The following is a 129,218-nucleotide window of genomic DNA, read 5'->3' as shown; positions in this document are numbered from 1 at the left end:
AAATGGAAAGAATGAGAGGATAAACTATTTCTCACAAATGTAAATTCTTGAATGTAACAAGTCATCTGCAGTGTCACAGCTAAGAGGTTGGAGGAGCCGGCATGACCTATTTTCCCTGCTGCCTTTATTTTCTGTAGCATAGTAGTTATCCTAGGCCAATCATACATAATTTCTGTCCAGCATTCAGTTATGGACCTTAAGACGTTGGCTGCCATCTGACATGCACATGCGTTATGTCATTCTGTTCTACATGCCATTGACGCACACGTGTGTGTCATTGAATATGATCTCGTTTTACTTGTCCTTAATTGTCGACACATCGATTAGCTTTGGTCTTCTGCGACAGCACTCAGACTGAGGTTTGAGCAGTGTTTTTTTCCCCCAAATTGACTTTAATTCACACAGACAGAGATAGGTCTTATGGCAATGATTGGATGGGAAGGGGCTGGGACTGGAAAGGAAGAATCCATAGCCTTAGTTAAGATACAGCCCCACCATTTATCTGGTGTGAAAACAGTAAGCCACCAAAAAAAATCTTCAGGACTAACAACAGAGGAACTCAAACGCACAATCTCCTAAGTTCAAGATGACAGCTACCAGCTGACATTTCTTTCACTTGTGGCATTGGAGGCTTTGTTTGACTATTGTATTTTGATAGATGTGCTGAATTAGGTGGTGGTGGTGATTATTGTTTTAAAGAGGAAGTACAATAATAATAATAATAATAACGTTACTTGCTTTCACGTCCCACTAACTATTTTTATGGTTTTCGGAGATGCCAAGGTGCTGGAATTTAGTCTCACAGGAGTTCTTTTACATGCCAGTAAATCTACTGACACGAGGCTGTCGTATTTGAGCACCTTCAAATACCACCAAACTGAGCCAGGATCAAACCTGCCAAGTTGGGTTCAGATGGCCAGCACCTAAACTGTCTGAACCACTCAGCCCAGCTAAACAGGAAGTACAGCTGGGCAACCATCCTCTACTAACACTACCATAGGCCTATTTCCTCGCATATAACTTGCCACTGTGTATATCTTGCACCCTATTTTTAGCATTTGAAATTGCAGGAAAAAATCGCCAATCATAACTTGCTTTATTTTCTGACGTCATAGACATACAGCACATGCACGAAATAAAGTTTGGGTATTCCGTGGCCGTACCTATATTAAATATCGGGATAGTACCAATTGCAGTTATGGTTCTTTGTAAGTGACAGTACAAGAAGAAACTGCATTTCTTTCTACCTGCAGAACGGTTGAAGCTAGCTGTTGTAACAAAAATATCTAACTCACAAACTCCCGCCCCAAGGCCACATTCCTGGCCAGTCAGTCACACTTAGCCATCTCTCTCACTCTTGTCTTCGTCAATATGCTTGTTGCTACCTGTCCGGCAGAGCTGATCACGTGAACTGGGATTGTTTCCCTGTCCAGGCAGTCAAGTGATCACAGTATTAGTTTTTGTCCATCTGTTGTATTGTCGACAAGTACCACTATTCTGTCTTCACATTTCATTGTTTCTCAGTTAAGTTTTCCTGTGTACGTCTATCTTTAAGTAATGGAGAAATGTAGGAATTAGGCCTATACAGCTGGGTTTAAACTCCAAGTGATAAAATATACTGAAGAAGATAGTAACATAGCTGCCGGTCGAGAACTCAGTGCGACTGAGTTTAATATTCGCTACTGGTGTAAACAGAAAGCTGCGCTAGAAACAAACAACCGAACACGTAAGGCATTCAGACGGTCAAAAACTAATAAGTTTTCTGAGCTGGAAAATGAGTTGCTTCATTAAGTTACAGAGTTGCAAAATGATGGCTTTAGTATCTCGCACGAGATGCTACATTTCAAAGCGCCCGAACTAGCGATTAAGGGAAGAATCAGCTGTTTGGATCTGAAAGTGGGCCAATGTTATATCTGTAGATTCATGACATGAAAGGGATTGAGTCTGCAAAGGCAAGCATATCTCTGCTAGAGAATGCCAAACAATTTCAACGACAGAATCATAGATTTTCATAGTCGTGATAGCAATTTAGAAGAAAAAATTACCTCTCATCTCAAATTGACAATGCAGATCAAACCCCGATAAATTTTGACATGCCATGCAACACCACCATCAACAAGAAGAGAGAATCTAGTGTGCTTGTACGTATAACTGGGTGTGATAAACAGCATTGCACTGTCATGCTAGCAATAGTCCCAGATGGATGAAAATTGCCAATGTATGTTATTTTCAAAAGAAAAACAGTGCCTAAAGCGAAGTTTCCCAAAGACATTCATGTACGGGTTCAAGGAAAATTATGGATGGATACAGGTCTTGTCCAGGACTGGGTCCGTATAGTGTGGGGAGCACGGCCATGGGCACTGCTTCAACGCCCAGCATGGAAAAGTTTCCGCGGACACTTGGTGGAAGACACGAAGAAACATCTTCATGAAATGAAAACTGATCTCGTAATTCCTGGTGGACTCACACATTGTCTACAGTCCTTAGATGTTTCCGTCAACAAGCCCTTCTAGGACAACATACATAAATTGTATGCTGAGTGGATGGCAGGAGGGGAGCATGAGCTGACGCCAGCAGGCAAAATAAAGAGGCAGTTAGTTGAACTTGTATGTGATTGGGCTATGCGGTCAAGGGTTATATTGTTGATAGACGTTATTTGAAGAGTTTCTTGAAGACAGGCATCACATGTGTTGGATGGATGTCAGGATGATGCAGAATGATGCATGCGAGAATAGCTCAGAGACTGAATGCAGTGACAATGAATAGGGTAAGTATGCCAGTTGTCTTGTTTCAACAGCCTAATGCAAATTTTATGTTTTTTTTTTTCAGGAATACAATCTTTTGCACACAAATCTCTGCATCTATCATGCACCGAAAATGTTCACACTTATTTTTTATCAAAAGGTGCAAGTTATATGCGAGAAAATATGGTAATCAGAAGGAAATTAGAGTATGTCTGACACTCCAAAGAATGAAGGTATCAGCAGAAGAAAGAGAAGGGCCACAAAAGGCGTGAAAATGAAAGGCTCCCTAGCACTTGCAAACCTAATACCATCAGGTCAGATAAAAACAAGAGTTGCCCAATGCAAGTTGGGTAAGAAAGTTGAAAGTGAAGAGTCTGACACAAGTAAGCGGAAGCTAGGTACAATGGATGTATTCTACAGTCCCACTCACCAGGGTATGCACTCTATTAGCCCGACCTTTATACATGTGTTTTCATAAGTAAGATAGTAGCTGCAAAGATCAATAAGGAAGCACAACTTTCATATGACACACATCCTACATGTTGACCATTCGCAGCTATTAATAGCAAGAAGATTTTCCACACTTCATTCTTTTGTAATCCATATTTCTTCCTCTTCAAGTTTTGCTTTCACCTTGTCTTTGGACTCCCGTTCCATTTTCACCGTGAATGCCATGGCGACTATTAATGTGCATCAGTAAGATTGAATGTGATGTGTTTCTTCAGACTGTCTAGCAACAAGTGGTCGGAAAGGTCACACTCACTAGCAGAGTAGGACTTATCTAAATGACTACCATCTCTCGACCGACCATTAGCCGGAAATGCAGACCTTTAGTGTAATAATGGATGAAAGTGGCAATGACAGTTCTACTGGTCCTTGATATTCAAAAAAAAATTTAAATGCAAAAGGCAAATCAATGAGAAAGCAATTTAAATTCTGCCCCAAAAGGGAGAAAAGAACCAATTCCATTTATTATTGTCCTCAGTTTGCTTAGAGCCTTGCCTTTGGTTTTACCACTAGTGGTATACATGATTCAAATGACTACAGTATAATTTACTAATGCTTCAAAAAACAGTTACTGAAGGATATTCTTGTAGACAGTTATTAGTAGGGCCTGGATGTTTATGACATGTCATATTTATTTCTTTGCATTATTTCCATGAAAAATAGTAGATAAGCATGATTTTATCTATGGTAATTAAAATTATGCAATTTAACAAGACATATTTTGTCTGTTTTAATGTGTTTTCTTGTCATTTTCCTGTAATTTTTCATATTATGGTCTTATTTCCCCATGTATTTTCATGTTTTTGTCTTATTCTTATTTTTTATTCCATATTTGCATACCTGGTTTCAGTCGTCTTGAGGACGGATTTTTCATATTCCTAATTGTTGTCTGTAATTTCTTACAATTATCTTTCTTAGAAATATGTATTTATGTTAATTAGGAGTGTAAGCCTTATAGAAGAAGACATGCATATAAAGCGACAGAGAGGTGATCCTCAATTGAACTCTAATGATTTGACGTATTTCAGTATGGCCCAATAACGTCCTGTGATTCTGAGCTGTGTTTCATCCATTACAAGTCAGTGTTGCATGAAAAATCGATCGTTCCTATTTGAAAACTTTAAAATATATGTAATTTGCTATTGTAATTATTTCTGATCGCCCATGAACATGTGACATTTATTTCTTGTGCAAAGTCAAGAGTTATATTTGGATTGAGTAATTAAATAAATTCAAAATATAATAAAATTAATATTATTACTTATTTATTATTATTGAGCCAGCCCCGTGGTGTAGGGGTAGCGTGCCTGCCTCTTACCTGGAGGCCCCGGTTTCAATTCCCAGCCAGGTCAGGGATTTTTACCTGGACCTGAGGGCTGGTTCGAGGTTCGCTCAGCCTATGTGATTAGAACTGAGGAGCTATCTGATGGTGAGATAGTGGCCCCAGTCTAGAAAGCCAAGAATAACGGCTAAGAGGAATCGTCATGCTGACCACACGATACCTTGTGATCTGCAGGCCTTCAGGCTGAGCCGCGGTCATTTGGTAGGCCAAGGCCCTTCAAGGGCTGTAGTGCCATGGAGTTTAGTTTGGTTTGTTTTATTATTATTCAACGTTCTAGATTTTAAAAGTATATTTTCAATATAACGTTAATTTAAACAGTGGCAAGATTTTGAAGATTTCAAAAATGTGACAAAAAACTTTTAAGTCATATTTATTGCCATATTTTAATACATTTTTAGGTCATAAATGCTTGCATATTTTCAACACTTTTAGGTCATAAACATCCGGGCCTTAGTTATTACTTGTGACATCATTTGTTATATAATATGAACATCGATGACACACGTCATCAATTATTTTTCATGTGTATGTGTAAAAACTTCACTTGTAATGTTAAAACCACCATCTAACTAACAAAAAGAAAATAAAAACATATTGGCTTCTGGGGTGATTTATAGGTTTAATTAAGTCAGCAGTGAATGTGTTAATCTGTTATTCCCTGTCAGTAACTTCAAAATTTGCCAATTCCCTTCATATTTCCATCTATTTCACCTGTGTTGGGTTACAATTTTCTCAAGTGAGAGGACAATATGATCTGGGAACTGTTATTTTCCTTTGGTGACTGGAAACATCATCAGTAGGCTCAGTATTCTCCCTAGAACATTTTAAATGGGTGCACCGCCCGGTTAACATAACCTAGATATGTGCAAGTTACATAATATATTTGACTCATTGGGTGCTCCAAATTAAAATGTAAATACTGTAAAACTGTTTATTTAAATTATTCTTCTTCATTATTGTCAGCATAATTACATCAATTATACTGGAGTTTAAAGGTTTAGCTTGACTATCACGTAGTGTCATGCACGAACGGTGTCTTGATTAGCATGGAATCGCTTCCGAACACTCGATTGCAAAAGTCTAGTTGACCTAAGTCTTTCCTCCATTGATTCATTTAGACTTAAGTTAGATCGATCGTCTTTTGGAGGGCACTTCTAAGAAATTTTATTTCACAGGCTGGAATCCTACTACAATCCTTTGATGTTAGTGTGCAGGTCTCCAGATAATATGTAAGGATGGGAATGAAATATGACTTGTACGGGATCATTTTTGTTCTTTGTGCTTCTCATCCCATAATAGGTGTCTAACGATAATGTAAAAGTTAGAGCCTTTGGTTACTCTGTTTGTTATTTCTACCTCAGCTCTATTATTACCAGCCATTACACTTCGTCCATTAGATTTTACAAAAGGAACTTCATCTTATACATTATTGGCATATACAAGTAACAATAATCTACTTTATCTTTTTATAGGTACAGTTATGTATTTAGTCTTTAGACATTAGGTAGGTACTGAAAATACTATACGTATCAGTTTTAATGCCATTAGAAATCACATTTGCTCTTTGTTAAAAAAGAGATCATAGCTTGCTTTCTTGATTTAATTCTCTCTCCCCAATGAGGTATGAATATATATGATTTAGTGACTGAAAAATAGAATCACTTACATTGTTCTGATTTTCAAAAAATAACCTGAGTTGAAGGACGTAATTGGATGCCTCAGCCGCACTCAGGATCAGTCGTTCCTGGTCCTCTAAAGAATCTACATCCTTGTCTCCAGCTTGGTGGGAATTGCTGATTACCTTGGTGATTATGTCCGCATCACTGAGCTCACCACACACAGCAAAATCTTCATCAACATTGATGAATTCTTCATAGGAGGTAGGAACAGACACAATTTCCACAGTCTCGTCAGCACTGTTGTTGTATTTTATCAAGAAACCAGCTTTCCTGAAACAGTTCGTGATTATTTTGGCTGTCATCTGAGCCCACGCTTGCTTACACATTCTTGAGGTTTGGACAATGTAAAATTTAATTTAAAAAGTGTTACAGTCCTCTGTTAGAACATTTTCAACCAACCTGCCTGTAGAAGTGTTTCAGAATTGTTATTATACCCTGGACCATGGACTGAACAACAGATGTTATATTAGGAGGGAAATAAATCACCTTCACATTTTCCAAAAATGGAATGCTGTTGTGAGCAGTGCAGTTGTCAACAAAGAGAGTAATCTTTTGTCTCTCTTTGTGACACTTTTCATCTAATTTTAACAGGCACTTCTCGAAAATGTTGCTTGTCATCCAAGCTCTTCCATTGGATTCATGCTCAACCGATTTTGTTTCTACATTTTTTAAAGATTAAGGGTTAGCGGATGTCCCAATCACCAAGAAAGATAGTTTTTCCGACCCATCCATGTTTGCTCCAAGCAACAGTGTAATTGTAACTTTATTAAGCTTTCGTCCATAGCATTTTTCTTCTTTAAATTCTAGGGTTTTGTCTGGCGTGCACTTAAAGAAAAGACCTGTCTCATCAATAACGAAAATGTTTTTACGCTCCATGTCCTCAATCACCTCTTGCAGGTTTTTCTTGCATCATTCAGCTTCACAGTGATAAACAGCCACGCTCTCACCACAAACAGATTTAAAAGAAATTTTTGTTCCGTTCCTTGAAACCATCCAGCCAACCTGTGCTGGCTTTGAATCATGTTTCCCCAATTCAAAGGCAAACTGTTCAGCCTTTCCTCGTAAAATAGTGCCACTGATCGGAAATTTGTCTTGCACTTGATTGAACTATTTCAAAACACAGTTGACTACATCTGGGTTGTCCAGTTCTCTTGTCCTTTTCTGGCCTTTCCCACTGACAGCCCCACTGCTCAAAATTTCGTCTGTATTTTTCAAATAAGTGGACAGTGTCTTAGGTGGGATTCTGAACTCCTTAGCAATTTCAGATTTCTTCTTTAGACCCTTTTTGACTTCCTTAACCACTGCTACTTTTTCAGCTAAAGTCAATGATTTGTACATCTTAGGTTTTGACAAGGACATTGTCACATGATCGATACTCTACAAAAGATCAAGCATAAATGCTCAAACAATGCAGTCCCTCATAACGGTGCTGTAATCACTAAGCATACTTGACCACTTGACTCTGTGATGCAACAGTCAGTTCAAAATAATGGTGAAGGAGTGTTTGGGAGGGGTGGAATAGGTAGGAAGAAAGGATACTGACCTCACAGACAGCCCAGAGGTGTAAGGAGACGGAACTTTCTCGCCTTCAGCCCATTCCAGCAAGTCTATCCTGTTGTTGAGAAAACACGAGTTGTAAAATACAATACTCCACGAATCTATTACGCCACGCTGGCATAGTAGGGGGAGAGGTAATACTCCCACGTGGTGTGTCCCAGGTCGCGGTTAGGGGGTTCCTAACCAGCTTGCTGGCGGACTTAAGCAAAATAAAATAGCTCTCGTGGACCAAACTTACATTCCCCTGTGGGTGTGGGATGCAGGCGAAGAATACACACACAGTATCCCCAGCTTGCCATAAGAGGTGACTAAAAGGGGCGACCAAGAGATGATCAAATTAGAACCACGAGATTACTTGTAATTAGTACCACCATACGGGAACACCATGGGTCATCTTTACTTGCGCATAGTACCACTATTTTAGGTACACAATAGGTTTGTGATTAGTAGCAACAGTGTGTGAATCAGGGTGGATTTTACTGTACCTGTGATTAGTAACACTATATGAGCGACACCATAATTGAGCGCCACCATGGGTCTGCCTTGCCTGTGATTAGTACCCACTATGTGAGGGACACCATGGGATAGTACGAGTCCCTGTGATTAGTACACCTATGTGAGGAACACAATAGGTCTGTGTTGCCTGTAAATGGCACTGCAATATGAGAAACATCATAGGTCTGCATTACATGTGCATATTACAAGACCTGTGAGTAGTACCATAATGTGTGGAATACCGCGAGTCTACGCTACTTTTGATTAGTACTGCAACATGACAAATACCATGGTTCTACTTTCCTAACGATAAGTACCATTATGAGGGGCCGATGATCTGGATTTTGGACCCCTTCGGACTACAAGCATCATCGATTCAGGATTGTACTTTAGAAGCAGTCCCTTGGTCAGTAATACTATTGTATAATGCTAGTTTCTGGGAATGTGGAGCATTGTGGATCGAACCCACTGATTGTTTTAAATTCATATCCATCCATTCATTCTTCATCATCCCATTTTTCAGTTCTGGTCAGTGGATGATTTAGGACTTTTAAATTGCCATTACAGTTTGTCTCATTTTGTACCATTAGGGACCGATGCCCTAGATGTTAGGCCCTTTTAAACAATCATCATCATCATCATCATCATCAAATACAGTACTGTGCTGTATCATTGAAGTAAATTTTTGAATTATTCGAAATAAAATTTGTATTACCCATGATTTTTAACATTGTTTACATTCAAAATGCTAGGGACCAATATTTAAATTAAAGGCGATTTCAAATTGTAGAAGTTTGAATTATCCTAATTCCACTGTATTGATCAATGCCTGTGGTTTTTCACCTATATGTTACTAGTGAGATTCCAAGCCCTACAGTAGATGTCATTCAACCAAGTAGGCAATAAATGGTAAAGGGCAAGTATCAGTCTCGTTCATTGTCAATACTGGCGGTTTTGATAGTGCAATGATCAGAACTGATCCTTTCACCCTCCTCCATGTTTGATGCTGAGGAGCAACTTGCCTGGCTCTGACTTAGGAACAGATTTCTTTTTTAATGTAAATATTTTTTTGGAAATAAATAACTTAATAGTTTTGCTATAAATACACTACTCTTATATTTTCCTTACTCTAATTTTTAAATTCAATCCAAAATTTTGTTTTGATTACTGAATATATTCATGAAAATACAATCTTAAATGTATTAAATAATTTGGGTAAGCATGGATGAATCACAAGATTCTAGTGATAGGAAAGTGGGAAATTTTGTGGTAAGTGTTAGAGAAAATAACAAAATAGTTTCCGAGTTATGTTTTCTATTAGCATGTAAACAAATTTTCAACATCAAAATTGTGTTATAATGGCTCTCTTCTTCAATGAATCTCTACAGTTGTTACGGCCAAATAAGGTAAAATTTGATAAGATTTTATTCTTACTTATGGAAGCAGCTCGGTATATGATTAAAGTGGTAAACTTCTCATATAGTACAAGGTTTACACAGAGTACGTTAGCAGGTACGTACCTCATATACTAAATTGGACAAATTTCAAATGGCAGAAAAATGTTCGTAAAAGCCCTAACAAGAATTGGTTGAAAAACATTTAAGATCTTTAGGCCTTTTCACTTGTGAAATTACCAGTGTTTTGTTCCTGTGTAGCATTGAGCTTATCAGTAGGATTGCTACACTTTTCCAAGAAGCTGATGGCTAGTGCACTGTTGAGACACCGCTATAAGTCTCCTATGTAGGACAGTGCAGTGACTGTGTACTAGGGAATGCAAGTGCCTCCACTTATATAAATGCTAATTTTGGCCTTTGTTTTGTTTATTCAACACCACATACACTTGTTGGGGGACAGGGTTAGAAGCAAGGTTGTGTATTATGCAGACAAATTTGAAAATTTTAAATCAGTGATCGATGAAGTAAATAACGATGATTTTTCATCTTACAGAACTTAAGGACATTCATTAAAAAATGTTTGACATATGTCCCAGTTCTTTGAAATCCTTTAAGAAAAGACTAGGTAAGCAATTGATACGGAATCTGCCACCTGGAACGAGAGCCCTAAATGCAGACCAATGATGACTGATTGAATGAAATGAATTCTCTCACATATATAAAAAGTTGCCTCTCACTATTAAGCAATTAGAAACATCCAAAACCCTAAAAGGGTGTTTCAAAATAATAAATATAATGCAGTGAAACCTCGTTAAGACGTTTCTGCAGGGGACAAGGAAAAGAGCGTGTTAAGCGAGAAAACGTACTACTGAATAAATGAATAAAAACTATCCAACAGGGATATGGAAATGCTAGATACCATTTTTTCTGACATAAGGGGATTTTACATCGTATATCCATGGGTACAGTGAAACACTATGAGAAGAGAATATTAAAAGAGGTGAAAAACACAAGAGAACAAATATGAAAACTTATTCCGCTGAGGCTTGTAACGTAACAATAGCGCACTGAAAAGTGTTAAAAAACATCAAACAACAAATAAGAAAACATTTGAACGGACCCCAAAAAAATATTGAAATAATATTGCAGATCACACTCTTTCTATAACAAATGTTAGAGAAAGCCTTTCATTTCAGATCAGTGGGTTATTAGGCCTACACATTATTTCTCTGGTCACACACTTAGACAATGAATTGGAGGTTATAAACGGCCATGTGCGACTGCAACAAAATGACTTTGGCCGCCATTTTGCATCGAACTAAACTTTGATCGTCCAAGATCGATTTGAGTGATCAAATCGAAACAGGAAGGTGCGAGTTTCAATATTCACTCCAACTCGGCGTGCTTAAAGATGTAGATGTCAGTCGACTTGCCAACAGACTTTTATTTTGTCTTCAATAGTAAGGAATTTCCCAACATTTTCCATGTGCATAATTAGGCTATCACAAGACAAATATGCACCATGCTGGTCAACTTCACACGATTATGTTCCAGATGTAGACTATCGCGCGACAAATATTTGCTAGCTGTCACTGTACACCTAAACATGAAATACATTTCTAGCTCCTGAATGGAATGTGAAATACAAGCACAATCATGCTCATTGTGTTATTCTGCAGTTTCACTGCTGACTGGCAGGCAGAACTGAGCATTTTACGTCGTACATCCACGGGTACAGTGAAACTCTATGAGAAGGGAGTATTAAAAGAGTGAAAGAGAAAGGTGCACTGCTACCCACAATTGGTCTTGTGTGGTTAGTGCGGGGTTCATGGACCGTTCAGCAGCATCGACAGCATCCCATAAAAGCTTGACGGGATAAAAGATCGGGGGATCTGGAGGGCCAATCCATGGTCGTAACTTCATTGGAGGTCCCCGAAGGTGCAGTTTATCCTGTGAAGTTCAAGAATTCGAGGCCTGTTCCAGTTATCACATAACTGCGGTGAGGGTTCTTACCCGAATTGGAATCACATTCCTTCCACAAGGGATGACAAATAACACTTTCAGGGCTAGGAAAAATATGATCATTCTAAGCGGTAACAGTGAAAATTCGTGATGTGATAAGTGAGGTATCTTAATATAGATTTAATACGATGCGAATAGGGACTTCGAATTTACGATGTGCTAATTGGGAAAACATGTTAACGAGGAATGCATTAACGAGATTTACTGTAAATATACACTGAGTGGACAAAAGTCATGAGAAGACATTGAATGTGATGTTAATAATGAGTTCCTCCTCTGTGAGCCCCCAAAACAGCAGCAATACAGCAAGGCATCGACTCTACAAGGTGTTGCAATCATTCTGGAGGGATCTAGACCCCACGCATCTTGCACTGGTACCCACAATTGGTCTTGTGTAGTTAGTGCAGGGTTCATGGACCGTACAGCAGCATCGACAGCATCCCATAAAAGCTTGATTGGATTGAGATCGGGGGATCTGGAGGGCCAATCTATGGTCGTAACTTCATTGAAATGCTCCTCCAACCACCTGCGTGCCACCACAGAGTCCTTTGTCCTTTTGAAACATGGCATCTACATCAGGGTACTCTAGGGCCAGAAAGAGATGCAGATGGTCTGAAGGAATGTCCACATAACACACACCTGTCAGTGCTCCCTGAAGCCAGACAATGGGGCCTAATTGTGACCATGAGAACGCCGCTCAGACCAGAACTGAGCCACCTCCCGCCTGGATACAACCTTGTTGACACACAGGATCCATAGTTTCATATGGCATAGACCATACTCTCGTGCACCTATCAGCTCGATACAACTGGAACCAGGATTCATCAGACCATACCACATGGCACCACTGTTCCATGGTCCATTGCCAATGTTCACAGGCCCATGCACATCATTGAGCTCTGTGTTGAGGTGTCAGCAAAGGGACACGAGTTGGTCGTTGGCTGGTGAAGCCTATGTGGTGCAGCTGCCTCTTTACAGCCCTGGTAGAAATGGGTTCCTCACTCCCAACATTCAACTGGGCAGTGATCTGACTCACAGTAGCCCATCGAGTGCCCAGTATGGTTCTGCAGAGGCAACATGATGTCTGTTCGTTAAACATCTGTGGTCGTCCCGTGTGCAGTTCATGCGGGTGGTAACATTCTCTTTGCGATATTGAATTTCCACCCTTGACACTGTTGACCTATGAAACCCAAATTTGCGTCTAATCTCCGCAATGCTATGACCCATACGCCATGCACCAACGATCATCCCACATTCAAAGGCGGTTAACACGTTCTGTGCGGTTCGGGTCACCATGTGCCCCGAAACATGTTACTCTTCTCTGTCGGTGCGAACTTCCCAGAATTGCGAAGTAAGTAACTACGTCCTAGTTATGAATTTCCGTTAACTAATGGCAACCTAGTGTTCCAATTGAAGTAAAGGATCGAGGCATACTGCTAGTTTTGATCGGCCCACCGGTGACCCGAAGGAAGTTTTTTTCATCTTCCATTCATATCGCTTCGGGTCACCCTGAGTCCCGATTGTTGTCTGACCTATATTTTTACGTGGGAATCGCTTAGCGCGGTTACGGTGAATGAAGCCTAGAGTGTTGCTTCCCGCAGATGGTAGATTGTTGTTTAAGGAGTAACCCTTCTGATATCTGCTTTCTACATTGCCTATAGAGGTTACTGGAGTAGTTATTGATATATTTATTATCTTCCGAATATAATATTTACAAGCAATTTCACGTCCTTTTTACGTATGGAGCTTTCATATTCTGACGCACCGGTGGCACGGAAAAGAAAGAGGGTTAGGACAGCACTGGGGTAGGCTTATATCACATTCCGTGCGGTTCGGGTCACCATGTGCCCCGAAATATGTTACTCTTATCCGTCGGTGCGAACTTCTCAGAATTGCGAAGTGAGTAACAATGTCCTAGTTACGAATTTCTGTTAACTAATCGACAACATATTGTTCCAATGGAAGTAAAGGATCGAGGCATACTGCTAGTTCTGATCGGCCCACCGGTGACCCAATTATTTCCGGGGTCATTTCTGTTTCACGCAATTGTTGAATCGGAACACTGTGGCACAGGTAAATACGCTGGAATGTCTCCTCAACAATAACGCACACAACAAGTGCACATGCATGGTTTAGGATGTCATACTAGGGAGTAAACAAAGTCAAATTCGTCAGGTCACCGGTGACCCGAACCGATAATATCTAAAGGCAGCATCGGGTCACCGGTGGGCCGATACGACGTAACATTAAGTCATCGAAATTCACTGCCGCAGGGAACGTGTTAAGTTGCAACGTGTTGCCATCTTCACGACACTGGTGTCTATGACAGCTATGCCTCAGCTAGCTGCAATGCTCAGGGGTCATTCAATGCACATTTTCTGATGGACCACCCCTTCCCGTGACTTTTGGCCAAATTTCATGCTAGATGCAAAGTTGTAACAGTTTTAGGAGAGCAAGAAGATGTTGGAAAAATTCATAATTTGTGTGTTTGATGAAATATGCAGAAGTATTTTCTTGTGATGTTGAACGGTCTTTTCCTGTTATTGAGCATTGTTGTGAGACAAACCAGCATTGGTTTACAGTGGATAACTTCAAGAATGTTTTCACTGAAAAAGCAAGCTAATTTTAAACCACGCACAATACGTATAATACAGGTACTTAAAATTCTGTGATACTGAGACAACATAATTTTATACATAGTTTTCAAATATTTACTACAAAAGAAAATAAATATTTTGATGTTCTTTAGCTCATAAAAATGAGTTCCCTAGTTACTACAATGTTTGGAAGATACGTCACAATCAGGATGTAATCTGATAAAAAATATTCTGGATATGAAGTTACATTTTTCCCCTACAGTATACAAAGGAATTATGCTTATGATTGAAATTGAAGCATGTAGACACCTAATGGGGTTAAGTTGCAAAAGTGATTGAAATCCAAAGGCTTAATGAATTTATCATTTGGCATACTGTGACTCCATTGTGTCCTGAAAATGAAAAATGAAAATCTACAATCTGTTTTCCAGTCATTGACCGGGTCAGGGATGGAATGAATGAAGCAGATATAGGCTGTTAGTACGATGGGGTCGCCACTCCCAAAGTGATTTATTAATGAATGATAGATGCTATGAAATGAGGATGGAGAGTGTTGCTGGAATGAAAGATGACAGGGAAAACCGGAGTACCCGGAGAAAAACCTGTCCCGCCTCTGCTTTGTCCAGCACAAATCTCACATGGAGTGACCGGGATTTGAACCACGGTATCCAGCGGTGAGAGGCCGATGCGCTGCCGTCTGAGCTGCGGAGGCTCCTCCATTGTGTCCTATACATTGTAAATAAGTTTTGTAAAAAAACACATGAACAGTATTTCCTCATACATATTGCTACTTCCTTTTCTTTGTACTAGCAGCTACCAGGTGATCAATTGTATTCAGCCATGAATGGCGTCATTACTGTGGAGTGAGTCCAGGTAAAGTCAGTAAATGTGCAGAAGGTAATGTTTGTCACTATATACTATAACATCATGGAACAGGTAACTTCGAGTTAGAGATATGAGGTGGTAGGTGTTCCATAGTAAGGATATACTGAACTGTGGGAACTGCCTCAACTTATCCTCATTTATATTTTCAAATTTTTCCATATGCTTCTGCTAAATTCACTTGGTTTAGGAAACCTCCACACAGCTTACCAGTATGTCAGCTATTGGCTTCATGGAAATGGATGTGTGCCATTTCTATGCCCACTAGTTATTGGCAAAAATACCATAGTAATGTTCTGTGACATTGAGTTTGAGAACAAGCAAATAGATATAACACAACATTAAGTCTTTTACAGAGATTTCCATTCATAGTCATATTTACTGTATGTATGACCTATTCTTAATGTGCATAGTGTTATCTGTAAAATACATGATTGAAATCGTGCACTGAATAACGATACCACAAAGTACAGGAATGTAATAACTTTTTCTAAGTTAACATGACTAGTTCAACTATCCGTTTGACTACATAACAATCTCCAAGAAGTTTGTTCTCTCCCAACTTTCTCCAATTTTATCTTCATATTAAGATCTTTCCAACTTTTAAAAGCACCACTCAAGCTTATTTTTCGTTTAATGTCATTCAAGCCTTCCAGCCCAAAGTTTGCAACAAGCTCTACAAAGTGAGGCTTATTAGCTAGCGATGATGTTCAAAGCTACAAATGATTGATCACTTGGTAGAACTTAATCATCATGATTATCATCTCCCTCACTAAAAAGGCATAATTTTTAATTTCACCTCTTCATTACAGATTGTTCCTCCTTTCAGCGCTCAGTGTATAAGATCTAAGAACAAACCGAGCATCTCTTTTACTTACCTCGAAATAATTAAAACTTTGACCACCCTCTGCTTCTCTTACCTTCTATGACCAAGTCCTTTGTTCTCCTACAGTCTGATATCCCTATCTTCAAAGTAGCACATGGCTAAAGTTGAGCCAACTGGCTACTACCCTTTCTCATTTTCATGAGCTGTATTACACAATTTAGTTCCTTATCTAGCTAGATATTTTGCTTCCATCACTGCAAATAATCAATTATATGTTCCTAGAGAGGGCATGTGCTAAATGGATAACATTTCAAAGCATTAAGCACACCATGTCTACAATGACATGCCATGCCTCCCGCCATCGCCATTTTTGGTGTAATGTGACACTACTTAAGAGAGTGGGATATGGTAACATTATTTTCAAACATAAAAAATGGAAACCATCAATGAGTAGTAAAAAGGCAATAATAATGAATGTGTTCAATAAATTTGCAGAAATGTATACAGTTGTAGCTGTAGCCAAAATCTTGTAGAATAAAACATCTGAATTTATCAGAGTATCTATAAGGGTGCTTCAAAAAAGTAAGGTAACAAGAGCTCTCATGGGTGACTATTCTGCCTCGCGTTCAAATTTTCCACCGGAGCTGAAGCTGGAGACCACAGCTTTATCATGCAACTGTTAGATGGTACATATGTTATGTTACACTATTACGGTATCATTTAAAGCACGGCTGTGTTCATGGAAACATTGTCAAACATGGAAGTGCATAATCTGATTTGTTTTTGCATCTGAAGGGCACCTCATCAGTGAAAATTCATCAGCAACTTATTGAGGTGGACGGTATCATTTTTCTGAATGGAAAATTCTAAATTCCCATGGAGGGAATTAGATATTTTTCACCAATAGAGCATGTCAAAAACATATCGGAGTCTAGGGTCTAGGGTCAGACCTAAGACAAAACGCTGGTTAATAGAGCAAACGCCTGAAAAGCCTTACAGCTGATATATCATTTTTCTGCGCGACAATGCCAGATAATTACATAAAATAAATTTCATTGTAAAGTCCGTATTGTCGTACGTATACTTGAAGGTTAAGTCAATATTCCACCTTTACAATACCAAAAGTTTATTGTCTAATTATTTAAACAACATTATTTAAAATATGATGGGACATGTTTCTTCTAACTTGTAGACATCATCAGCCGTAAAATACTCAAGAAAAAGCACAAAAAAAACAAGGACAAAATAACACATTGAAATAAATCGGGTTGCCAAATACGTCAATTAAAATAGTGAGGCTGTTCTAGATTGTTCCGAGCACAAACATTCAAAAGTTGTTGATGAACAAACTTAAAATTATACACATGAGATGATACAGTAATACTTGGTATTAAAATTCTTCTTGAGGGTGCTGTTGACATGCAGTATTCAGGTCCATTGGTAAAAGCTGATAATTAGGTGCACAATGTTATTTCTAGTAGAAAAAAGACGATCAACGAGCATGTGTAGGAAATCCAGAGAGATGATATAAAGATCGTCTAACTGGTGCAAAGTTGACATTTCTTATTAAAAATTAGGTGGAATATCTGATCGTATGACATATGTAGTAATACAGTGGATGGCCCTAGAATAAGAATAAATAATTAGACAATAAACTTTTGGTACTGTAAAGGTGGAATATTGACTTAACCTTAAAGTAAAATGCCAGATAATACGCAGCTAAAGGGACATGTGAATTGTTACGGTGCTTACTAGACCATCCTCCATACAGCCTCAACCTGCCACCAAGCGATTTCCATCTATTCAGACCATTGAAGAAACACCTGGGCAATAAGTGATTCAACAGTGATAAGGCTGATCAGCATGTTGCTTCAGGAACTGGACGTAGATTTCTTCCATGCTGGCATCCATCCTTGGTGTACAGTTCCAACTGTCGCCGGTGGTGAGACCTTAATAACCTGGATGTGATCATGTAATTCTTGTCTTGTCATTATGCTAAAATTTTGTTAAAATCACCATTGCAAAAACTAAGGAACATTCTAAGACATTTTTAAGGAAGTCAATGAAATATTTCTTTTGTAAAATTATGTAAAAATATTAACCCTCCATCTGTCGTGCTCTAATTTTGACACAGTAAGTCACGCGGCATCTAGGAGGCGCCATGGTTTATTACTGAAATGAAACGGACTCCTCTGGCTGTTTCCCTGGGTAAATTTCCAAATTATGTCAATAGAAAGGTTTTGCATCCACTAGGGCATATATTTTTATCCCGTATTTGGCTGGTTTTGATGCAATATACTGCTTAAACCGGCATCTTCCACGAAAGGCTTCAAGCTTTTCATCTATTGTTACGAACGCCCCAAGGGAATAGTTTTTACAGTTGTCAATATATACTTCCCGGATAGCTGCCAAGTTGTCCAAATTCTTACGCTTCTCCCTTGTAACCCTGTTGTCAAAACGAAATCAACGAAGCAAAAATGTAAAGCGCCTCAAATTCATAATTGCCGTCCGTGCCCCACATGTTTTCCAGCATTATTTTGTTGGCATTTAAAGTACAGGCAAATATAGAAGTCCTAAGAATGCCTTTATTTCAGTATCAGTCACTTTTGAATCTCTTTTCCTTTGAAAATGTCTTTTCATGTGTTCTATATATATTGATATGTATATCGAATGACATTATGTAACATTTCGTCAGTTATAAACAATTTCCACACTCACCATCTTTTACGCGACGTGCAGTTTAGTGAGCAAATTATGTGCGGGTGTTTTCTTCCTACGATTTGATTCAGGGTGCTTACCCCATTTTGTGTTTCCATCCTTCCCTGCATAAAACAGGATGTCCCCAAGAAGAGATTAATCTTCCACTCCACTTTCCTTAGTATCGGAGTTGTTTTCTCTGCGCTCAGCCGAAATATCTTCAACGTCAGTATCACTGTCCTCTTCAATCTGTTGCTCTTCATCAAGATTATCATCAGTAAGTAAATTGTGCATTAATTTCAAATCACTAGGATTGTTTACACTGAAGAACTGACGGTTACCGGCCATACTAAAAACACGGAAGGTTTAGGTCACGTGGCATCCGGTAGGTGCCAACATTCAGTTTCCCAATACTGATGTTATCAACAATAACAACTTCTCAGCTGTATTGTAAGACACTGGCAGCTATCAAGATACTGTGAGTGCAGATTCACCAGACGTATGCGCTGTGAAGTAGGGAGCAAAAAACTAGCGCTGGCGCCTTCTGGATACGGCGCGACCGACAGAGGGTTAATAAGATTTTCAGGACTCATTAGAAAGACGTTTCATTATATTTATTTACTCATTATGAGTGTTGGTAGAAAGAATTATTTTGGTATTGGAGATCTCCTGTAGTTGTGCTTGTTGTAACTTGCAATCTGTTAAACAATATTTTGTATCACCCTGTATTTGCAATGTGGAGGCTTCGATAACGAAATCGCGTTTTGCAATTGAAACCTCTAGAAGTTGTCTATATATGGTAATTTGTTTTAATTGGTCAGAATAACGACCTTTTTCATTGGCAAAAATTTTGGGTTGAATTGCAGTAAGCTTCACTGATTACCTGTTTGTGTGTTCCTCAAATTTCCAGCCTTTGGCTCCTCAATAGGAGAAGGGCTCTTGTCCGCATCTTTGGTTTTCATACGTCCTCATGGTTGGACACACACTGAATGTGGTCCTGTCAGTGGCACCAGCCACCTCAGGGTAAGCATGTTTCCTTTTCTCGAATTTTAAATTAACATGTAAATTTATTTGCTTCAGAGTTTACCTTAGACCCTGGTTTTGACCGTCTTGTTTTGTAACGTCTTAGCTCGTCAGCTTGGCGTATCCTTTTTTTTTTTTTTTTTTTTTTTTTGGAGGCAATTCCCTTTTATTAACCTTTTTAACTGTGTAATGTAAAATTTAATTTTCCATCCGGGGTTACCTCCCGTAGTCCTGCGTCGATTTAGTGTACACTGTTTGGCGCTATGTGTCCCTCACTGATGTGTATTCTGAAGGCAGCAACTCTAAAGGCCTCTGCATTAAATTTTAAATTCCTTTTTCAATTTTTCTTGTAAATTAAATGTAATAATTTGTAAATTCTATTATTCCTTGTAAGATTGTTGTAATTGATTTTATGTTCCCTGTTAAATTTTCCTTTGAATTTTAATTGCAGAAGTTGTTCTCATTTTCTTAAATGTAACCTTAATATTTTATTGTTTATTGCTGGACAGTTTCTTGTGGAGATGAACTTGGTAATATACAATTTTGGTTTTCTGAAGAACCATAGATAGAAACCTCATGGCTTGTTTCCCTTTTGTTTTACTTTATTGATCATGTTACTTTATTTTAAATTGCTGTTATTCAACTATGTTAAAATTTCTTATTTGTTAGTAAATTCAGACTGAAGGGTAACCGCTCGCACGTCTTTTTCCCCACAACGTCATGTAAGATCACATCCTCTTAGGGATCCCAGTCTGCTTCCCACATCCTTTCTCTAGTTGTCGTGTTGCTAATCCTGCTTATCTTTGCTTCTTGCCATTTTTTCTTTGCGAAACTCGTGATGTTATAATTGGTGTCTTATTGGTTGACATATGAACCTTCTAGCTTATTACCTTGATTTACATGTGCTTTAAATTAATGTGACCAGCTCCAAAGGGGGGGGGGGGGGGGGTGTTTATAGGAACAAGTGTTCGGACGAGAAGTGTAACTCTTTTGATTGGTAATGCATATCAGTGTCCCATTACTGTGTGTCCTTATATCTGTCTAAAATAAAGCTTCTACATGCGAGCTCTTGTTACATTATTAATTAAAGCTACCTTGTACATTGGCTGACTGCAGAACATGAAACGAACAGGCTACAACAAGGAAATTTACTACCCGAGAAAAGTAGAGAAAGTGTTGTGTCTAGCCTTTGGTTTACTGGACAAGAGCTCATCAGCACTAAGAGCAACTAGGCACGGAGGAAATCTGAACTCCTAACGCATAGATTTCAGCAAGGATAATAAGCAAAGGCTCGACTTATGAACTGAGAGGAATTTTGATCATAAATTGGAGAAGGAAGAGTAGTGCCATTAACAAGGAAGAATGTGAAGTTTATAGATAACTATTTACTGCCCTTCTGTTAATCATCTAAATCCTCAACATCTAATCGTCAACTGGGATAACATTTGAAACGATAACAGCATATAAATCACCAATTGTAGTTTGAGGTGTACACTGCAGTAGTATCCTTCAATATTCAACCAAATTTCTACCATTGAAAAAAGAAAGCAAGGATAATTAAAAAAATAAATTTATTCAGTTTTAATTGCACTTCTTTGAATTTTTTCAATAATGCCTACCAAGTTTCCGAGGACAGTCATCTGTCTTTCTTCATTAGCAGTTTGTTTTTCTAAAAGTTTTGAAATTTTGTCTATCATTTCAGTTTGTTTGCATGCATTTTCAGCATGAAGCATTGAAGTCTTGGCTTGAAGAGCAGCAGCCTCCGCTTGATGTCTTGAAGCTTCAGCAAGCATCTATAAAGAAGATATTCAGTTATATAGCAGTATACACTATTTTGATATTCTTCTAAATATTATTTAAACACTTAATTTCCAAAATCTCTACAGTTTTAATTCATTATTGATAATGTAGATAACTGGATATTTGATTTACTATTTTAATCTATAGACCTATTTTTAATAATAATGTTACTTGCTTTACATCCCACTAACTACTTTTACAGTTTTCAGAGATGCCAAGGTGCCATAATTTAGTCCCACAGGAGTTCTTTTACATGCCAGTAAATCTACCACCTAGCACCTTCAAATACCACCGGACTGAGCCAGGATTGAACCTGCCAAGTTGGGGTCAGAAAGCCAGCACCTCAACCATCTGAGCCACTCAGACCGGCAGGCCTATTTGTGAAGTCTACTTTCGTGGTTTATTGTGCCGTTTAAACAGCCTCAAATAACTTGTGCCTCTCATTTCAGATGGGATTAAATTTCAAGAATACAGGGTGGCAAGTATATACGAGTTCATTATGTGCTACTGTGATGAATGGGAAGGAACGGACAACAGGGATTGTGTTGATTACCTGAAGGCGAGACGTATTTGAAATCTATTCTGAGACATCCAGTTTGCTTGTTTGCAGAACCCTGAAGAAGGGAGAGAGTGTGGTATTTGACAGCCGGCAGAGAAAAGGGCTGATATGAAACTGGGCTAGGATATTATAAATGAAGCTAGCACAAACATCATATGCTCACTGTAATCGACCACTCAAGCGATTTTTTTAATATTATCATAAACTACATCACCATATGTTACCACTGATGCTTTCACAGCCCATAATTATAGACATGATACACGCTTTCTGGGCTTACACTGTGTAAAGAAAATAAGGTGAAATTGTTTACATTTTGCAGAGAACTTTGCTCCGCATCTTCAGAAGAAAATCTCGACTCACTAGGAAGACTTCAATAATGAAGGTTTGAATTTAGCCATTAGTAATAGGAAGTTATACGTTCATTCATCACCAGATGGCTCGCCGTACGCTGGCACAGTGCTAGCATTCCAAGTGGCAGATGATGGTACCATCAGAGTCGATTGGGGAATGGGGGAAGGCATAGCAGGTGTACATATAATGAAAGTACGACACTAACACAAGCCTGGAATGAAACATCTGGTGATGAGGAATGTATGAATTTGGAAAATAGCGAAACGAAATAACAATATAGAAAAGACAGGGAAGAGAACTACCCACGTAAATCCTTAACGGCTGGCAACTACATATTACTTAATTGATAGCCAGTGTCCCTGTTGAAATTGTTAGGATTTTTACGTATTTCCACAGCTTCACATATTCTAGATCTGTAGTGTTTAATGTGGGTATGAGTTCGAACATCTTGGAACACGATGTTATTTGTCTGGCTGCTTCAGATGAATATTTTGTTTGTGTTCCTTCATACAGGTACCTATGGACCGGCATGTTTGGCCAATGTATATCTTGCCACTAGTACAGAGAATTTTGTACACCCCAGGGTATAATAGCAGGGACAATTTGTCTTTTATTTTACCTAAACTCTGAGCAATTTCACTGATGGTGCCAGACATAGTTTTTATATTGTGCTTGCAGAGGACCTTGGCAATTCAATCTGTGGTAGTATGAATGTAAGGCAGGTAGGCAGTTCCCTTCACATCTTCTTTCTGTGAGCCTTGCTTAGTTGTCCCTCTGGGATGCAGGGCTCTGTGAATATGTACATCACTGTAACCATTACCCCTGAATGTGACTTTGAGTGTGTTCATCTACTTCTGGATATCTGATGGTCACAAATTTGTATTGCCCTCTTGATAGAAAATGTAAACTCGTGTCCTCATTCCGAGGTAGTGCAGCTCTTTTCAGCCACGCCCCCCAATGGAAGTGAGCTGCATGTACCATTTCAACCACATATCAGCCCTCCTGCCATTCTTAAATTTCTGGCAGTACCGGGAATCAAACCCGGGCCCTCGAGAAAGGCAGCTAATAACATTAACCATTACGCTATGGAGGCGAACGCCCTCTTGGTGAGTTTATAAAAGAGTTCACAAAAGTCCCACCTTACAATACAAATCTAAATTTGATTAAAATCAACTAGTACATGTTTTGTCTTTGTATTGAGGGCATCATCAGCTATAGCTTAAACACCATTTAAAACTAAAAGATAAAGGTATCACATAACAAGAAATGGGTAAAATTATATAAAGGCTAAAATATTAAGTCCTTGTTATTTAAAAGTCTTTTGGTGACTTTAAAATAAGGCACAAACTTGGGCTCTTCTTAAAACAGATCATGTTGATTTAGACTTTATAATATCATTTATTGAGTCTGGAGAAAATCTTGACTACTGCTATGTGGGACGTTGTTTTAAATCCTGCTCAAGCCAGGTTGTTAAAAGTTAAGGTATTGAAAGAAAAATCATCCTCGCTGGCTTAAGCTGGTTTACCCACATCTTGCTGTAGAGAGTCTGCTGTCTGAAATATTTTGACAATTTTGGGATATGCGGGATTGCAATTTACAGAACAATTATTTAAATAAACTAATGACAAGTGTGGATGTGGAAAGACAGGCCTTCTCGCAGATTGTGCAAGTAGTTTATAAAGTCATTCATTTAAATAAATTTTACAAATTTTTCACGCAGTAGCTTTTCGAAACAATCTTGCTTTGAGTGAAAAAAGACTGTGTACTGTGTGTGACAATGTTGTATATTAATTTACCTATTCATATTAATTTTATTAATTATTCATATTTGTTAATTTATTTATATAGTATGTATTTCCATTTTGCAAGAAAACAGTTTCATTCTTAACATGCATAAATGCATACCTTATATTATAAAATGGTCATGTATAAAATTATTGTTCAAGACCTTAGAATATCTGTAAAATAGTATGTTACAATTATAATATATAGTAGTAATGCCTGCTGGTTCATCTCTGAGCAGTGTAAAAATATTTTAATCAAATATTTAAATATGTTTGTAGATATTTCTCTGTGTTCTACTTAGCAAAACTTTAAACATGTTTTTCTTTAACCTAGCTTTTGACACATATGCCTCTGCTATTCTGATGGCCTCAATTATCTCTAATTGCGCACGTAAGATCACTCATATATATAGGTCATTTTCATTGTTACAGTTACATAAATGTGGAAAAAAATATCGGAATTAGCACCAATGATCCCACTACTCCCTGACCTGATGGCAAGTAATTCAAACTTTAAGTAACATAAAGCGCAACAAGCTGAAAACAAAACCAGTGTGTAAAAACGGATATCTCTGGGGCTGGTCTTCGATGTGTTAAACTCTCTTACATACCACATAACAGATGTTGTCATTCTATTTACACTGCTGGGATGAAAAAAGAGTATGTACTGTACATTTTTCTGATTCGATATTGCTTGTTTCTCTTATCCCCTCTTTTTTTTATTAGGTCCTTACACCCGTATACTAATTTTCATATTCAATTCTTTCTTTTAGACATTAATCAGGATGCCCACTCAATGACAGCCTGTAGGACAACAACATAGTGTTCTGCTTTGATGCATACCACAGCTGTAGCCTATTTAATGTAATATATTTTTTAAATTATTGGTGACTGACAATCTTTCTCTATGTCTGCATCAGAAGCATAGTCAAGTTATCATACCTTTCATCATCATAAAAGAAATACAATTTTTATGAGATTTTTAACAACATATAAATTTGTAACCTCAAATGATTTCAAGTTTTATCAAGATTGTTATTTCGATTAATTATGAGTTACCAGGCAAGTTGGCCATGTGGTTAGGGGCACGCATCTGGGAGATAGTGGGCCGATTGCAGAAACGATGACTAGTTTTAAGCCTTAGGCAACGTCTAACTAAACGACGTCTAAGTCATGTTCGATGTTGCGTTGCTTAAACGGTGTTCAGCCGGTGTTTAGCAAGACATTAGCAAGACATCGTTTATGTTTCCATATCAGCTCCTAAACGGAAATAGAAGTGTCTTCGAAGCTACTCTTTGCCAGCTGGGACCAATGAAAACTCATCAATGCAGGCGCCATCTTTAATCAGCTGTTGTGTGCTGTGAAAATGGCAAGACGTTCAGAAAACTTTTCAAGCGAAGAAAAAATAGTATTTTCTGAAATTGTTAAGTCGCATGATGTTGTAGAATGTAAGGCATACAACAGCGATACCATACTGAAAAAGAAGGTAGCCTGGCAGAAGATTACTGAGGCTTTCAACAACAGTTTTCCTCAGAACCCCCCACGTGACAGCAAGACTCTGTTGGGTAAGTTCCAAGATAATTTTGCGGGTTGTATTTATTTTAGTGGGAATTAAGCTGTTCTATATTGGAAAACTAATCATGTTGAATCAAAATAAAGGCAAAAGCTGACTCAATAGGCATGCACTAAAATGTATTGGGGTATTTTTACAGGACTGTGGCGGAGGCTGAAGCTCCAGGCTAAAAACAGCTTGGATTATAAAAGAAAAAAATCCAAAACAACAGGAGGTGGGCCGCCACCAAGCCCCTTAAGTCCTTTAGAGGAGAATGTGTTGGTGGTGTTAGGCGATTCAGGCGAACCTCTCGAAAACCCATATGACGATGAGGGGGAGCTTGCTTACGTACGTATAACAGATACTATTAAATAATCATTACTCTTGAGGTAGGAAATGCATTGTAAATAAATTGCTTGACGAAAGTTTTATTTGCTCCGTATGAAAACAGATTCCTGCGGAAGGTGTTACTGCTCAGCGAGCGTGAGGTGGAGAGAGGTTACCGTCCTGACGCCGAAGTTAAGGAGGTGGAAAAGGAGGACTTGATGGAATTCACAGGGGAGAGATCTTCACCTCAGACTCCAAGGTAAGTTGTGGTCAGAAATTTGAATTCATTTCTTTTCTCCACAGAATGTAACCTCAGTTTTTTAGAAAAAGGTACAGTATAACCTCTAAACATGGTCTATGTTTTCATGTACTTCCAGTGCCAAGTCCAGGAAAAGGCGACACGAGGAAGGTAAAGAGGATGATGCAAGAAATCCACAAGAAACAGTTGCATGTGTTAGATTTACAAGAAAGGAAGGCACTGTTAGACATTTATTTAATTGAACAGGAAATGAAAAAAAAAGGGTTATGACTTGCCGGAGTGGTATAATTCAATTAACTGATAATCATGTTAAATAATAATAATTAATGAATAAATGTATTTTCATTTCACTTGAGGTGATCTTAGCAAGATTTCTAGCGGGTGAAGTAGTTATCAATTATGAGCTCACGATATATGTTTCCTGTCACATCATCTCCTACTGGTTCAACAGGCACTTCATCATCTGGTAAGTCTGCCTCTAGGTCAAGTTCACCGCGCTGCACAGCGAGGTTATGTAGCACAGCAGTCGCCACGATAATTTTCAGTGTTTTCCGAACCTTCGTTCGCAGACCCTGTGCAAGACAGGGAAATCTTCTTTTCCACGAACCGAAAATTCTTTCCACTACATTTCTGGCCAGGACATGAGCTCGATTATAACGATTATCAGCTGCGTTCCTTGGGTTCAGAATCGGAGTGAGTAAGTATTTCTTGCAAGCGTAGCCAGAATCTCCGACAAGATGTCCCTTAACATCTCCTCTTTCCAGGCGGTCGTGGATAGTAGAATTTCGAAATATTCTGCTATCATGAGTTGAGCCAGGCCAACGAGCAACTATACTCCTTATTCTCATCTGACTGTCACATATCACCTGCAATGAAATAAAAACCACTGTATGTAAGTAGGATTCAAGTGTAGTAGTAGTAGTAGTAGTTGTTGTTGTTGTTGCTACGTATTGTAAGGGAGCGATAACATGAACCAGTTTGACCGTATTTATGTCCACTATTGTCCATGCCATATAATGAAGTGTAACATTAATAAGAGTATTGTCGTTAGGACGAGTACAAATAACAGCCGTTACAGAAAAATAAGTGCTGTTTTGCGTCAGTGTTATGTGGACTTACTTGGCAGTTGATAGAATGGAATCCTTTCTGGTTGATGTACGTGACAGCTCTCTGACGATCGGGACAAGTTATTCTGACATGAGTACAATCTATTGCACCTATTATTCCGGGAAAGTTGTCCCTAGAAATAATTATTTTCCACAATGTAAATGGATAACACGTTAATGAGTTCACACATTACAGAGAAGAAAATTACATTCAATCCGCAGAAAAAAGATTAGACCTATTTACCTGGAAAGGACAGCGAAATCATTCCTGATAGCACGTAGCTCATCGTTGTTAGGGAAGTTGATAAATCTTCTCCTCAAACTATTGATAGCAGTCACAACACGATCCACTGTCCGGCACACAGTCGCTGCGTTGACATTTACCGTATCACCGTTCATGGTATAAAATGCATTGGTTGCCAAGAAACGTAAAGTCAGAAGGAGCTGAAGGGTGACAGGTAATGAGCTACCTCTTGTGTCGTGCTTGATTAATTCTCCCACGTCGCGCAACAATTCCCTTACAGTTTCCTTTGAAAAGCGAAATCTTGTTTTAAATTGTGCCTCCCCGTACATTTCAAAAGGATTGCTCCGATCTCGTAGCAGGTGACGTACAGGAGGCCGTCTGACTAACATTTCTCTCCTGAACCGTCTCAACATACCAACATAATTTACATGCTCCATAGTGAACAACCAACGACTGCGATTCGCTTCTATTTTGAGGTTAAACAGTGCTCTCAGCAGTGTTTAAACATGGCGTCTTGAACATCGACTTTAGACAGTGTCTAAGTGATAAATAACGTCTCTGCAATGCGGCAGCCATACTCAGACACTGTTTAACCGTACACATTGTCTAAACACCGTTTCTGCAATCGGCCCAGTGGGTTTAAATCCCACTGTCGGCAGCTCTGAAGATGGTTTTCCATGGTTTCCCATTTTCACACCCGGAAAATTCTGGGAATGTACCTTAATTAAGTCCTTGGCCACTTCCTTCCAACTCCTAGGCCTTTCCTATCCCATCGTCACCATAAGACCTATCTGTGTTGGTGTGACGTTAAAGCCACTAGCAAAAAACATTATTATATATTTATGTCTGTATGTAATTCTTTTGCAATTGAAGATGACAAAGTTGAAACACGTATTGCTTTGCAATTTCTCAACTCTTGATGATGATGATGATGATGATAAAGAACCTTAATTTGTAAAGCTTGTGAAAGTGAAATATGCATGGTGTTTAAATAGGGAAGAAACACATGTTTTATGTTTAAGAATATGTTTGTTAACTCTGTTATTCAATATGGAACAATTATGAAATTTATTAGTTTACTTACAACCTCATGAATGTGTTTAACTAAATGAAGATCATTCCTTATGTTAACACCTGGGTACTTACAGTGATCCCTATGAGGTACTATCACCCAATTGATAGGATAATTAAAATTGACAGAACTTGGTGAACTTACAACCTCACTTTTCATCCATTTACCATCATAGCATTGTCTGCTGTCCATCTCGCAATGTTGTTGAGGTCTTTTTACAGTCTCACAATCTTGTAATTTACAGTGTTTACTACTCGATAGAGTATAACATCATTCAACACACCACACGAACAACCACCACGGAAATACATAATAGTGATTACATCCCTCAAAGTAGGGTTGGCATCAGGAAGGGCATCTAATCGTAAAACAGGACTAAATCCATATGTGTGACACAGTTCGCACCTGCAACCCCACAGGTATGCGAAAAGTGGTAGAAAAAGAAGACAGTATCACATCATCAGCAAACAGCTGTATCTGTGATTCTTGTTCTTATCCCTTTTTTCATTAGGTCTTTACACCTGTACACTAATTTTACTTTCATTTCTTTGTTCTAGACATTCATTTTTATGAGATTTTTAACTATGTAAAAATTCATAACCTCAAAAGATTTCAAGTTTTATCAAGGTTGTCTCTTTGATTAATTATGAATGTCTGTATATAAAATTTCTGCAGCTCTTAAACAGTGTGTTTTTTCACCTGTCCATGTATATTTCACTTTCTCAAGCTTTACAAATTAAGGTTCTTAATGGTCATCAAGAGTTAAGAAACTTCAAAGCAGAGAGCTTACTTCATCTCCAGCTTCAGAATTTTGAATACAGGATCAGATAATACTTCGCCTACTCTTATTCTCTGTATTCTATTTCCTAGAAATTTAGCCACCCATTCAAAAAATGATTTCTTTAGTCGAATAGCCCTCATTTTTGTAAGTAATCCCCTATAATCTACCTTACCAAAGCCTTGGATAAGTCAATAGTGATAAAGTTCATTTGACCTCCTGAATCTAAAATATCTGCTGTATCCTGCTGGAATCTTACAAATTGAGCCTTACTGGAAATACCTTTCCTAAGCCCAAACTGCCTTATGTCAAACCGATTAGTAATTTTGCAAACATGTACAACACTGATATGCAATCGTTCTGCTACCAAGAAATTGTATATTTTTTCAATTCCGCCCTGTGGGTGTACAAAGCCTGTATGTTGTTTCATTTCATCACGTCCAATTAAAAAAGAACTTTTTAAAAAAAATTCATTCATCATCATCATCATCTGCAGTTTCCAGCTGTTGGCCGGGACTGCTTGGAACATAAGCCTCTCCATCTCCTCTTGTCCTCCCACCACTTCTCCCTAGTCACTCTTGCCCAGTCCTCTCCTCTTCTCTGTACACACTCTTCCACTCGTTTTATCTACCTGTATCTTTGTCTTCCTCTTGGTTGTTTACCTGTTATCTCCATTTCATGCATCCTCCTCGGTATCCTTTACTCTGTCATTCTCTTCATGTATCCACACCATCTAAGTCTAGACACTTCTATCCTATTCTCATTTCTCATCTTACCCCATCTTGTCACTCCTATCCTGTTTCTCAGAAATTTTTATTTCACTTGCCCGTATGCTATTCACGGCTCTCTGCCTCATCACCCAAGTCTCAGCTGCATACGTCAGAATAGGTATATAGTACATCCGGTATGTCACCCTTTTGATTCTCTGAGGGACATCCTTGCTCCAAACCAGGCTTCTGACACTTTTGAGGAATGCTCCTGCCTGTCTTCTCTGCTCAATTATTTCCTTCTCATTTCTTCCACTTTCCTCTATACTTCCCAATTACTTGAAACTCTCTACCTTCCTAAGCTGTTCCCCTCCAAGCATTATCCCTCTCGAAGGTCTCTCCTTCTTTCCAGTTGTGATCACTATCTCGCTCTTTTGGGCATTAAATTTCATTCCATATTGTTCCACCTCCTCTACCCAAGCATCTTACTGTTCCTGGATATCCTCTTCCTTTTCTCCCCAGACTAACTGGTCATCTGCAAATATCATCACATTAATTTTTCCTTCTCCAATTTTCTTTATCACTTTTGTCATTATCTCATCCACTGTTACTACGAAGAGCAAAGGTGACCGAGCACTTCCTTGTTTTAATCCACCTTTTTGCTCAAACCAGCCTGTTCTCTCTCCTCCTATTTTCACACAACTGACACTCCCATTGTACATCTCTTTCACTCTTTCTACGGTCTGTTCCTCGACACCTTTTTTCTGTAAGGCTTCCCATACCTTGTTTCCACACACATGGTCATAAGCTTTCTCAAAGTCCATGAAGGCTATCACAAGATCCTTACCCCATTCATAATGACACTCTTGTAGCTGTCATACTGTGAATCTAAGGTCTACTATGGACCTTCCCGATCTGAAGCCATACTGCTCTTCTCTTAACTTTTCTTCCACCCTCTTTCTGATTCTGTTCTCCAGAATCTTCTCAAACACCTTTGCACAGTAGCATATCAATGTGACTCTTTTCTATTCCCTTCTTGAAAATCTTCAGGGTTCTTCCTTTCCTTCCATACTACTTTCAACACACGATAAAGCCACTGTTTCCATACCTCTCCTGCTGCCTTCACTATCTTAATACTCACTTCATCTATACCTGGGACTTTCCCTCCTTTCATCTTGTCCAGTGCTAGCTCCACTTCTGCCCATGTTCTCTTTTTTTTCCATATCTCTTACTTCCTCCCTGCTTCTACTGTACTTTCCTCCCCACTGCCTCCTTCTGGGTTTAGTAAATCTTCAAAATACTCCTTCCACATTTCTTTGAGTTTCTCCCTTTCCCGCACTTCATTTCCATTTTTATCTATCATTGTAACATCTTCCCACATGCCCTTCCTCGTACTCTTGACCATGCCATACAGTACTTTTTTATTTCCTTTGCTATCCTCTCCCATAATGCTTGTCCACTTTTCCATCCATTTTTTCTTCTCCTCTGTTACAACTTTTTTAGCTTCTTCCTTTTTGGTCTTATATTCTTGTCTTGTCTCCACTGTCATCTGTTGAAACCACACCCTGAAAGCTTGATTCTTCTCCCTAACTGCCGCTTTGAATCTGTCATTCCACCATGGGGTCTCCTTGCATCGTTTCCTGGCACTAGTTCTCCCACAAACTTTCTCTGCCATTTTTACTAGTGTCCCCTTGAACCTTTCCCATTCCTCCTCTCCTGTTTTTGTATAATCTGTTGGTAAGTTAAATCTTATTTTTTTCTGGTATTCTTCCTTGGTTTCCTTTTCCTTCAGTTTCCATATTTTGATATGTCTTTCTTGCTTCTCTGTTCTCTTTCACTTCCATTATCAGTAGTATGTGGTCACTATCTAGGGCCTCTGATGGTATTACCCTTACATCTGTAATATTCCTCTTCATTTCCCAGTCGTAGATTATGTAATCTACAATGGATTTACTAGACCAGTCACTGCTATACCACATTATCTTATGGCTTTCTCTCTTCTTGAACCATGAGTTCCCAACCATCATCCCATTTCTTTTGCACAAATCCAGTAGTCTTTCTCCTTCCTTATTCCTATTTCCCCATCTTTCTGCTCCAAACATGTTCTCATAACCCTTCCTTTCCATGCCTATATGGGCATTCAAGTCCCCCATTACCACGTTATTTTGTACATTCAATAGTCTCTCCAATTCCTCCTCAAAGTCATCTTTAGTCTGTTGTGTGCATCCTGCTTGTGGAGCATACACTTGTACAATTTCCCAAGTTTTTCCTTTGACTGTTATTTTGACTTTTATCAACCTGTCACTTATCCCTTTTACTTTCTCTTTCAATCCATTTCTTACTACCACTCCTACTCCATTTCATTTTCCTTCATCATTTCGTATCCAGTACAACCAAAAACCATTCCGCAGCTCTCTCTTACCCTCATCCCTCCACTTAGTCTCTGCCAGCCCTGGTACATCCAGTTTTCTTCTTTCCATCATGTCTACAACCTCTTCTACTTTTCCGGTCAATGTTTGTATATTCAGTGTGCCAATTTGTAATCCTGTTCCTCGTTCCTCGCCAGGGTCGTCATCTGTTACATCCGTCCAGCTTATCATTCCTTTTTTCCTTGAAAGCGAGTTAATATCCATCACCGGCTTGCTAGGCCTGTCGTAACTTCACCAGAGCCCCGTTAGCCGCCATCCTTTCAGGATTCCTGTAGGGCCTTCACAGCTACCGTAGCAGTCTTGGGGCACACACAGTCCCCACTGTACTTCACCCCCACCGGCTATTCCCTACTTGATGACGTTGCCCATCTCCCACGGCGTGGATGAGGGGTTGGACTTGTGGGTAAAATTCATTAAAATGTCTAAATACTGAAATTATATATATCTTTAGATCAATTATACTATTATTGTGTTAAAGCTATTAATTTAAACATAATTAAATCACTAAAATCTTATAAAACAATTGAAATTTAAAAATTATGAACAAAGTATCCTCTTATTATAATTATTTTTTTACTTAATATTGCAAGGACACTTGAAAAGCTCTATTCATTTCTCCATTTGTATGAATGCCATTCCTTGAAAGATTTCAATAAGATATTAAAATGATGGAGATACGATACCAGGGCAAGTGGAATGAACCAATGTTAGCAGATTAATGCTGGTGCTTAAAGTCAAAGTGGGGCATCAAAACGGTGCGATATTTTGACAAAATAACTGAACATCTAAATGGCTGTAAGTACTTTTTATGAACATAATTCAATGTTTTATAGTTAATGTTATACACTTGAATTTTATATTGCAGTGTTTTATAAATAATATACCTAATTTGACGTTATTGAAATTCTTGTTTAAAATTTGAAGCTTTTCATTCTTATTGCTAAAAGTTACATAAAATGGGGCACGATAGAGAAAATATGAACACAAACTTAGATTCTATATCCCTCAATACCTAAGCAGTCATTTCAGGTGTACTGTCTTATTAAATTATATGTAATATTTAAATGATGAATTTTGCCAATTTTGAAGTTTTTAAATTTTCTTTTTCAAAATTACAAAAGAACATGACGTGATACTGAAAATCTGAACACAGATATGGATTCAGGACATTTTAGTTAGCAACAGTCAGTAATATTTTCTCTTGTAGAAGAAAAAACTTTGAAATGCTTATCAGTGTAATATAATCAGAAAGTATTCTTTCCCAGAGCTTACAAGCAATACATGTCAATACCTACACCTCCAGAATTTTGATGCCAGCTCAAATGGTGTCAAAAGAAGATCTGTGTTGCAACTCTTAAAAAAAAATTATCAAGTGCATAAATTAAATGTTACCTGCTGTGTTTTAAGAAATCCTTCTTGCAGGTTAAGAAGAGACTTGCAACTTCCTCCACACTGTTCAGGACTTCTGTGAGGTGCTGAAACACATAACACAACTAAGCCTTCTGAGATGAAATATTTATATTCAGCATTCTGTAAGGAGAAGGACTTACTTGTATGGGTCTCATGGGCATTAGTTGACACCTCATCCATCACAACAATCTCCTCAGCTTCCTTCTCTAATTGTGGGAATCTACTTGACCCACTGTCATCACTAGGTGTGGTAGCATCCTCCATGAGAGCTTCTTTCTCTATTTCATATAAAACTGGTGTGAAATACACATCAAATCAAGTTTTAAAAAGCTCTAACTGAAATAAACTTACCACTTCCAACGTACACCACCTCAAATGGGGAGTCAGCCGACTGGTGGATCAAGTCCTGCATGTATGAGGCTTCGTCCTTTTTGGTTTGCTCTCCCTACAATAATATGTTATGAGTTGTATAAGCAGCTTGAGTGTGACACAGCTTAATTTATAATCCGTCCACTAACTTACCCCTGTTCCCTCCACGCAGTGCATTCTCATCACATCCAAAGTCCTCATCTCAATAGCAGTGAGAGAGCACATTTTACCTACACCTTCAGAATTTTGATGCTTGAAACCACCTCCTGCTTTTTTCGAGACATTGAATTTTATATCTCTCCAAACCTGAAAAAATAAAAAAATGAAAAAAAAGAAATGATATCTATCAATTACAAATCATTTTCTGGAGGAAACTTAAAACAGAAAACAATTAAACCTACTGTTTGCCACTGTTTAGAATCCTTGTATGCTCCCCGGGGTACACTATTCAGCATATTTGTCAGTCTCTGCCACTGACGACTCACTGCCTCTCTTCCCTCCTTGCCAACAAACCTAGCACAAGCAAATTGGGGATGTTGCTCCATGTACGTTAGCATTTCCTCAAGCTGCCTCTCTGTGGCCCTTCCAGCTCTTTGAGTTTTAAATCTGAAAACAAGAATAATCAATCATGAAAATATCAATATTCATGGCAGTTTATAATGACTACCTTGCAGAGAAAATTATTTTTCATACATTAACTTGACCTTTCTTAACACAAAGTTGTGATTACAAAGCAATTTCTGGATGTCAAGGAATATCCTATCTTTAGGATAGATGAGGTATTTCTTGTAATGGAAATATTAAAAATTGCTTGACTCTCTTTGATCCGTGTTGTTGTTGTTGTCCCTATAGCTTCTTTAAAACCAATCCATTTTGTTAGTGACATCTGCCTCTCATTAGAAAACAAAGCCATGACCACTGCAGCACATACGATGTTAAGCATCCACAGCTGAACCTGGAGTATGGAAAATAGTGCACTCTTCGGACTGATAGACTTTGGTACTGCAAGACACTCATGTCCAGTATGTAGCCTGAAAGACATCACAGCTTCCTTTCTTGGTCTCCTTGTTTCTTTTCCACAGTTCTTTAATACTTGCAAATTTGTTCTCCACTGCCTGTTTTATTCTATTGCTTTTTTTTTTTTGCAAGCTTCTTGGATTTGCTGAGGGGCTTTTCGCAGAGTACATAACCAGGTGACTTACACCCATGCCTTTCCTTATTAACATGTCTGTAGACTCCTTTTCCTCAACTCCTACATGGGCTGGGATCCACTGAAGTACTGGAGAGGTTTCAGGTACAGTTAAACCAGAGTGAAATTGCTATAACATTGAAGGATTTTTGATTGTTTAAAAAAAAAAGAGAAGAAGAAGAAGAAAAAGGGGGAGTTGATTATTTAGGAAAAACAAGTTGAGTGCTTTGTAGCAGAGCATTTCAGCTATGACTTTGGCTAAATATTACAGCATGCATGGCCTCTCCATCTGCCATTTTCAACCTCCAATGTTGGGTAGAGCCAGCGCATGTAAACCGTGTGACATCACCACACTGGAGCCTTGTTGGAGAGGGATGGCGTGTATTGGTCAGACACCACTGCAAGTGCCGTCACTAGCCACTGTGTTGTTGGCCTCAAGGGGTACAGAAACCACTAGGCCACGGGTCAATATCTTTCCTTATCTGAAGGTTTGTACGAGGTTTGAGTCGCCGACATATCTCAAAGGGCTGTCCAGGTGTACATAAGGCAGAAGTAACATGCAAAGTTCAGTTCAGTGTGCGGATTCAGTGGGAAGTGATGAGTTTGGTGTGAGCTCAGCCAGTGAGCAAAGGAGAGGAGAGGGAGCTATAGTCAAGGGAGTTCACTAAGTCTGAGATGTTGGAGTTGAGCTCAGTGTGTGCTCAGCGACTGAGAGCCATTGCGACAGTTGAGTGGCCAGTTAGTAGCAGAGTGTGAGTGACAGCCTGAGTTGAGTGGGGCAGTCTGTGGGACGTCTGTGTATCGAACCGAGGACTCGTCCTGTATACCTGTCGTCATGAGTTGTGTCTCTTAGGCCAGTTGTCAGAAGAGAACATCGCGTGATCTGATACAGCGTGGAAGAGTATATCGCATTTTGGCACGGGGATGTGAACGGAGTTCTGCCGAGGTGTAGACAGCGAGCATCATCCTGAACTGCAAGTAGGTTGTGCACAGCTACAAACTGTGAACTGGGACAGTGGCAACGAAGCAACTGGGTGACTGAATGTGACTGCAGTAAATTAGTGTGAATGAACAGCGAGAAATAAGAGAGAAAGCGCGAACTGTGTAATTGTGTGTCATGTACTATGAGCATAAGTTGTGATCTCAGTATGCCTTTGAGTGTTAATACATAGTTTTAGTAAATAGTTAATAAATTTTAGAAATAGAATGCTACCAGTTTCTGTATGCATTTATCTACCCCATCATCGCATTACAATATTGTATGTTCAATTCCCTTACCGTAAAAGTATGTTTTTAATTTCTTTGATGTCACAATTTTATACCAATGTGACAAGGCTGTTTAGCCATGGGAAACTGCACAAAACATGAACAAACACCCCGTACTTCTGTTGTGCATCTCTAAGTGACAATCTCTTACACTTCTTTTTATAACTGTGAGGTTCTTCGGTTAATCAAAAATAAATCAGTATAACATAAAGAAAAAATCTGTTATTTTTTTAGCTATGTTATGAACTGTTGAATATTATAAAGAAATATAAAGACAATTATGTGTAAATTATATTTATATCTTTCTAATACTTGAACGTTAGAACCTGCCATAATACAGTGCTCCAGCAGTGTTCTTCAATCAATCAATCAATCAATCAATCAATCAATCAATCAATCAATCAATCTCTCTTTACAAGTTGCTTTACATTGCACCAACACAGATAATACTAAGAGAAGCACTAAACAAAACCACCTAAAAGTAAAATACAGCATGCCATTGACCTAGACAGGGTGAAGGGCGTGACATGGCAGAAAGTCGACAGACTGGCAGCCGGTTGGACTCACGCCAATGACAGAGCAACTGTTTTCAGATACCTCGTATAATATTCTCATACCTGCCAACTTTTAGAAATCAAAAATAGGAAGATTTTTTAATTCTTGGATTTCATCACATATATTACGCCACGGTCTAGGTAAAAAAAAAAGCGCAAGATAGAAGGCATACATATCTACAGTTACAATGCGAACTGACCATTAAATGTAAAATCTTAAACTAAGAAAACGTAAAAATGGTTACAAGGAAATGTACCTAATCATTCTCATTTTCTTTTTACACATATACACGAATAATAATATTTAAATCACACCGACACATGCAACAAAATGCATAATAGTTCCCTTTATTATGGTAAAATGAACAGAAATTTAATGTTATAGGTATCTCTGAACACTTGGAGATAACGTTTGTTGGCCATAACGTGAAGAGAAAAGATCAGAAACTGTCACCGACACAACTCCCTGAAATACATGCAGCTCATTGAAATTATTGAGTAAGAAGGAACACAAATGCAAAGAAATATGCGAAACTACCACATTCAAAGCAGATCAATGTGTCTCATGCATTATTAACATACGACTTTGACGGGGGAGAAAAGCACAGAACCGCAAGAAAAAACACGCGGCCTACAACTCCAACGAAACTACGCGCAGAAACGATGTTAACAGTGCACGAAACACGCAAAAACAAACTCATTCTTTCGTCTCGATTAACTGAGTCGCTAGCGCGCGCTAGCCTCTCTTGCTTGTAGGACGATTTCCGTCCCGAATCCCCAACTGAAAAGCACACACGCTGCTGTGGTGAGCAGGAAACACGATACACGAAGGCGACGGACGATACATTCGCGAAATAAAGCATCAAATAAATACTACGCTTGAAAATGAGATTGCGTAAATTACACAAGCACATAAGAATTTATCCGTTTTCCTACGGGAAGATTATTGACCGCACTGGAGGTTATATTGGTCAAAAATAAGAAAAAGAAAGAATAAATCGGAAAATCGGAAGACAAATTAAAACGGAAAGTTTTCAGGTAAATCGGAAGGGTTGGCGGGTATGCAATATTCTCTCCCTTTATCAATAGTTTTCGCGTTCGTCGCCACAAGACATATCTGTGTCGGTGCGACGTAATGCAACTTGTAAAAATAAGTTTTCGCCGTGCTGCACACCGTTTCCACCCAAAACCCCACCTCCTTCAATAACGGCCTTAATGATGCCATCTTCCACTAAAAAGCACTTCGTTGTTCTAACACAGGAAGGAATTATTACACGTAGGCACTACCTTCGGATGCAAAATAATAAACGTTTTCAATTGCTTTCACCCTATGATCAAAGTAGGTAAGACAAGATACCTCCCTCGTTACTATTAAGTTAATTCCTTGTTCGCTCTGAAACATTACGGTACTTTGCAGCCCTACGTGTAGGGTTAGTTATAGGCACAGATATTTTATTCCGAGCTTCATCATCACATAACCTTATAATTCCAGCAATTAAGTTTCTAGCCTCACTGTGAATTGTTTTACCCCACGGTCTCTTTGCAACCACATTACTGGATTATTAGACCTTTAATAAGAACTAGAAAGTATAAACTATATAAAAAGCACCAACGAATGACCTGTTACTCCCTACAACGCACTGATCAATGCATCCATCCACATTTACACGTCAGCCTCTACCGCCTTACCAACTATCAGCAGCAGAAATTAAACATAGGCAAGAAAATTAAAGGCAACACCAAAAATAACACATTAATATCGAACAGTACCGTTACTTTAGTTAAGACCAACAGTTACCCAGAGACCATGAACCAAATAACCCCTTGTATGGCAATAAGTGTTTTAACCCTTCCAAAGAAAACAAGAGGTTCATTGAGAACAAGGTACATATTATATATTCAATAAATAAGAGTTAAAAGGGAGACATAATTAGCATAAAATTAAGGAAATGAACGCCCTCGAGATGAAACCATAACCTACTTAAAATCAAAATGGTGATGTATAAATTTAAAGTGTTCGGCCGAACGAAAAGGAAAAATAAAAGAAGTAATAGATTTTCTATATTTTTAAACACTTCCAAGAACTTGAGCACTTAGTAACCCGTTTTACAATCCACCAGAAACCACTTATTTGCTTAAGTTATTCTCTTCCATAGTCTCAAGAAATTTAATTTTCTTTCATTATTATTATTATTATTATTATTATTATTATTATTATACTTGAACAGCACCAACATCCATCACAGAGATTCCACCATAATTCAGTTCGTATCTTACTGCCAGCAAACGTAGTTAAACATACAACCCAACAGGAGGGCAGAAAAACAAACCCCAGCAAAATAATGAAGGGAAATTAAGAAGGAAAAGGCAAGGAAAACTAGTTAATACACCATCGAGATGTAGGGACCACCAAACCCATATGATTAAAATCAAACGCAAAGACCGTAAGCCATCCCAGCCGGTTGCTATTGTAACGGCAACACATCGAGCGTCCATAGCAACCACCAATATCAAAACAAGTACAACAATGGTACATACACAGGAGGAAAGAAACCCCAAAAACATAATGAAATGAACACAACAAGATAAAATAAATTAACCGGAATTATAATGTGGCAGAAAAACATTTCACTGAAATTCAGGCGAAACCTCTCGTGCTCTATAATTTATAAAACAGAGCAGTTACCTTTCAAATTACACACACCGAAAACCTTAGATAAGTATAAACTAATTTGCCTTTTCAAAACGAGAAGAAATGCGAAATTATAATACTTATTTGGAAGTAACCTTCTTAAAATTCACTACCCTCACTTTTCAGAAAGAGTTAGGCGATATTATTAAGATACAATAAAGGAACCCGATTTAATCAATACCCTAACTATAATTAAAAGAATGCGAAAATGGACGCTTTTAGAAGTTCACACACCCGAAATCTTGAGACACGGAAGTTTGTACACCATCTTCCATAGAATCCAGAATAGAATTGCGAAGAGACTTACATGTTGGTTCAAGCTGCAGAAACACGTTATTACCATAGTCTACTCACGTAGAGGCACTAGTACTTTACATATCCAGCAGTGGCGTATGCTGGTATCAAGACGTGGGCTACCACTAGACTTAGGCTACCCCTTTTCGATAGTTGGTTTAGGGAACATCAAGCCTTAAGCATTTTGAGCTGCAGCCAACAGCCAACGGAGTGTTGTCAAGGCTGCTTCACAAGCTACTGCCCTGGCCTCTGCCACCGTCAATACTCAACACCTGATTAATCGAGTTGGTAGCTCTGAGGCTAAATGGATAGAATGCTTGTCTTTGGTCCCACGGCCCCGGTTCAATTTTCAGAATCAACCCCCTCATAGTGTTAATTCCCCTGACTTGGGAACTGGGTGTTTATGACGTCTTCGCCATTCATTTTATCCTTATTAGGTCACCACCAAGCCTATGTAGATGCCATGCACCATTATTATTATTATTATTATTATTATTATTATTATTATTATTATTATCGTTAAATAACAATGTTGAATTTTACAGCGGTCGTACCCATCGTTCAATGGTTAATTATCTTCCTCGGTGGTGGTGTCCGACCCATGATCACGGGTTCGATTCCAACCAACAAAAGAGAACACTAAACCTGAAAGATTGCGTTTCATTTTAGCAGATCTACCAATAAAAAGAAAACTATATTAATCCTATAACAGCAGCCCTGCAGTGTCTTCCTACAAGGAAGTAAACGGGAGTGAAATGTCAGCACTCCGTTATCTATATATTTAAGGCAGAAGGATGAGGTGAGGAACTATATACGATGAGTAACGTATGGTGATAGTTAGCAGTGGCGATCTGACCAACCGAAGCCTAGCAAAGCTATCCTCCGCCGGTCCCCGCGCCTGTAGGCAGACAGCAACAAGCTGCGTGAGGCGAGTCGATGGGAAGGGACGCGAGTCTGGGCTGCAATATTAGTCTCCGAAGCCTTGTTCTCAGAAATACGTGCGACGTGTTTTCTCATTGCTTTCAAGTTTTGCAAATGTAACAATGTGTCAGATGCTTACAATATAATATGCTTTAGATTTCCATCGCTCGCATTTGAGGTTTGGACTTCACTGATAGCCTTGGTAGCCCTCAGTATACGCCACTGATATCCAGAAGAAAAGTAAATAAATAAGAGTACGTTCTGTTAAGAAGTTTTCCTAGGGCAAGCCCTCACACAAATAACAACTATCCAGGCTTCATACGGTAGATAGGAACCGTATGTCGGAGCGGAGCAAACACACGTCCTTCCTCCATCTTACACAAGGCACAACTCACGGGTGGCCCCGATTGGTTGCGCAGTAGATGTTAGTTTTCCCTCGTTCTGCTCGTGACGTCATCACAGAAGCACCGTGACTGTGTAGCATACAACCGCACGTGTATCTCATTTCGTAGTTTATATATTATTGTCTTATAAAGAAATGATTTCCACGTAATAACTATACGTTATTTCTTTCCGTATATTGCTGTTGGTTTATATAGTGGCCTACTGTATTTTGCGTAGTGTGTGTCGTAGTTCGTTTCTGTGAGATCTCTGTTAAGTTGCTGTGTTTCGTGCAGTGAGGTGCACTTATTTTCTTTTCGTTAGTTGCGTGAACAGTGTAGGGCCTACCGGTAACAGTAGCTGGAGTGAAATTTATGTGTTCATATTACAGTATCGTTGCGATAGAAAACCGTGCCGTTAATGATTCACCGACCGAGCTCGATAGCTGCAGTCGCTTAAGTGCAGTCAGTATCCAGTATTCGGGAGATAGAGGGTTCGAACCCTACTGTCGGCAGCCCTGAAGATGGTTTTCCGTGGTTTCCCATTTTCACACCAGGCAAATGCTGGGGCTGTACCTTAATTAAGGCCACGGACGCTTCCTTCCCATTCCTAGGCCTTTCCTGTCCCATCGTCGCCATAATCGCCGCAATCTACAGCGACACCTGATTGTTCAGCAAAGGGATTTCGGTACCTCGCCGCCTATATCGCCAACCGTGAAAGAAAATATGACAGGTCAATGCGAAATCCCACTGGGGAAATGCTTTACATTTCGTCTGGTACAGCCCCTGCGGGATGGATAGAAATATTATCTCGGGGAGGTCTACTCGTTCCATCGTTAGAATGGTAAACCAAATAAAGGAATTTGAGTTAATTTTCAGGGACACTCACGGACGTGCTGAACTGTGACGCATACCTAATATTATACGCAAAGTGTGTCAAATAATTAGCAGTAAATTTCCCGCTGTACCACCAGAAATATTTAAAATGTACGTTAGAACGAGAATATTTATAGGCATACGACAAATGAACATTCGGACAAGAACTGAAAAATTCATAGCAGCTCATCGGCGAAAGGCACGACAGTGGATTTCATCTTCAAAAGCAACCACTTCATGATATCTAATCTCACAGGTAGGACTGTGTTCTAATGAAGTGTTTTTCCTGTTCTTTCTTATTGTTTAATTTTTAAAAAGTAGACTATCTATGCGGAGCCTCCGTGGCTCAGACGGCAGCGCGTCGGCTTCTCACCACTGGATACCGTGATTCAAACCCCGGTCACTCCATGTGAGATTTGTGCTGGTCAAGGCGGGGGCGGGACAGGTTTTTCTCCGGGTACTCCGGTTTTCCCTGTCATCTTTCATTCCGGCAACACTCTCCATTATCATTTCATAGCATTTATCAGTCATTAATAAATCACTTTGGGAGTGGCGACTCCATTATAATAGGCTATATATGGTTCATTCATTAAATCCCTGACCCGGTTAAAGACTGGAAAACAGGTTGCAGGTTTTCCAGCACTATCTATGCATGGTTTCGAATATGAACTTACTTCTGCTGCTGTTATAATATATGTTAAGCTTTAAACTCGATACCTGCGGAAGTGAGTCAGTATATCGTATGTTAACATACGCTAGTTCCATAACGGAATTTCTGCTGTAAATATTTAATATGACAAAGATTTCATATCTCTAAATATTTAGACTATGTTTACAGATTTGAAAGCGCGTAACCTTCCTCAAACTAAATAGAGGAACTTGGAAAGGTTAATAAATTTTAAGCGTTGGTCAGTGTGCCGTCACGTTACATTTACGGCTTATTCGTAATGGAAATAATGAAAAGTTACTATGCTGTACTCTTTTTCAATCTTATAACAGCAGTAATCTTTGTCTGGTCTGCAGTTAGTTCTGAGAAACTGTAATGTTTGCTAATAATATGAGATTCCTACTGATTTGCGCGCTCTGGGCTCGGCTGCTTTGCTCCTACTGTGACGTCATTTCGTTAACCAATAGCAGCTCGGCTCGCGTTGGGCCCAACCTTTAGTAATGTTTAAGAACCTTGGGCACAACTCATGGCGGCGCACAACAATAATCAGCATGGCCCCACCGACCGGAAAGAGAAAGTAATAGACTCGCCCTCAGAAGACACTACAACCTAGGGCACGGAATGGTACCAGACCAAGTTTAAGGATTCCAAGAGAAAACATTAAAGCAATATAACCTCATGGCGACAATGACGAAAATGATATTAAATAAATAATGTGGGCAAAGCCACGTAAAAAGTACTAGTTGAATACAACACGGAAATAATTTCCGAATGACACCAATTTCTATTGACGTCAGAAAAGTTGGATGGCGCAGCCACGCGGTAGAATGTTGAAGCTGCAACATAGTGACTGGTGAGATTTATTTACATGGCGAAGCATTGACGTCGTGATGGAAACAGAAAGAAAATTGTTAAATTTCAGGAGGTACTGCTCTGTATACGGTTGCAAATCGTATAAAACGGATGCGAAATCTGTTCACTACTTTCCTGTACAAAAAGTTCAGAGAGAAAGATGGGTTTCCGCGCTGTCAATTGGAAAACGCGTTACGCGATATATGACAGTGTGCAGTCTGCATTCTTGTGAAGACGACTTTCCACAGCGTAGGTATCGGTACTGTTTATTGTACTCATTGATACTTATTCTCTCTAATTTGTATTCACAAAGATTTAGCTACATCAAAAATACTGATAAACTTGTAGCCTAATACTTCTGTGCCGCACATAGAATGTAATCCGCTCTTTGTAAACTTCTTCATATGTGTAACAGCCGACAGTAAATTAACTATCTACATGTGAGTAATATCTTTAACTGGTAGTAATTAAGCGCTGCATTTAATATGTAGTATTTTTCCATCATAAATTAACTTTTTTTGCTATTTGTTTTAAGTCACACCGACACAGATAGGTCTTATGGCGACGATGGGAAAGGAAAGGTCTAGGAATGGGAAGGAAGCGGCCGTGGCCTTAATTAAGGTACAGCCCCAGCATTTGCCTGGTGTGAAAATGGGAAACGACGGAAAACCACCTTCAGGGCTGCCGACAGTGGGGTTCGAACCCACTATCTCCCGGATGCGAGCTCACAGCTTCACGATCCCATCCGCACGGCCAACTCGCCCGGTCATCTTAAATTAGAAGCCATAACCTAATTATTTGGTAGAATTGGACAAACCAAGTATACTTCAACCCCAAACAGCTGTGGCTGTAGAGGTTATAGTAGTCTTAAATTATAATTTTCCAACTTTGGTCTACATATTCTGTAGGTAGTTATAATTTTTATACTTATTATTGTCGGTTCTAAGTTCTAAATTTTGTGCTGATGGTAAAAATGGAAGAACATTAAGTTTATGTGGGCTGTTCCAACACAAGCCTGTATAAAGCTTAGGATTTATTTGCTTTACAACATTTACTTAGTAGAATTATTATTTTCTTTCTTCCCCAAGATTACAGTTTATAAAACAGGTAACTCCCCCGTCACCTGGATAAGGCTTTGGCATGGACCAAATCAACAAGAAATTACTCCATAACCTCTAATAGTGGAAAATTACAGTAGCTTAAGTGTTAAGGTGAATCAGCGTGTCAACGGTAACATTTCTCTGACAAACCCTCTTTACATACACAGTTTCACTTCACATTTTCACCCCCTTGTTCAAGACAACATTAACTTTGTGCGGTTTTGAATCGATGTGGCATGATTGTAAACACAACGCTACAACACCAGTTTCATCTTCGGTTTCAAACTTTTTACCTACACATATCAAGTAATTACGCTTGAATATTTCTTTCCCTTCCACCAATGGACGCGTGAAATCTCCGACAACTCTCAACAGTTGCGCATACGACACCAAAGACGTTTTGAATACTTAATAAATCCTACAGACGCACACCCGATCACTGTCATGTTTACTTCCCGTCACTATCTCGCCGCCATATTGGAAACAGCTTATCGTAAGCCCCTCCCCCGTTTCGGACGTCAATAGCACGAATACAGATTTCGAAATATGGTTGGGGAGAGCTAAAACTCGTCACCAACCAGACAAGCCTGCAACAGCTACAGAACACCTGACTCGAACATTTGCTTTAGAGATGGGGACGGAGCGAGTAGAACTGGAGAGTAACTCGGTTCTTCAGGTTTTCGTGACGTCACAGCGGAGCACCGATTCAACTAGAATACTCCGTACGTTGCCTACGTGATTAGTAATAAGGCCTCCGCGTGGCAGCTTATGCAGCGTGCAATACGTTCTAGTTCCAGACTCGCCGCTAGACTGCGTGTTACTCCTCCACTGTTTAAAATAGACTTATACGGAAATAGTGAACAAAAAGTTAAGTTAGTGAGTTTTTAGGTGATATAGGCCTTAAAATTAATTATATAAAGCGTTGATTTGTGTATTCAGCTTGTGGTGAGTACATAGTTTCTATTTAAACATAAAATTAAGATAAATTTTTATGAATATTCATGAATATACAAGGTTCTGTATTTGGCGCCGAGAGAGTTATTTACTGTAAACATTCTATTCACAGGATGTTTATTGCACGTGATAAACAATGGTTTATTGCTGTGTTCCATTCTGCAAAAGTAAACTGCAGAAAGGTAGTGGGATTTCTTTCCACGAGTTCCCAGTAAATGCAGAATTACAAGAAAAATGGATCAAAGTTATTTCTCGTCGGGGTGACGAGAAAAATAGCATGTGGCAACCTTCCTCAAAATCTGTAGTATGTAGCGAACATTAAATGTTTCACATGACGTACAAGTAGAGCAAAGAGAAGACGAAAAAGCCATCTCACTTTCAGTCCAAGTTGACATGACCCCCCAGTATAAAGTACAGTCAACTTCCACAACTAAGGTAAATGCGAGACAACTGGCATCGCGTACTCTCAAAAGGAAAAACCTTATCATAAAACAATTGAGGTGCAAGAATAGGAAGTTGCTTGCTGAAGTGAAGAAACGAAAGAGAAAATCGTATGCAGATAAACTCTTTGCTACACTTCAGGTTTCTAGTGAAGCGAAGGACTTGAAAGCTACGTTTTTACTTGAACAACTGAATGCATTTGGCAAGAAAAAGATACAGTATACAGAAGATATTATAAAAATTTGTGTTCTGTGGCAGAGGAAATCGCCAAAAGGCTACGAATTTGCTAGGCAGATGGAAATATTGCATTTGCCACACAAAAGTACGATAATGAAATATATTGGCAGATCATCTGGAGAAAGAGGAGTTACACAGGAGATAAAAGATAGTTTGGAAGCAGAATTACAGACACTTTCTACGGAACAGGAAAAGGTTGGCTCTCTTATTATCGATGAAATGGCAATACAGCCTAAACTTATATATGATCGACAATTAGACCAGTTTCATGGGGGTAATGAACTTGCTACGGAAGGAGAATTAGCTAACAGATTGCTTTGCTTTATGTTCAGAGGTCTGGCAGCAAGATTTGGAATCCCCGTGGCGTTTTTCTTTTGCTGTAATTTGGACGGAACTGAGCTCCAAAGAAGAACACTGCAAGTAAAAGCAGCCGTAGAAGAAATAGGATTTACGGTGTTGAGAATCGTGACCGATAATGCCAAAGTGAATGTGTCTATGTATGAAAAGTTATGCGGTGGGTATGTTAAACCAGAAACGGCCCATCCTTTAGATGAAACTCGCAAACTATTTCTGAGCTATGATCAAAGTCACATAATCAAGAATGTTCGGTCACAGTTTCTAGAAAAGTCATTTCAAGATGACGGAAAAGAAATCTCAGGAAAGCACGTAAAAACTCTGTACAGACTACAGAGGAACTTAATTTTTTCTCCAGTTCGCTACTTGGCCAGAAAGATGGTATACCCCTCCAATTTTGAGAAAATGAACGTTAAGCGTGCGAAACTTTTATTTTCAGTCTCAATTACAGCTGCTCTGGAAACCTGTAGTTCTGTTGCAAGTGAACATTTTCCCGATAAGGAGAGTCTTAATGCTACGGTACACTTCATGAATGTAATGGGAAAGTGGTTCGATATCCACGATGTTTGCAATCGAACTCATGCTCTATTCTCACGAAATTCTGATAAGTTGCATTTCTTTTCCGTTAGTGATGAAAGACTTGAATGGCTAACTGATACCTTTTTGCCTTATATTGAGAAACTTCAGGGTGCAGGAAGAAACAAAAATGAGACGTTAAGTACGGAGACTTACCGTGCTCTTGTCATTACTACACAGTCGACGGTTGCGTGTATCAAGTACTTGTTAACTATGGGCTTCCACTATGTGTTAACACGAAATTTCTCCAGTGACGATATTGAACTGTTTTTTAGTCACCTCAGGCAATTGGGAGGATTTAATGATATGATGGATGCTCGTGCTTGTACGCATGGAATTGAGACCACGCTGAAAAGTGGAATCATACATCTATGCATGAAAATGTCGAGATGAATCCTGATAATTTTTCACAAAATTGGCTCGGAACTCAGCATAAAGAGACTCAGATGGAGATGTCAGAAATTCAGCTACCAAATGCTGTGATGGAAATATTAATGCGCCCTTTAAGTAGTAAGTACGAATAATCACATTATAATAATTCCAATGTTAACATGTTTTTTGAAACAAAAATTTTCTTTCCTATTTCTTTTTTCAGCTTGTCCAACAACGTTGAAAGCAGCATCCGTTACGTTTGTATGTGGTTATCTCGTAAGAGTGGCTGAAGAGAACACAACTTGCGATCACTGCCTGGACATGCTCACAACAATCAGCACAAACGCGCCACTGAATATGCTGATTCAGAGACAAGATAGGGGCGGACTTAGATACCCTAAGCCATCGTTTGTCTCTCTGGTGCTACTTCTTGTGGATATTTGCTCTAATGCTATTCCACTTTAGCCGAGAAGAAATGTTAGAGCAAAACTGTTTAAGTACTGTAAAACCAGATTTTTTAATGAACTGAAATGCAGTGAATGTGACAATGATAAACTTTGCTCTCTTTTGCTCATCAAGTTGTTGAATCCTCTATTGGACAATGTTGGCAGAAAAGTGACGGACAAACGCGGTCGTGCGAAGCAGTACAGTTTTAAGCCACTCAACAGGAAAGTTATGAAGTTGTAGATGTAGCCTACACGACGTGACGCAATTACCACAAGAAACATATCGGTAAGTGAAGTTTTCATAATATTAAATCCTGCTATGTGAATACTGAAGTAGTTTTAAATATACAGTGGAGTATTTTCATTTCTACTTGGATGTGATCTTTCCGGTCGCTATTATACGACGTGACTGTATGAGCTCTTCTTGAATTACTGTGTGATACATTTATTTTTATTTATTAGAAATCATAGAAATATCGCTTTTCTACTCAAAACTCAATGTTTTACCTCCTTAATGTGCTTTTATGTGCAAATTATTCTCGTAATGCCAATTGGGATCGTGCTAAAGAATGGAGGGCTCGCCTGAAATCTAGCGGCGGTATTTGAACTGCTACTGCTCTGCCAATTTAGTGCTTGAAAACACCGCGCATGCAGAGGCCTGTACTTATCTCGTAGGCAACGCTCCGTATAGCACTGCGGGTGTTTCAGTAAACCTTCCAGCCAGGCTAGACTCGCAACGCCACTGTGCTGTTGTTCAGACTCCAGACTGAGACGTCTGTTCTACTTGTGTTTCCTTATACTACATATGTCTTTGTTTAAAGTTGTTGCGATATATTTTCTACCGATATTTGTAATAAGAAAGGAGCAATAATGCCAAGACAGTCCTCCCAAACATTGCAGTATTTTACTAGCAGTCCAGGGTAGAAAATCCGCTACTTCTAACATTTGCAATCAAATCTATTGTACAGGTGGAGGAACGTCAAATTTATGGAATCATATAAAACGGGCGTATCGTAAGGACATAGTACAAATACAGTTGCACATCGTGAAAGTAATTCCATTCCTACGTATGGATGAGACAGTGCAGGAAAAAAATAAGTTGCGTAGGAGTTTGGCTACTTTTGTATGCGAAGACATGCAGTCACTGAGGGTTGTAGAGGATAGAGCTAGACCTGTAGCTTAGATCATTTCCAACAGAGCAAAAAAGAACGAGCCCACCATAGCTCAATTGGTAGAGCTACCAACGCGAACTCGGGAGGTTGTGGGTTCGGATCCCACTGGTGTCCGGTTGGCCATTTGTTTTTCTGTACTTATCATCTCTTCGACACGCACTAGATATATGCAACATGACCTAATAGGTTGAAAGTCGATTTCGATTACAATACGGTCGTTAAATTTCAATATTCATTGACCCTTAAGTGAACTTGCTCCTGCTTACCTTAGCGTACCTGCTACATCTGTGCCCGCATTGGAGATGTTTTGCATGTGCTGGACAAATTCGTTCGGGTCGAAGGTCGTCGCTTTCTGCAAAACGAGCTGAAACTCTGATATTTCTGAATGGAAATTCCTCCTATATGACACCTGTTCCATGCAATACAGAACACTAACGGTACATCTCATACTGTCTGTGTACAGCGTATTGTGTCTTGATTTTAATGCTTGTCACAAGATGAAGAATTGAGTTCATTTGTATACTTTACTTATTTCCATTACTGATGTTATCTTAACAGATTATTCATTTAACTCTTTACCACATAGTTATAAATGAAATGTTTGACATTATATGAGTTTAGGCACATTTCAAAGCACTAGATTTCGTTTCGTCAATTATCACATTATGGAATACGGTACGTTTATCCATATGCATTTATGTTTATTTATTTATTCATTTGTATGTTTATTTCTTTATTTATGTCTACTTGATATGCCTCATATTAAGCACAGAGTTGTAATCACACTGATTGTTACGTTATCTGTTAAATTTATATTACATTATAAAAATTGTGCAAATACCAATAACAGATAGTACGGAGCATTGTACCACTGATAATAATTGATAATCTTCTTTATGAATGTAAACTGTAGCTTAGAAGGTCAATATCAATTTTAAATTTAACGCTATAAAATTGTACTCGGTTCTGTACTCGGTTTAACCGAGTAATGACGTCACAGTACTTGCTCCGAACCGAGCCGCTCCGTCCCCACCACTACATTTGCTCGTTAGGAGCAGTGTCGAATGTTGTACGCATGCTCAACCCTGCCGCTCCCACATGTCCCTCTTCCCATCCAAGTGCATGCCCGGCAATCTCTTCGCGCGCCCAGTCCTGCCATGTAAGCTAAGCGCATACACTCAGGATACAATCTTATTCTTTCTCCCCTTAATACTGAAGGTAGTGATTTTCTAACTGTTGGGTTCGATTCAGTGTCGCTAACCATACAATTTAGGGATCCTACTTGCCGATACGGCGTCTTACAGTTACTGTTTATCTTGCACGCTGGCACTATGTAGTCATGATTTGTTCATGACTTGCGAGATTAAACGTACTGCCACTAAGGTAGTATGAAAATCACTAGTGTTACATTTGCGAGTATAAATAAAGCATATTTTCTTTCTCTGTAGGATTGTAAATCTGTTTGGGTAATATCAGGTAAGTAGAATTGTGGCGTGTTCGAATAGGGTAAGATAGGGGCAAACGCACACGGGGCATACGGACACTCCGTAAGGAAATGTGTGGTATCATCTGACTGAAGTTGGCAATACTGCTTCCTCTGAGTCAGACTGCTGTAGTGTGGTGTAAACAAGTGTTTGTGATAAGCATCCGTTGAAATCTGCTATTTAAAATCTCCATTTTGCGTCTGGAATTACACAGGTACGAAATATGTGGTATTCAGATAACCTCTTTGTTGAAAATGTCTAGGATTCAAGGATTGTTTGTATTTCAATGGATTCAGTGAAGTGATAAATAACTAAGGCGTGCTAGCAGCCCGCTCTGTCCTCCACGAGTCAGGATGCAAACTGCTACGGTAGTGCCATCTGTTGATTTTCAGGTACACTAAATCAAATACTGCATATCGGGGACAGACGGACACATTCATTAAATCGGAAAATCGAAAGACAAATTAATAAACGGAAAGTTTCCCGGTAAACACTTCCTTCTCGCGCTACTCGACACTCGATTGTTCTATTCTCTGCGCATCTCCAATAACTTTTTATTCGGCCTGGTGGCTCACCATCTCTACTTTTGCTCCCTCGCCGAACCCAAAAAAGCATATCAGGCTGACACCAAGATGGAAGTCGCCCTCCCCACTCTGTATGTTTGTCTCGCCAGGAATGTCAATCCCGTTATCCCCGAAGAAGGCATTGAAGCAGAACTTCGAACGATTGGTATCATCATGCAATATGACTCCGCCGGCCCAGAACCATTAACTGATGTGCTACCATATACTCCATCTGCAGATGACTTTTGGAACGCTGTAGATAATGGCGTGTATATCCGAGGCAGTCTCCATCGAGTAGAAGTTCCGATACAAACTACATCAGCTCAGCCATCTGTCTATACCACAGCCGAGCCTACAACAACTACGCCATCACAGGGACTACCACAACTACAGACTTCGTCAAATTTCTATCCCACTCCCATTACCACCAACTACACTACCACGACCACCACTGTCACATCGAGCACACCGACCTCTACACTCACTCCTTCACAGATCCCTGTTACAACAGTTGCCACGTTCCACCCACCATCACTCATGACCTCTTCACTCTTCCCTTCCCCCATCCCTCCACAACCTCAACATCAATATGTCCTTGCTGGGACAACAGATTCTCCAGTCGACGCACCGCCTTCGCCATCTTCACCCAGAACAGCAGCTTCCGCAACATCATCGACCTCGCAGCCATCACTAACTTCTCAAAGAATGTCCAGCAGTGTGATCCGTGGAGTGGACCCGGCTCTCTCCGAAAGGATCATATTTCATCAACTACAAGCTGAAGCCATCCCAGTCCGCCGAGTCTTCCGCATCAAGAATGAATCAGGACCAACATTTATGGTACGTATCCACGTCCCGAGCGCCACAGATGTTCAGTACCTCATCGACCATGGAGCTTACATATATGGCCAACGTCATAGAGTAGAACCGTCCATCCCCCCCCCCCCCAATTCTGTAAGACATCCCAGCAACAACTCTCACCGCCGTCCCCACGCAGCCAAGTTCTCACATCTCCGTAGCCCAATGGCCCCATATTTCCCTCTCATTAAATTTGTCATATCGCCCTTCCTATCTTCTTCATTCCTCGTCTAACACAGTTCTATTCTCTTCCCTCGACCCGAGAGAGCGCGTCACGGTCTAAGGGGCCCGCCCCGCCCTCCGGGCTGGGAATGAAAAATATTTTCGTTGTCGTCGTCGTCCCGGTAAATCGGAAGTGTGTGCAGGTATGCAATTTTCTCTCTTTATCAATAGTTTTCGCGTTCGTCGCCACAAGACCTATCTGTGTCAGTGCACGTAAAGCAACTTGTAAAAGGAAGTTTTCGCCCTGCTGCACACCGTTTCCACCTAAACTCCACCTCCTTTAATATCCGCCTTAATGTAGTCATCTTCCACTAAAAAGCAATTTACCGAGCTCGGTAGCTGCAGTCGCTTAAGTGCGGCCAGTGTCCAGTAATAGGGAGATAGTGGGTTCGAGCCCCACTGTCGGCAGCCCTGAATATGGTTTTCCGTGGTTTCCCATTTTCACACCAGGCAAATGCCGGGGCTGTACCTTAATTAAGGCCACGGCCGCTTCCTTCCACTTCCTAGGCCTTTCCTATCCCATCGTCGCAATAAGACATATCTGTGTCAGTGCGACGTAAAGCAAATAGCAAAAAAAAAAAAAAAAAAAGCAATTCGTTCTTCTAACACAGGAAGGAGTTTATTGCACGTAGGCACTACATTCTGCTGCAAAATAATAAACGTTTTCAATTATATCTTTTATCACCCGATGATCAAAGTCCTCTATTTCTGCTTTCAAGGACACGGGCTGTGGCCGTTTCTTGCCCGGCCTGGGAAGATACCTCCATCGTTACTACTACTATGTTAATTCCGTATTGTTCGCTCTGAAACATTACAGTACTTCCCAGTCCTACGTGTAGAGTTAGTTATAGGTACGGTACTGATATTTATTGTGAGTTTTATCAACACATAGGCTCACTGTGAATTGTTTTACCCTACGGTCTCCTTGCCGCCATATTACGGGTTTATCAGACGAGTTCGCTATGACCTATAATAAGAACTAGAAAGTATAAACGATACAAAAAACACCAACGAATGACGACCTATTACTCCCAACAGTGCACTGATCAATACATCCATTCCCACTCACACGTCAGCCTGCAACAGCTACAGAACACCTGAGACGAACATTTGCTCCTTAGGAGCAATCAGGGGGGTGTCTTCCCGCATCTAGCTCACTTGTTTCTCTCCCTGGCCGCCTTCTGCGTGACGTCATGTGATATGAGACAGCGCTCGCCAGTCCTGCTGACACGTATTACCACTACAGTCTAAAATGGTCATAACTTCTGAACCATTCATGCAAATAAGTCCTGACAAGGTTACTGTAATCCTAATAAAATACTCGAGGAGGTCAAATAGTTTACTCCGATGAGGAACTCGAGGATAATATCGAAATATTTATTTAAGTTTAAGGAGTTATATTTTTTACCGCGGACTACAGCATAAAATCTCTTCTAGAGGGCAACCGGTTGGAAACAGGTATATATTCCATCGCGGAATTTTTTGTAGAGGTTTCCATGCCCTACAATTCGTACGCTTACACTTGGGGTCTATCGTTGATGGTTCATGCAGCGTAAGCCAAGAAAGCAAGTGACCGACCGACATTTTTATCTCTTCCTACGCATATACTGTATATCGGATCACGGATACTGTATTATTTCACGAGCCTCGAAATATATTCAGAAATATAATTTATTAGCACATAATAATGTTAATGGTTTTACGTCTCACTAACTTTTTTTTTGCTAGGGGCTTTACGTCGCACCGACATAGATAGGTCTTATGGCGACGATGGGATAGGAAAGGCCTAGGAGTTGGAAGGAAGCGGCCGTGGCCTTAATTAAGGTACAGCCCCAGCATTTGCCTGGTGTGAAAATGGGAAACCACGGAAAACCATCTTCAGGGCTGCCGATAGTGGGATTCGAACCTACTATCTCACTAACTTTGAATTTGAGCACCTTCACTACCAGACTGAGACAGGATCGAACCTGCCAAGTTGGGCTAAGAAGGCCAGCGCTCAACCATCTGAGTTGCTACACATTCCGCCGTGTTGAAAGACGCCTAAGGACAACAGGCGTGATTTCCAACCAGCCACCAGTCCGCGATAGGCCCGTTACATCGGGTGAAACAGAAGAAGCCGTTCTTGAGGCAGCTCGTAATAATCCACACATCAGTACAAGGGGGATTGCACGACAGCTGAACACCAGCCATCCGTCTGTCTGGCGAATACTGCATGACCATAAATTTCACCCATACCATCTTGAGATACACCAAGAGATCCATGGACGGGATTTCGAAGCTCGAATGGAGTTCTGTCGCAGGTTATTAGGCAGGCTGGACAATGATGCAGCATTCGTATCGCATATTTGTTCTCGGACGAATGCCGCTTCACAATAATGGGAACGTCAATCGCCACAACATGCACTATTGGAGTCCAGACAATCCCCACTGGGTGCGACAGGCGGCCCATTAAGCGCGATAGGGAGTGAATGTTTGGTGTAGAATCTTGTGGTATGGCCTGATTGGAGTTATTTCTTTGAGGTCCATTGGACGGCCCCACGCTACCGGCACTTTCTGCGTCAGGAACTCCCAATGCCGCTGGAGAATGTGCCCTTGCACGATCGTTTGAAGATGTGGTTGCAACAGGATGCATCACCACCACATTCAACTTTGCCGTTCGTAACCATCTGAACGAGGAAATGGATAGGACGAGGACGCACTGTTTCTTGGCCCGCCAGATCACCGGATTTAACACCGTTAGACTTGTGGGTACATTTGAGAAACGTCGTTTACACTCAAGCGCCGGAAAATTCCGACATGCTCCGGCAACTCACCATGGACGCCTGCCGAGCAATTACAAGTGGAATGCTTCAGTGTGCAAGACGATCTATAGGACACCGGGCCCGAATGTGCATAAACCAAAAGGGTCATCACATCGAGCATTTGCTGCGATAAAACATTGTCAGGGCAGTTGTGTTCCTATTATTTCCGGTCTGTATGTGTCCGGCCTGCTAACTAATCGGCACTTTTTAGGGCTACAAACACATTTATTCAAAGACAATTCGCATGAAAGCGGGTATCGAACTTATATTGCGTGCAGTACGTATTAAATAAATATTTCAAAAATTTGTAATCTTTGTCCCGGACTCGAACCTAACACCTGACATGCAAGACCGCTCCGCCATGATTCTACCAACTCCACTACGGTCCCATACGGCACACTGGGCAGCTTACAGCAAGTATTAGGATTACTGCGGTCACAATATCAGTTTAGTGTTTCGCCGGCATGTCAGGTTCATATGATCTAGAAGGCACATACATGTCTTCTAGTGTACAATACGAGTATAACATTACGACGTCCTATCATGGTGAGGCGATAAAAACCAAGATATCCGGTTGTGTTGTCTGAGTATACCAGCAGGGCAATGTTTTCAGGACGGGATGAATATTGTGGGTTGCATAAAACTACATTGGAAATGGCGGCTGAATCACGCTGTATATCATTACACTATATATACTGGACCCAATTGGTTTCTATGTCATTGGCATATGAATAAGATGTCGTGAGAAAAAATGTGGGAACGAATATTTCGCATTGAAGCAGGATGTATGTGGAAACCCGGTAAGCTGAATCATGTCTTCAGAGCTACACGTAAAGGATTGGCTGATGTTGCATCATATAGGTCACTGGATCTTTCCTTTCGATAGAGAGAGAAATTTGAGAACGTGATGAAACAGGGATAAAGATATCTATCGGCGGACATTTTGAACCGACGAATCACGCGTCAGCGCGCAAATGAGTAATTGGAATGATAGCAGTAGTACCAAACTACGAGGGGGCATACTATATTCTTTTACAGGTCCGTGTATGGTTCACATTTCACTAATGAAAGTGGTGACGTGTAACTAGTGTCTTGTTCCACCGTTTGGTAGCAGCACACGCACAGAGGCCAACGTATGCACTCGCCATAGCCATTTCATAACAACACTGTCAGCGTAGGAGCAGACAAGATGGAAAGCAACCGTCAGGGGCAGTGCTATAGGACTTGGTTCCTATGGAAAGAAGGTGTAACCACTGCAGAAATTCATCGGCGCTTGGTGGCAGTCTGTGGAGAACATGCGCTGTCACGGAAAACAGTTTACAACTGGGTGGAAGGTTGGAAAACAGGGCGCACATCGATGAACAAGGGAACCAGTTCCGGAAAGAATATGACAGTGTCAACACCAGCCAACATTGCCCGGGTCGAACAGGCCATCCAAGGAAACAAATGCACCACATTTACAGAAATTGAAGAAGCCGCGAGAATCAGCCGAAACACCCTGCAGCGGACCGTGCACGGCCACTTACAGTTGTGGAAGGTGTCATCCACGTGGGTGCCTAGACTATTGTCTGCAGACCAAAAGCAGAGGCGTGTGGGCGTGTACAGCGAACGTTTGCAACTCTATGATCAAGATCCAGCCGATTTCATGACTAGGCTTATGACTGGTGATGAGACATGGCTCTATTACCATGAGCCACAAACGAAACAACTGACGGAATAGAAGCATAGGGGCAGTCCGCCACCAAAGAAATGTCGAACAGTGCCATCAGTTAGCAAGCGAATGGCGACAGTGTTCTGGGACACAAAGGGCATCATCCTCATCGACTGGATGGAATTTGGGGCCATAATTAACAGTGCAACATAAGTGGCAACCCTTAAGCGCTTAAGTAGTGTCATTCAAACTAAGTGGCCAGGAAAATGGGCTAAAGGTGTACTTCTGCAACATGAACATGCCCGCCCCCACACTAGCCGAAAGATCACCGCTGCCATTGATCAAATGTGATTCGCGGTGCTGCCACACCTACCATACTCTCCCGACTTGGCACCAAGTGATTATCACCTGTTCGGGAACATGAAGAAACCCCTGCATTGTCGCCAGTTTGCGGATTTTTCAAAAATGGACACAGCTCTCAAGGCATGGGTACACAGCACTCCGAAAGAATCGTTTCAGGAAGGTCTGGGGAGACTAACACGTCGATGGCAAAAGTGCATACAGTTACAAGGAGATTATGTTGAGAAGGTGGACGTAACAACTGATGTGTGATGTATTTCATTTGGGTATAAAAAATAAAGTGTAAAACAATATAGTACCGTACGTCCTTCGTAATAACATTGCGATGGAAGGTTGGAGTCCATAAAAAATGATTATAAAGTGTGAATATGACACTTATAATCATGTATAAATTAAATTTTCCGGCAGCTCGTGAAGTTAAACATGTGATAACCAGTATGATGTAATGTAAAGGGGAAGCCGTAATGTGTATACCGGGAGTAGGCAAGCCGCATGACGCCACGCGCTAATCATGAGCTCACTCCGATGTCTGAAATTGAACGGGTCGGTCGCGTTCTACGATCTTCGTTTGGAAAACGTGGAGTCAGCGTATTGAGCATTTCTGTAGGCAGATATAATAACTGTAATATTGGAGAAATGAACTTAATCCGCAGAGATTTTCCCACAAGGGAGACATTAATGATTGATTTTACAAATTGATACGTAAATAACTGTGTGAAGTAGCGAGCCATTTGTTGTGCAAGCAGAGTGAAATTTCATAAGTAACGAAGTCGCGAGTTACGTAAATTAGAACTTCACTAACATTAACTACTAGATTCCGGAGGAGAATAGGCTACAGGACTGAACTGTTACGTACACGGAATCGTGAAAGGGATTATTTAATTGTGTTGTGTTTAAGCTGTGTGATAATTGAAATTGTCTGTTTTCTATGCTCAGTGTATTTCGTCTTGTGTGCGACGCGATCTACAAACTGTGTCGTGAATCGGATTGTTCGAGACAGTGCACATCAGAAGAAGAACCATGGAGGAGAACTCTAAGATAGTAGGTTCGAACTCCACTGTCGGCAGCCCTGAAAATGGTTTTCCGTGGTTTCCCATTTTCACACCAGGCAAATGCTGGGGCTTTACCTTAATTAAGGCCACGGCCGCTTCCTTCCCACTCCTAGTCCTTTTCTGTCCCATCGTCGCCATAAGACCTATCTGTGTCGCTGCGACGTAAAGCAACTAGCAAAAAAAAAAATTCTAAAGACGGTCGTATTCCAGTGTGATGATGGTGTGAACGTGGCATTTTTGGGCTGATCTGATGGCCTATATTGACGCACTGTAGAATCATGGAACGACGCGAACAAGGATGAGTACATCTGATTTTATTTACTCTATAAATAACCACTGCTAGGTGCTATTTAAATTTGTACATAGTCATATATTGCATGTAATATTTAAATTTATCTGAGTTAGGCCTAATTAAGTAGCACGGTCACCGAGCTTGATAGCTGCAGTCGCTTAAGTGCTGCCAGTATCCAGTATTCGGGAGATAGTGGGTTCGAACCCCATTGTCGGCAGCCCTGAAGATGGTTTTCCGTGGTTTCCCATTTTCACACCAGGCAAATGCCGGGGCTGTACCTTAATTAAGGCCACGGCCACCTCCTTCCCACTCCTGGCCCTTTTCTGCCCCATCGTCGCCATAAGACCTGTCTGTGTCGGAGCGACGTAAAGCAAATAGCAAAAAAGTAGCACGGTCAATTAGGTTAGAATAAGTTATTTAATAGTACTAATGCCTTGGAGGTGTTTATGTGTGTGTATATAATTTTAGAGTAATGGCGTTGATTTTATCTTCGATATACATTCCTGAGCCTGTGTTCAATCGATCTTCTGTGTCAATGAAATATCAGCGTGTGTTAATGTAATGGGGATAACGTTTAGATGGTATTATGTATATTTAAAGTAGTTTGTGGCAGCATGTTAATGTATGGCATGTTGCATGTGTATTTTGTTCTTCGAGAAGACCCATCACTGCTGTGCTGCGGACTCGAACCAGTAACCATCAGCGAATATTATAGCTTATTTTTAGAGTCTTCGTACGCGGATAGATGATTTGACTTGGGTTGAGATAAAGATCTGTGCTGTGAGGTAGTTCATGTTTTTCGACGTTTCTTTATTGTGATTTATTTGGGGACTTGTTCAGACACGATTTATTTTAAACATCAGAACAGCAGTGAGGGGTAGACAAATAAATGAGAGATATGAGATGATATATCAAGAAACTTGCAATAGAGGCAAGAAATTGTGTATTCCGGATTATGGTGATTTGAGGAATATTATGTTAATCATGGTAGGATATTGAACCAGTGGATGTTATTAGAGAGCCCGAGAGAGGTCAAATTAGAAGGTATTCTGAAGAAAGACTGAATAAGTACTTGTCATGTTGTGGAGAGTACGAGAGAAATGCTGACATGTGTGTTACGTCAAGAGAGCGTTGAAAGATAAACGTTTCCGTTCCAGAATAAGAGCCTCCTCCCGACTGCGTCTGAATGTGAAAGATGATGCTTTGTCGAGATAGGGTCGCTGAAGATGTTATTTTAGACAGTTCCAATTGATTCAGTAGAACCACAGTACAAGTATATTTGATTATTTAACGTCATCTGAATATCATTTTGGTTAGAAATCAGGGCATTTCAGATATGCTGTAATTGGATGTCTTGAGGGACATCGCTTCAATTCTCGACCGGGTCAATGAACTTGGGTTTTTCACTCATGCTTGTCATCATGGATTTATTTGTTTACATGTGTGATTTATATTTCTTGCATGTGCATATGACAACACAAATTCTGTTTTGTGGTTGTAGTAATTTGTTGATTGTGGACTCAGTTCCATGAGGCTGCCATGCCTTTGAGGCTGGGGTTCCATTCCCACTGTAGTAAAGACAGTGTAACTGTAAGTTTTGGGAGATTGTGTTTGTTTATATTACGTAGGGACCTTCGCTACAGATTTATTATTAGTGTGATCTTGTTAATGTAAAATTCCTTTGTTGTGTTTGTTTATGAGATTTAATTTTTGGTTGAATCTACACATGGCAGTGAATTAGATCAGATATACTCGTTCAGTCCGTGTTCGGTTCGCTGTAGTAAATCTTAGGAATGATTCGGAAAATGATGAATTATTGTAATTTAATTTCATTTTTAATGGGTTAACAAAGGTCAACTATATTTTTGGAACTATGATGTTAATAATTTTAATAATGAAACCCACCCAACAAGAAGGTAAACAAACTGTAATGATAGGTAATAATTTATGTCGGTAATTTTGCTGTTGTAAACAAACCGTAAAATGTATCTTAAGATAATGTAAACAAACTTTAAACCACTCGATGAGTATTTTCTCTAGGATTTCAAGATTTTGAGAGAGTGTTGTATTGTGTCAATGAGTTAATGAGTGGAAATGAGTTTAAAACAAACTGACTAAGCAAATTTAATAAGTGATGCATTTGTGCTCAATTGAACAATAAGACTTGGAAGATAGAACGGAATGATTCAGTATCCAAATCGATTATTAATGGATTTTCATGTCAATTGACCTTGACGAATTTTTATTAATATTTTATATATTTTTTATTGTTCTTAATTTCTTTCTATGTCGTACTGCCGAAGTTTTAAATAAATTAGTTTTGCAAGGAGTTATTATTGATAATTTCTTGATTTATTTGTTACTCTTTATCTGTCATGCCTATTAATTTAAGTTTAGTTCTTTTTTTAATTTCGAATTATCAACTGGGATCAATCGTATTCGACCCTGGGATTAACAAGCGGCGCCCAACGTATAGGCTGGAAGGGTAGAGAGGAAATGTCGCCCAGAACGTGGAGCCAAATTGATCGTCGTGATGATGGCAAACTTGGGAGAATTTTGGAAAGTCTTAAATTTTTTGTTTCAAGATTTCGATAAATATTTTAGTAAGCGACGTTTAAATGTAATTTTATTTTGCGAAATGAACGAGAACAGATCATGAGTATCAAATTAAGTGGATACAGCCTCATGACAGTAAGTATATATGCCCAATGAATACAGAGATTGTGTTAAATCTAAGCGAAGTTGAAGTGTCTAGTTTATTCTTTAAATAAACTTAGCCACGGGCAGTAGTTAAAGAACATTCGTAATTTTTCGCGGAATGATGAGATGACCTCAATTTCATTTTGTGGAAAATGGAAGTAACAAATTCTATGATGTCAGTTTACGACGGTATAGGCCATCACTTACGTCGTATTCGACGTAATGCTGAGAGCATGTGTTTGTGTACTGGCATGTACTGTATGTGAAATACGTAGTAATTCGAGAGCGCAATGATAGTGTGATACCAGGTTATTCGGTTTTTAAATAATTTTTTGGGCATAAGTCCATTAAACATTTCCGGAATTTTGTTTCGGTGATTGTTGTTGAATAACTTTGGCAGAGTGTAGATTAAGATAAGGACAACTTCTAAATGGCAGTACTCTATGCCTAAGTTTGTGTTGATATCATTTAACGTAAAGTAAAGAAGCTGGAATTAAAATTATAAGTCATTATTTGGAGGTAGTATAAAAGAAAATCGTAATTTGTAGATACTAATGTACCGCTAGTTCAGAGGAGCGCCTGTTTTCTCAAACAGGAATATGGTTGATACGGAGGTGATGAAGGGTCTGATGACCGATTTTATGAGGGAGATGATGACGAATACTAATACGCAATTTCAAAGTGTAAATGAACATTTCAGGGAAGTAAAGGAAGGCGTGAATGGACAGCTTCAAGGCATAAAAGAACAGTTTCGGGAAGTTAAGGAAGGTGTAAGCGAACAATTTCAAGATATAAATGAACAATTTTAAGGTGTTAATGAACAATTGTGGAATGTTAAGGAAGGAACGAAAGAACAGTTAGGACAGGTCGTTACACGAACAGTTGAAAGAAGTTAGGGAACAGATGGACACTATTAAAGAACAGTTTTCAACAGAAATAACCATACTTAGGGAAGGCTGTCACAGAAATGCTCAGACATTAGAGAAACAGAGAAAGTACGAGTTGAAGCTAGAACTCGCAGTGACAAATTAGAAGATAAACAGACCACGTTGCCATGACAATAGCGCAGGTTGATGCCAGGTTAATTGATAAACTAATTAAGGTAGAAATTAGAGTAGTGGACCAACAGAAAGTCATTGACACTGTCAGGGATAAGATAACCGATATGGAGAAAGTCATTATTCTAACGGATGTCAAAGTCACGAAGTTACAGAAGTAAACGCAGGAATATGTCGAACAGGCTGCTAATGAATTGATTGATCGGCTAATGCAGTTAAGGGATAATGTTCACGGAGAAGTTAAGAAAATGGAAGACCATTTTAAAGATGTAATAGTAGAAAATAGGAAGTACTGGAAGAAATAAATTGGATTCGGTCGGATCTTAGAGTTGAAGGAAACGAAGTAACAAGACAGTGAATGAATGGCCACACACGGGCCCGGAACTAGGGCGGGGCAGGGGGAGCACGTGCCCCGGGCGGCAGAATTCAGGAGGTGGCAAAATTTGAAAAGTTTATAAAAAAATAATTATAAGTTATTTATTTTTTTCAAAATAATAATACCACAATCAACATTGTTTAATTTTATTAAATTTTGTTGCCCAATTCATCAACTTTATTACACTGACACTGTATACTAACTTATTTTCTTCATTATAAGACACGACACAAGAATTAACGTAATTCATGGGTCTGGAGTGAGTCTTATACTGTTATGCCTACTACTGATAAGAATAATTAGTAGCCTGAGTGTTCGGCAGCGGGGTCGGCGACTCGAAAACAGTCTGACCTTGACGCGATGCGCGAGCATTTCATCTACCTCACCCTCTTTCTCCCCATGCTGCCGTCTGCTTCCAATAAACAGTAAACTAAACAGACACCTGTAATCATCGTTGTCGTTATCGACGGCTACACATGTAGCCTGCGTACACTGTTGTCTGCGTGTGTTGATACGAAGCGACAGTTGTTTTATTTTATTTGCATTTAGTATTTAGTTATTAGTGTTCGGAGTGTTGGTTAGTTATTCGTGTTAAGGTTTATCAGCGTTTGGAAAACGGAATTGTTTAGTACACTTTGAGCTGCGTTTTTATCAGTTTCCAAATTATGGATGGCAGAAAGCGACTCAGTGGAACAGAGTATAGAAAACTTGCCAAAGAAAAAAGGAAGAAAGAAAGCGATGTGCTGTCACAAACACCAAAATTAGAAGCATTTGTAAAAACCTAATGTTAATGAAGATGAAGGCTCAAAAGAAAAATCAGGTAAGTAAATATTAATTTTTATTTCAATAATTAAATTATAGCACATTCGAGAAGAGATTAATTAATTGTGCCTTATCGGAATTTACGACAATTTTTTTAATACTTCATTTTGTAATATATCATATTACTGATTGAATTTTAATCCCGGCTTTTAATGTTTTAGATGACGTTGAAGCTGGAAAGAAGGGCGCGCAACATGTCGAACTTTTCAAGAAACTCAGTCCGACTGGTGAAGCGAATGAAGATGAATTATTATCTCGTCCAGACCCTACAACTGGTCTTCAAGTTACGTCCGAGTTTTCCTTTGACTTTAGGGATCCTGGTTCATGGCCATAGAGTTTTTCAGATTCTGAAAGGTAACAAAAATGAGCTTTGAAAATGTGATTGAGCCAAATTTAAGTAATAGCAGCACAGAAGGAGGTAACTTAACCAAAGATTGATTTTATAAAGTTCTCAAAAATGGAGAAAAAGTAAAGAGATCATGGTTAGGCTATATTGAAAGTAAGAAAGTTCTATATTGTTTCCCTGCAGGCTGATTTCACACTTAGCACCAAATCAAGTGCCTTCCTTAGCTAAGGAAAAAGGACTTACTAATTGGAGAAATCTCAGTGAAAAATTGCCTGAACATGAAAATTCATCCAACCACAAACTTTACTTTTGTTCGTGGAAAGCTTTAGAATCTTGTTTAGGAAAGAGAGGTATTGATGCAGAACTCCAAAACCAGATCCATCAAGAAGAGTCTCACTGGAAGGCGGTATTGTGCTGCATTATCGATGCTATTCTATTCCTAGCAAAGCAAGGGAGTCCATTCCGAGGAACTAAAGAAGACTGTGATTTCAGCGACCCATCCAGTGGAAAGTTCTTAAACACAGTAGAACTTATATCGCATTACAATGTCCCTCTTCTACAACATATTGAGCGGCATAAGAAATGGCAAATCTCGTACTTCTCACATAAAATACAAGATGAGTTCCTTGAAATTATTGCCAATAACATAGGGCAAAAGATAATACAAGACATTTTGGATGCGAAATATTATTCCTTAATACATGACTGCACTTCGGATATCAGCCACAGTGAGCAAATGTCTCAAGTAGTGGGTTACGCCAAAACAAATACTGTACATCAAAGGTAGAAGAAAGTTTTAGTGATTTTGTTTTCACTTAGTGACAAAACAGGTGAAAGTCTCAGCCAAGAAATCCTAAAAAAAAATTACACAAAGATGGACTAAACTTAGAGAACTGTAGAGGCCAATCCTACGACAATGGGGCAAATATGGCCGGGAAGTTTAAACAAGTTCAGTCCAGACTACTTCAAGAGAACGAGCTAGCATATTTTGTCCCATGTGCTGCTCACTCCCTCAGTTTAGTTGGTGCTAATGCGGCCAGTGCTACTATTGTGGCTCAGAATTTTTTCGGAACTTTGAACAGTATGTATTCTTTCTTTGCGGCTTCGACTTCACGCTGGGAAGTTCTCCGAAAATGTGTGCCACTGACATTGAAACCTGAAAGCAATACAAGATGGTCTGGAAGATTATATGTGGTCGAAGCTGTGTACAACATTACGGTAAAGTTGTGCAGGCTCTAGAGGATCTTAAAAACCATGATCTCTCAACACCTCAAACTAAGATTGAGGCCAGCTCCGTTTTGAAAAATATTAGGAAACTTGAACTCATCGTTTTCACATGTTTCTGGCATGCTTTATTCAAAAAGATCAATCATGTCAATGAGTTTTTGCAAAGAAATGATGTAACAGCAGATTTGGCTGCCCGGAACCTTCAACGTCTTAACGCTCTTGAAGCCTTGCAGAGAGTTTGCTCCATCTGAGGCCATTACTGAGGGTAAATTCTTAGCAAGCATGAGTGATCTACCATCTGAGTTCTCAGAAAAAAGACAAAGAAGAAAGAAAAAAATGTCTGATAAGCTGTGTGGCGATGAAGCTCCGACAAGTACTGAGAATGTGTACCAAGTAGCTATGTTAGAGGTTATTGACCAGATGATTACGGAACTCAGTGACAGGTTTAAGGCTTTGGACAACATAAACAGCAAGTTTGGATTTTTGAATGGAGTTCGAATTAAAGAAATGCAAACAAAAGACGTAAAAATGAAAGCAGAAGATTTGGCAAATATCTACACAGCTGATCTCAACATTGAAGAATTTAAATTTGAAACAGAAAGTTTCAAGCACCACGCTTTATAAGTTGATAAAAATTTAAAGGAAGCCACATCAAGAGAAACGTTAAGTCTTATTTATAAAAAAATAAACTAGAGGAAGGCTACCCTAACATTACTACAGCTCTGAGAATGCTTTTCAGGTTGCGGGTTGCAGTGTCATCTGGAGAATGAACTCAAAATCATAAAAAACTACATGAGAAGTACAATGGGACAGGAGAGACTCTCTAATCTAAGTATAATATCAATTGAACACAAACGAGCATCCCTTATCAACTATGACGACATCATCAGTACATTTGCAGCTAAGAAGGCTCGAAGAATTCAGTTTTGATGTACAATACATAACAAATTTTGCGTGGCTACAATTGCGTTATACTACAAACAAATTATTTGAATTAGTCATGTGTAAGTGTATTAATATAAGTGTTTCTCAATATAAGTTTAATATATGTATTAATGTGTATAAGTGTATTAATTAAGTGTTTTTCATAAATAAAACTTCTTAACAGTATACGTATGGTGTATAATTTCAACTGCCGCATCTAAAAAATAGCTTACGAGGTATTATATGTTAGGGGGAGGGGGAGGGGGATCGGGGGATGGGGCGGCAAACTGATCCTTGCCCCCCCCCCCCCTGACAAATCTCCTAGTTCCGGCCCTGGCGCACACAAATGCCATAAGACTGAGGTGAACGTGGACATTCACGAAGCTCTAATGAAGGATATGAAGAAAGAAATGGGACAGATAAAAGGAATAAAGTAAGATGTGGAAATCTTGAAATTACAGAAGATCTAAGGTGAGTTGATGAGATCAATCTTGAATAAACAAAATGTTATGGAGCAGACAGGGGGTCGTTCTAGCAGTGTAGGAATGGAAAACGGAGTGGATCATGCCCGTCTACCAGAAACCACGAATCAGCCATTTGAAGAACGTACTTTGACACCATAAGTCATGGGTTCAATACCATATTTCGAATTTATGAGGTTATCGGAGGGAAAGCCATTAAAGTTCATAGGTGGACCCGAAATAACTCCAAAAAGTTTTCTCAAAGAGATAACTGAATACATTCAGGGACATAGAATTCACATGGGTAGGCAATTGAGAACAGTGGGGCGTTTTCTTAATGGACAGCCATTAATTTGGTTTAAAGCATTTAAATATTGTTCTAATGATTACGAGAGGTTCAAGCGAGCGTCCTGGGGTCAAGAAGTTCAACAGGGCCTTCTTCTTGAGAAATGTTAAGTCTTATTTATAAAAATAAACTAGAGGAAGGCTACCCTAACATTACTACAGCTCTGAGAATGCTTTTCAGGTTGCGGGTTACAGTGTCATCTGGAGAATGAACTCAACATCATAAAAAACTACATGAAAAGTACAATGGGATAGGAGAGACTTCGCTTCCAACATGCCCTGTCGAACGAATTGGAGCTAATTCGGGCATTTTAGATTACACGTTTCACTAATGCGTAACGGTGGTTGCACACGCAGCAACGCACATCTTGGTCCATCTTGGTTACAGTACAGTATTGCCGCCATCTTATGATACTATCATACTATGATACTAAAATTGCCGTAGCACGTGGCAAATAATTATTGTAATTCACGGCTTCGGCATGGTAGCACGTCGTGTAAGGTATCCTCTGATTCGTGTCAGTGAGTTCTACGAGGCAAAATATCGAATCAAATACTATAGAGAACATTTGAGAAACGTCAGTGATGTCTTTCTTTCACAAAATGTCGCGGCATATGGATAATAAAAGGCTTCAAAATGATCGAAAACGCATTCGAAAGGATAGAGCGGCTTCTCAACACTCCAAAATCACTAATACTGACCGTGAAGAGGCTTATCGGGAGCGTTGCATCGTGAGAAGAGATCCGCGCAGGTGAAGCTCAGTTGAGCACATCTACTGCACCAGGGGTAGAAACATTTCAAACCTATACTATCTAGTTACTTTATTTCGACAATGTCTCATCACACTGTGCCGTACGTATTCTACATCAAAACTTACGGCCGTCAACCCCACACAGCCACGTCCAACGATTCGATGATAAACAGTACAGATCTCTGCACATTGCTATGAGGGTATTTATGGATTGTAGTAAGGATGTAAACCCGGTCTAGAAAGCCAAGAATAACGGCCGAGAAGATTCGTCGTGCTGACCACATGACACCTCGTAATCTGCAGGCCTTCGGGCTGAGCAGCAGTCGCTTGGTAGGCCAAGGTCCTTCAGGGTTGTAATGCTATGGATTTTTTAAGTACGGATGTAAAGGAGGGGGCATTTAAGTCTCTGGTAAGACCTCGCCTAGGGTATGGTTCCAATGTATGAGATCCTCACCAGGATTACTTGGTACGAGAACTGGAAAAAGTCCAAAGAAAAGCAGCTCGATTTGTTCTGCGTGACTTCCGAGAAAACAGAGTAGCGTTACGAAAATATTGCGAAGTTTGGGCTGAGATAACTTGGGAGAAAGGAGACGAGCTGCTCGACGAAGTGATATGTTCCGAGCTGTCAATGGAAAGATGACATGGAATGACATTGGTAGACGAATACGTTTGAACAAATACACTATAGAGAATACGAGCCACTTTGCGAGATATCGCAAGACTTTGATCGCCAGCGCACTTACCGGTCAGGCTTTGCACAATGAAAACGGAGTGTATGGTCGTAATACTGAAAGAAGCGTTCCGACATTTCTTAGAGGGAGGTCCGTTTACTGCCTGCCTGCGTTGGAAGAAGGGGGTTGGAGGTGTGGTTGCCGTGGAAACGCGGGCGAGCCCATTACGGTTCCCATGGAGATAAGCCTGCTGGCCGGCCCGTGTTGCATGGAGTTGCCAAACCTCAAACATCTCAGTGTTCTGAACGAAAAAGTGAGCCGGAACGAGGGGACAGAGAAAGGAATGTGGCAACACCGTGCAATGGCATTCCAGCCCTATCTAAGAGAATGCTCCTTTCAATGTTACAGGTATAGGTTACAGGTATAGGTATAGGTATAGGTGGTGGGTGAAATTGTATTCTTGGATTTACGTTAAGAAACTTTTCGTGAAAATGTAATTAATCCGCGGGAAAATGTTTTTGAAATTACAAACAAACAAGCGCTGAACCCCGTCTTACAAGATTTGCGCCGTTTTAGGCTGCAGAAACTTAGAACTTGCGAAGCTATCGATTTTCTTTTTTGCTCTCCTCGAGACAAAACAATGTAGGTGTATGTAAATTCCGTTACTGTAAAATATTAGTGTACACATCATATTAAGTTTACCATTTACTTGTGCAAAAAGTATTCATATCTTAGATTAAATATATAAATCGAAAGTAGCCAGCCTCTAAGTTGCAATAACAATCATTATTATTATTATTATTATTATTATTATTATTATTATTATTATTATTATTATTATTATTATTATTATTATTGCTATTGGCTTTACGTCGCACCGACACAGATAGGTCTTATGGCGACGATGGGACAGGAAAGGTCTAGGACTGGGAAGGAAGCGGCCGTGGCCTTAATTAATGTACAGCCCCAGCATTTGCCTGGTGTGAAAATGGGAAACCACGGAAAACCATCTTTAGGGCTGCCGACAGTGGGATTCGAACCTACTATCTCCCGAATATTGGATACTGTCCGCAGTTAAGCGACTGCAGCTATCGAGCTCGGTATTATTATTATTATTATTATTATTATTATTATTATTATTATTAATTTTACTGCTTTTAACTATTTTAACTACTTTCACGGTTTTCGCAGACGCCGATGTGCCGGAAATTTGTCCCGCAGTAGATTGTTAACTTGCCAGTAAATCTACTGACACACATTCAAATACCACCGGACTGAACCAGGATCGAACCTACCAACTGGGGCTCAGAAGGCCAGCGTTCTACAGTCAGAGCTGTTCAGGGGTTACATGTTGCACTCATAGGTTATACGTTAGATTTTAATATGTTGTTTTATTTCATTGTAAGACTTTAGCTCTGCAATCATATTTACAGACAAAATGTAAACCATTTGCTATTCAGACATCTTCAGTAATTAACCCAGTACAGAAAAGTGATGAAATCCTTATAAATATTGTCCAGGAATGTGCAGATTCTTATGTATGGAGCTGGATATGTGTAGAATTGCTTTGTGAATAATGTAGAAATAGATTGGTAGAATTTGACTGACTGATTGATTGATCGATTGATTGATTGATTGATTGATTGATTGATTGATTGATTGATTGATTGATTGATTGATTGATTTATCGTATGGATTTTAGTGTCGGGAGTATCCAAGGACATGTTCGGCTCGCCTGATGCAGCACTTCTAAGGCACATCCTCCAACGAGGGTGGGCGGCATTTGCCGTGTATAGGAACTGCGTGATTTTGTAGTGAAGGATAGTCAGCATAGCTGCCAACTTTTCGAAATCAAAAATAGGAAGATTTTTTAAAATTCTTGGATGTCATCACATATATTGCGACACGGTTTAAGTGAAAAAAAGGACAGCCATAAATATTTATCGTTACAATGTGAATTGACCATTAAATTTAAAATATTAAACAAAAAATGGTTACAAGAAAATGTACCTAATCACTCTCTTTTATGACACATACATCATCATCATCATCATCATCATCTGTTTACCCTCCAGGTTCGGTTTTTCCCTCGGACTTAGCGAGGGATCCCACCTCTACCGCCTCAAGGGCAGTGTCCTGGAGCTTCAGACTCTTGGTCGGGGTATACAACTGGGGAGTATGACCAGTACCTCGCCCAGGCGGCCTCACCTGCTATGCTGAACAGGGGCCTTGTGGAGGGATGGGAAGATTGGAAGGGATAGGCAAGGAAGAGGGAAGGAAGCGGCCGTGACCTTAAATTAGGTACCATCCCGGCATTCGCCTGGAGGAGAAGTGGGAAACCACGGAAAACCACTTCCAGGATGGCTTAGGTGGGAATCGAACCCACCTCTACTCAGTTGACCTCCCGAGGCTGAGTGGACCTCGTACCACTTTTCAAATTTCGTGGCAGAACCCGGGCCTCCGGGGGTGGCAGCTAATCATGCTAACCACTACACCACAGAGGCGGACTATGACACATACATACGAATAATAATACAGTCGAACCTCGATTTCTCGAACCTCCATTACTCGAATTTTCAGTATCTCGAAGTAACTTAAATTTTCCGGCCGTCTGCCCTATTCTTCACGTGTATTTATTTCTCTGTTACTCGAAATTTGGTTAAACGAATTTCTCTGTTTCTCGAAGCAAACATTCCTCCCTTGAAGCGAAAAATACTCTGTGACTCGAATTTTGTGCAACATTAACGGTGCAATAGTCCGACCCCGCGGTGTAGGGGGCAACGCGTCCGCCTATAACCCAGCGACCCCGGGTTCGATTCTCGACCGGGTCGAGGTTTTTTAATTGCATTGGGTAATATCCCTGGCCTGGGGACTAGGTGTTTGTGACGTCCTTAATCTTCCTTTCCTCACACACAACATTCCACACTACCGCCATTCCAATTACTATCTGCGCACTTTTTAGCGATAGATTTGGGTACAGGTTTGAGGAGTAAGGAGGGAGCGCTTCCGGTTCCGTTAGTACTACCAACTGAATGGAAATGAAATCTTAATTGAATCGATAATATGATCGATCGATATGAATTTTCTAAACCTTTGTTATGTTAAGCCAACAACTGTGTCACACACACATTATATAACATTATATAACATTTCTCGATGCGAATCTTATTCCTAGAGTGAATTCGATAGTTTGGCTTTGCTGTGTATATAACAACAGTACTAGTACGTAAAATGTACGCCAGACGTCGCACAGCGATCCATAAGCGATTCATAGTTTGTGTTTCAAAGATTGCCAGTACGAATCTCGAAGATTGCCGAGGTCGACCGCTTCAGCACTAGGGTGTAAATCTATCGCTAAAAAGTGCGCAGATAGTACACGCAGGTTCATACAATATGGTGCCAGTAGGGGAAAAAGATCCACATGGGTCGACGCCCCGAACAAATAGCATTAACAACAACAAAAAACGGTGCAATATGGCATTTGCGGTTTGTGAGGAATAGTTAACAAGTTAAAATAAAAAATTAAAAAAAAGGGTTACAGTGAAGCTCGGAAGTAATATGACGGGAACCGATAAACTCGAACTTCTAGTGATCGGAAAATCTGCAAAGCCTCGCTGTTTCTCAGGTGTCAATTGATTACCGGTCACGTACGAAAGCAAGCCCAGAAGTCGCGGATGAAAAGCTCCATTTACGAAACTCGGCTGCGTGGTATTGACGAGATGTTTCAACGTGAGGGGAGGAAAGGTTAACAGGAACAATCAGAAGAGACTAACGGACTTTTTTTTTTTTCCGAAAGTGTTAACGGAGCTACGTTTCTTGTTTCACTGCTGTATGTACTGTATCCTGTCTTCTAAAAAGTTACTATTGTTATAATTAAAGAGACGCCGTAAAATATAATATCTTTGTATACTTTTAAGTACTGTTAAAAATAATGTATTCAGTAAAAACCCGTAGATACATATGATGCTATACGTGCTCAAAAACGGTATTCTCTATATCTCGAAATTTCGATAACTCGAAATAAAATTTATCTCGCGCGGTGATTCGAGATATCGAGGTAGCACTGTATTTATATCAAACCGACACACGCAACAAAACGCTCAATAGTTTCCTTTATCAGTCTGTAAAATGAACGGAAGTTTAATTTTATAGGTGTCTCTGAACACTTGAAGATAACGTTTGTTATGTTTTTTTTGGCCATAACGTGAAGAGAAAATACCAGAAACTGTCACCGACACAATTCCCTGAAATACATCCAACTCATTAAAATCATGAAGTAAGAATGAATAAAAATGCACTTAGCGAAACTACCACATACAAAACAGATCGGTATGTCTCATACAATATTAACATACGACTTTGACATGGGGAAAAGCACAGAACCGCAAGAAAAACACGTGGCCTACAACTCCAACGAAATTACGCACAGAAACGATGTTAATATGCGCGAACCACATAATAAGAAACTCATTCTTCCGTCCCGATTAACTGAGTCGCTAGCACGCGCTAGCCTCTCTTGCTCGTAGGACGATTGCCTTTCCGAATCCCTAGGGGAAGAGCATTGACCGTACTGGAGGTTGTGTTGGTCAAAAATAGGAAGAATTGAAAATAAATTGGAAAATCGGAAGACGAGTTAAAAAACGGAAAGTTTCCGGGTAAATCGGAAGGGTTGGCAGGTATAATAGTGCTGGGTATGGTGTGTGAGTTGCAGGAATATTGGGCACAGTATAAACACCCGGTCTACCAGTAGCGGTGATTAGGGGGGGGGGGCGGCGAGGGGGCAGTTGCTCCCACCCCACTTTCTGGAGAACAAATTCAATTTCTATTCCATTTCAGCCTCCTGAAACTGGGAATTATTTTTTTAAATGACAGTTTGTACAAACGCTGTTGTCTTTTCATGCAATTCTTTCCTTTAATTTGTTTAATTGTAAGAAAAAGACTTAGCGGAAATACACATAAAATATCGTTCGTCGCGGCTGGCCGATTTGTACAGCGCCACAGCAAGTAGTGCAGACCTGCGGAGCAATGTGTAGCATGTTCTGCTACGAAGGGTAGCAGGGGTATATTTTTGCCATAGTCACCCGCTTACCTTCGTCAATCGGCCAGTTTCATTCAGTCATTGTCTGTACAGTTCTACCTAGTGTCTGTTACTTGGTGTATAGTCAAATACTAAATTATAATCACGCCGTACTTCTATTTAATTGTAACTCATAATAGTACTAAACAGTACTTCGATAAGGTACCGGTATATATGAAAGAAGGACGTTACGCTTGAATAAGAATTATACGATCTGTTCAGATCATTTTCAGCTCAGCGACTTTACAAATCCCCAACTATACAGCGAAGGGTAGGGTAGGTGGGAACGAAGCCCTGCATGAACATTTTGAATACTCCGCCTTTGATTTAAGAACTGGCCACCAGGCAGCAGTTGGAGTATAGCTGCAGGTGTCTGTTATCAAAAGTATGGCGTCTGGTGTACACCATCGGCCGAGAAAATGAGGTTTGTCTTTCACGTTGCTGGTGTAATTTTCTTGATATTTCAGTTCAGTATTGTGCGAGTTAGCGTTGCTCCACGTGTATCAACTAATTATCAGTGAATATTAATGTAACTAAGCTTTAATGTCGTGGATTAACTTTTGCTTCACTTTACTTCACCTAACCTTACTGATAAGCCATTCACAAACAAGCCAAATGGGGCAAATCTCTGCAGGTTCATTCGGTAAGTCCGTGCACACCTTGAGTGCAGGGCTTTGCCCCATTTAGTATCAACATTGCATATACATTAATTAACGTATTATTTATAATTTATTATCTATCAAACAAATTCTTTCTAAGCGTAGAAAGCTGGGTAGGTATATTAAAGCAATTAAAATAAAATTTCCAATGTATTTTTCAAGGAACTACAAAAAATAACAGATTATAAGCCTTTGACGGAAGACCAACTAGATGAGGCCCGAAGATTGATTGCCATAGGATCCTCATTTCGTCACGCTGCCAAGAAAATTGGTTTCAATGAGACTTCGCTGAGGACTCAACTGAAGGAAAGAGGTAGCGTAAAAGTCGGACGATTTCGGAATACCTATACGACAGAACAAGAGAAGGAGTTGATGAGCCACCGTATTGCCCTCGATCAACGTTTCTTTGGTCTTACACTGAAATCTTTACGTTTTCTTCTCTTCAAATATGCAGAGGACAACAGCATACCTCATCAATTTCCTACCAACTCCAAACTAGCAGGGAGGGATTTTACGCGAGAATTTATGAAGAGAAACACACTGTCCCCGCGTGTTCTACGAAAAACCAGCGTTGCCAGAGCTATGGGTTTCAACCGAGTTCACCTTTCACAGTATTTTGACATTTTGGGGTCTGTCGTCAGAACTAACCAGTTTACTCCGAATCAAATTTACAATATGGACGAAATTGGGGTACAAATTGTTCCAAACAAACTCCCATTACTTGTAGCTCCCCCCCAAGGAAAAGAGAAGTTGCCAAGATCGCAGCATCAGATCAAGGCCATACAGTAAATGCTGTGTGTGCAATGAATGCAGTGGGGAATTATGTTCCTCCTTACTTTATCTATGGTATAAAAAGAGAAAATTGCCAATTGCTTCGTGGTGGTCCTACTGGGTGTGATATGGCTGTGACAGAAAAGGGATACCGTATATGAACACCTCGACGTTCATCAAGTGGCTGCAACATTTTCAAAAGTATGTAAATCCAAGTGAAGAAAACCCAATTTTACTCATTTTAGATAACCATATTTCTCATCCAAGCCTAGAGGCTATTACTTATACAAGAGCACACCACATCCACCTGCTCACTTTACCACAACACAGCAGTCACAAGACTCAACCACTTGATCGCTGTTTTCTTGGCCCGCTTAAGAATTATTATGATGCTGCTCTTGATACTTGGGATGTATCAAATCCGGGTCAGACGTTTGACGTTTACATTGTTGCTGCGACTTTCAAGATTGCTGTTGAGAAAGCAGGAACCGTTGCAACTGCAGTTAAAGCTTTCAAAGCAACAGGCATTTTCCCGTTTGACCCAAATGTCTTCGTTGAAGTTGGCTTTCTGCCATCAGAAGTGACAGATCAAGACCTCCCAGGACACAATCCCGCCAATGATGAATATCATGATAATCGAAGAATCATATTGCTTAACGATAAAGACGCAAGTGGTAACATTGGAGATGAAACAGCTGTTTTTGACCAAACGTCTCCTGATCAAGGACCCTCTACTTCTACTGTTCCATCGGTCGTATCGCCACAAGATGATGTTACCACGCAGCAAGGAGGCAACACCCCTGATTTGAAATCCCACTCAAAACATAGCAACCAACCCACATCACCTAACGATATAATTCCTCTTCCTAAAATTAAGATCACGAGGAAACATAAAGGTTGAAATCTTCGCTTCTAACGTCCACACCTAATAAACGAAAACGAATCCAAGGTAAAAGAAGAACTTGTGGCTGAGAAGGAAAAACGCGCCAAAGAAAGAAAAGCACGTGCTGAAGCAAAAAAAAAAAAAAAACCTAGGATAGACTTCACTGCGCACAAGGCAAACGAAAGGAAGAAAAGGATAAAGAATGCCGATGAACCAGATACAGACTCTTCAGAGATCGATACGAAATTCTCAGTTCACGATAGTAGTTCGGATTTCGATTGTCTTTTCGACGAGGAAAGTGACCAAGAAAATGAGGATGTCAATATTTCACAGGAACCAAGGGAATTTCACATTCCTGGACATTCGTATGAGACTCTATCGATGACCCGAAATTTGCCATCGCTTTTGCCTAATGACTACGCTGTAGTCAAAGTGCAGGGTAAGACAAAAAAGTCTTTCCAACACTATGTTGCCAGGACCATTTCCACCTATGAAGACGAAAGCTATGAAGCGATTTTCTACAAGAAATTGCCAGGTGCCTACAAATTTACAGAAACTAATGAAGAGCCATTCATTACGATGGATGACATAGTCTTTAAACTCTCAAAACCAACCGGAATAACTCAGCACGGTTCCATAGCGCGATTACTTTCTCTGAGGGCTTAACTATTTTCACTATTTTTTTTAGCTTGGCAATTCTGCATGCAAACCTGATGTAATATAAGCTAGTATGTTTACTTCATTTACTTACCTACTTTACTTTCCTTCATTTTGTTTATTTACTGTACTGGTCTATTTCTAGTTGCGTTTTGTAGAATTATTCGTCCTAAATGGTTCAAGATTGGAGTAAACTCCAGCGCTTATTTGAGAGTTCTTGACATAAGTATATTTTTTTTATCCATGTCCATCCAATTAGGGCAAAGCCCTGCACTGCAGGTTTTTGCCCCATGCAATGGAGTAAAGCCCTGCAATTATTTATTAATTTATTTAAACATATTGTTTCGTGACTAATGATTGGAGGTGGTTGGTGTTTCCAGTAGTTACAGGTAAGATCCCTACCTAAAACACACATATAACATTCTGAGATAATCTGCTCCTGGTTGGTCACAATAGTCAAAAAACCGAATATTGCAGGGCTTTGCCCCCACAACCCCTATGTTAAATTCTTACTATAACTCTATGCAAATATTCCTCAAAACATAACTATTCATAGCATTTCCATGCTTTTCTTTATGTTATCCCTCTCCTCAAATTAGTGTTCCTTTGATGATTTTTTTACAGTATTATTATTACCACACTTAAGTTGGTAGACTGTCAACCCTCTAACGAAATTCGCTTAGAAAGAACCAAAAACTTACCATTTTATAGCAATTTCTTTCAATTTTGATGTCTATCCCCCCTCTTGCGATATCCCTTGAACTCGGGGACTTTATGTTGAATATAAATTTTTGTGCCCCCCCCTCACTTCTAATTCACAATCGCCGCTAGTGCAGTCTACGAGCTAGCTTAAAATCTCCCACACGGCCGGTAATCGAACCGGGGACCCTCTGAACAGAAAGAGACTACGCTGATCATTCAGCCAAGGAAACAGGAAGAGTAATAAATTGAATGCTGTGGACGTTGCTCTGAAGTAGTAAAAAAAATGCTACATTCCTTTTTCACAATGAATATGCACATACAATATACAGCAGAATTAATAATTTGTTTATTTACTATCTTTCTGAGAGTAGATACAATGAGAAGTTAGGACTAAGGAAATACGTAAATCGCGGTGTGTTACTCTCTCACGTATGTGAAAATGTGTTTTTTGACAAAGATGCCGTTCATGACGCCAACCCTATATGGAGTGAAGTAATCACTATTGCGTGTTTCTGTGGTGGTTGTTAGTGTAGTATGTTGCCTGAATATTAAGAGGAAAGTGCTGGGACTAACACAAACACCCAGTCCCCAGTTCAGAAGAATTAGTCAGGCACGATTAAAATCCTCGACCCGGCCGGGAATCGAACCTGGGACTCTTTGAACTGAAGGCCTCAACGCTGACCATTCAAACAATGAGTCGGACTTGACAAAGAATTAAATGTTTTAATAAAATGTTATTTGCATGTAGAAAACGAAAAAACGGGAATCAAGAAATATACATTAAAGCTGCTGCGGCTGATGATGATGATGATGATGCTTGTTGTTTGAAGTGGCCTAACATCTAAGGTCATCGGCCCCTAATGGTACGAGATGGACGACATGATACAATAATGAACATTTTAAAATGTATTCACTGACTAGTAATCTTTGCATCACACTCTTTGCCACTGCACCAAGAATTCTGTCATCCGTCACTGCAGCAAGTGTCACTACAGGGAAACTCATTGCAGATGGATTTGACTTAAATGAAAGCTGGAAGCATGAGTGGTCAACAAAAACATTGGGAACAAGTGTCCTCCATCTTGATCCCACAAACAAGCCAAACGGTTTTGACCTACCGAGGAATCTCTGGTGCCGTATCAACAGGTTAAGGACTGGACTTGGTTGTTGCAATTACTTAAGGTACAAGTGGGGTCGGATCAGTTCACCAATGTGTGATTGTAACCTGGAAGAACAGACGATTGAGCACCTGCTCCAACACTGTCCTCTTCATTCGTACCCTGGCACTCCTGACGATCTGTTCACTCTCACACCCGGTTTAACTGAATGGCTGAGAAGGATGGACTTAAAATTTTATTTTGCCTTGTATATATATATTGTATAAAATCACCATACGATTAAATAACTGACTAGATTTTAAAACAAATGAAGATGAACAATGACTGTTAATTTTAAATAATCAGTGGATCTAATTCGCAATGCCTTATTTTCGTTAAAATGATAGATTATGGTAGAATTAGACAGTGCCTTAAAATGCAATAATATATCATGCATATTACTATTTTAAAAGACGCATTAAAATATACAAACACAGACTAAAACAGAGTCAAATAATAAAAGGTAGTGAACAATAATACAAAGACTAATACGAAACACTATGTTTATCATCATCATCATCATCCGTTTACCCTCCAGGTTCGGTTTTTCCCTCGGACTTAGCGAGGGATCCCACCTCTACCGCCTCAAGGGCAGTGTCCTGGAGCTTCAGACTCTTGGTCGGGGGATACAACTGGGGAGTATGACCAGTACCTCGCCCAGGCGGCCTCACCTGCTATGCTGAACAGGGGCCTTGTGGAGGGATGGGAAGATTACAAGGGATAGGCAAGGAAGAGGGAAGGAAGCGGCCGTGGCCTTAAGTTAGGTACCATCCCGGCATTTGCCTGGAGGAGAAGTGGGAAACAACGGAAAACCACTTCCAGGATGGCTGAGGTGGGAATCGAACCCACCTCTACTCAGTTGACCTCCCGAGGCTGAGTGGACCCCGTTCCAGCCCTCGTACCACTTTTCAAATTTCGTGGCAGAGCCGGGAATCGAACTCGGGCCTCCTGGGGTGGCAGCTAATCACGCTAACCACTACACCACAGAGGCGGACAACACTATGTTTATATGAGATAAAATAAACCACTATCACTCATAAAACGGATGACGAGGTCTGCTGACTGTTCGTCATCTCTCAGGATGAGGGAGATGGTACTCGGGAGTTTTAAACCGCGCCGCAGATCGATCAGGTCCACGCACTCCGTAAGGATGTGTACCACGGTAAGATGATCGCCGCATTACACACCGAACGGGGTTCTCCTTTCAGTAAATAGGAGTGCGTTACTATACCGTGGCCGATCCGAAGAAGACATAATACCACTGCTTCCCTCCGAGAAGCCCGAAGGGAGGCCTCCATACCTTCGTTATATCCTTTATCACTCTCAGCTTATCTGGAAGGTGAGAGGCCTGCCACTCCATCTCCCAATGGAACATAACCAAATGTCTCAGCTGAGAGCGAATATCACTTGCTGAAACCTTGTAAGGCAACGGGGGCAGTGTAACAGCCTCCTTAGCAGACTTATCAGCTAACTCGTTTCCCTCTACACCGGTGTGGCTTGGGAGCCACGTATACGTGATTCTGGTGCCGGCATCCGAACACCCGCCCGACAGGTTCTATATCCGCTGCACCACAGGGTGCCGGGGAAAACAGGTATCAATAGATTATAGCCAGCTCATGGAGTCGGTACACACCAGAAAATGTCGTCGCTCATCGGACAGTGCGTACCGCAGAGCTTCGTAAATAGCATAGAGCTCTGCTGTGTACACACTACAGGTTTCCGGGAGAGCAAAAAGAGACCTATAATTGTCGACAACGAACGCACAGCCCACTTTAGTTTCTGTCCTCGAACCATCCGTGTAAACGACGACTGAATCTGGATACCGGCCAACAACGGACAGAAAGAGCCTGCGATAAATCGAAGGGTCCGTGTTTTCCATCGGACCAGAGTGCAGATCCAGGATTATTTCAGATCGTCGTATTGTCCACGGAGGTACCCACTCGGTTGTCTGACAAGACAGGGAACCGAAGGTACATCAAACAATCTGTGACAGCTATCCAAGCGTATTCCAACCGGCCGAGTTGCTCGACGATAAGCAAGGATAGCTTCGGAGAAGTGGCATCTGTTGCAAATTTGCAGCATAGGATAGAAGCATTTGCTGGCGCCTCAGGTGTAAAGGCGGCACACCAAATTCAGCAAGCAGGCTAGCTTGTACGAACAGCTCCCGTTGCCAACCTAACCCCGCTGTGGTGGATGCTATTCAGATTCGCAAGGACGCTTTGCTTGCTGATCCAAATTCTGCACTTCCGTAGTCTAACCTGGATAAAATATGTGCCCTATAAAATCGTAGGAGCACCGTGCGGTCAGCCCCGTTAGTAGTGTTGCTAAGATAGATCAAAATATTCAACTTCTTAGTGCATTGTAAGTTTTAACTGCCGCACGTGTGGCTTCCACGATAATTTGCTAGCGAAAAGGAGCCCAAGAAATCAGTAAGTGTCGACTACGGGAAAAGCGACATTCCCTAAATAAAGCTCAGGATGCGAGTGAAGAGTGCACTTCCGGCAAAACTGTACAACAGAAGTCTTTGCGGTTGAAAACCGAAAGCCATGTTCTAAAGTCTACTGTTCCGCTCTCCTAATAGTGCTTTAATTGTCGCTCTGCAACTGCCATATTGTGCGAGCTATAATGCAGAGCAAAATCGTCCATATATAGCGACGGTATTACTGCTGAACCAGCAGCAGCGACAATACCGTTTATGGCAATCGCGAACAGAGTGACACTAAGAACCGATCCCTGCGGGACTCCATTTTCCTGAACGTGATACTGGGAATATGCCCTCCCTACTCGGCACCGAATAGACGGAGGGACAAAAAACTCACAATAAATACCGGCAAGTTACCTCGGAATTCCCACTGATGTAGGGCTGAAAGAATACCACATCGCCTTTTAGTGTCATAGGCCTTTTCTAAGTCAAAGAAAACAGTCACCAAATGCTGTTTGCGGAAAAATGCATCCTGTATAGAACTCTCCAGGTGTAGCAAGTGGTCAGGGGTCGAGCGAGTGGCTCGAAAACTACGCTGGTACTCGGACAAAAGTCCTTTCTTCTTCAGACAACACACAAGTCGGCGGTTTACCATCCTATCAAATAGCTTACACAAACATTTAGTAATACAAATTGGTCTGTAATTTTCGGCATACTTAGGATTGTTATCAGGCTTGACAGGAATGACTATGCCCTCTCGCCACGAGACGGAAACTCACCCTCTATCCAGATTCGGTTGATCACACGAAGGAGATATAAAAGACTTTACATGGAATTTGAAAATAAATATAAAGAAAACAAAAGTAATGGTTTGTAAAAGAGGAAATAAATTAAAGAGAAACGAAAGGGGCTGGTGGTTAGAAGGTGTTGAATTAGAAGTTGTAAATAAATTACAAAATCTAGGAATCATAATAACATCGAATGGGATGTGGAAGGAACAAATGAGACGTGTCAAATTGAAAGGACTGGCCGCTCTATCAAGTATAAGGTCTTTAGAAAGGAAGATGCCAAATATGGAATGCAAGCTACACAAAATGTTGTTAATGCTCTTGTGGCATCAAGATCACTGTATGGTGCAGATATATGGGGTATCAAAGTAGATAAACAAGAACTAGATGCAATAAGTAATAAATTTTGTAAAAAAAAAATGGGTCTACCAGAATGCACAGCACATAGTTGAGCTAGAAATATATGTGAAGATATCAGCATCCAAGCAGATATAAACAGGAAAGTAGTAAAATATCGGTTAAGATTAAGAAGGGGAGAGGGGAGGGAAGGGAAATATTGAACCTAGCATACCAACACCAGATGAAACACTCAGATGATAATTATTGGCTATCGAAAGTGAAAAGTTTGCTAGATAAAATAGGAATGGGAGAATATTGGGACAAAGAGATGAACAGTAAAGAGGAGAGATTCGTTAAAAGATTAACTATTAGAGTGAGGGACATAGAGAAACAGATGATTAGGGCAGAATGTGAAACCGAAAGAACACTAGCACAATTTTGCGGAATTATTCAAAACAAGGTCAATAAGAAAAGAAAGAATCCCAAATAAAGAACAAATATGTGTGGTGTGGTAGCTAATGGGGTTATATAAAAATAAGGGACTGAGAGAGAACCATAATGAAAATCATTGTTTATTCTGTGGAGAAATAATGGAAGAGACTCATTTATTGAGAACATGTAAAGGAACAAATGCACTGAGAACTAAATATTTTGGTGATGAATATAAATTAAAAGTAGAAAGAGAGAAGGATTTTTATACAATAGCTAAATTGTTAAATAAAGAATGGATCACCCCAGAAAGAATAGCTAAGTTTGTTGTATTTTAAGAAGCACGTGGCAGAAAGAAATGAAAAGAGATTAGCACTAACTGAAAGTACTGCTACTGTTAGTATGTAGGGGAACTGACGTACGGAGAAATAAATATTTTGAGGTGTATATGAGGGCATGTGCTGCTTTCTCAATATTTATGCATAGGAAATAGATAAAACAGAGGTAGGCATGCTCGTAACAGGGTGGGGTTGGATGGGCCTACCCCAAAGAAGCATGGAGATATATGTGGGATGAGGAATGAGAGAGGCGGGGAACAGGACGAGAGCTGTTTCAGCCCCAAGTGGCCGGCCGCAAATGGAATGGTGAAGGAGCTTCACTGTCATCTGGTAGAAGTAGCGAGGGTTCCTCTTTTAGGCCCCATAGGTAGGGCCGGTCGTGCCATCACAGGGAAGGTGGCCTTTCTCTCAGCAGGGGCGATGGCGCGGCCGGACAGTAGTAGTAGTAGGTAGCTAGTTTATATTATAATTAATGAGTTAGCGCCACTAGTACGTTTAATTAATATTAAATGTAGTAATATAGAAATGGTTGTATTAAATAAGCTAAGGAAGGGGAAGAGATATGTTGTCCTAGACTATATAATATTGTTAACGTCTAGGACAAAATGAATTATATTTAATATAGTAATAGTCAAATAACTGTGAGAAGGAAATGTAAGTCATGTATCAAACTTAATGAATTGCAATAAACGAATGCTCTCTCCCCAGTTTCAGGCGATCCGGAACTGGGAGACGGGAGTATTCTATTCTATTCTATTCTCTTCTATTCTCTTCTATTCTATTCTATTCTATTCTATTCTATAACAGACTATCCTTACTAAGGTGTTTCAATATCTGGTTACCGACACTGTCTGGTCCGGGAGACGTGTCCTTCCAAAGCGCCAAGGCGCTGCGGAGTTTCCACTCCGTAAAGGGCACGTTATAGTCCTCTGAAGCTTGTGTGGCAAAACTGAGGCGATGACGTTATGCCTCCCCCTTCAGAGTAAATAAATCACGATGGTAATACCCGGAGCCAGACACATCCGCCAAATGACTGGCTAGATGATTAACAATCGAGAGTGACACAGTAACGATGCTGCCTGCAATGGAAATTCCCGGTAGTGAAGATGATCCATTTATACCCGAAATACCGGTACATCGAAATTTAGTCCACACTTCAGATGACGGTATACGTGACATAGACGGCATATATCTCTCCCACGAAGATTATTTTACTCTGCCGAATAAGAACTCGCGCCACAGCACGAGTTTTTTTTAATGTTACCAGATTGGCCACAGTAGGCTGCCTATGATAGCGTTTATGAGCGCGACGGTGTTCTTTGACAGCTTTTACAATTTATTCGCTCCACCACGGAACGAGTTTAGGCGAGGAATCCCTGAAAACGATGGAATGGACTCCTCAGCAGCACCAAGAATTACTTTTGTTATGTAAGTTATATCGCCGTCTACGCTCCGCCTGGTCACGACGTTAGACAGCTAGTGATGTGAAATTTGGCCAATCAGCATGTTTAAAAATCCATCGAGGAGGAGCCTCGACGGATTTCTGTTTCAACAAAGTAAGAACAATGGGAAAATGGTCACTGTCACAGAGATCATCGTGTATATTCCACCGAAACAGGGGAACCATTATTCGGCTGCCGCATGTATGTGCCGTAACGGGCACTGAAATGAGTTGGTTCACCTGTATTCAAATTACATAAATCTAGCTCTCTTATTAATGTTTCCAACTCCCTTCCCTTGGGGCAAGGCGTTTCAGAACCCCATATATGAAGATGGGCGTTAAACTCTCCCAGTAGAAGGAATGGATGTGGAAGCTGATATATAAGATCAGTTTCATCATTTATATTAAGAGGCTGGCCCGATGGAAAATAAACTTAACACACTGTTGCTATGACAGGCAGCGGAACACGAACTGCTATAGCCTCCAGCCAGGTTCTTAGGGAAACCTCTACGCTATAGGCATCACATCGGTCAAAAATGCCAACGCCACTGGAAGCCCGGTTGGCATAATGCCGTTCTGTCGAGTACAGTCGAAAATTTCTCGAGACCGTATGATGATCAGTTCTGAGATGAGTTTCCGGAATACAGACTAGATGATGATAATACATGTTGTTTTAAGCGGCCTAACATCGAAGGTCACGGCCCCTAATGGAACGAAATGGACGACATGATATACGATAGTTAAAATTTTAAAATGTATCCACTGACTAGAGTTTAAAAAAATGGTGATTAAGAAAAATGAGTATGAGATTAAAAACAATCAATGGACCTAATTCGCAATGCCTTATTTTTTAATAAAATAAGATAAAATACAAGAAACAAAGGAATAAGGTACTGCCTGGTAGTACAGATATATATATACATAATTTACGTTAGACGTAAAAATAACATAAAATAACACAATAAAATACGCAACACGAACTAAAATGAAGTCAATGGGATAAAAGTGCGTTTGGCACAAAAACACTGGGACAAAGGGCATCATTACACACGACAAAACAGACCACTATCCCTCATAAAGCGGATGACGAGATCTGCTGACTGCTCGTCATCTCGCAAGATAAGGGAGATTTTATTCGGGAGGTTAAGACTACGGCGCAGATCGACCAGGTCCACACACTCCGTAAGGATGTGTACTACGGTAAGATGATCGCCGCAAGTATACACCGGAGGGGGTTCTCCTTTCAATTTGAAGGTGCTCAAATACGACAGCCTCGTGTCGGTAGATTTAGAGGCACGTTAAAGAACTCCTGCGGGACTAAATTCCGGCACCTCGGCGTCTCCGAAGACCGTACAAGTAGTTAGTGGGACGTAAATCAAATAACATTATTATTAACTCCTTTCAATAGATAGGAGTGAGTCAGGATACCGTAGCCGATCCGAAGACGACATCATACCACTGCTTCCCTCCGAGGGGCCCGAAGGGAAGTCCTCCATACCTTCGTAGTACCTTTAACCGCTCCCAGCTTATTTGGAAGAGGAGTGGCCTGCCACTCTATCTCACAATGGGACATAACCAGATGTCTCAGCTGCGAGCGAATATCAATTGCTGGAACCTTGAAAGGCAATGGGGGCAGTGTTACTGCCTCCTTGGCAGCCTTATCTACCAACTCGTTTCCCTCTACACCCATGTGGCTAGGGAGCCACAAAAACGTGGATCTGGTGCCGGCATCCGAACACCCGGCCAGGACTTCCTGGATCCGCTGCACCAGAGGGTGCTGAGGGAAACAGGTATCAATAGACTGTAGCGAACTCAAGGATTCATTACACACAAGAAAGTGTCGTCGCTCATCGGACAGTGCGTACCGCAGAGCTTCGCAAATAGCATAGAGCTCTGCTGTGTACACACTACAGGTTTCCAGGCGAGCAAAAAGAAACCTATCACTGTCGACAACGAACGCGCAGCCCACTTTAGTGTCTGTTCTCGAGACATCCGTGTAAACGACGACTGAACCTGGATACCGGCCAACAAGGGACAGAAAGAGCCTCCGATAAATCGAAGGGTCTGTGTCTTCCTTCGGGTCAGTGTACATGTCCAGGATTATTTCAGGACGTCATACTACACACGGAGGTACCCCACTTGGTTGTCTGACAAGGCAAGGAACCGAAGGTACGTGAAGCAATCTGTGACTGCTATCCAAGCGTATTCCAACCGGCCGCGTTGCTCGAGGACAAGCAGCGTATAGCAAACTGTTGCCTTTGTTGAATACGCAGGGATAGCTTGGATGAAGTGGCATCTGTCGCAAATTTGCAGTATACGAAAGGAGCATTTGCTGGCGCCTCAGGTGTAATGGCGGCACACCAGACTCAGCGAGCAGGCTAGCAACGGGGCTTGTACGAAAAGCTGCCGTCGCCAACCTAACCCCGCTGTGGTGGATGCTGTTCAGTTTCGCAAGGACGCATGCTCTTGCTGAGCCATATGCTGCACTGCCGTAGTCTAACCGGGATAAAATATGTGCCCTATAGAATCGTAGGAGCACCGTGCGGTCAGCACCCAATTAGTGCTGCTAAGAAACTTCATGATATTGAGCTTCTTAGTGCATAGCACTTTTAACTGCCGCACGTGTGGCTCCCACGATAATTTGCTATCGAAAAGGAGACCAAGAAATCGGTGTCAACAACTGGAAGAACGACATTTCCTAAATAATGCTCAGGTTGTGGGTGAAGAGTACGCTGACGACAGAAGTGGATAACAGGGGTCTTTGCGGTAGAAAACCGAAAGCAATATTCTGATGTCCACTGCTCCACTCTCCTAATGGCTTGCTGTAGATGTCGCTCTGCAATTGTCATACTACGCCAGCTATAGTGTAGAGCGAAATCGCCCACATATAGCGACGGTGATACCGCTGAACCAGCAGCACCGACAATACCGTTTATGGCAATCGCGAACAGAGTGACACTAAGAACCCATCCCTGTGGGACTCCATTTCCTTGAATGTGGTATTGCGAATATGTCCTTCCTACCCGAACACGGAATAGACGGAGGGAAAAAAATCGCAATAAATACCGGCATGTTACCTCGGAATCTTCATTGATGCAGGACTGAAAGTATACCATATCGCCATGTGGTGTCGTAGGCCTTCTCTAAGTCAAAGAAAACAGCTACCAAATGCTGTTTGCGGAGAAATGCATCCTGGATAGAGCTCTCCAGCCGTACCAAGTGGTCAGTGGTCGATCGAGCGGCTCGGAAACCACACTGGTACTCGGACAAGAGTCCTTGTTTCACCAGACACCACACAAGTCGACGATTTACCATCCTCTCAAATAGCTTACACAGGCAGTTTGTGAGACAAACCGGTCTGTAACTTCCTGAATACTTAGGGTCTTTGTCAGGCTTGAGGAGAGGAATGACTATACCCTCTTGCCACCGAGACGGAAAATCATCCTCTATCCAGATACTTTTGAACACACGAAGAAGATATCGTAGACTATCATCAGTAATGTGTTTCACCATCTGGTTATGGATGTTGTCTGGTCCAAGAGACGTGTCCTTGCAAAGCGCTAACGCGCTGCGGAGTTCCCACTCCGTAAAGGACATGTTATTGTTCTCTGAAGCTTGAGTGGCAAAACTAAGGTGATGACGTTCTGCCTCCCGCTTCAGAGCGAGGAAATCACGATGGTAATTCCCGGAGGCAGATACATCCGCGAAATGACCAGCTAGATGCTTAGCAATCAAGAAAGGTTCAGTGACTACACTGCCTGCAATGGAAATTCCCGGTGCAGAAGATGATCCTTGGATACCCTAAATACATCGAAATTTAGTCCACACTTGAGATGATGGAGTATGTGTCGTCATAGACGACACATATCTCTCCCACGGAGCTTTCTTATTTTGGCGAATAAGAACTCGCGCCTTAGCGCGGAGTTTCTTAAATGTTACCAAGTTGGCCACAGTAGGCTGCCTACGATAACGTTTATGGGCACGAAGGCGTTCTTTGATAGCTGATGCAAATTCTTCGTTCCACCAAAGAACGAGTTTTCGGCGAGGAGGCTCTGAGAAGGAAGGAATGGACTCCTCAGCAGCAGCAGCAAGGATAACTTGTATTATATAAGTTACTTCGCCGTCTACGTTCCACGTGGTATCGGCGTTATAGACAGCTAGGGATGTGAACTTTGGCCAATCAGCATGTTTAAGAATCCAGGGGGAGCCCCGACGGATTTTTGTTTCAGCAAAGTAAGGATGATGGGAAAATGGTCACTGTCACAAAGATTGTCGTGTGTATTCCACCGAAACAGCGGAACCAATATTCGGCTACAAAGACTTACGTCTACGCGAGAATATGTACCGTAAAGTGCACTAAAGTGAGTTGGTTCCCCTGTGTTCAAAATACATAAATCCAGTTCTGTTACTAATGTTTACAGCTCTCTTCCCCGGTGGCAAGGCGTCTCAGAGCCCCAAATGAGGTGACGGGCGTTAAAATCACCCAATGAGAGGAAGAGAGGTGGAAGCTGCTCTATAAGATCCGTGACATAATTTATATTAACAGGCTGGCCTGGTGGAAAATAAACATTACACACTGTTGCTATGACAGGCAGCGAAACGCAAACAGCTACAGCTTCCAGCGGGATTCTTAATGGAACCTCTTCGCTGTAGGTACCAGAACGAACATAAATACCAACGCCACCGGAAGCCCGGCGAGCACAATGTCGTTCTCTCGAGTATAGTCGAAAATTTCTTAAGACCGTATGATGACCTAGTCTGAAATTTGTTTCCTGAATACAGACTATACTCGCCGAATATTCGCTAATGAGCTGGCGGAGCTCAGCAAGATGTCTACCATTTACAATTCCATTGTAACAGTGCCATATTGTGGGTGTGGACTTCTGAGGTTTAGGTTAGGAACAGCGTAATGCTACCTAACCTAACCTCACATCCCCATCCGAAGATGGAGATAAATGCTCCATGTGTCTGGTGACGACGTGATGCATGCCTTGAATTTCTTCGACGTAGTCCGGGGGCGGGGTTTCTTCCTACGAAGGGAGTGCGTAGGTTTTCCACGAGGAAGACCCGCTGGCGCAGAATCAGGCACTCCAGGTGTAGGGCGTGAGGCCCCATTTGTAGGAGATGTAGAAGAACGCCTGGTATGGGTGCTCTTCTTCCCCGCCGTCGATTCTTGTTTAGACGGGCTGGGAGGTGATTTCCTAGCCCTGGGCGACGATGCCACCTCCTCCGGCTTATGCGCGGCTTTCGCCGACCTCGTGGGGGAATGAGACGTTGTCTTCTTCCCCTGGTGTGCCAGCGTAGGTTTCTTAGCAGGCACAGGCTTTTTGGTGGTCGAAGGCTGGGATGGACCCGCCTTCGAACTCGTTCTCTTTGCGGCGTTGCTCACAGGAGCAACTGCCGCCTTGGGCGCAGCGATCTTCTGGGAAGGTGTTGCAATGGAAAATGACGAACCTGGGATTGACTGTGCTATCATGCTGAAGTCTAGGGTCTTGGCCGCTGCATTCAGAAAATTAAAAGGCGCGCTTCCTGGTAGGAAAGACCATCCAGGGTCTTGGTCTCCTGGATCTTTTTCTCACTCAGATAGGTCGGACAGTATCGATCCCGGGGAGAATGAAGACCAGAGCAGTTATTGCACTTGTACGGAGCTGTGCACTCCTCCGCGCCGTGAGCTACTTTCTCACATGTACCACCCACAGACTTATTCGAACAACGAGATACCATGTTTCCGAATCTCTGGCGTTGACAGCACCGCATAGGAGGCGGGATGTACGGCTTCACATCGCAACGATGGGTTGTTACCTTGACTTTCTCTGGCAACACTGACAATTTGAAGGAGACTATGAACGCACCCGTGGCAACGTATTCCCCGTTGACTTTGAGCGTAATGCGCCGGACGTGTGTCACGCCACGGTGCTTCATGTCTTCCATCAATTCATCGTCAGTGTTCAGAATAAGATCGCAGTGGAAAATAACTCCACGAACCAGATTCAAGGTTTTTTGTGCTCTTCCACTTTGACGGGGATGTCGCCAAAGTGATCGCACTTAAGCAACCGATCTGCTTGGAGCGCAGTGCTCGTCTTTAGAAGCAAGCCACCATTGCCCATTTTCTTAAGGTCCTCAAGTTCACCGTATACACCTTCAATGTTTCGACTGAATAGAATCGATTTCACCAGCTTGAAATCGTGCCCATCGGTTCTGGTAACAACCAGGAACCTAGGGAAGCTGGAACCCAGACTAATACACTGCGCTTGTTCCCAAGGGGTTGCCCTTTTTAGGGAATCAAAAGTTAAAGACTTGGGTAGCGAACTACCCGAGGTGGCAGACGAAAGTGGTTTCGACGCCATACCCTAAATAATCCTGCCCGAATGCCACCCACTCCGATCAGGCCTCTCTGTAGCCGAACCAAGCAGCTAAGGCAATACCCACCTGGTGATAGTCGGTATTGCCCTATGCCTAATACGGGAGGACTGAGGCAATGAGCACGAGGACTCCCTTCCTCCAGTCGCCCGCAATAGCATGTACCCCATAGCGTGTACAGAGCACTAAATATAGGGAAAAATAAATAAAAATAATTAACAAGAATATGTTCTTCTGGCATTCGGCTGTGCGGGGACCTGTGTTGTCAGGCGGATACTACTGCCCGGGTACATGACACTGCCACCCGCCGCTTCCTGGATGGTTACTGACACGGGCTTTCGATAGTAGTCGCACACGTAGGAGCTCCAACGCAGAGCAGCACGCACATCAAAATTTTTGAATTGGTCTACAACTGACTCTCGGAAAAACAATAAAAAATAGAGGGGACCATGGCCATATGCCCCTTTTAGTCGCCTTCTACGACAGGTGGGGATTACCTGTGGATGTATTCAGCCTCTCCCATCCACAGGAGGTCCAACACATACCAAACCGCAATCCATGTCCGCGCCTAGGTCACCCCTTTTTGTCGCCTCTTATGACAGGCAGGGGATACCGCGGGTGTATTCCATATGTGCGTCCCCACCCTTAGGGGGTAGTGTGTTAGGTCCGCGAGAGGTATTTTATTTCCCTGAAGTCCACCGGCAAGCCGGTCAGGACCCCCTATCCGCCACCTGGGACGCCCCACTTGGGAGTATCACCTCTCCCCCTGCTACGCCAGTGTAGTAAGTTCGTGGGAATACAGACTATACTCGCCGAATACTCACTAATTAGCTGGCGCAATTCAGCAAGATACCTATCATAACCGCTACAATTCCACTGTAACAGTGCCATAGTGTGGACTAAAAGGGATGAGTGTTGGGTTATACCTAAACCTAAGCACTAACATATACATCCGTAGATGTAGAGGAAAGCTCGACGTGCATCCCATCGTCAACGGACAAGGGTACTGACGCACAGAACTTTGACTTATTTTGGGGGCGGGATTCGTCCTATGAGGGGAGCGCGCATGTCTAGGGGCAGGCGTACCTGCTGGCGCTGATTCATACCATCCAGATGGAGGGCATAATTTCCCCTTCGCAGGAGAAGTGCGGGAGCGCCTGGTAAGGGCACTCCGCTTCTCAGCCCTCTTTTCTTGTTTAGACGGCCTGGGAGATATTTTCCCAGCTTTGGCCTTCCTCCCCCACCCCCTGCTGCGCCCACTTAGGAGTCCCAGCCGGCACAGGCTTGTTTGTAGTCGAAGGTGGGGTGGTCGCCCCCTTCGAGCTTTTACTCTTTGCGGCCTTACTCGCAGGATCTACAGCCGCCTTGAGCGCAGCGATCGCGATAGGTTTAGAAGATGTAAACGAGGAACCTGGAAGACTCTGTGTTATCTTCGTATAGTCTAACGTCTTGGCGGACCCATTGATAGAAGTGAACTTACGGCGCGCTTCCTGGTAGGAAAGACCATCCAGGGTATTGATGTCCTGGATCTTCTTCTCGCCGATATACCAGACAGTTCGGATCTCGGTGGTGAATGAAGACCAGGACAGTTAGTGCACCTGTAAGAAGTTGTGCACTCTTCCGCGCCGTGAGCTCCTCTACCACATGTACCACACACAGACTGATTCGAGTAACGAAATACCATATGCCCGAACCTCTGGCATTGATAGCAGCGCATGGGAGGCGGGATGTACGGCCACACATCGCAGCGATAATTTTCGGCGAAGAGTCCCTAAAAACGATGGAATGGATTCCTCAGCAGCAGGAAGATTAACCTGTGTTACGTAAGTTATATCGCCGTCTACGCTCCACCTCGTCACGTCGTTAAAGACAGCTAGTGATGTGAACTTTGGCCAACCAGCATGTTTAAGAATCCATAGAGGAGGAGCATCGATGGATTTCTGTTTCAACAATGTAACGACAATGGGACCTTGACTTTTTCTCGTAACATTGACAATTTGAAGGAGACAATGAATGCACCCGTGGCAACGTCTTCGCCGTTGACATTGCACATATTGCGCCGGACGTGTGTCACGCCACGGTGCTTAATGTCTTCCATCAACTCATCGTCAGTGTTCAAGATGAGATCGCGGTGGAAGATAACTCCACGAACCAGATTCAAGGTGCTGTGCTCCTCCACTTTGACGGAAATATCGCCAAAGTGGTCGCAGTTGAGCAACCGATCAGCAACAAACTACTGTTGCGCATTTTCTTCAGATCTTCTAGTTCGCCAAAGACACCTTCTACGTGCCTAATAAACAAACCGTTTTGGAGGAGGGAATTAACATATTTTGTTTTCGGATCTCAACCCCCATTTAACTCTGTGAGGAGTTATATTTGTTTCAAACGTCCTGGTATTTAACACCTAGGATATGATTGGAAATTTTAACTTCGTATTTCAACCGGTTTCATATAAATGCATATTTCCGTCATCATTCCTCACCCCCAGTAAAAACCCCTTAGGGCTGTATTGTTTTAAATCCGCTTCTTATTTGTATCCTCATAAAAATAATTCAACTCCTTTACACCCCCGTTAAGTTGGTCCCTCCCCCTCCAAAATACGTGTTTATTTATTTTAAAGAAGATTCCAAATACCAATTTTCACGTCCGTAACAACCTTGGTTTTTGAGACATAAGTATCCTCATAGAAAGAATTCAATTCATTTTTCAATTCATTTACTCCCCTCCTCCTTAATTGGATTTTCCGAAAACAAAGAATAAGTCTTCCTTTATTTTGAAGGAAATCCCCAATACAAGTTTCCAAATCTGTAACATCTTCAGTTTTTGAGATATACACCTAAGTATCCTCATGGAAATAATGCAACCCCTTTTCCTTAAAAGGTTTTCCGAAAACAAAAAAATGCGCTACGTGTTAGTTTAATTTTGAAAGAGATTTAATAATACCAATTTATACGTCTGTAATATGTTACGTTTTTGAGATATTCTGTAGAAAAGCTCATTTTAAAAATTCACTCACTTTAACAATTCCCCTTAAGCGGATTTTCCGAAAATGAATTATGCATGTTCCTTTATTTTTACAGGAGATTCCAAATACTAGTTTTCACGGCTGTAACATTTTCAGGATTTGATGTATAAGTATCTTCATAAAAATAATTTAACACTTTTTCACCCACACCACCCCCTTCAGTGGATTTTCCGAAAACAAAAAATACGTGTTTCTTCATTTTTAAAGAAGATTCCAAACACAAATTTTCATATCTGTAACATCTTCAGTTTTTGAGACACCAGTATCCTAATAAAAATAATTCAACAGCTTTTTCAGTCCATTTTACCCCTTCCCCCTCTTAAGTGTTTTTCCGGAAACCAAATTCACGTGTTACTTTATTTTTAAAAGAGATTAAAAATGCCAATTTTCACATCTGTAATATGTTAAGTTTTCGAGATAACAAAACGCCCCTAAGGGGTTTTGACTGAGGGTGAGAAATGATGTCAGAAATATGCATTTATATGAAACCGTTTGAATTACGAATTTAAAATTTCAAATGATATCCTAAGTGTTAAATAACAGAATGTTTGAAACAAATGTAAACCCTCAGTGAGTTAAATGCGAGTTAAGATCCGAAAATAAATATATTAATTCTTTCCTTCGAAACGGTTTAACGTACGAAGACAGAATTCCAAATAGCGGTATATATTTTAAATCCTAGGTGGGAAACAGGAAAAAAATGTAATCGTTCCACCCCTAAAGAGTTAAATGAGGTTAGCTCCGTAAACGAAATTATTCATCCCTGCAAAACCATTTGACAAAGTTGTAATTTTATGAGTAGGTTATGTCCTAGGTGTAAAATATCGTATACTTCAAAGTATGTCTCCCCTACGGGGTTTAGATGGTGTCTGACTCTCAAAAACACAATATCCATTCTTCCAAAACAGTTTTAGGCACGAGCTTATTTTTTTTATGTACATTTTTAAAAACATCTCACCCTTTAAAAAAGATTCATTCCTCCATTACCGGTACTGTTCGACATACAAAATCAAAATTTCATGGGATGGTGGCTTTTACATCCTAAATGTTAAATAAGATAGGGTTTAAAATATTCAAAATTTTCCATATTGGGTTCAAATTTGTGTTAGATCAGAAAATAAATAATCATTCCCACAAAACAGTTTGACTTACGAGCTGAGGGTGTATTTTACAGGCTTAGCTGACAGTGGACTCTCCAAGTGTAAAACTTTCAATTAGCTGACAGTGGACCCTCCAAATGTAAAACTTTGAATAATAACTTTTAGTTTAAAACCATAGCGACTCACGGGTATCTTGCTAGTAGCCTACTATACAAAGGTTCTTCTAATCCCCTCTCTATTTAGGAATTTGCTAAAAATGTGTAGGCTAGATTTCTTTCTCATATGCATCCTTCTCAAATACCAACTTAGGCAATCACTGAATAAATTTCAGCGTGATGGGGTACAGACAGGCAAAAATGAAATGGAAGGTGGAAATGATCGTTATGCACATGGCCTGGTATAAAAACTAAGTTATAACTGGAGAGTTGGAATGTACAAACTGAAAGATGGCGATTAATAATAACATTATTTGCTTTACGTCCCACTAACTACCGTACTTTTACGGTTTTCGGAGACGCCGAGGAGCCAGAATTTTGACCCGAAGGAGGTTCTTTACGTGCCAGAAAATCTACCGACATGAGGCTAAAGTATTTCAGCACCCTCGAATACCACCAGACTGAGCCAGGATTGAACCTGCCAAGTTGGGGTCAGAAGGTCAGAGGCTCAACCGTTTGGACCACTCAAACCGGCGATTATTATTATATTATTAACGCAAGCTTGCAGTTTTACGCGTCTGCTGACCTCCAATTTCAGTGAAATCTGAACCATAAGGACGCTGACTTAACATTTCATACGTTTCACATATATCGGCTATGATTCAAACCACAGTTGCGTTGGTCACCCGGCTATCACGACCACTTTATTATTATTATTATTATTATTATTATTATTATTATTAGTAGTAGTAGTAGTAGTAGTAGTAGTAGTAGTAGTAGTAGTAGTAGTAGTAGTAGTATCATTATTAATCTTACCGGTATTGAAAATGTCACCTTGCTAACTTTATGAATGTTACAGAAAAGATATGCATCGCCAATGTTGCTATTCACTTTTTTTAAAATCATGATCAAGATACAGTTACAATCATATATATGCCTTAACGTCAGAATAATGCGCTTCACAGATTCTATATTTTGAATAGTGTGTGGCATTTTAATCCCCCCCCCCTGATCTGTGTTTAGAACTGTCGTCCATGTAGCAGATTCCCTATCGTTTACCTAATCTTTTCTTTAACGATTTCAAATAAGTTAAAATTGATACGTCTCCTTCAGTTTTACCATTTAGGTTTGGCCTAAATATAGGCTACCTTAAGTTTCAAAACAAAGAAGTTATGCACAGGCTTACTGTACATCTATAAATGATGCATCTAAACTACGGTACTTTGTACAGTTTGTAAACGTTTCACATAGTAAGCTTCCAACTGTTTTTTTGCAATATATGATCAAAATAGCTACATCCGTCATGTTTGACATCTGTTTCAAGTTTCCCTGTCTCATTTTCTTCCGTCTTGTTTCTCGGAAGGAATTAACAATCCTTTTAAAACTTAACCGTCTTCACATATGACGAAAAATGACGTTTTCGACAGAGTACAATCCAAACTACTGATCAAACATGGCGTTAAATTTGAGCGCGCCGTTTTGACTATTAATCAAGAAGTACAGTATCCTTTCACATTACTTTGTAATAAAATGTCGTAAAATTATTAGACTCTAATATTTAAAGTTGGCGAGTTTTGTACAATTTCGTAGAAAGGGACAGAACACTGCAGTCACATTTTTCTTCCCAGACATACATAGCAGTACGAGAATATGGAGGTTTCAAGATACTGAAAAATCAGAAGAATAACTTACCCTGAATCCCTCCTTAAAGGAAACTCCATCGTTCGTAAACGTTTAACGTGCAACGTAGATGAATTACCGTCTCAGCTCGGATGCAACTACCGTGAGCACACACCGATACCGTCGATGGACGGTTTCTGCTCAATATTTCACATGCGCAGTGATGCCATTTATTGCCTTCTTCCGCCCATATTCTTTGCTTCCCGCGGGAGCACGCACGTAGCGATGAAAAGAAAACGTGTTACTCGCTTATCGTGTGGTGAATCGTTAGCTTCCTGTAGTCCGCTTTTCGCTGAGGCCCCCACCTGTCGTTCTATCAACCCTATTTCACGGGCGTGAAGCCCACATGATAATTAATCTTTTTTTATAATTTTGAATGTTGATATTCGTGCTAAAGCAATGCACTTCGCCATAAGTGTTACGAAATAATTTTAATTTCGTAAAATGTTCACTTCTACCGAGCTTTGTACTTTTTCATAAAGTGAAATATTAAAGTGAGGAATGGTTTTAACGAATTGTAATTGTAACAAACAATGCACATTTACAGGTCCTTGCAGATGTCTATGCATTAATTCTTACTACTCGTTATGACAAAGGTAGTGTACAGGAATTTGTAACATTTAGATGAACAGCAAGACCTGCATAACAACCTAATTTTGATCCTAGTGTCAGGATTGTTCATACAGCATACCTTAACCTCGAAATTGTATTTTTTACATCCTTGCTATAACATTGTCGTATATAAATTGTACTTCGTGTTCAGGAGTACATAGTAAAGGGACTAGTTTCTAATTTTAGCGAGTGGTTACTTTTGCTGTTGAACAGATCGATTTTCACAGTTTCCGTTACGGTCGAGGTGAAGTATGTAAACGCATAGGATTTTTGAAATAATATTTACTCTTAAAATAACTGCTTCATAATTTTATAACCCATATGAATGATGATTGTATTATTCCTTAATATCGTCTTTCACTTTCAAGAGCTCTAAGAACACAAGTAAATTAGGTTCAATACTGCATCTAACCGTTGTTTCAGCCGAAACTAGTTGGGGAAATAAACATTTTTCCAGACATGAGGTAGGCTATTGGGCTTATGGCGTGTCAAGAAAATAAAGCATATATCATATCTATAAGTATGGGCCGTGAAAGCATCAGTGGATTTTTTTTTTTCAGCTCTGAATGATTAGTTCGAATCGCAAACTATGCAGACTATGTAGTTTGGAAATTGTGAAGAAAACTTGCTTCACTAAGTAGCCAAACTGATCGTCACGTATTTTTTCTTATAATACTGTTTCAAGAATTCTGATACACTGTGAAGAAGCAAGTGTTGAAAAGGTGGGGAGAGTGAAAGATTATTTGCTCTTTATTTTGATAATTTGACCGACATTACAAATTCAATCAAACATACTGGTTTACTGGTAGTGTATAGGCCTAATCATTTTTCTATACCCATGCCAATTTTACCTCTGTTTATTTCATAGAGGCACCATTCAAATCCGTCTTAATTTTCCCATGTATTCTTTTCACTTTCTAAGGCAGATTGACGTTCTAAGACAAATATGAACATGTTCCTGATACTATATGCCTTTCTTGTTATAATTGAAATGGTAACACAGGGTTTAACATTCTAAAGCACCGTGCGAGTTGGCCGTGCGGCTGTGAGCTTGCGTCCGGGAGGTAGTAGGTTCGTATCCCACTGTCGGGAGCCCTGAAGATGGTTTTCCATGGTTTCCCATTTTCACACCAGGCAAATGCTGGGGCTGTACCTTAATTAAGGCCACGGCCGCTTCCTTCCAACTCCTAGGCCTTTCCTATCCCATCGTCGCCATAAGACCTCTCTGTGTCGGTGCGACGTAAATCCACTAGCAAAAAAAAAAAACATTCTAAAGCAGCTGTTCCACCCCTTGGATGTGCTGACCCTTCATAGTTTCCTTTACATGAAATCGAATGACTGATCACCTTTTGTTGATCTCTCATTTAGTATCCACATTTTTTTTCCTGTGATACTGCTTTTGAAGTTAGGTTCAGTAGAATAAACTGTTGCAGATGATAGCAGGACTACATACTGAGGGTGCAAGTTACAGTGAGGTTTGTTCATTTGTTTTGAAGTTAATAAAATGGAAAACTTTTTTTCAAATCCATCTTAGCGACAGGAAGAGCAAACTGTACGTCATATGATCTCATCTCATACCTGACCCTGTATCAGGGAGTGGGGCTGGGTAGACATGCATACTTCTATGGAGAATAGCAACGACAGCATAAGCATTAAACTTTCTTGAAGGTATTTGCAAATTTCTGCATTTTTTAGTGCACCTGTCTATCTACACAAGATTTCATTCTGACCCTGACGGGGACAGCGGGCCTCCTAGATGGCAACACAGTTTCTCAGGCCAGGAGATTTGTAACAATGAAGGAGATGCTTGGAGAATGCGAGAGGTTGGTAGCCATGGTCTATACTAGGAACTGTCCTGGTATTTACCTTAGTGCAGGAGAATGGAAAACGATGGAAAACCATTCACAGGACAGCTGACAGTGATGACCAGCACGTCTCCATCTCTCAAGTACAGAGGCATAGAGCCATGGCCACCGGTCCTCTGCTCTTGTTCTGCACCGTATCACATCCATGTTATAATGATATCTAGTTTTGACACATTAGCTTCAACTCTTCCTCCTTTGTTTGCCATAGTTCCTATTCTTGCACCACCTGTATTCATCTTTACTTTTCGTGTATTTATCCAGTGCTTTCTTTATCCTAGACTTCCCACATAAAGACTGAAGATCTGTTGATATGGCCCCTCAACTAGTGTTGAAGTCTGCCCTGCTGATGAAGTTGAGAAGCAGAAACAAGCTCAATTAATTGTACAATATAATTGTTTAATAGAGTCCTCCTATTCAATACATTATTTACTTCATCTGTGAAGATGTCATTTCTACATTATCAACCATACATGTTTCAATCCCTATTTTGGGTCAACTTCAGTGAATTGAATATTTAAGTTTGTCAATTTTTTAGTATTTCTGAGTCTTCTCTCATGTCGATTGAAATGATTTCTGTCTTTTCAAAGGATAGTCTGAGGCCGATTTTCTGTGCTATTTCATGTAGTGATTTAACTTCTTGTCGGGCTTCCTGAACGTTCTTGGACAGGAGAGCAAGCTCATCAGTGAATCCCAGATAGTTTAAACTTATGTTGTCTTTGGATCTTCCAATTTTGATGTTCTTCGGGTTATCCTTGCACCATTCTCTCGTATATTTCAAGTCACCGTTGAACAGTAGGGGTAACAGGCAATCTTCCAGTCTTAAACATTTTTAAAAAAATAAGGAATGGCTCAGAAAATTCCCCTCTGACCTTGACTTTAGATTTTATGTTGGTTAAGGTGAGTTCTATCAGTTTGATTAATTCTGAATGGACTCAAGTTTTTCTATATTGAAGGTCTATGAATTCAATCATATGCCCTCTTAAAGTTTACAAATACTAAGAGGCTTGTTTTGTTTCCTGTAATATGTCATGACTAATTTTAAAGTGATCTGTTCTGTGCAGCTTCTCCAAGGTCTGAAGCCTCTCTGGTATTCACATGCCATGCGTCTTGGTAGGTGTGCTATTTACAAACTGATGAGCCCAACTTAGCACATAGGGGCAAAACGTTGGCAACCAGAAACGAGTTAGCTGGAAAATTTATAATGTCCAATAACAGACCAATTATATTGGTATTATGATTTGATCCTGCCAAATGTTAACTATTAAGGGAATGTGAAGGGCAGAAAGCATGGCCAACCTATGATGAATCAGTTATTATAGGAAGGACAGTTGAATCAGAAAGTAATGGAACCAACTAGAGGGAAAAATTCTGTATTCTAGACATGCTGCTGGTAAAAACCAGATGAGCTGTATAGGGAAACTGAAGTGATAGATGCTATATGTGATCACGAAACTGTCAGAGTTAAAAATAAATGTGTTAAAAAGTAGTGTCATAAAAGTAGGACTATTAGACAATACCATATTGCTGATAAGAGGGTAATGGGGAAATTTTATGATCAATGGAAAATGGTAAATGAAAATGTAAACAGCCTGAGGGATGGGTTTAAAGCAATTGTTGAGGCGTGTGAAAACAGATGTGTACCTTTAAAAGTGGTAAGGAATAGTAAGGGCCCATTATATTATAATGGCGAAGTAAAGAGATTAAGAAGGAATGCAAATTAAAAAGAAATAGAGTTAGGAATGGTTTTGGAAGAAATGAGAGATTGAAGAAGCTCACTAGGAAATTGAATTCAGCAAAAAAATGAGCTAAGGATAACATGATAGCAAACATAACTGGCAGCCTTATAAATTTTAGAGAGCAGTGGAAGGATATGTATAGGTACTTTAAAGCAGAAACAGGTTCCAGGAAGGACATTACAGGGATCATTAATAAACAAGGGGTGTGTATATCCAAGGACTTCCAGAAGGCAGAAATATTCAGTTAGCAAAATGTAAAGGTAGTTGGGTATAAAAATAAAATCATATCCTGATTGAGTAGGCGACTAATACTGGTGAAATACCAAAGTTTACCTATTTTTTTTTTTTTGCTTTACATTGCACCGACACAGATAGGTCTTATGGTGACGATGGGACAGGGAAGGGCTAGGAGTGCGAAGGAAGCGGCCATGGCCTTAATTAAGGTACAGTCCCAGCATTTGCCTGGTGTGAAAATTGGAAACCACGGAAAACCATTCTCAGGGCTACAATAGAGTAAAATAATATATTATTATTGGTCCACCTTTTCAATAATAATATATTATTTTACTCTATTGTAATCACAGTTCAATACGGATCTATCATTATGAAACTTATTTCTTTTAATTCTCAGGGCTGCCGACAGCGGGGTTCAAACCTACTATCTCCTGAATACTGGATACTGGCTGCACTTAAGCGACTGCAGCTATCGAGCTCGGTAAAGTTTACCTATAATAATAAAGACTTTTATAAAAAGATGCAAAGGTTGAAAACTGGAAAGGCAGCTAGGATTGATAAGATTTCTCGGGATATATTAAAAACTATGGGTTGGGATATAATGCCATATCTGAAATACTTATTTGATTACTGTTTGCATCAAGGAGTGATACCAAACGAGTTGAGAGTTGCAATAGTAGCCTCAGCGTACAAGGGAAACGGTGACAAGCATAAAGTGGATAATTGCCTGCCAGTCAGCTTGACACTCATTTGTAAACTCTGGGAAAGCATTCTTTCTGATTATATTAGACACGTTTGCAAAATCACTAACTGGTTTGATAGAAGGCAGTTTGGCTGTAGGAAAGGTTGTTCCAGTGAAGATCACCTTGTAGGATTCCAGCAAGTTATAGCAGATATTTTCGATTCAGGAGGTCAGATGGACTGTATTGCTACTGATCTTTTCAAGGCTTTTAATAGAGTAGATCATAGGAGATTACTGACGAAAATGAGGGCTGTTGGACTAGACAAAAGAGTGGTTAAATGGGTGGCTCTATTTCTAGGAAATAGAACTCAGAGAATTAGAGTAGCTGAAGTGTTATCTGATCCTATTGTGATTAAAAGGGCGTTCCTGCAGGGCAGTATTATGGACCTTAATGTTTTCTTATATACAGTATATATACTGTATATATGAATAAATGATATGAGTAAAGAACTGGAATCACAGATAAGGATATTTGCGGATGATGATATACTGTATACCAGGTGAGTTGACCGTGCGGTTAGGGGTGCGCAGCTGTAAGCTCGCATCCAGGAGATAGTGTGTTCGAACCCCACTGTCGGCAGCCCTGAAGATGGTTTTCCGTGTTTCCCATTTTCACACCAGGCAAATGCAGGGGCTGTACCTTAATTAAGGCCACAGCCGCTTCCTTCCCATTCCTAGATCTTTCCTGTCTCATCGTCCCCATAAGACATATCTGTGTCGGTATGATGTAAAGCAAAAACAGAAGATATACTGTATAGAGTACTAAATATGTTGCAGGATTGTGAGCGACTGCAAGGGGACTTAAACAATGTTGCTAGAAGGACAGCAGACAATGGTATGTGTATAAATGGGATGAAAAGTTGAGTTGTAAGTTGACCGAGAGGAAAATTTTCTGCTTATTTTTAATTATTTTATTGATGAGGCGATTGTACCTCATGGGGAACACTGTAAGTACCTAGGTGTTACTATAAGGAACGATCTTCATTGGGGAAATCATATTAATAAGGTTGTTAAGAAAGCTTACAGATCTCTTCACGTGGTTATGAGAGTATTTAGGGGTTGTAATAAGGATGTAAAAGAGAGTCCTCTGGTAGGACTGCAGTTAGAGTATGGCGCCAGTGTTTGGGCTACTCACCAAGACTACTTGATATGCAAACTAGAAAAAAATTCAAAGGAAAGCAACACGATTTGTTCTGGGTGATTTACGAGAAAGGAGTAGTGTTACGAGAATGTTGCCAGCTTTGGGTTGGTAAGACTTGGGAGTAAGGAGAAGAGATGCTAGACTATATGCTGTCTGATATAGATGTTGTTTCACGAAGGGAACCTGAAATATTTGTCCCAAATGAGTAAGGTCCGTTATTGGACATTATAAATTTTCCAGCTAACTCATTCCTGGTTGCCAGCATTTTGCCCCGTGTGCTAAGTTGGGCTCATCAGTTGGTACTTAGCACACCCACCAAGACGCATGGCTAGTGCATATTGTGGAGGCCACTGCGTAGGCTACTTGGAGCCACCGGCAGTTCTATCAGTTCAATTAATTCTGGGTGACTTAAGTTTTTCTATATTGAAGGTCCATGAATTCAGTCATATGCCTTCTTAAACTTTACAAATACTAAGAGGCTTGTTTTGTTTCCTGTAATATGCCATGACTAATTTTAAAGTGATCTGTTCTGTGCAGCTTCTGCAAGGTCTGGAGCTTCTCTGGTATTCACATGCCATGCGTCTTGGTAGGTGTGCTATTTACAAACTGATGAGTCCAACTTAGCACATGGGGGCAAAACATTGGCAACCAGGAATGAGTTAGCTGGAAAATTTATAATGTCCAATAACGGACCATTTATATTGGTATTATAAATTTACTCATTTGGGACAAATATTTCAGGTTCCCTATGGGAATCAACATCTATATCATCTGATGGCCAAGCAGGCATCAATTTTTGGTAATGAGACAAAGTCTCTCATAGTGCATTGGCACTGCCCGTGGCTCCAAGTAGTCTATGCAGTGGCCTCCACGGTATGCACTAGCCATGCCTCTTGGTGGTTGTGCTAAGTACCAACTGATGAGCCCAACTTAACACACGGGGGTAAAACGCTGGCAACCAGGAATGACTTAGCTTGAAAATTTATAATTGTCCATTAACGGACCATTTAGATTGGTATTATATGCTATATTGTGAGCTGTCAGTGGAAAGTTGGCGTGGAATGACGTAAGCTTGGATGGAGCTTTTAAAAGTAGGAAAGAACATTCTATGAAGATAAAGTTGGAATTCAAGAAGACAAACTGGGGCAAAGATTCATGTAGAGGATGAGGAGTAAGGGATTGGAAAAAATTAGCAAGGGAAATGTTTGATAAATATCCATGTTCTTTAAAAATGTTTAAGAAAAAGCTAGGTAAACAATTGATAGGGAATTTGCCACCCGGGCGACAGCCCTAAATGCTGATCATTAATGATTTGACTGACTGACCGACCTACCTACCTACCCACCCACCCACCCACTACATAAAAAATGTGGCAATTTTTTTATTTGTTAAGACCAGTTTACCATCTTGTTTCCAAAAGCAGAGGTTCTGTGGAGAAAACCCTTTAATTTGGTTCGCGAACTTGTGAAAATCGTGTGTGTTGTCATTTTTAAATCGTATTCTAAATCGTATTCAACGGACTTCAGTCGACCGTTGAAATATTTCCGTTTATTTTGTCTTAGAATCTTAGATACTTGTTTTCGAACTTCAAAAACTTTCTTGTGTGTTTCTTCTGATTTGTTGCTATTGTAGTTTTGAAATGCCTTATTCCTTTCTTCTAGTGTGCTCTCACATTCTTGATTCCACAAATGGTGTCTTGGTTTCTTGTGAAGAGGGATGAGATCTTTCACCGTTTTGATGATCTTAGTTTGAAATTTCTCCCAATTCTCTGCAGGTTGTTCTCCCCATTCTTCTGTTATTTTGGAGTCTTTGATTTTGTGTAGATCAAATTTTGGGATCACCGGCATTTTCTTTTTAAATTTTCTTTTGGGTGTGAATTTAATTTTGATCCTGGTTAAATAATGATCCGAATCGATATTAGCACCTCTGCGCACTTGCACGTTGTGAATTTCCTTTTAGTAATCGTACAATATTGCCACATGATCAATCTGAAATTCTCCTAAATGGTGGATGGGTGATCGACATGTCTTTTGTTTTTTGGGGTTTTCCTGGAGTGAAGTTGACTTAATTTTCAAGTTATATTGTTGGCACAACCCAATGAGATGTGTGCCATTCTTATTGGTGAAACTGTGTGCCGACTTGTCTACTACTGTTTTCTTGTATTTGCGTTCCCTGCCAATTTGTACATTGAAATCAACAAGTAGAATTTTCACTTCCATCTTTTGGGATTTTGGCCATCTCGGTTTCAAGTTCTTCCTACTATCTTTCCTTTTTTTGGGCTCTTTTTTATTGTTATCATTTGCTGGTGCATGGACATTAATAAAGGTGTAGCTTTTGTTGGTGTGTTTGATTCTTAAAGTTGTAAGTCTATTGTTGATGGGTTTCACTTCTTTTACGGATTCTAAAACTTTAAGGCCATGCCAAATAGTGCCGCTTCTTTGCCAATTTTCTTGTTTGTTCCACTTTTGAAGATCCTGTAATTGTAGTCTTATCGTTTCTGAAGCTGTGAAACATGTTTCTTGCAGGGCCAGAATATGGATTTTCTGCTTTGTAAGTTCTGTTGGGAGATTGTATAGTTTTCCTGTTTGAATCAGTGTCTGAATGTTGAAAGTGCCAATGTAAGTGTGTGTTTTCCGTGGAAGTTTACAAGAGCACTCCAACTTGCTCTCTCGTAGAAGTCCAAGCTCCCCAGAATCCGAATGCTTGGTTGCCACTTTAGCATGGGTGGATCTTCCACCTGGGGTAATGTTGTCCTTACTTATATGAGCCATGATTGCTTGTAATCAATCTTCTAGCTTCTGCTAGTGGTGTAGAATCAGGAATTGTTAGTTCCTGGAGCATGTTTACAGCCGCACTTCTGGTGAACAGACGCTGACCAATTTGCCGTTTGCTACAAGTCAGACGCAAAGTGGTTTTGAATCGGTTCTTCTGCCCTCTCTGCCATTGGGATATACCCTCTTCTGTCGTCGAGGCCGTTGACCAGTTTTCTCTTTACCTCAGGTGATCCGTGAGTGCTTATTTGGCTACGCCTTATTCACACCTGTCCTGCATATCTACATGAACTTCCCCTATCAGCCATTGGGACGCGCCGTGTCGGGGTTGAGGTGCCCCCATGCAAACTAACTCGTACGATTATTATTATTATTATTATTATTATTATTATTATTATTATTATTATTATTATTATTATTTAGTGGTATTAATGTTTGATATTTTACCTTGGAGTCATTTTACTGTATTCATTATATAAAAATTTTGTCTTATCAACTTTAAGGAAGGGGAGTGCAAAATTACTTGGGCCCAGAGGCACGACAGTAGTTAAATTCGGCCCTGAGTACAACCTATTAAAAAAAATTGATGGACATTAAGGAAGTTGACAAAGATGTTGATTCCCATAGGAAACCTGAAATATTTGTTTCGAATGAGTAAATTTATAATACCAACATAGTTGGTCCATTATTGGACATTATAAATTTGGTAGGTGTGCTATTTACCAACTGATGATCCCAACTTAGCACACTGGGGTGAAACGCTGGCAACCAGGAATGAGTTAGCAGGAAAATTTATATAATGTCCAATAACGGATTAAGGAAATTGTCGAAGAAAACACTCTTGACTGAGGAACTTTCGGGATTGGGGAGGACTATATTCAAGTAAATTGTTAAAGACAGCCGAACATTGTGCGGATTTTGGTGTGATTGTGACCAACCTCCAGTAATAAAGAAGGCACTACAAGAAGAAGTAGTGCAAAACAAAAGTATTTCATTCATAGTAATAACGAAAGGTAAGTAGTATGTTGTCATTTAAAAAAAAAAAGTATGAATAATGTCTGTATTTTCTGGGGCTGTAGACTGTGCTCCGGGAGCATTTGATGGTCCCATCGTTTAATCAAAGACTTTGTTCGGCTTTGTTCCTAAAAAATGTCCATTGCTTGATCCAAGGGAACTGTCACATCACTCCTGTTTCTTTCAGTACCGTCCTCAGATCACAAATGTTGATAGAAAGCTCTGATGAACAGGTGGAATATCTTGCACTTCCATTGGGATTTCTGACTAGGAAAAGTGGGTCTCCAGGCAAAGTGTTCCCCCTTTCCTTTCTGAAAACTAACAGTATACGAGTCAGAGCCATGAACTCACTTTGGAATGGATTCTACTTCCATCAAGATGTGACACAGTACAGGTTTTACATTTAATAGATAGCAGATCAGACTTGGTTGGGCATCTTCCACAGTGAAGAAGTTCAAAGCAGAGACCGTAAGCGTACATACCATACACAAAATGCTGTTTTTATGGTAGAGTAGGATACACCCCCTTTTCCAGCAAACACTTCATTTCACTTGCACATCAGATGCAAAGTGCTAATGATGTCAGTGTTTCTATGCCCTGAAATGTTTCAGCACCAGCAACAACATGTGGAGGTAAGAAACATGGAAGCTGAAAGCGTCTGGTATACAATGTGGCAGAAATTTTTTTTTTTTCATGACAGTTTAGTCCTCAAACTATTAAAGAGAGCATTGTAATGACTCTTATCTCCCAGTTTATTAAGGTGATTTATATGTGGTAAGGTAGGATAATATCTGGTTTCAGAATATTGATGATAGTGACATTATTTTATGAAAACATTCAGATTTCAAGCAATTTTTCAGTTTCATTTGGCAATGCATTATTATCTTAGGAAGAAGTGGAAATGGAAACTGACTTCTGTACTTGTGAATAATCGAAAAAAGATAGAAATTTTTAAAATGAAAACAGTGGAAAATCGTAGTGGTAGCACTCTCACAGTTTATGATCTTAGGATCAGATAGGTGCTGGCCTACCCTGTTGTGGCCATCTTGGTAAAACAATGGGTGTCATTGCAAGTGCTTCTTATGGTGGCTCTGGATTTGATGGCACTGCTGGAGAACATGGTATTCTGGGTACATTAAAACACTTACATGTTCAGATGTCACAGTTCCTTTTGGTTTTGTTACCAAAACTGAGTGTATCTGGTTTATATACTTTTCTCAGTGTCCGTACTGAATCCAGAATGATGAGAAAGTGTCCAAGATCCTTTTGACAGAAGTGCTGACCTTGACTCTACCCAACTTACAGGAAACAAACTGAGACAGCATCTATTTGTGAAAGCTGATGACAGTATGGGAAGATGGCATTTAGTTGCATCTAGAGTCTTATATTCAGGTCCAGGCTTTGCTGCAGGCCAGTGGTATTACCCTCTATCTGAAAAATATATTCCATGCCTACTTTATTCTCGATTATAACAGTTTCTTTTATTACAGCCTTATGTTTCTTCTTTTAAGTGTTTGAGTATTGTGTTCAGCTAGACTGCTTGTAGAGTGATGTCCAGTGGGGTGGTAACTTCTGAAAAATTCATTAGATATACAATATGAGCGAAACACTTCACTTTGAAAGACTGAAGGATTATGTGGTTCAATGGCTTGTGGGATCTATGAGTTGAAAAAATATTTTGAAGTAAGTAAATTGTAATTGAACTAGTAGATGCCTCCTTGATAACTTTCACTTCAGCCTATTTTGATTTTTATTGTTTTTTACAATCTGTTTTACGTCGGCCGACAGAGATAGCTGTTACGATGAAAATGGGACAGGAAAGTGCTAGGAGTGGGAAGGAAATGACCATGACCTTAATTAAGGTACAGCCCCAGCATTTGCCTGGTGTTAAAATGAAAAACTACAGAAAACCATCATCAGAGCTGCCGATAGTGGAGTTTGAACACACTATCTTCCGAGGGCAGCCACTTGCTCGGCCATTTTGATTTTCCTTCTACACAAAACAAAAGGTGATTTTTCAAAGGGACTAACATAACTGTGGGACTGCCTGGCTGGGGCAGTAAAGGCGTGTTTGGTTCACCCGGAAGGATGTGTGTTCAAAAAATTTAAGAAAAGAGATTTCCACTTCTCAAAGTGCTTGTGGCCCTGAGGTTCACTGAGCATACACCAAAAATGAGTACTAGTTTAATCCCTGGAGGAAAAGTCAGCAGGGCATAGAGCCAACCACTCCATCCCACAAACTGCCAAGGTTACGGATTGTGGAAGCCTTTACTTTTCACTCCTCCAAGGGCCTTCATGGGCTGTGTGGAGATGACCATTAATAATGTCATTGGTTTGACGTCCCACTAAATCTTTTTTTTTCTGAAAAGCTGAGGTGCCGGAATTTTGTCTCACTGGATTTCCTTAATGTGGCAGTAAATCTACCGACACAAGGCTGATGTATCTTAGCACCTTCAAATACCACCAGACTGGAGCTGGGATCGAATGTGCCAACTTTAGCTCAGAAGGCCACACACTACCACCTGAACTACCCAGCCTGACGAAGATCACTTGGCTTTGCTTTTACCAACATAATCAATATGAATTCTTTCCCAGATTTCCTCTGGAAGATCCCAAGGAGCCTGGTCAGTTTTCAGCTAATAAACATAACGAGGGTGTGCTGCTTCATTTTCATCATTCCCAGTGGGTCTCGTGCAACTCATTAAGAACTCAGGAAGGTAAACTGCTCAGAATTAACACACGATTGTCCCGGAAGAGACCTTCTTCCTTTAAAGTGTCTTGGTAATATGTGCTGCTGTTTTTTAAGTCGTGAAGAATTTTATTGAGCTCTAGATCATTTTCACTTTTTTTTTTTTCATTTTTGGTGGTCTGTGCAGTTCTCTGGAATATAATTTCTGTGTAGCTCATTGGGGGATGGATGATATTGTTGAAGTGGGACACATGACAAGCAGTCTACATTTTAATTCTCCTTCACTGTCTTGAATTTTACAGAATAATTAAAACCAGAAAGTAATGACACATATTGTAACAAGTATGCTGACTTCATTTGAGGAAGTGCCTTGTGATGGAAATTTACAAGTCAGATCATAATCATTAGGCTTAGAACAGTCAACTTCTATTCTGTAACTAAATTGTTTCAATCCCTTTTACCAGTCAGTCATTTTAAACCGGGGGAAAATAGTGCCACCGGAATGTTCTGAAATTGAATGAAAGCTTTTATGAAATATACTTTGCACAGTGTGTATATGTCTCTCTCTCTCTCTCTCTCTCACAAGTTGCTGACAACATTGGTAGTGTTTCTGTAGCTGATACTTTTATTTGTTGAGGGATCAGAACTAGCCTTTCCTGTTAGTCTGATAACTGCGGTATTAATGCCCTTTACATATAATCAGGCATCGTCAGAAGCTCTCAGAGTGGACATTGTGTTTGAGTTTCACAAGCAACTGAAATGAGTTACTATCCTCAAGTGATGCTACCAGTTAATAAAGGTCTCAACTGATAGGAGATTTGATCCCAATTGTTCTTGAGATATCAACAGTTAACATTGATATTTATTTTTAACCAGTCATATTCTATTTTTCATAAAGATTCATTCATAAAACAGCATAGAGTATATTCAAAACAGAAAGGGAACAATCATAGAAAGTGTCATTACTAATCTCAGTTATGAGCAAAACATGCAGTTGGCCTGACTAAGGTGCTTTGAACATTTAGCAGTCTTGTTTTATATCAGGGATTTTCAAATGGCAGTCTGCAGGATGTGACATGTGAAGTCATATTTTGCAGCCCGCAAGGGCTTTTTAAAAAGAAATATGATATATGAAGAAAATGTACAAAAATAATTCACAGCTTGTTCAAAAATGTATTAATTTGTATACCCTTTATAGACCCAAGTTAAAAATAATTCATTCTTCAATATTCCTGTTTTTAAGTATTCACTTGGTCTCAATAGATTATTTTTGATTTAAAAAATTAAAGTCCAAAATTCAGTGGAAAATGAGCCCTCACAAATGCCATTGCTAGGTCTTAACCATCATGGGTATGGGATCAATACAAAATCTTGAACTCACTGTGGACATTTTATGCAACGTAGCATGCAATGAATACCAAGAAATACTTTAACTGTCATTGGTGTAAGAAGTGGTTTCAATTCGTTCTACTCTCATTGGTAGTACTGGATGGTACACAGTGCTGCACTCTCAAAGAATTTTCAGGGAAGTACTCCTGGAAGTATATTGCTGGGATTTTTAGGCTCTTACAGCTGCATATAATTGTTCCCTTCACACTACTCCCACTGTATTGTCCTTTAAGTTTTGATTTGACTACATTATTCCTTTCAGTTTTGTCTTTAGGCATTTTCTTTTCCTTTTTTGTCATTTGTGAAATATTAATTCAAATGAACTGACATTGCTGGGTACTCTTCTTTCAGAGTCAGTTGTCCTGGGTATAATAGTGTTTATTTTTAATTTCACTCTTTTATACAGTTGTAAAATGTGTTTTAAGCAATTAAAATTATTTCAAATAACTATGCATATCATTTCATACTGGTACCTCTGTTTTATTATTAAAGTGCGGCCCACAATCGTGCCTAAGGTTTCCAGTGTGGCCCTCGAGCCCTTAAAAATTGGAAACCCCTGTTGTATATGAATGGAGAAGAAGGGTGCAGTATAATCATCATCTTGTTTCAGTGTGATGGCATCCATCATGGAGCAGTTGTTGACCTTTGGGACGGGACATCGACGCCCAGATGACCCATTCTTTGCCGAAGGTGATAGTGTGTGCAAAGCTCTGACACGTCTTGGTGTCTACGATATTGATGATGAAGAATTATGCCATGAAGTGTAAGTTTGAAGTATTTTTACTAGAGATGGTGGTGGTGGTGATTATTATTTTAAGAGAAAATACAATGAGATTAATCTTTCCCTCCCAAGTCTAAGAAGTACAACCCTTCAAAGAATGACTGTATCACTATTACTCTATTACTATTAGAGTGGGGTGAGAACTAGATTTTGTTGTTGTTATGTTTGAAGCAATTTCTTTTCTGTTTTGACCCAGTTAACTCTTTCGCTGCGGAAGTCGACTTTTGTCAACTTACTTCCCTATAGCATTCACTGCGGAAATCGACTTTTGTCGACTTGGTACTTTCCTGCTATAGTTTCCACGCGCTTCTTTAATAAAGGCGCATTTAATAATACAAACATCTATAGTCATGTATGGACTATGTACTAAGCATTGTTCGAAAATGTTGCCGCGAATACTGGACCTATGTTTACTTGTTATCTTTCACCCGCCCGCCCGCCAACATTCCTGTCAGCTGTCTGGCTGATAGCAGGCTTCACGCAGCAGCTATGAGCGAGCGGAAAAACATTAGTAATGACAGTGACGAAATCTTCGATCTTTTAGTGGCCGATTCTGATTCAGTCTGTTCAGTAAATTTGGACAATGAAACAAGTAATGATGTGCATAGTGATTATTCGGAAGAAAGTGCCAACGAGGAAGATCTTCATTTTGTTTCGGACTAGCGGGGTATTAGTGATGGCATTGAAACTTCACTAATGAATGGAAGAATATTGTACAATAAGCTTCAAAAAAGGGCAATTAGTGCTCCTGACTTCAGAAATTCTGTCATAATCAGACTTCTACGAGAGTATCAGCGCAGTCCGCTGGCGAAACGAGGAAGACCTTCTGATTACATACCTCAAGCGTGCCTGATGGGGACGCACTTTCTTTGGGGGGCAACAGGACAAGAGTCACAAACCTAATTGTGTAGTTTGTTCCATATTACCAGCAAAATGTTCAAAGAAAGGAAAGGGACTGTGCAAGAGAAAACAGACAGTATTTTTTTTTTTAAGAATCACCCAGGGCCGCCTGCAATGTGTCCAGTTCCATGTTCGGAGATGTATCACAGTAATGTGTGTTTCAAGGTCAAATGTCACTGCTAGTTTGCCAAAGTTGAGTTAAAAATGGTGCAATGGTGTTGAATGTCACTAACATTTAACAAAAATTAAATTTCAGCTTATTTGGAAAATACGAAAAAAATTACATTTTTCTGTAAGTGTTCTGTTTAAAAATAGCACAGCAAAAGAGTTAAATTATAACTGTTAGATTCTTCAGTCTGCTGAAACTAATTTTGAGTAAATAACTCATAAACTACCTGAAAAATAATAAATCAATCAATCAAATGACATTTTGAGCTGTCGCCTGGGTGGCAGATTCCTTATCGATTGTTTACCTAGCTTTTTCTCAAATGTTTTCAAAGAATTTGGAAAATTATCAAACATTTCCCATGATCATTTATTTCAGTCCCTTACTCCTCGTCCTGTAAATGAATATTCAACCAAATTTGTTCTCTTGAATTCCAGCTTTATCTTCATATTATGATCTTTTGTACTTATAAAAACTCCACTCAAGCTTATTCATCTACTAAGGTTTTTCCATGCCATCTCTCTGCTGACAGCTCGAAACATACTACCTATTACACGTGATAAAATTCATTCTTGGGTCCGTATTGAAAGTATTTGTATTAAATAACACTGGAATGTTTATATTGTTCTCCCACCTATTCAATACAATACAATCTTAAACGTTGAGACTTTGTCCTTATCAAAATATTAGCATAAAATTAGTACATTAGATGGTACATGTTTCACCTATTAATTGTAGGCATCATCAGCCATATTTTACCTTATGATAGGTCAGGTACCTGATTGGGAATGACTTCTGAATACTGTTAAAAACTATATCTTGTAAAATGGATTGGAGATCATTAAACAACTAATACAAAATAAAATGTGGTATACTATGAATATTTATATTTTAGTGAGTTGGCAGGGTAGTAGATAAATACAGTGTGTGACTGGTAGCTTCTAAATTAAGATTTATTAATACTAATAACCACTTAAACACAGATACACAGTTACACTTGTTAGGGCTCTCTCTCAGTTCTAACTGTTTAGTCACACTAGTGTTACAGTTTAGTACATCCAGGCTAAAACAGTCACATTACACAGTTCTTGTATATATACACTCTCTCTCTCTGTAACAGTTGACCTCAAATCCCTCTCAGCAATAAAAATTCTAGATACAGATATTCATTATAGTGACACCGTTAACAATCTAGGACTCATTTTCAACAGAACCCTATCCTGGTCTGATCATACGTCAAATGTGATTAGAAAAGTTGTGTCATCCATGCATATTTTGAAACGTAACATGACATGTACACCACCTTTTATGCGAAAACTACTTGTTCAAAGTCTTATATTCCCCATTATTGACTATGGATCAGTCGTATACGACGACTTACCTGAAACTGTGAACATACAACTACAGAGGGTATAAAACGCATGTGTTCGTTACGTGACAAATGCCAGGCGTGATGAACACATAACACCCTACATACAACTGCAATGGTTGAAACTCCATGAACGATGGGAAATCTCAGTAGCCGTTCCTACGCACAAAATTCTCAAACTGAAGACCCTACCCTACCTTTATAATGCATTTAAATCCATGGAGTCAGTACATAACAGAGATAATAGGTTTACAAAAAGTACCCTTCAAATTCCCCTTCATCGTATCACTAAATTTAACAAATCTTTTGTTTGCACTGCATCCCGTATCTTCAAAGTCTTTAATCTTCACCGTTTTGCAAATGGCAGGAACTGTACCCAACTAAAGCAGTCCTTAACATCTATCTTCCTGGAGGAGTATGCAAGGGACTGAGATCAGGCATTCTTGTGTCTCACAATCAGAAATATGTATATTTCTAAGAAAATTGTTTCTGTTTTTTATATTCTTTAGATTCTTGTCTAAAATATTAAATAAGTTGAATTATATACTTTATTACTTCTTATATAATTTATGTTTTAATTTTATTGGAATTGGTATCTGTATTTTAATTTTTAAGTTTAATGTTTAATTTAATATTTTAAAATGTAGTTAGTATATTCATAAACCTGTATTGTGCTATAAGGAGACGCTACATAAAGGGGCTTTTCAGCCTCGGTGGCATGTAAATCATCATTATCAATAAATTCAATTTTTTTCTCTCTCTCTCTCTCTCTCTCTCTCAGTTGAAGTGAATGCAGCAGCTAGCCTAACAAATCCATATGAGACACACAGTTTACACTCACACTGCATTCACTCTTCTGTACTATAATCCCTCGTCCACTTACAGATTCCCGTCAATTCTGGAGCCTGCTGATTTAATATTCAGCAGTACCTACCTCACAGCACTGTCTTGATGGCACGCTTCACTGTCACAATGGCTCTCAACTGTTGACTGCTTGAGCTCAAAATGAACTGTCTTACACTTGTCCACTGCCTTTATATAAGGGGACTGACCCTTCAAGATCCATCGGGCACTAAAATCCTGTGAAAACCTCTGGAAATAGAAGGATACAGTTCGTGATTCTTGTAGTTTCTACACTATCAGAACAGTAAATCAGTTGGCAGCAATGCCATCCCATTTCGTCTCTGATGGGTTGTCTGTAGTGGTGCGAGGGTGGGGAATGCCCCGCTGTGAAGCCACCTGACAAACTCCACCTATGCTCACTCCATTAAAATGGTGTCGTGGAAGCCGTCTATACCACAATATTGTAGTTTGTTTCTCGAACATGGAATCATTACTCTTTGTGGCTATCAACTCGATACATGATCATTTCTTTTTCTTATTTTGTAATAATAATTCAGAGTTGGATATATTATCCTGAATGGGTAAATGCAAGTTTAATGTTTTGATTGTGTTGCTTGCTACTGGTATGTCTGAAAAGTCAGAGTACACATTTTAACATCATAAGAAATTTCATGTGAAGAAATATTATCAGTGTAAAGGTTGATGTTCTAAGGGATCCGTATTAATAGAATCTGGCATTTTAATACAGAGATGTCTGTGTCTAGTGTTGCCAGGTTTCCCTGCCATGCCCCAGGATGCAGAGCAGAGTTCAATTCCCTGCTTGACTTTGAGACGCATTACAATGGCCGTCATCGCTTCCCATGTGTTGAATGCAAGAAACAGCTGCCTTCTGCTCATCTGTTGGATCTGCACCTTAGTGAAACACACGACTCCTTCTTTCTGGCACAGGCGGAGCGCAAGCCTATGGTGAGATGGCATTCTTTTACTCACTGTTTTCTACTTGTTCCTTAGAGTTGGGGTTTGCAATGCACCATGTGACTCAATACAAATCTCAAACCAAGCGAGTTGGCCATGCAGCGGTTACAGGCGCACAGCTGTGAACTGGCATTCGGGAGATAGTGGGTCCATACCCCCACTGTCAGCAGACCTGAAGATGGTTTTCCATGGTTTCCCATTTTCACACCAGGTAAATATTGGAGCTGTACCTTAATTAAGGCCATGTATGCTTCCTTCCCATTCCTAGCCCTTTCCTATCCCATAGTCACCATCAGACCTATCTGTGCTAGTGTGGCATAAAGCAACGTGTAAAAAAAAAAAAAAAAAAGAAAAAAAAAAGGAGAACACTCCCAAAACATTCTACTGCTCTAACTCTTCCCTTGCATAAAAAAACAGAGGATAAAACATACATGAAATAATCACTTTATCTAAACCAAGCAAAGTTGTTGTACATCATGGGTCTAGAAGCTGTCAACTTGCATTTGGAAGATGGTGGCTCAGATTTGTCCTTTGGCAGCCCTAAAGCCTGAAGATGCTTTACCTGTTTTTCCACCTTTGCATGAGGCAAGTTCCAGGGATGTCATTATCATCTGGAGCAGTTTCCAACCACAGACTGGGTCTGCTTGGAACATAAGCCTCTCCGTCATTTTCTGTCCATCCACCACTTCTTTTCTGTCACTGTCGTTGAATTCTCTCCTCTTGCCTTGATACTCTTCTTTACACTTTTCAGCCATCTGTCTCTCAGTCTTCCTCTGGGTCAGTGATTCATTTAACATTAAATAGTTAATGTGACTTTTGTTTTGTGGTACACACAAGGTTCAAGGATTTATGAGCTTATTATTGGTTTGTACAAATTTTAACAAAAGCAGACATGTATAAGCTGGGATTCAAAAGTTGGGGCCAGGCTGAGTGACTCAGGTGGTAAAGCATTGCCCTTCTGGCTCCAAGTTTATGTTTTTGATCCCGACTCGGTCTGGTGGTATTTCTTCTTTTTCTTTTCTCACTTCAGGGGCAGCTGTGATAATGAGTCTTCTCCAATTTTGTCTGTCTCTCACATCTTCCTCCCAAAGACCTTTTTCCTTTCAGTCCTTTCCAATCTTGTCCTTCCTTTGCAAATTTTATCTTCCTCTTGACCTCTTCACTTTGATTGGTATTTTCCATGCCCTCTTTACAGGCTCTCTTTCCTCCTTCCTTATTAACATGTTCATACCTCAGTGTTATCTTCTCGGTGATGACCTTAACTTTGTAATCTCTAAGTAACACTTACATCACCAACCGCAACATTTCTCATTTCAGTTCTCTCCTATTCTCTTTTCTGCAATTGCAAGATTTCTGCTCCATACATCATCATTGTTTTGTACATTTTTACCTTTAGTGTCAAAGGAAATTTTGCTGAAACCGCTCTCCACTTCATCCACCTTTGATTGGTTCCCGTACATTTTTTTTTACATGCTCATTTCTCATATGTGACTGATTCAGCCTACAGCACATAAATGCCTGCAACATACTGATGCAAGTGTGTAATGGAGTAGTATAATTTGGAAACAATTCTCTAAACCCATGAGTAAATTGTGAAAATATCGAGCTCTAGTAGTAGGTGGTGTTGTTATTGTTATTATTATTATTATTATTATTATTATTATTATTATTATTATTATTATTATTTACATAGTTATGTACAGACTTTATCTGGCATAAATCATGGTCGTATCATTTATTATTTGTGTGTTGTATGATCTGACTTGTGTAACAAAACATGTGAGGTTATGTCACGATATGTCTGCTGTTTGTATATTAATACGATTTTATTTAATGTAAGAGCACCTAATTAATAGTATATAATTTATTATTACCTGTAAATATGATGTAATGTTGTGTAACACAGAATAAGGTTCCAGAACAACACACCTTTGTCATTTGAATATTCGATCCATTTATACATAGGTTATTGGGGACTCGAGAAGATACGAGAAAACATGTTGTGTCATGCCTTTCTAGAAGTTTGGCCAGGCAAGGTATATAAAGGACCGTCTTAGGAGTTGAATAGTTAGTGAGGAGGCATTAGTCGAATTCAGTGTGTGTACTCATGTTGTGATTTTGTTGTGTTGGTAGTTGGCTGACATGCTAATGTGGCAGTCTTCGTCTTCTTCCAGTCAGTTCAAGATGGCAGTTCATTAGTGTGTGTGTATAATATGTATATAATTTGTAAATAAAACAGTGTACACAATTGACATCATCTCCTGTGTGTGTCTTTGTGATTACAATAACACTCATTAGGACTGCAAACAATTACATACTTGCAACTAGGAACCCTGCGTCAGAGACTATAGATTGCTTGAATACACTCTGCATCCTGAAGCTTACTCCCATGTTAAATCAGAAAATCAATCTTCCTGATACAAGTAAAATATGCAGTGAAGTCCATGAGGGAGAATTTGTTAAGTGGTGTAAAGACTATCAAGGTCTTACATGTAGTAAATGGCACGAGGCAATGAAAATGGCAACTAATGTTCCTTCAATTAGAAGTATCCCCAGGAGATCTCAAGATGGCACAGATGTGGCAGGGAGAATGAAACAATGGATCACATCTTGGGAAACTGCCCTTATGATGAAACATTAAGAAACACCTGCCATCATAAAATACGATCATTCATTGCCGAAGAGCTTCATGGAAAGGGTTATACCGTTTACGAAGAGGTTCACAGCTTGTCAACAAGCAGGAGCACCAGAAGAATTGACATGATAGCCTTTAAACATGACAGCAAGAAAGGTTGTATAATCGATCCCACAATCAGAATGGACCATCACACTGGTCTGCCTGAGGAGGTTAATGCTGAAAAGAGGAACATCTACACACCGACAGTCGAATTTTACAGGGGAAATTATCATTTAGAAAAAAAATGAAATGGCATATGGCTTTTAGTGCCGGGAGTGTCCGAGGACAAGTTTGGCTCACCAGATGCAGGTCTTTTGATTTGACGCCCATAGGCGACCTGCGCGTCATGATGAGGAGGAAATGATGATCAACACGACACATACACCCAGCCCCCGTGCCAGCGAAATGAATCGATTATGGTTAAAATTCCCGACCCTGCCGGGAATCGAACCCAGGACACCCCTGTGACCAGAGGCCAGCACGCTAACCATTTAGCCATGGAGCTAAACGCCATTTAGAAGAGGTGGAGGTATTAGGTTTAATGGTAGGAGCACATGGCACTATAAGTGTTTTTTATGAATTTCTGGTATAGGTTTGGCTTACAGAAGTCAAGAATCTATCTTTTGGCAATTACCACTATACAAGAATCTTGATCAGTTTGAAAATCATATCTCTATTCACAGTAATTCCCTTTAAATCCAATGTGTTGTTTTTTAATTTTGTTTTGTTTTTCTGTTTTTGTATTTGCAAACATTTAATGCTATAGATTGTATATTGTGTTATTAATTATTCAGATTTAATTTTGTTATTTATTGATATAGTTAAACTTTGTCCTTGTAGCAATCCAGAATGTCAGGAAAGTTGTTGAGCTTCTCAATAAATATATTGAAATGTTAAGTATGTATCATATCGAGATGTTAGAGGATGAAGACCATATAGTGCTCTGAGAGTTCTGTTTTGAAGTATTTTCAGTTGTCTAAATAATTATATTTTGCAGACTGACCAAACAGCCTTTAAATAATATAAATGGGTATTAATTCATATGGAAGGTAGGGATATATCCTCCTAAATACACAAAGAAAAGGTAATACTTTTTTAATATTCTTTATATGTTGTTGTCACGTGAAGTTTGAGTCAATTATTATACAAAGGAACTCAGCAGAATAAGCAATTTGTAATGGCATGCCAAGGATGGAGTATGTGAATTATCCCTATTCCAGGATTTTGTTATGATTATGTAGTTAGTTTTAGTAATATTTACAGTCAGTTTGCTCAAAGTAAACCACTTTTGCAGAATTTCAATGTCCTTTTACATTCCCTTTACATTTTCTTTTTTTTTCTGACAATGTGGTATCATTGTATTGAGATTTCACTCTATTGTAATACAAGCTGTGTGCACTCTTCGTTGACAGGTTACTTTTGGTACAATTGCAAAAAAAATGTATCCTTATAATCCTTTCAGGGTAATACCATTTAGTGGAAATAAGTGGCAGTAGAATAGACAGAGTACAGCTCAGTTAACAATAGTAAGTCAGTGTAATGTTACTGTTACTCTTGTTTAACCGTTTAGGTGACAAGTTCACATTTAATGGTTCTCTGACCTGCTGCATGGTCCTCTTAAGACACAGCACTGTAGTAAGTAGCTGATATGTTAACTGAATGAAAGTACTGGCTGTAAGTTGGCCAAATTTGTGCTCGATCAGTCAAGTTGTTTTTATATGAAAGAAAATAATAATAATAATAATAATAATGTTATTTGCTTTACGTCCCACTAACTACCTTTACGGTTTTCGGAGACGCCGAGGTGCCAGAATTTAGTCCCGCAGGAGTTCTTTTACGTGCCAGTAAATCTACCAACATGGGGCTGATATATTTGAGCACCTTCAAACCACCAAACTGAACCAGGGTTGAACCTGCCAAGTTGGGGTCAGAAGGCCAGCACCTCAATTGTTTGAACCACTCAGTCCAGCTACATGAAAGAAAGAAAAGCAAACAAACAGATACACCACACTTCAGATTTATATAACAGTTAGGATTAAACTATAGTAATTTCCTTTGCTACTGTAGTGGTCACCTTGTGAAATGTAGTTCTTTCTACCTCTGATAAATTACAACGTGAATTCACCACTGATATGATGTTACAGACTTTTTTGTGTTTTATTCTTACATTCTGCCAGTATGTAACAAGGGATATGTTTGACTTACAAAGTGTAAAATATACTTTTGATAATGATGGTGGTGGTGATGATAATTTTTATCTGTTTTAAAGGAAGTACAAAGAGATAACCATTGTTCGTTATGAGAGAGTTGTCATTATAATAATCAGGTTTTTTTTTTTTTTCTGTTAGTACCAGTGCTATGTTGAAGAATGTGGTGAGAGATTTTCAAACTCTGAAGAGCGTCGTAGCCACTGCATCTCTGGACATCAGTTTCCTCATGACTTTCGGTTTGACGAGATCCCTCGCAAACAGAAGAAGAAAGGCAGCAAGGAAGCAGAATCTCTCACCATGGAAACAGACGCTCCTCCTGTGCGAAATCCTGTCGTTAAAGCGAGAGGCGGTCGCATGTGGCACTCTCGGAAGCCAAATACTCGGACTAGTACTATGGATGTAGATACTATGGTGAAAGACCTTCAGTCTAGTTTGCCTCAGTAACTTTCATCCTTAGTATACAAGGATAATGAGAGTACCAGTACCAGTTGCTGTTGTTTAATAGTCTCAGACTTGGGTTGTGTCAAATTGATGAAAAATTTTGATAGCTACTTCAGATACACCCTTGAACATTGAGAGGTAAAATACTTAAAGCTGAGTAAGTTCTTTTGTCTCACTGAGGACCTAATTCCTAAGTGTCACAATTAATAGCAGGGCATGAATCCCATTGCAGCTTGACGTCCTGTGCCATAATTCTCCTCACTGATACAAACAGACTATATATGTCATGGAGAGGGAACATACAAGTGTCGTTATACAGGATGTTCTGAAAAATAAATTCCAGTATTTACAGAGGAGGTAGTATGTATCAAAACAAGTCCTACAAAATGGGTCCTGAAATTAATATCTTCAGAGAAATAAGCAACACTGTAAGAGCAGCATATTTTCTACTCTAACCTCTTTGGCAAGAAACAAATGATGTCACTATGTATTATGCAGCATACCTTTGTTTGTGTTTGTATCAAGAGGACAGAAGTACATAAATTTCATAAACTTTTTCCATACTACAGTTTCATTGTTCCAGTTTGGTAAGTTATTTTGATATGTACTGAATAAGAATATGTTATATTGTAACAGTAATACTGTACTGTTACTTTTTCTGTTGTTCGTGTGCTCTGAGGTTGGGGAAAAAATTAAGTACCAACAGTACACAGTTACAACATAACATGTTCTGATTCAACAGATTTGACAATAACTTAACAGGCTATTACAGTAATCCTATGGAATAAGTTCACATATTGCCATCTGCACAACTGTCCTCTAGATAAAACACAAAGGTATGCTATGTACAAAGGCTATTTTTAAAGTAAGGTCTGTTTGTCAATAGAAACAAAAGTAATAATGATATTGCCTAAACCTTTTTATTATGTCCTCTTTACACATCAAGGTATTTTTCTACATAGTTACCATGTTTGTTTAAACATTTATCATAGTGTTCCACCAATTTTTGTCTCTCCTCATTATAGAACTCTGCCGCCTGTAGCTGTTTTCACTTCTTCATTGGTGCCAAACTGCTGACCAGCGAGGAACTGCTTCAGGTAATGGAACAGGTGATAATTGCTCAGCGCAAGTCTGGGCTGTATGGTGGGTGGTCTGTTTGCTCCCATCCAAAAGATCAGATTAACTCTTGAGTTTGAGCAGCAGAATGAGGTCGTGCATTATCATGCAACAGCAAAATTCCAGATGACAATAGGCCACATCGCTTATTCTGTACAGCATGCTAAAACTGTTTCAAGGTCATGCAGTATGCAGATGAGTTTATTGTCCCTTATGGCATGAATTTGATGAACAGGACACCGTGGCTGTCCCAAAACACAGTGGCCATATCTTGAACGTTGACATTGTGTGTTTGGCTTTCACTTTGAATGGAGATGACATGTGTCGCGATTCCATTGATTGCTGCTTCGATTCAGGAATAAACTGTGAAACCCATGTTTCGTACCCTTTGACAATATGGTCCAAAGGTCAAGGCACAAGCCATTCTCCTGATTTTGTGTTTCTCAATAAGCAGTCTGGGAACCCATCGCGCACACAGTTTTCTGAACTGCAATAAACGATTTTGTATAGCACTGACCTTGAAACTTTTGGAAATAGCAGTGATAAAGTGGAAATTATGAAGCGCCGGTCTACATAGATTTTTGAATTGGGATTACAGAAGATCGGCTTGATTGTGGTTTATCGTGGATACTGCCCCATCCACCCTTGAACAATCTCACCCATTTTTCGCACCTTGCTGTCACTCATTGTATTTGGGTCGTACACCTGACACCTGGCAATTAATGTCCACAGCTGACATGTTCCTTTTTTGTCAAAACTTGAATCACAGACCTTATTTCACACTCGGCAGGATGCTCAATTATCTGAAACATTTCAACTGCCCACACTGAACCATACGCAATGATGTTACAATTGCAACTGATGTCAAGTCATGCCCAACGCATGCCAGGAGACAGCGCATGTGCGGATTTTGACAGGCAGCCAACATATGTAGCCAATTTGACCTTAGTTAAAAATTAACCCTTGTAATAAGCTCACCGGACAAAAAATTAGTCATCCCTGGAGAAGTCATTACAAGTATCATTTAATACTGTGTAACTCCTCCTCTGGATTTGATAACCACCTGGATTTGTTTAGGAACTGAGTCCACAAAGTTGTGCAGGTATGTCCCATCCAGGTTAAGCCACTTGCAAAGGATTTGATCATGCAATTCCACCAAATTGCAGGGATGCTGATGTTGGCATTTTACCCACTGTTCAAACGTCCCACAGATTTTTATTCGGTTTCAAGTCAGGTGATTTTGCAGCCCAATCAAGATGTAATAGGGTAAGGGGAGTGTTAATAAAACCAGTCACATATGCGTCCATCCCTCTTATACTCATCATGCAGATGTTGACTGAAGGGCATCACCTGATCATCCAGAATGTTTAAATAAACATGCTGTTTCATGCTAGTGGTCACCTCAGTGAGCAAGCCCAATCCATGATACAAAAAACAGCCCCAAAACATCACAGGCCCACCTCCGGCTTGAACCTGATCTTGTACATGTCCAGGATGAAATGCTTCTTTTGGCCTTCGGTGCACTCAACAATGTGCGTCATTGGAAAACAGGCAAAAACGTGATTTGTCAAACCACATTACGTTCCGCCAGTCAGCTACTGTCCACATTCAATGATTTCTAGCCCATTGAAGACGCACAGCTCTATGTGTCCAAGTGATCAACTCCAAATGTTCATTACATGCAGTTCCTATCACAATGTTCTCTTGCTGACAGGTTGGGATGGACTTTCCTTCATTGACTGCAGCAATTCCTGTCATTTTTGGAAGCGATTTTGATTCACAAGCCGTGTCATGTATCTCCAGTCCCTCTCAGTCATGATCTTTTTCCAACCACAATTCTGACGTCTTATTTTATGGGCACTTGTAGTACACCACTGCTTGTAGACACGTTGAACATTCCACTGCGAAACACCAACAAATCCAGCAACTTTGTGCGCCATATGGCCATGGGCACAGCCAAACACGATTGCTCCTTTTTGCCACTGTCACATTCTTACATCTACCCATGTTAACGTACACTGTCCACTTGAAACATCAATGTCTCACTGATCGCTACTGCCTTATGCTCACATAGAGGCAGTGCACGTGTGGTTGAGCACAGACTCATTCACTGCACCATCTGTACAGGCTTAACAATCTATCTGTGCTTGTGCGCTAGGGTGACTAATTTTTTGCCCAGTGACACGTGGCTATATTCTATTTCTTCATTAGTTTCTTGCCAGAGAGCTTACAATAGAAGATATGCTGCTCTTCAAGAGATGGTAAGCATTCACTCATTTCTCAGAAGATATTTTATTTGAGGGGCCGTGTTTGTAGGACTTTTATTTCTTGTTTTGATGCATTGTAGCTCCTCTGAATATTGGAATTTTTTCAAAACATCCTGTATACATTATAGACAGGAATGAGGATAGTAACATACACTCACTCTTCTCATACTAGCCTATCATTGTACATGCATATTAATACCAGAAGAAAGTGTGTTTTGTCGCTAGTTAACATTTTAAATTTAGTGAAGTTGGTAAATTTGAAACATAGTACCTCAGGGACTTAGATGCTTTTGGTACAACTGATTATACTGGTAAAGACTGTTCAAGAACTTCAGTTTGGTATATGTATGTTTTTAATTTGGAATGTATGTGTCTATAATTTGTAATACGTATGTCAAAGCACTTTACTTTAGAATACGTGAAGAGTACAGTTGTTCTCCACCAGAGTATCGCAATATGCCCTGTATTATATGGAATGCGCAATTGATATTTTTGAAATAAATTGTAAGATTGCTAAATACTCTTGTCAGAAAAATTACCCACCAAGAAAGAGTTATTGATTTGCTGCAAACCTTGACATGCAGTTACATCTCAAGATGATGGTCAAATGATAAGTGCAGTGACGTGATTTGTTGAACAGTCTTACCATCAGAGACCATGAACATGCTGCCATCTACAGCATATATAAGTGCTCGCTGAGGCTACTTGTACATAGCGGAATGCCGCTACCAGTTGTGCAAAGGTTGTCGACCACTTCGCGTGCCTCTGTCATGCAATCAACATGATTTCACCCAATTATCAGGGTGTGTTATTAGAATGCACAAGGCTGGATGATCATAACCTAGATATTTCTGACCAGATTTTGATTGCATGTGCAGACCATTGGATGCATGAGAGCATGCACACATGACATATGGACTCTGGACACCTTCGACTGAACACCAGGAGAGAGGATCATCTGATCCTCTGACAAGCACGAGCAGATCAAACTGTCACAGTGTCTGCCATGTGGGCACATATAGCAGCACTGTTACAGGCCCCTGCATCTGCCCTAATCATTTCCAGCTGCTTGGCTGAAGGAACTTAGTCTTATGGCAATCATTATTTGTCCTCGAATTGACATCCATTCGTTGTCATCTCCGTTTATTGTGATGACAAAAACCTGGGCTGCTATGGACTGGAACCGGGTTGTCTTTGGTGAAAAACCCAGCACAACAATATGTGCAGGACATCCTGTAGCTGCATGTGTTGCCCTTCATGTCAGGGCTTCCAAGAACCATTTTCCAGCAGAATAATGATCAGCTGCACGCTGCAAGGGTATCACAGGAATACCTCTGCAATATTGTCACACTTTCTTTTCCTGTTTGATGTCAAAAATATTGTCCATCATTCACGTATGGGAGAACTGGGGCACCAGCTTCAGCAGCCTAGAAGTTTACATGATCTAGAGGACCAGTTGCAGCAAATGCTTGTACCACAGGATACCACATGCATACCTGCCAAGTATTCCGGTTTTTTCATAGAACATATGGATTTTGAGTGTGTTTTATGGTTATATGGATGAACAACGTTATTGTATGGATTTTGAATATCCGCGCTTGGTTTGGCTTTCTGCGGTCAAATCAGATTTGTTTGACTTCCGATAGTAGCTGGTAATACGAGATGCAGTGCAGGACGAATAGAAATGAATGCAGTGTTTGAAATTCGACCGGTAAATGTATCGATAATCACATCATCGATGATCACTGTGCTTTTGTCACCTGTTCTACCTCAACTGCTACTTCATTCAATGAGATGTTCCCAAACAAGTAGCAAGCTGCGATTTTGAACAAAAGAAATCCGTGAAAAGTAGCAGGCTGTGAATTTATATAAAACATCTTTAGTAACTGCGTCGTGCTTCATTGCAGATGAAAGGCTTAGGCCGCGTGCACACCGGGCGCGCTTCGCATAGTGTGTCGCGTGTTGCTCAACGCTAAGCGTCACGCTAAGCATAACCAGTACTTGGTTTCTAGGCCAGATGTTCATACCACGCTCGCTCCGCTGCGCAGTAAGCCTACCTTACAGCTAAGCAAAGCGCCAGACAACGCGCAGTGTTGGTTAATTGCTTAGCGTTACCTAGCTGGTTCTGAAGGTATGGAAGAAGAAATTATTCATGCAGTGTTTCAAAGAGAAGAAATATGGAACCCAAGACACAAAAACTATAAAAATGTAACTGTTTTGCAAAAGAAGTGGACTGAAGTATCTACAACAGTTGGCAAAGATGGTAAGTTTTATTGCATTACTACAGTAAATATACACATTAATATTACTTCTATTCTGACACTTTATACTGGGATTAACATTGTGACAGGATGGGTAACTTTGTGACAGAGTGCATAGAATGTCCCAGACTCTGTCATATCGTTTATAATTTTACCAACGGAAGGTGGTAACATGAGGAATTATATCGCTCTGCAGGCTAGTAGTGGGCTTGGAAGTAAATATTTATATTTATGAACGATTAAATTTGTCATAAATTTACTCCACTTTGGTTACGGTAGTGACATGTATATGCTAAATGTAATTATTCTGCCAAGCTACAGATCCAGTGCCATTAAAGAAATCGCAGAAAGTATCTCGGATGTTTTTAGCCCTGTCCGAGAAACGACACTGTGTTGGTGTGTTAGTCCGTTATGAATTACCAAGCTGAGCAATCAGGTTCTCATCATCTTCCGCCTGGAAAGGTTCGTGGATTAAAATAAAGTTGTGAAGGACGCAAATAGCTTTCACAATAATACTTGCATTGGAAACATCAGTTTCTATTGCTTTCAGTAAAATCCGCCACTTACTGCACATAATACCAAAGGCACATTCTACACTTCTCCTTGCCCTTGAGAGTCGATAATTATAAATTCGTTTCCGATTGTCTAAAATTCTTTTGGGATATGGTCTCATCAAGTACTGCAGAAGTGGGTATGCTTCATCACCAACAATGACAAAAGGAGCTATATCCTGTGTTTGTGGTAGTTCTCGTGCTGGTGGAACATTTAGTGTGTTATTTTCCAATAATTTGTATAAAGAGGTAGTTCTAAAATTTTCTCCATCACTTTGACGTCCAACTGCCCCAATATCAACAGCCAACAACTTGCAATCAGCATCAACAAGAGCTTGTAACAATATTGAAAGGTACTGTTTATAATTATAATATAAAGAGCCGGATTTGGCCGGACATTTAATTTCAATGTGTTTGCCGTCCAGCGCTCCTAGACAATTGGGAAAATTCCATTTCTCCCAATACTTTTCTGCCACTTGTCGCCACATTTCAGTTGTAGGGGCTGGGAGGTATGTCGCCCGTAGAACATTCCATATTACTATGCAAGTCTGTTTAATAATTTGAGAAACTGTCGACACACCCAATCGAAAGTGAAGCGCCAAAGAATGAAATGACTCTCCAGTTGCAAGATATCTGAAAGAAATAGCAAATAGGTTCATTTAATTATAAATAGTTGTGTAAAATCTTTGTAATAAATAAGAAAGTTAGTTAAATCTGTAAGTCACTTCTTTCATAAATACTGTATATTTTGAGAAGCCAGTACAAACTACTTGTTTTCTCATTCAGGTCTATTTTTTGTTTATATTTCAGTTAAAACCATGAAAGCCAAATGGAAATATCTGAGGGATTACTTCCAACGTGAGTGTAAGAAACTGAATCATCCGAGATCTGGAGCAGGAGCCGATGATGCACCTAAGGGGTCATCGTGGCAATATTTTGACGCAATGCTATTCATTAAAGATGTTTCGACTTCTGACAAGGTCGAATCAAGTCTACAAGAAGGATCTGAACCTGACAGAAGCCAGGAAGGAATATTCAAAGACTCTACTGAACATGAAATAATACAGTCACCGTTACCACAAAGTGAAGAGTCCACACCACGAAGCAACTCTTCATGTTCGTCTTCGCGTGTTAAAAAAACAAAAGAAAACACAAGAAGAAGAAATACTGGCTGTTGAAAAAAGAAAATTGGATTTTTTATTTAAAGAATCGGAACGGGAAGAAGATGCTGATTTGCTATTTCTTAAGAGTTTGTTGCCGGACATCAGAACACTGCCTCTGTGGCGAAAACGTCGTTTGAGACTTAAGATACATGAACTTGTTGTCAATGAGATTGAAGATAACGAAGGACAGAATACTTCAGTTGAAATGAGTTTTATAGTACCACCTGAAGCATCTAATCAACCCATATGTTCATTATTTACTCATCAAGATTCTTTGCCTTAAAGTTTTATTTTTTCTGTGCTACTTTGCTATCTGCTTAAGTAAAGTGTTAAGTGCTGTGGATTATTTCTGTATCTCTTGTATCTCCTTCAATAATAACTATAATAATATAATTTGTTTTTAACATCTACGCTGTGAATCCACTTTTCATTATTATTATTATTATTATTATTATTATTATTATTATTATTATTATTATTATTTTACGTACCTCACTGTTAA

At 40.0% G+C, this 129,218-nt stretch overlaps 2 protein-coding genes and 1 pseudogene across 2 annotated transcripts; 2 read left to right on the top strand and 1 right to left on the bottom strand.

Annotated features, from left to right (window-relative positions):
• Positions 1–21,336: 21,336 nt before the first annotated feature.
• On the bottom strand, positions 21,337–97,004 carry LOC136877794 (uncharacterized). The gene is made up of 7 exons (XM_067152001.1): positions 96,816–97,004; positions 34,917–35,121; positions 34,669–34,821; positions 34,498–34,591; positions 34,287–34,424; positions 34,129–34,211; positions 21,337–21,558 (listed from the first exon to the last, which is right to left on the bottom strand). Exons 1-7 carry the CDS (start codon positions 96,842–96,844, stop codon positions 21,337–21,339), a joined length of 924 nt encoding a protein of 307 aa, XP_067008102.1. The 5' UTR covers positions 96,845–97,004.
• Positions 97,005–97,199: 195 nt separating this feature from the next.
• On the top strand, positions 97,200–122,151 carry l(2)k10201 (lethal (2) k10201). The gene is made up of 5 exons (XM_067150900.2): positions 97,200–97,879; positions 97,976–98,137; positions 111,607–111,759; positions 115,820–116,021; positions 121,056–122,151. Exons 3-5 carry the CDS (start codon positions 111,611–111,613, stop codon positions 121,359–121,361), a joined length of 657 nt encoding a protein of 218 aa, XP_067007001.1. The 5' UTR covers positions 97,200–97,879; positions 97,976–98,137; positions 111,607–111,610; the 3' UTR covers positions 121,362–122,151.
• A 4,723-nt stretch (positions 122,152–126,874) lies between these two features.
• Positions 126,875–128,999, top strand: LOC136877106 (uncharacterized; annotated as a pseudogene).
• The last annotated feature ends 219 nt before the right edge of the window (positions 129,000–129,218 follow it).

The sequence above is a fragment of the Anabrus simplex genome, chromosome 7 (genome assembly GCF_040414725.1).
Source record: "Anabrus simplex isolate iqAnaSimp1 chromosome 7, ASM4041472v1, whole genome shotgun sequence".
NCBI classification, from domain to species: Eukaryota; Metazoa; Arthropoda; class Insecta; order Orthoptera; family Tettigoniidae; genus Anabrus; species Anabrus simplex.
Note: the sequence above shows the minus strand (reverse complement) of the source record. Positions and strands in the feature narration are given on the sequence as shown.

Bases quoted from the DNA above. Each gene is read 5' to 3' on its own strand.
- LOC136877794 (XM_067152001.1), bottom strand. From the start codon at position 96,844: ATGGAGTTTCCTTTAAGGAGGGATTCAGG. The intron at 35,122-96,815 runs GTAAGTTATTCT...TCTTGTTTTCAG, and splicing joins CCTTTAAGGAGGGATTCAGG to ATTTAAAACTCAAAGAGCTG. The intron at 21,559-34,128 runs GTAACATTTAAT...TCTTCTTTATAG, and splicing joins GATTTCTTAAAACACAGCAG to ATGCTTGCTGAAGCTTCAAG.